A 122,464-nucleotide genomic window follows, 5' to 3' on the forward strand; every position below is an offset into this window, starting at 1 on the left:
GCCCTAGGGGACTCTGACAGGGCTGGGGGTCTGATGTGAACTGGAATCTGTTCAATTTCACCTCTCATTGCGCCTGCCAGCTTGCCAGCTCCACTGACGGAGGCAATTAGAACCAGACATCCCACAAGGGCATTCCAGGAAGCTCTCTTAAAATTCCACAGCGGCTGGGGACTTGCCTTTTCCTGTAGGGATCATCTGGTGTGTAAATAGCTAGTTGTGTAAGGCACAGGATGGGAGGAGGGATAACACACACACACACTCACACCTCCCAATACACATTCACCCACAGACAGAAAAACAGAAATATCCCCCAGCAATCCCATTCCTTCCACCTCCTGAAGAGAGAAGTTAGGAATTTACAGGCCCCCCGGGAGCATCTAATTGCTTGCTTCCTGGGATGACTGCTGTGTTTGCCTTGGACAGTGGGTGGCAGGGGCCCCCCGGGGAACTAGGACAGGACATTCCAGGTTTTTTTTTTTTCCTACCCCCTACAGATGGCTGTCCCTCACTCTCTCCCCTGGGTTCCCAGGGAAGGCCAGTAGGGGCTGGAGGTCAGTTTAGCTGATACAGAATCACAAATAGCCTCCATTTACCCGTGGGTGTAATGAAGTTAAAAAGTGGAAATGGCAGAGTGAGGCACTCCAACTCGGGGCTCACTCATTTCCACTGACCCACTTTACACCCCAGCACTGGAAACAAGGGCAGACCTGGGACCAGGAGCCAACAAGAACCCTGTTCTCCCAGCTCCCGTTTCTCAGCTGTCATTTGAAACCTTGCTTCGGCCAACGGTGTGCTACTGTGTAAGTAGACCCACAGAGCCTTTTGTGGAAGGCACTGGGAGAGGACTTAAAGGTATCAGGAAGACAGACCGGGAAGTATGTCTGCTTTCTCTAACCCAAGGGGCGGGGTGCAGCTTCTCATGGGGACTTAGAGGAGTGTAGAAGGGGGTGCCCTCTGTCACGTCTACATTTTCCAAGCTGTAGGGTCCATATCTTTGTTCCTCAGCCTGGGGTGCTGTCAACACTGTCACACTGCCCCTCCCAGCTCCTCCTCTGACACTGGATTTTGGCATGAAAAGCATATATGAGTAGGAGCAAAACAATTGCAAAGAACTAAGCCAGCATACGATTGCCATGATGTTTAATAGAAATGCCAAATAACAGCCTTCACAAATATGTTCTCTGTTCAAATATGGTGACTAATCAGTAACTTATGGGTTTAGGGGTATTTTGTTTTATTTCTTTTTGAGATAGGGTCTTCACTGTGTACCTCAGGCTGGATCTTCCTTCCCATCTCATACACTCCAATGCTGGGTTCACGGATGTGTCACCGATCCTGGGTCCTAGTTCTGCATTCTGTGACGTCATCGTTACTGGCCGAGTGTTCCCCTGTGCTTCTCATTTTCCCGTGATCTCTACTTGCTGACATCTCTCAGGTCTCTGTCTGTGTTCCAGACCAGACCCCAGGGGGGAGAAGGATTGACTGAGCCAATTGGCTGGTGGCTTCTGTGTTTGGAAGGGAAAAATTGATTTATTTGCTCATTCAACTGAAAGCACTTCCTGGTGCTGAGAATTGTGAAGGGCCGTGAAGAGAGGGTGAAGGAGCAGAGGGACGTAGAACTTCTTAAGGAATTCAGACTTGAGGGATTGTGTGTGAGTGTGTCCCCAGTTAGCTCTAATACTAAGGCTTGAAAGGGAAGGAGAGATGAAGTCAGGGCAGGGCAGAGGAAATCATTCCTGCTGACCGTAGGTGGGAAAGGGTTGCTGGAGTCAGCAGCATTGAAACTGTGCCTAGAAGGATGAATGGGCCTCCGACATACAGAGGTGGGTGAGAGGACAATCCAGTGTGGGGTGGAGGCTAGAGAGAGATGGTTGGTTAGGTGACCAGAAGGTCTCATCGGTTGGTTACACTGACTGGAGTCATAAGGAGCAGTTTGAACATCAGGCTTGGGGAATCCGACCTGGCTTTCCGAGTAGACAACATGTGGGCACACAGACCACTGGGAAAGGGCAAGTAAGTAGTAGCAGCATGTGCAGTGTGGACACTTATGCCACTCCGAAGCATGAGGCAGGTTCCTGCACCTGGCCTGTCTGCTGAAACACACGGAGCTCTGCTGTGTGAATGTCTTTCTTACGCCTTCAGCATGATTTCATGCACTCTCAAGAGAGAACTAAAGTGTCCTGCAGAATCCTTGGGTTTCAGTGGACCCCCGAAGGGGCTGCAACCCTCAGGTTGAGAACCTCTGATCTAGGTGGTGTTTCCATTTTCTCCACTGCTCCTCTGTTAGGTAGTTATTTATCAAATGTGTCTAGTGGTGGAAAGCTCGCTTCCTCCTGGCATAGTGCAGGTACAGGCCAGGCCTCACCGAGAGAATGGTTCAGACCTCCTGTAGATATAACCTGCAGCCCCCTCCTCCTGCCTGCTCGTGCTCATTAACAATAAAAGGAGTGTGTCCAGTAGCATTCAAAGGGGAAGCCTACTCTTCCCAGAGCTCGTGAGTGTTCCAGACTTCCTGCAGTAAAGATCTAGCGTAAGGGGCCGTGAAAGGTGTTTGCTACTCACGCAGAAAAGCAGGCTTTCATTCCCAACACTCACAACACTCACATCCTCCTATAACTCCAGTTCCAGGGTGCCTTCATCCTTCTTCTGGCCTCTGCGGGTTCCTGCACACACATAGGGCACGTAAATTCATACCGGCACACACATGCGGCCAAATAATAAATAAACAAGTGTTTGGAAGTCTTTTTTAAATGAATATATATGTTGCTTAAATGAATATATGTTGTTTAAATGAATATATATATATATCATGGGCTTTATTACTCTCATCTTCACAAACCTGGTGTGAACAACTTTGTGTCTTGTATGTTAGGCAGTACAGTCCCGGCAAATGTTTGCTCCAGGTTAAGCACGCAGTTAAAGTCGAAGCCAGGTTCCTTGTCTCATTTCTTCTGACGTCAAATCCTGGACTTCTAAGCAAACCAGGCAATGAGGGTGTCCTAGTTACGGTCTCTCTTGCTGTGATTAAATGCCATTATCAAATCCTACTTGGGGAGACAAGGCTTTATTCCAGCTTACACTTTTACACCATAGTCACTGAAGGATCAGGGCAGAGACTCACGGCAGGAATCCGGAGGCAGGAACTGATACAAAGTCCATGGAGAAATGCTGCTTACTGGCTTTTTCCCTCTTGACCTACTTAGGGCCACCAGTCTTTTGCTTTCTTACAACCCAGGCATGGCACCACCTATACTGGGCTGGTCCTTACACATCAATCAGTAGTTTAAAAAATGTCCTACAGATTTGCCACCAGATATATCTTATGCAGGCATTTTCTTGAGAGTTTTCTTCCCAAATGACTCTAGCTGGTATTCAAGTTGACATAAAACTAGCCAAGAAAGAGGAAGAGGGTCTATCCCTAGGTATCAGACTTGGGGTACTGTTAACTTTGTTTTTAAAAGTGCATTATGGGTAAACAATTTTTTTAGTCAAAAGACAGCATTCCTCTGTGTGTGTGTGTGTGTGTGTGTGTGTGTGTGTATGTACAACCATGAGCCCGGGGAAATATTTCAGATTAAGCAGAAACACATGGCTAACAGGTTTTATCTTCCTGTTTCTCTGTTAGAAGTATAGCCATGATCTTGACCTCAGAAGTTGCTGCAAAATGGAAGAACTGGAGTGCTCGTGACCTTGTTAGTTGAGCAATGTTTTATGCTAGGAGGGTGAGGCAAGTCACAGGCCTTGCTCTTGATAAGGAAAATACTACTTTGCTGGCTCAGCCTAAGAGACAGGGAGTAACACTTTCCGACCCCTCCACCTCCAGACCCCAAGAGAAGCACTTGCTTCTTCTCTTGAGTTCATGTTATAAACGTTTACCCATGGTTTTAGGACTCTGGGAGTCTTCATTTGTAAGCTTGACATGGAGATCTAGGGGTAGTCTTGGAGGCATCAAGTCAGTTGTTTCTGGTTTCAAAAAGGGAAACCACGTGATGTCATGATGTCACTCATGGCTCTCAAACTGGCAGGAACAATTCAGGTGTAGAGCAGTGAGGGTGAATTCACCTGTGTGTGTATCTAGCAAGGATGGAGAGGCCATGGTCCAGGCTGGAACAGCATACTTTGCTACCTTGACACTGTGTGCCTCCCTTGGAATTTATGGTACCAAGATAATAAGTATTTAAGCTCTACAGGGACATTAGGCTATTAATAGCCTCCTTAGGTAGTTTGGTTCAGGACGACTCTGAAGTTCCAACACTGATTTGGCAAATAAAGTGGATGCTCTGGCCCCCAGGGATACAGCAGCCAAGGGATAGCACAATCTTGACTATATGATGAGAGACAAAAAAGGGTATTTATAAGAGTAATAAATGTCAAAGTTGTCATGGCCATCACCCAAAGGCTAAGAAGTGATATGTTACTTCTTGAGCTAACTAATGGAAACATGTCTTAGGGATGTTGATCTCACATAGGGATTGGCTCTACATGATAAAGGATGTGTTAGAGCTAATATGGGGCAGTGAGGCAGTGAGGTGAGGGCCACAAGGAACTGAAGGTGGTCCCCAGGAGGAGCTTCTCACTGTAAGGAAAATGGGAACAGAAGGTGTGGTAGTTCAGAGCCAGGCTTTTCTGCTCAGCAAAGGCAGGATCAGGAGACTGAGTGCTCCCTCCACACTCCTGTGCTCTGTGGTCCCAACCAGACTGTTGTGGAAGACTTACTGCAGAGTGTGGGGAGGACTGCAGCAGAGTCAGGAGTGCTGGAAAGCAAGGATCACAGTTGAAGAAGGAAGCTTCGTGACAATACTGTCTAGGCAGCAGGATAGGTCCAAAAAAGAAATACTGAAAGAAAGGAAAAAAGACAGCTAGGGTGAGACTGTGAACTGGGTAGGGAGGAGAGAGAATGTCAACTGCCCCAGAATGAAGGAGAAGCAGCAGGACGCTATGAAGCAGGTTCTAAGAGGGCCCCAGGGTGTGGAAACATAAGACGTAGGTTTGAGTCTGTCTCACCACTTGCCAGATAGAGGACCTTGAACAAGTGTAGTGCCTTGGGAAGACTCATTTCCCCAATGATAAAATGAGACCTCCTTACCTTGCCATGTGGTTGAGTTAAGTGACTTGAGATATGTGAACATGTTTAACATCCTTACATGTGTTGGTTAGTTTCTTTATGCATGTAGCAACCATGTTCTATGTAAGTACTGTTGTACATGCAAAAAGCAGGCAACCTAAATTGGTGTTTTTAAAACACAAATTTTGCAGGGCATGGAGGCACATACTTTTAATCTCAGTACTTAAGAGGCAGAAGCAGATGGACCTCTGTGATTAGGGGCTAGCCTTGTCTACCTAATGACTTCTAGATCAACCAGGCCTGCGACATAGTGAGACCTGATCTTTACAAAGGAGGCAGAATTAGAAAATGAATTTACATTTCGAAGTCTGGAGCAATCTGTAAGTATTGGCGACATTGGTAAATGAAACTATCAACAAGATAAATGAGGAATTTCTTATTCATGGTTTTGGCTAGCGGTTGATGGAAAGCTCTGGAGAGCACACGCTACTAGCAAGATTAAGTGGAAGTGGAGCATGAACAGACAGTATCAGAGATACTGAGTGACTCTTCTTCAAGAGAGAGGGGAGGCCTATGGCCTGAGACATTACTGGCTGAGCTGGGGTTGGAGGTGGGGATGGGCTACCTGAGCCAGGGGATGTTTAAGCATCTCTGTACACATCCTTGCCTTGAAATGGGGTTATGGGGGCCTGTTGCCATAGCCAGAATGCCACAGAAAAAGGCTTCTCCAACAATATGCTAGCCAATTCCCTCCTCTACCGGGGAGCCTCCATGTTTTCAGGGACTGGTGAATATTGCAGGAAGGAGTGTGACTTATTTGAAAAATTCCAAACATCTCAGAAGAAGCGATGTGTCCTTACAATGAGCCTTTGTCTGGAATTGTATCATGTAGTCCCATTGGTCAGAGGCCCTGCTGTGTGTGCTGATGAACAAGGAAGGGAAGAAAAAGGGTGCTACCCAAGTTCAATGTGTCTAGAAGCCAAATTCTTCTGGACACAGAGCATGGGGCACAAAGAAATGGCCCAATGGGTAAAGGAGCCTGCTATCAAATCTGATAATCTGAATTTTATCCTCAGGACCCATGCGGTGAAAGGGGGTGCTGACGGCCACAGACAGGCTATGTGCCTCCATTCCATATAAATAAATGTTATAAAATATTAAAGAGAGAGAGAGAGAGAGAGAAAACAATCTAGAACTGGAGAGATGACTCAGTAGTTAAGAGCACTTGTTGATTTTTCCAGAGGACCTAAGTTCACCATGTCAAGTGGCTTATGAGGCGTCTGAAGACCCTGGCCTCCTGGGTCATATTCATATACCTGCATTCATATTCATATACCCCCAAGTTCAGATACGTGCACCTAAACATAATTAAAATAATAAAAAATAAACCTCTAAACAAAACAAACAAACAAAAAAACCCACAGAGCATATATAGAACAGTTATAGGTATAACAATAATAATTTTTTAAAAACCTGAAGGATATAAGTAAAAACGTTGGCAAATCACTATTTGCATCTTACACATTTTCCAGCGGAAGCACAGCTAAGTGAGTAAAGAAACCTGACGAAGGTTACAGCATCAGGATGGCAAGGCCAGGCTCAGAACTGGAGCACCAGGCGCAGGGGCCGATCACGGCACTCCGTGTCCTTGATAGTCTTGAAGTTTGCCATCTGGGCCTGAGGAACAGGAAACCCACGTCATGGTGACAGAGACTACTCAGCCTTTTCCTTGGGCTCTTTCTGCTCCTTCACTTGCAGGCATCTGACTCATGTCCAGCCCCTGTTTGGGAGGAATTTTCCAAGATAGGAGAAGATTGACAGTAGGAACACCCTGGAAGTTTCCGCATTGAAGAAATGAACATCCTCCCTTTATCTTCAAATCAAATGTTCAGGAAGGGAGAGGGCAATGCTTCCCAGAATTGGGACTGAGGTAAAACAGATGACTTAACAACCTGGCATCCCAGCTGTGACACTGGGAGGCACAATCACTAGCTGAGGAAATCGCCTGTCAGTAACACTGAGAATCGGCAGTGGTCTGGAAACCGGGCACAGCATCAGTCAGTGTCTTCAAACACAGGCCTTCCACATAGAGGCTCAAACCACAAGCTACGGGGGAAACAGGATTGTTTAGAGCATCCCCAAGGTCATCAGTCAACACCAGGCACACACTTTAGCTTTCAGGAGTGTGAGCAAGGTGAATTTGGGTTCAAAATGGCTCCAGGGCCCCATGTTTTCACTTGCAAAAGTTATAAGTACCTAAAGAGGTACCATTGGGAATACACAACTGTTTTCTCTGCTTGGGGGCTTTTATAATTTAAGATTACGTGGCTTGGGCCATACAGCCCTCCCCTCCCCCCTCCTTAGGTCTCTATAGTTTCCTCAGATCTGAGAATCCAGGCTGGCTCTGCTCTTTTCCAACCAAGGGAATGTTCTCTGGCTCTGACTGTGGACAATGAATAATTACATGCCCTTTTGCTTGCGTGCTTTTGTAGTTTATTTGTTTCAAAACAAACACAGTCCCACTAAATTGTCCAGGCCAGCTTAGAACGCAACAAATAGCCGAGGCTAGACTCAAACTCATGAAACTCATAGTCTTTCTTTCCTCAGCATAAAAAACTGGGATCATAGGTCTGCACTGCCAAGCCTAGCTCAATACACACCTATTGATCAGACACACTTGGGGTAGAAATAATCAGCACAGCTACACATCTGGAGCAACGTAAACTCATTTGAAAGCTTAAGGTCTGTTCGAATCCGACATCAATTTCCGTAAACACGAATCTCTGACTGTAAGTCGGGGAGGCCTGGCCTGTGTGCTACAAAGATGGCGGAATGCACTATGCTTCCTTATACTAAACGAAAAGTGGCCTTTACTTTTCAGTGGCTAAGAGAAAAGCTGCAAAGTGAGAGACAGTTCCTGTTCTGAAAGCCACCCAAACAACTTCCAGTAACAGAGACTGCTTTCCACAAAACTGTAGTGCAGTTTTTTTTGAAGTAGGGACCACTGCTCTTTTTCCATGGGCCCATACTAGTGACCCAGGGGTCAACCATAGTGTTTTGCCAAAACTACCCATTGCCAACCTGTGTGGATGGTGATGTTGCTATTGCCTTTTGCTTCTTACAATATACCACTACTATCTAAGGCAGAGACGTGGTCTCCTGTGACAGTAGGTCACCTGTGTCTTCTCTCCTCTTCCACGTGGTAGCGCATGGATGCTTCAGAAAAGCAAAATTGACTATGCCTCTGTTTCCTGCTCTGACCCCCACGGGGGCCTCCTACTGTCTCTTCTTTGCCCTGTTGAGCCTTGCATGGCCTGGCATCTCCCTTCCTCCTGGACCCTGACTCTTCCTGGTCCAGCCGTGCTGCTGTCTTTTCATTCTCACACTCACCAAGGCTCTTCCCACCACAGGGCCCTTCAGACATACTGTTCAACCAACAAATACCATTCTTTCACTTCTTAACCCACATCTCTTACTTGCCCCTTACATCTGTGTCACCCTCTGGGAAAGATATCTTCTACACCCAGTCTATATTAAACTCTTTATTTCCATGTATTTAGAGCTCTGCTTCTGACTCCTTTGTGGCCCTGGAATAGGCCCACTTTAATTTTGTGTGCCCACATTCGGTGAATCATGAGGACAAATGACTGTGTCATGTAAAAGCGACTTTGAAATACATTTGTCAGAATGGAGGGAGGGCCTCATGCTTGGCCCCTGGTAGGTGCCTATTAGAGCAGATGAATAAGGTGGAAAGAAACAGCAGATGCAGGCCAGCTGAGCTAGTAGCACTGGATCCTGCTTTCACCCCTGGCTCTGCATCTCTTCCACAGAAAGGTCTTGTCCTTCGAGACATGAGGTCTCCTGTCCAAGGGGTGTTGAACCAGCTTTTCTATGCTACTTGCGGATGCTGACTTTGCCTCTTCGTGGCTGCCTGACTTTGATTGAGCCTGCTGTTTCTCTAAGTCTTCAACATTAAGAAGTCTGTGAGGTTTCCGTCCCAGCCAGTGGCAGTGACAATGGAGAGGAAATGGAAAATAAGTAAGTAAGTAAGTAAGTAAATAAATAAATAAAAGACATCCAGGCAAAATGATAACTGCACCACCAGCGTCATCACTGGGGAATCTGTTGGACATGTACAGCTCCAATCCTCCCTACAGTGCCCAGACAGAGTTATCAGGGTGGATCCAGGACACTGCTAGGAATCCCTCCAGGGTATTCTGATACAAGTGCCAGTTAGATTAGAGACCAAGAGTTCGAGAGAGGGCATGCTGAGGCAGAGAAGGTTCTAGAAGGAACCCTGGGTACCTAGGGCTGTTAGAGATCTTGACCTCCCTGTCTCTGGGAGCATCAGGTCCTAGCTTGCAGGAGCTGTCTGTAGGGCATGGAAAGGGCTTCATGTAGACCTCTATAGGTGGAAACCCCACTTTTATAGGAGACATTTAGAAGTTGCAATCACAGAAATTCACATCCTGATTACATGGGGTGTCCCAACACAGCTTGAGACAGGACAAGGGACAGGAAATGGGGCCACTCGGTGCACCTGTGTTCCGAAACATCTGGCTGTCCTGGCTGTGGGGTGTGTGAGGGGGTAGCAAGCCGCACTACAGAGACCTCCTGGTTTCCTTTCTCCGGAAACATCCCAGGCCTGGGAGAGCCATTTGCACCTGTGAGATCCCCTTCCTAGGAAGGACTTCTCACAGACACTGTGAGACTCTCAGGAATACTTTCTATTCTTGTCAAGTCATCTAAACATTTAGTACACAGGTTCTGGAGGGGCCAAGCAACTCAGCCTCATCGACATTACCCCAAAGGTTTGCACAATAAACCCAACATCTGGTTCCTTGACAGCATCTTTACCAATGGGATACACCCAAAAGCAGAGAAGCACAGTTCATCCACAGAGTTTGGAATCCAGTCAATGCTTTGCTGCACTTACCAGTGTCTTTTGAGCAGACTTCGGCCTTCCTCTTTACTGTTTGCTTCTCTAATCTCTGTGCTTTGATACTTTTATTGTATATGCCAAGGGCAAAGTGAAAGTTTACTAATTAGTATTTCTCATCATGTCTCCATCATTGTCCTTATACTTATTTAAATGCTACTGTTCAGAGGTGGAGAGATCTCTGGAAGATGACGCTAGAGAATAACACCTATTTGGCTTCACAGTCTATCTGTGGATAACCCATGAAGTGTCAGACATCATTCCGGGCACTGGGATGCAGGGGTGAGAAAATCAAAGGATCAGCCTTCACGGAGCTAATATCATCTATGAGTATATTAACAAACAAACAACACAATGTGAGATAGTTACCTGTGCTAGCAAATGAAGTACAACGGTAGAGTAGGAACAGAGGCTGGAGAGACGGTTCAGTTCTAAGAACACTTGTTGCTCCTCCAGAGGACCTGAGTTTGGTTCCCAGTACTCACATCTGGAGGCTCAGTAACTTTAGCTCCAGGGAAGCTACGGTTTTCTTCTGGACAATTCAGGCCCCTCAGATATGTTACACACACACACACACACACACACACACACACACACACAAATAAGATCCTAAAAGGAGGTGTCTTTGTTAGGGTTTTATTTCTGTGAAGAGACACCGTGACTACTATGGCAACTGTTTTGAAGGAAAACATTTCATTGAGGATGGCTTACAGTTTAGAGGTTTAGTCCATTATCATCATGGTGGGAAGGATGTTTGCAGGCAGGCAAATGTGGTGCTGGAGAGGAGCTGAGAGTTATACATCAGGATAGACAGGAAGCAGGAAGAAAAAGTGACCCTGGGCCTGGCTTGTGCCTCTGAAACCTCAAAGCACATCCCCAGTGACACACTTCCTCCAACAAGGCCACACTTCCTCCAACAAGGCCACACCTCAAATAATGCCACTCTTTATGAGTAGATGGGTTCATTTTCATTCAAACCTCTACAGTGGGCCAGAGCATAAGGTATTTTCCACTGGATAGGAAGGGAAGGCCCTGCTTTCACAGAAGGAAGGGTATGTGTGCTGACTGCATTTACATTATTCTGATTACAATACTCAACAAAACCAACTCAAGGGAGAAAAGATTTGTTTGGGCTCCTGGTTCCAAAAGAGTTCAGACTGACAGGTCTACTTCTTCCACCTCAGCTCCTTTCAAACATTTCAGAACCTCCTAAAACAGTTCCACCAACTGGACACAAGACAATGGGCGACATTTCTGATATTAACAATACCAGAGTGGCCTTTGCAGAAACCCAGGAGAACAGCTTTCAGAGCAAGGCTCTGAGGCGGGGGGGGGGGGGGGATTGTCTACAGCATGGCAGGGATGGATGGAGGAGGGATGGGGTGGAGAAAGAAACCTGGAGCCTGAGTTTCCAGCAACAGAGAAGCTAGTAGGATGGGATTTGCCAGTCAATGGGGGAGCTGTGCTTTTACAGTGAGTTGGAGTATGAACATGGATTACAGTGTCTGACCCAATAGGAGCTATTGAAGAACAGCCCTGAGCAGTGGAGGTAGAAGTAGTAGCCATAAGGAGGCTCTTGTTCTCATTCAACTGGGAGATGGGAAACTGGATTCAGGATGAGACCAGAAGAGGTGGTGGGCAGGCAAGACTAGCTGGCTAGTCCTCCTCAGAAATGAAAGGCAACAGGACTACCTGGCTTGGTTGGTTCTAGGACAGACTGCATTTGCCCTAGCTATTGGGATAGACTGAACATTCTGTAGCCAAGGAGGGAAAACTGGGTAAGGAGTTAGGGAGGGAGGGAGCACTACAGCTCAGTTTGTAGAGTTAACACTGGGAAGTCAGAGGCACATGCCGAGGAGGCCAGAATTTGCAGTCATGCCAATACATTTAATTTAACACAATGACAGGGCAGATGTGCAAATGATGCCATGGAAAGCAGATTGATGGAGCGGAGATGGAGGCTTGGTTGTACAAGGGGACTGTGGCTCATTCAATTGAGGAGACCCCAACAATGACAGAGTGGATGAGAAGAAGTCTTCCAGGAGGTAGAGACTACCAGGCAAGAGGGTATGCTGAGGTGTCAAGGTCAGCTCCAGGCACGTTCCCAGCAAGGTCATAAAGAAGCAATACATCATGGTAGACTGGGACATAACCTCCCATGTTTCAGCAGCAAATGACCCACATCTCCATCCTGACCATCCAGACATCCAGACTGAAGAGCCACAGAAGAAAGAGCTGGCGATTTCAAATTCTGACAATGTGTGAGAGCAGAGGCGCGCTGTGGATTTGAATGTTAATTAGTAACATAAGCTCTCATTCACATACTGGGTGTTCTGTGTAGCTACAACCTGCACAGCCCTTACTATCCCCATGTGCAGCCATTGTTTGCATCTGGCAGGAACTTGCTCTGCTGTTAAAACCTTCAAGCATTCCTTCTGTGCCGTATCTGTTACACGGAGCAATACATAATGGACTAGACAGGATTATTGGCCCAAATGGAAATACCAGATGTGAGATGAAGAGGGGTTTCTAGAACCACACACAATATCTCTAGCCTCAAACAGCTGTTCACTGTGAATAGGAAGATTCGCACGGGGCCTTCCACAACCTGTGATGTGGGCGTACAGAATTGAGTGTACACATTCCACTGGGGGCAGCAAGCTGGAGGAGGGGGAGTTATGGATCTCGGCTTATGGCCCTGGCTCCTCTAGCTGTGGCTCCAGGGCTGTGATCTCCAAACTGTGGGGCTGCTTTCCAGAAAGCAGCACAGTGAGAAAGACTTCCGTTGTGTACATCTGTCTGTCTGGGTACACTGGCCCACCCTCCTGCACCCATGAGTCTATCCTCTTGGGTTTATGTGTCTACCCTTCTGGGTCCATGAGTCTAACCTCCTGGGCCTTCAGTATTGCGCTGTCACTTCCAGCAGATCCTGGGGTTTGGGCCACACTGTGTCACTATTCTGAACTTCTACGTCCTCATCCATGCAGTAGGATGCCTGTGCCAGATTTTCTCCCCAAGTTCTTGTTGGTCTCCCAGAATGAATTGAGAAATGTTCCACTTTCTAAGACTTTGTGTGAAATGTGTGCTATCAGTTTCAAACTCACCAAGAAAACCAACGGAGCCTGGAGTTATCTTTGTGGAAGTGTTGTGAATGAATGTAAATGGATTTTTTTTTTTTTAAACACGGAGGTTATACTATGTAGATTTTCTGTCCCATCTCCAATCAGCTTTGTTAAATTACTAGGCAGCTGCTTGATCCAAGAGGTGGAAACCAGAAAAAGGAAAACCACAGATACAATCCTTCTCTGATGATAAAATCTTGGGCATTATCTGGAAAGTTGCTGGTGTTGTCCAGGTTGAAAGGCTGTAAGAGCTGGCATCTGATCCACACACACAATAGTAACAATGGTAGACCCATGCACCCAGGAGGGGACACTGTTGGAGTATAGCCTGGTGCTTTGTATTTGTTAATGCGTGCCCGCCAAGATTCTTACTGTTTACAAGCAAACTGTCATGTACCCTAACTATTGCTGTTTAACCTTGCCTAAGAAATTATTCCTGATTGGCTAATGAAAAGCCATAAATCTAGGTAGGGAGTGGCCAAAGTTTATGAGCTGTGAGGACGGCAGAATCATGGGAAAGAGAGACAGATGAAAAGAAAAGAGAGAGCAGGAAGCTGCCACGGATTAAGTGAAGAAAGAACCATGTGGGCCGGGAGGAAGGACTCTGAGAATGGTATGAAAAGAAACACCAAAAATATAAACAAGTATTTATAAGATTATGGATGGAAGGTAGCCCAGACAGGAATGGTTAAGGCATGGAATTGGGCTGGAAGATATGGGATAGCGTAGTTGGATTATCTGCACAGCCCAAGGTAAATAACACAAGTAAGGTAAATAAGTGTGTTATTGATTATGGTAGTGGGTTACATAATACCACCATAATAATTATAGGGCTAATAATAAACATATTTATCCTGATATATTTTTATTTACAATAGTAGACCCATGCACCCAGGAGGGTAGAACCGTGCACACAGGAGGAGAGATACACGCACCCAGGAGGACAGACCCACATACCCAGGAGGACAGACCCATGCACCCGACATGGTAGACTTATGTACCCAGGAAGAACAGAGCTTGTAGGCACTGGGTGACTTTCACTCTTACTGCCCATCCATGCAGGCTGGGTCCTTGGCTTTAGTTAATTGTACACCATTTGTTAAACCCCGATGGAAACCCACACTCAAAGTTGGGTGCTATAATCCTAAGAATCTCCCAATCTGGGTTAATTGACCACCAAGACCAACCAGCACAAATGTTTAATAAAGGTTGACAAATTCTATTAACGTTTTTCTTAGAACCAACTTAGGGCTTCACCAGTTTTTCTCTTTACTTTTTCCTTTTAAACTTTTCTAGTTTGTTATAATAAATAGTATAATAAACATAGTTGTTATAATACATATTATACATTATTATAATGCAATATACATTATTATAATAAATATATAATAAAAACATAATAATATTATTATAAACTTTTCTAGTTTATTATTATTATTTATTTTATAGATATATATATAAGTGTTTTTGTCTGCTAGTATATGTATATACTACCTGTGGCTTGCAGAGGCCAGAAGAGAGTGTCAGTTCCCTTCACCTGGAATTGTAGGTGACTCTGAGCCACCATGTAGGTTCTGAGAACCAGACCCAGGTCCTCTGCAAGAGCAGCAAGAGCTCTTAATGAGCTGTCTTTCTAGCTCTGCTTTTTGTTTGTTTGTTTTTGCTTTGTTTTGTCTTTTTCAATTTTTGGCTTGCTTTTTTTTTTTTGTTTTCCTCTTCAACTTTAATATGTGCCTTTTCTAGCCTTTTAAATTATAATTGCTAACTGGTATTGCTTGTATAAACCGATGGGCCTCATTATGACATATCCATACATACATAATCTTGCTTCTCTTTCCTAGATTTTTAAGGTGGAAACTTTCACCATGAATTTTCCCCAAAAGCATTGCTTTAGTTGCATAATCTATTTCCATATATTGGTTATTCATTATTGGTCAGTTTAAAATATATTTTTCCTTCCTTTGTAATTCTGTTTTTGACCTGTGTTGAAACATGAGTAACATCATGTTAGTGTTCTGTTGCTGTGACAAAGTACTAGAGAGAAACAATTTACGAGGAAGAAAGGTTTGTTACGACTCTTGGCTTTCGAGGCTTCAGCCCATTGTGGGTTGGCTCCATGGCAGTTAGGCAGAAACACCAGGGTGGAATTGCTGGCCCTGCAAAGCTACTAGTCTCATGAGGATGTAGGGTTCGGGTGTGCCCTTCACAGTCGTATCTCCAGGAACCTGCTTCCGCCTCCCAGGAGTCCCATCACCTGCTATGAATTCATCAGTTTTGTTGATGAAGCCACAACTCTCCCGATCCCAGCACCTAGACACTGGTGTGTTTAGAAGCACGCCTTCAACCCACAGATCTTCCTAAGAGCACTTCTCCAAACTACAGCAAACGCAATATCTAATCTCTAAATCCCTGAGACTTTCTTTGCTCTTCACGTCTAGTTTCATTGGTGTACAGAACTCACTCTTCAAGATTTCTATTGCTTATGATATATTTCAATTTATTTTTATGGCTCAACAAATGTGTTACTTTGGTAAATGTCTGTTTCCAATTGACAGGGATTCATATTGTCAGGGGTTTGGGATGGTCTGTAAATGTTCATTAAGTCAAAAGTTCGGGTTTATATCTTTACCTTTTGCTATTTTGTACACTGGTTATTTGAAGTGCTAAGAAAAGGGCCTGGAACAAACTTTTGAAAGCATGTCAGAAAGTAGCTTTTCCAACAAACAGTCCTCAAGTGTGCTTAGAATAAAGTTTAATAAGACAATTAACGGTCTAGCATATGCCTCCCCCTAAGATCAAATCTCCACGTCCTAGCCTCTTCCCACCATTGTGCCCATTTCTAAATGACTCCTACCTCAGTATCGTTGCATCTGAGAATCTCTTTGCCTATCTCCACCCAGTTAGTCCCATGAGTGCCTCCTTTACAAAGCCCATGCTCTCCTTGACCAAAATGTCACTTCTTTAGAGAGGTCTTCCAAAATCTATCTGGGAAATTTTTTTTTTTTTAATCATAGGTTTCTATCCACCCTGGGGTTGTTCCCTTTATAGAACGTTCCATTATCAGAATTAACTACATTCCTTAGTGTCTTCGTTGCATTTCAAGCACTGGTTCTGTTCAATAAAATAAATATATCCTTCCGGATGAACATATGGTTGTTGGAAAGGCAGGTGGGTGGACTATCAGAATTTTGTCACTCAGCAGTATCTGTCCTGTTTCATAGATATTTTAGAGCGTGAGATCTTTGAAACAGGAACTCTTTCTACATTTTTTGCTGTGTCTCTGGCACAGCACAGCGATTACTCAGTGACTGACTCCTGCACATACCACAGGTGACCCTGAAGCTTTCAAAATGTCCTCTACATGCTCTGTCAGCAGCTGCTTCACTCTGTCTGTCAATCAATTAGCATTTGGCACAGGGCTTGGTTCTCAGAGTAAGCTCAGCGTGTGTTCACAGGGAAAAAAAGAGGAAAGCAAGGTAGGAATGACCTTTGTCACATCCTGATGAAAGCATTGTCTGCAAGTACAATTCACCTCAAAGGCAAAATGTGAGAAAGTACTCTCTGTCACCTAGCGAGGTCAGGACTTCATTTCACCTCCCATATTCCCATGGGACATGGAAATTCAGAGCTGGAGAGATGGCTCATCAGTTAAGAGCACTTGCTGCTTTTCCAGAGGGCCCAAGCGAGGTTCCCGGCAAGTACATTGGGCATCGCAGAACTGCCTGTAGACAGGTTGACCCTTCCTTTGGCCTCTGTAAGTTGTTCCCCTCCTAGCTAGGCATACATGAAAATAAATCTTAAAATTAAAAGGAAGTCATGGTGTCTTTCTCCACGGCCCTGCGTTATAGAAAAGACGTCACAGCAGTTGCCTAGAAAACTAGAGATCCAGCACATGCATGGCATGTATCATCTGACTAGCCAGGCTGCTGAGCTGATTCCTCCATGTTTCTTAGAAATGGGGAAGAACACACCGCACAGACCACAAAGTCTTTCCCACTCTCACTGTGTGGAACATCCAGTATTGTTTTTCTTAACAGTCAAGTGTACCAATGAGTTCATCGGAATCCCCATCACAACCTTCAGGGCCTCTTCCCCTCTGGGTTGCCTGCTCTTTGATTGACAGCGCCTTCACTGTCTCCTCCTTAGCTCAACTGTATCCTTGGCCCAGGCTGCGTTCAGTAAGAGGCGTGGGTGGAAAAGATGCAGGCTTGTGAGCGGCACAGTTCTTACCTGGGGTTGGCAAACATCAAGGTGGCCATTTGTCCCCACCGAGACCACCTGTGCTCATTACAGCAGAGTAAATGCATGGCATCAGCTGTCCACGGTGTTCCTGAAAGTCTTTTATTTACTTTGTCCAGAAGATGAGAGGCAGCACTGGGGGCAGCAGGATGTAGGCCACTCTTTGACATATGGTGTTCCTTACTCTATTTGGTAAGTAACCAGCCAAACCAGGATATCAGGTCTTTCTGAAGAGTGGAAAAATCTACTACAATTTGGCTTCCTTGTATTGAGAGGTATAATTTTGGAAAGGTGTGAACATTAGGAAGACCTAATTTGGACTATAAACCTCTGTTATGTTGGTAATAAAACACGGTATATCCTTATGTAGAAATAAAGGCTGGCCAATGCCCAGCAGCCAGAGTAGACAGGAACTACAATTGCAAATTAAAATCAGGACTCTCATATCTATCATCCACCCTTCAGATCCTAATGACATGCTCCTGCAGGATTATACAAAAATCTCCTCTATTATGTTGTACAAAATGAGGCTGAGAATAACAAGTTAGGAGATTAAGAAATGGCCCATGTTTTCTGTTCTCCTGACTCCCTAAAAGTAATATTTTAGGTATCTAGTGTGTATTCTTGGGAAGTGTATTGCATTTCAGTTCAGCAGCTTCTTATGAGATTAAAGAACAGCAAAACCTGTAAGCAGAGCTAGAGTAGAAGGACCTTCACAGTCAAATGATTCCTGTAGAGTGAGCAGGTTGGCCTGTAGAGGGGCTTCCGGTGCCAGCTCTTGGATCAGAGCCAGGTCCCACAGGGTACTACATCAGCTTGCAGGCTTATTAACCAGGCAGCTTGCCAAGCCCATCCGTGGAGCTTCTGAGTCAGCCAACTAGGTCTGGGAACCATTGGATCTGAGGTATTCTCCCAGACATGACATTCAAGGAGATTGTGATTTCAGGCTTGTCCTCATCACTCATCGCTGAAGATGGGCAGAGGGAGGCTGGAAATGGCACTCAGTCCATCTGAGCTGTGACTGGGCTTCTGTGCCAAAAAGGACTTTGGTCCCCAGTAGTCATTCAAGAAGTTCAGCCTGTAGGTGAGGTGCCATCTTTCTGGTGCCAACAGCAAATTGCAGCTCCAGACATGATGACTTCATCCATCCATCCATCCATCCATCCACCCATCCATCCATCCCATAAATAATTAATGAGTGCCAACAGTCTGTTCTACTGAGGAGACCAGTAAAGATGTCAAAGTACGGAGCTGGAGAGATGGCTCAGAGATTAAGAACATCTTAACCTCTTAAAGGCCCTGAGTTCAATTCCCAGCAACCACATGGTGGCTCTTAACCATCTGTAGTGAGATCTGGTGTGTAGGTACACATGCAGGCAGAATGCTGTATGAATAATAGTAATAATAATAATAATAATAATAATAATAATAATAATAATGTGTTAGGGTAGCAGCTAGAAGGAGCATCTCACCTAAATTTGTGGAGTCAGCTCACATCATGGCAGCCAGGAAGCAAAAGGAAATAGGAAGATGTCAAGTAAAAGGCTATACCCCCCCCCAGTGACTTCCTTCTTCCAAATACATCTACCTTTTACTACTTCTCAACAGTACCATCACACTGTGAATAAATCAAGGAGTAAATCCACTCATTTGAACCCCAAAACCTCTTGGTCTGTAATCATGAAACCCCATCACAGAGGCACACAGAAGTTCCTTCCCATCTCATCTCCTAGATGTTGCTGGATCTGAGCAAGTCAGTCATCACAGTTAATCATACACCATCTCTCAGAATCAGTTTCTGTGCCCCCCTCACGCCCATCTAGATCAAGAATGCCATTTGGCAAACTAGATCACGGCCGCAGTTGTTGTGTTTCTGCTCTTCTCACTGGACTGCAAGCTCTGTGAGCACAGGGATCAGGGATTCTAACCTTTGTATCTTCCATGGCAGCTACACACTGGTGTCCTGTACAAAGAACAGCAAGGATGGGAGAGAGCCTCACTACACCAAGTTTGTTTGGACAGCACAGCCTGGCCACACTGAATTGTGATGCTCCCTTTAGCTCAAGTCAGCACTTTCCATGGGGTCAAGTGGGAGCTGCCAGTGAATTTCCAACCTGATTTCCTCTGCTCTGGTCTCCCTGGGAGGTCCCTGTGCTGGACACAGCCTGGCTATGCCTGGAGAAAGCTGACAGCTCTGGATGCTCGTTCCCTCAGACTGCCCTGATGGACTCTGCAAATAGCAACTTGTGCCTGAAGGGTTTCAGCATCATAACGCAGCATTCAGTGGCGGCTGCTGGGTGTGTGTATGTGTTGGCAATTCACGTAGCAAGGCCAACAAGGTTCTGTAACAAGCCATCTCTGTGTAAGGGCCAGGCTTCATTTTCTCCCTACTGGCAATTTTCTTCTTAGTCATGTGTCTCTTGGAATAAACCCTTCCTCCCACCACCCCAACCCCAACCTGGGGATCTCACTCCTCTCATTTCCTGACTGGCACACATAGCAAAATCAAAATCAGATGGAGAGACAAAGGTTTAGGAACATGCAGGAACAACAGAGTTCTTTAGAAAGAGTGGGTCTGGCCCCATCCTTCTTACCACAGGTGGGGAAACTGAGTCCTGAGGTAGGTGGAGGACACCTGAGACCATGCAGGAAGCTGGCATAACACAGAGGGAGTGTAGCTCCTTAACTACTCCATAAGGGAGCTTTCCCTCCACTCCACTATCTCATCCTGGCCCTTTCAGGAACAAAGAGAGTTCAAGCTTATTCAACATTTGGTCCAGAAACAGCCTCTAAAGAAGGTTCCCCCCAAACCGCTCCACTGGCCCTGTCTACTTACAAGAGCATTGACTGATGAAAGAGGTACTGTCCCATAAGAGTGCTGTCTGCACAGGACAGAAAAGAGACACTGTTTGCTGTCCAGAGATCACATTTCATGGACTATTAGAGGTAAAAATAGATTTGGGTATTGACCACCAAGTTCAAAATGAACCAACTCAACTGTATTTAGCTTTTCATTGAAACAAAACCTGGTTTATACTTTGCCATTTATTTATAAGGCCGAAGTGCTCATTTCAATCAGCGTCTTACTAAAAGGTAGAGGTGCCAGAGAGATGGCTCACTGGTTAAGAGCACATTCTCTTCCAGAGGACCTGAGTTTGGTTCCCAATATCCAAGTCAGGTGACTCATAGAGACCTGAAACTCTAGCCTCTGGTGGTCTGATCCCCTCTTCTACCCTCAGAAATTTCCACCCACAGAAATGTGGCACACACTCACACAGGCATACACACTGTCTTAGTCAGTGTTCTATTGATGTAAGGGGACACCATGACCAACTCCTCCACCTTCCTCCAAACCATGCCTACCCCAATAAGGCCACACTTACAACAAAGCCACATCTCCTAACCCTTTCAAATAGTGCTACCCCCTGAATATTCAAATACATGAACCTACTGGGGCCATTTGAATTCAAACCACCATACATAAATACATATACTCGGGAAAAAATAAAAATAAAACATTAAAAAAATGAGAGAAGAAAGTTTACACAGAACCCCATTAAAGCATCAGTCTGCTTATAATCTTAGTACTTAGGAGGCCGAGGCAGGAGGATTGACACAGGTTCAAGGCCAGCCTGGGATACAGAGCAGAATGTTGATTCAAAAACACACAAAACCAGCATCAAAAGCCAAAGGAAAACAAAACCCCAAATCTGTGTGTGATATGGGACTACAGCAAGGCCAGAATGCCACCTGCTGTCATCTGGCAGCCCCGAGGTTTTTAGAAACACTGAGCTGGACTCTGGCAGCACTTGTTGTGTTTTTGGTCATGCATCTAAAAAACTCACTTCTCTCTGCCAGATTTTAGTTTTCTCTTTCAATTATGGAACCCGGGAGGCACATCCCAAGGTTTCAAATGCTCCATCCCAGATTAGCACGAGAAAAATACTGGCTTACAAAATCATCGTCACAATGGCTATACCTTGAAGGGTCAGTAAATGAAGAAGGGGTTGGAGAAGTGACTGTCAGATGACTCTCAGTGAAGGGAGAATTACAGATGGAAATCTCACTCTCTCCTGGGAGAGGGTCACCTTGAATGTTCTCTTGTACAAACAGAAAATGAAGGGACCTCTCCTGTGGGTGATGATCATTTCTGTGGACAGGAAACTCCTATCCACACTTCCTTTGAAGTAACAACGTGCGTAGCTCAGAAGGTGCAGAAAGCTTGCATTTACTGGTCGGCGTTGGTGGAAGAGCTGTTGCATCATATGTGGGTGGAATCTTGATAAACAGACCAAAAGGCCCCTTGGATCTGGCCATGTTTGTATCATTGTAATGAAAAGCATGTGCCAGTGAATGCCTGACGTGACTTGTTTAAAATCCATGCTCTGGTGCCTCCTTGCAGGGAACCCTAGAGAGTTGTTGGGCCACACAGTCTCTCCCATTTCCTTTTTCTCCAGGGTGTGAAAACCCCAGGATGTGACTGTAGAGATGCAAAGAGCGACTGCAGAACCTGGAATGTAAGATGGGGCTTCGTTTAGGGGCCTCTGTTTTTGGAAGCATAACTCTTCAACCACGTTGTATAAGTCAAAGCAGCCAAGGAATTGGATCAGGGAGAGCTAGCTTGGGGCCTTCTGGCTAGGTCATGGGTCCAGTCCTTAGCAGGCTCAAAGGACTGCTTCCTCCTAGCAGGCAGCCCTGGGGAGCCCTTTCCTAAACATCTTGCAGGCAAGTGGATTAGACAGACGCAAGCCACAGTTTGGGAGACTTGGTGTGCGACAGAGCTGTGGAGGGGCTGCAGTGCTCTGCTTTGCTGGACAAAGTGTTCCATCCTGTTTGCCTGCTCCTGCTTTGAATCCTGGCGGTGAGGTATTAATGAACTTGGGTTTGAATGCAACCCAAGATGTTGTTGGATGACTTGAATCATGGCCAGAAGAAGTATATGTTTAAATCAAGAATGACGGGCCACCGTCCCTCTCCTGCACTGACTCCTGCTGGGCACGCATGTGGCAGGGAGGTGGGGGTGTCAGGATGTGTGTTTGGGGCAGAGGTGTAAAGGCAGAGGGATGAAAAGACAGAAACATCTGGCCTATTCAGTTCAGCACTGGTTGACATCAGCTACTTTGTTCTTACTCGGATGCTAGACAGAGTTGCAAAGCAGAGGGAGAGGAGATGAGGCTGAGTGGGGGAGGGGTTGCTTGGAGAAACAGACCCTCTGCAGGATGAGAGAGCTGTGCGTAGCCACACCATCCAGTGAAAAGCAAGCAATCTGGCTGCACATTTCTAGGACTAGGCTTTTAAAGACATTCCTGCCTCTTCCCTCCAAGACTTCATTTGCAACACACCACTGCCTGCGAGGGAAAACAAAACAAAGGCAGCAGCCGCTTGAGATGTGCCTCTCAGGACACTGGGACAATTCGTGCCTGTACTCACTCTCTCAGTCAACCATGGGGCTTCCGAAGCCCCGGCCCCCCTGTTGATACTTGCTCGGCTTGTCCTTGGCTCTCATGGCTATCTGGCATGCTGGAGGACTTTAGCTGGAAGCGGGTCAATGAAGAAGGAACAGATGAGAAAGGCACAAAGACGACTACAGCAGATCCACTCCAGGGGGCAAAGCGAGAGAGCGCTCAGTCACCCAGTTAGGCACCGGATGGAGCGGGGTCAACTTGATGGATGCTTCTGAGGTATTCAAAACACCCCCCCCCCCCAACACACTCTGAGAAAAAAGGTTAGTCTCCTGCATGAGTGACAGGCAAGCTTCCATTCTAGAGAGCACACCTAGCTGCTGTCAAAAATGATCAATAACATGAAAATATTTGCTCCCGGGTGGCCTCAGAGAGGGCAGCTGAGAATGTCAGGGTGGAGACAAGAATGGCCCCGGGACCTGCTTGTCATGATTCTTTCTGACTCTCCTAGTCCGGGACTCGGAACCTCCTGCGCCCACACCCACTGACTTGCACACAGCCCACAGGACTCAGAACCTACCGCACTACACCCGATGACTCACACACAGCCTATTGACTGATCACAGTCTTCTCAATCACCCCTGTTTCACACACACACACACCCAGTCTTGGCTCCCGGATGAGCATTCCTTGTCTGTGTGTGTTCAGCCATCAGGCTGCCATCCGAGTTCTCACGAAGTTTCACCTAATCCCTTTACTTCAGATTGCTCTCCATGATGCTCGTGGAGGATGGTGGTTGTAGCCCTTCAAATTAGAGGCTTTGATAGGCCATCCAGGTCAACATACTGCTCTGAGATTTGGTGTCAGCTTGATGAGAAACCCCTGAGGAGCCGGTGGGCACTGGTACCACGTGGAACAGTTGACTTAATGTGAAGAAGGGGACCCTGGAGACTTTAGTTCAATCTGTTGATGCTAAGGCAACTTAACTTTAACTTTAACTCAAGAGCTGCTCTCTCTGCAGAGAAACTGCAGACCACACAAGGTGAGCTCTTGTGACTGAGGACAACCATGATGGCCTTCCTTTGGCCCAGGCCCTGCGCCACACTTGCTCCTTACTCTGAATGACCTAACCTTCCAGGCAAGGCTCTGAACTGTTAGCACAGCACAAGGACTCCCAGACATAGTGCTAAACAGGCATGAAACACAGAACACCCTCCACTTTCTGAGATTTGGTACACACACCCAACAGACATGACTGCAGCAACTGGAGAAAAAGTTCCAGTTACTCAGTCTGTTATTTAAAAGCTATAAAGTCTCAAAGACAGACCTGAAGAAAGGCCCAGGCGAGCCCCAGAAGTCACACATTTGTGTTTCAGTGGGGAACTTAGGGGCCCACAGTACACAGAAGATGGTCCAGAATGTGAACCACAGGACTTACTGACTCCTTTATGATGCATGGAGATAGGCATGGCCCTGGAAAAGGTGGGACTCATCTTACCAGGCATAAGGATGTAAAAGGAACTTTTATTCACCTGATTCAATTATTGTCTCAGAGGCTTACTGCCTCTGTCTGCTAACCTAGGCCTAGTCCTGAAAGCTTTTAGTCTCTATACAGTCTAACTTAGGCCTAGAATGTTTCCAGCCTCTTAGACTTACTGCTTAATAAACTCATCATTTTTTTGTTCTTACTGATCTCTGGGCTGACTGGTTCAATTCAGCTACTCTGGCTCTATCTCCTCTCCCATCTGACTTGTTCAATCTGGCTTTTCTCTCAGCCTCTGAATTGCTCTGCTTGGCCTCAAGCTAACTCCAGCAATCTGTTGTAATCCCCTGGCTCTTTCTCATCCTCTGGCTCATTCTGCCTTCAACCTCTTTTTATAAAATTCTCTCCATAAAACTGCCTCCTCTCTCTCTCTAATTCTTTGTATTTCCCCTTAAGTAGCTTCCCTTTCCTCCTCTCTCTTCTCACGAGAGTTTATCGTACCCTATTTTATCAAATCTTTCTCTGATTTGTCAGTTTTTCTGCCACTCAATTAGACATCACTTTCAAACAAAGGTGCTTCCTTTTACAAACTGATTTTACTTTCATTGTTTGGGATTAAAGGCGTATACCACCACACTTGGATCTAAACTTTTCTTTTCCTGAAACTTGCTCTCTACCAGGCTGACCTTGAACTCAGATCTGCTTGCCTCTGTCTCCTATATTAAAGACACGTTTGTATTCCAGCAGGTTCACACAGACCTAGAACATCCTTGGATGTAATCTCTTGCCAGAGCAGCCATGTTCTGAATTAGAATTCTTCTACGTAAGGGTGGAGTTACTGCACCAGTGCCAGCCTTGGGAGTTAAGATCTGCTGAAAGGTTGGGGATCAGCAAATGTGGGCCTTTTGAAGCCTGCCTTTCCTCATCTACCCAAGGGTAGGTAATGACACTCAGAAGGTTCCTCTGCCCCAGCTCTTGGATGGCAGGTGCCTTGTCACTACTGATAGCAACTGGCACTGCCCTTCAAGGCCTGCATGTTCACAAAATGCCTTTGTCCAATGATTTGCCGTGCTATAACGGTGGGCTTGGGCTTGGTCACAACTGCCCTGGCCACACATTTCCCATCTATAAGGTAAGAACATGTACAGACAGAGGAGGAAGGCCTGAGCGAATGAGGTCTGGAGTGAATGTATGTTGTTGACACAGGCACAGTCCTGTCTAGGACCCCATAGCCTCGGGCTCAGAGGGATGACAAAGCTTTCCTCAGGGAACCAAGTGTGAGTGTTGATAGTATGTGCAAGACATGCCTATCATAACCCCCACGCACCCCCACTCCAGATACTCATGGTTTGAAGATGGCTCCCATACAAAGATTGTCCTAGGAAGGTTAGCTAAGCCTGCCTCCTTGATATAGTTGTAACCATAAACCCTGCCTTCTCATCATCTATATGCCATAACCATGCCTCTCTGTTCAACTCTGTGAAACGAACACTCCAGGCTTCTGAGAGGCTGTGGCTTCTCCAGCAGAGAACACAGACCACCGGATCTCAGCTTTCTGTCTGGGTGCCCATCTGCCAGTCTTCTCTTCATTCCTTGCCACCCAAGTCAGCGCTGTTCCTGGAGCTATGCTGGATATGGCAAGCATGAGCCGAACTACGTCCCAAGTCATGGAAGCCGGTGATTTATGGCTCCCAAGAGTCTTGTTTTTTTCCCATTATCAGCCATGGGTTCTCAACCATGAACATCAAAATCTCCTGGGAAATTTTAAAAAGTTTCAGCGCATGGGCCCTCCTTGAAGCGACCCCACTTACTTGTTCTGGGGGTGCTGCAGGTAAGATCTCTGGGTGATTGTCATGGGCAGCCAGGGCTGGGAACTGCTGCTGGAACTGAGTGTAGAACCCTGCCCCTCCTCCTGCCTCTCACCCTGGAGCAGGGCAGATGCCTGGCCCAGACACACAACAGCTGTAGGCCAGGCTAGACACTGAGATCCGATGCGGGGGTCCTCTGCTTACTCTCCAGGAAGACGGGAACAAACAGAGCCAATTTCCTGGCCTCCCAGCTCCACACCTCCCAGTCCAATTTCCCATGCTCCCGCCGAAAACCCAAGGGGAGGGGGACGAGGCAGAGAAGGCAGCTGTCTAATCTAGGTGGATTTTCTCAGGGGTGGGGGAGGCTGACTTTGGCTCCAGTCTTCCTCTTTCCTCACAGCTGGAGCTGGAACAGCCTGAGCCAGTGGGGCTGGGAGCCCAGCTGCTGGCAGTTGTTCCCATGTTATCTCTCTCTCGTGACAGCTGCAAATCTGTTGCGGGATGTGTGTGTCCGTCCAAGTGTGAGAGTGTATCCCAGCAGAGAAAAATAAGACTGTAGAGGTAGAGCAAGGCAGAGAGCATGTGGCTCCCTGCTCCACCAGAATCGGCACCTCTTACGCCCTTTCCGACCCCCCCCCCACTTCCTGTAGCCCTTATGATGCTTCCTCTTTAGAGCACGCAACCATGAGCACCTGGCTTGCTTCCCCTTCACTGAGATTCCCGGGCAGAAGCAGTTAGAAAAGCTACCTTCCGTTAGTGCATACTATGTCGTCAGGTGGTCCCCTAAGGGCTGGAGGCTGATGGTTCCCTGCCGCACCGCCCCCCCCCCCCCCCCCGTTCTGTTCGGCCTCCCGGCAGTGATCGATAAAGAAGAACCGCTCCGGGTGAGTGAGGTCTCTTCCGGCTCTGCTACTCCAGCAGTGGTGTTGCTCAAGTTTGTTGTCTATATCAGAACTCTCCTTGGATAGCATTGGCTGACCTTCTAAACGACGGAGAGAGAAGCGCCTGCTGTTGTCCCCCGGGGCTCAGCGTCCGAAGCACTGGAGAAATGTTGCCTGACAGGACAATTATCCACTGCAGCACTGTGGGACTGGGCTCCAGAGACTACAGCACTGTGCGAAAGGCCAAAAGGAAGCCCCCGATAGTTTGGCAAAATTCATAGAGCTGTCCTTCCCACGTGCTAGCCTTTGCTCATGGGAAGCTTGTGTTCCCTGCAGTTTCCCCAGGAGTTTGCTGGACTGTGTTGAATGTCCACCCCCCACTGCCCTCAAGGATGACTGAGAGGGACATTTCCAAGATGGCAGGTAGGAACCTGAGTACAGCTTGTCACCTGAGCCTTTCAAGTTTTTTGGTGTTGGGTGTTTTCTGCTGTGCTTCCTGGTCTAGGACATGTATGGTGCTGAGGTGGGGTCATCTGCTGACAGGGGAGTGACAGTGAGCAGCCAAGGGCTTCACCTCAGCTGCCTGTGTCCTAAGGAAGGAGGCATCTGTCAAATAAAACCTAGACCATGTGCTGAGCAGCACAGCGGATGCCTCCCCAGCTGCCATGTTTACAGCAAAATAGACTTAAACTTTCTGTTCTCTCTCTAGTCAGGGTTCATTCCCGTCTCCTTAATTCCCAGTGGTATAGACAAGTCCTTCTATTTCTCCCTTGCCAGGTTTTAAATTTTCACTCATCAGCACACTGATAAAGGAATTTTTTTCTAGAGGTAAAATTAAATGCTGCTATGCAAAAGTGGACTTTTTCAGATGTATGAAGGTTTAATGCTCATGAAATGTCTATTGAAATAGAGATTCTAGCTCACCCATTTGTTTCAAGTGCAGGATTGTCCACTTTTAAAAAGCTTCCTGGCAATGCCAGTGCTTCTGGTCCCCAGGTCACACTTTGGGATGCACAATTGCCAAGTGTCCATGAGACACGCCCAGTTGACCTGTAGCCTGGAAAACACAGAGCCGTGTCTGAGCATGTCAAGTGTCTTCAGCAGCCATAGCTGGTTTCTCACTCCTGGGAGGTCAGCTCCAACCCAGTGCATGCCCAGCTGCAGCTCAGCTCCCACCTCTGCTTAAGTGGATCTTACCCTGAATCCCTGAGCCATGTCTGTGGGAAGCCTGGCTGGTGGAGGAAGCTTCCTCCTGTTTCTGATGCAGGACAGCTTAGCCCCACCTCCAGCTTACCTGCTGTCAGCTGTCTGGAGAAACCCCAGCATGTGCTGTGATTCAAGCACACATACCTCTGATGCCACAGGGTTTAACGGGACTAGAGAGTTGGGCTTCTCGTTTCGGCCTGAGGGCCAGGTTTGACCTCCAAGAGGGGACCTGGCCTTCAGAAAGGAATGTGAATTAGGAAGTGGTCCTGCTTAGGGAGACCTGAGGTCTTTTATGAACCTACCACAATGATTTCCTTATTAATCATGGTGACCATACAAAAATGATCCATTTTGAATGTCAAACCCACTTTCTTGGCAGTCTCACAAGGGCTGGCCTAACATTCTAGTCACAGTGACAACAACCTCAGCGCGCTCAGGAACACAGTGTTGTATGCAGGTGTGTGGTGGTCTGAATGAGAATGTCCCTCATATATTTGAATGCTCGGTCACCACGGACTGCCATATTTCCCCAGTACCATGTGAGCTGTCATGTTCTTCGTCATGATGATAATGAACTGAAATTCTGAAGAGTTGCATTGGTCTTGGTGTCTCTTCACACAACAGAACAGTGACTAAGAAAGAAGTTGATAGCAGGAGTGAAGTCTTGCCCTGAGGTCACCACTTCCTTTATTCCATTTGGCATAAAGGACTTTTCTTTAAACTTTTTACCTCCCTGAGCACAGGACTCAGCTCCATTACACTTCCCAGTGCCTCTTTTCTTCACAAACTATGTTTTGTATTTCTCTTTGTCTTCTGTATTTCTCTTTGCTCCTTTTCATTATAGATCTGTATGATTACCAATAACCACATGACACAGTCAATACTAGGCTATCTTGAAATCTCCTCTGCCAAGGCCATCAATGCAAAACTCTTCAGCTTAGCCTTAGGAAGACTTTTAGAACAAAGCTACCACATTCGTTGCCAAAGCATCACAAGAAAGGTCTTTAGACTGCTTACTAATATTCTTCCCCTCTGAAACTCACTGAGGCAGGCTGCCAGAATTTATATTGCTCTCAGCACTGTTGTCTTTCATGCTCTTAGTAGTAGGGCCCTTTGGGGCTCACTTGAAGTGTTCAACTGCTTTCCTAATCCAAAATCCAAAAGTTTACATTCCACCAACAAGCAGCATGATGAGGCCTGTCACAGCAATACTGTGCTCTCTGGCACCAATTCCGCAGCTAAGGAAAGCTCCTGAGGCTGCTGGTGTTAGGAGTTTCCCTGCACAAAGGCCCAGAGAGTCTATTGCATGAAGCTGTGAAAGTGAGGCCTGGATTTTGTTGAAGACCCCAAGATGCTAGAGATGCCAGGATCACGGGATATCTGCCAAGGAAAGCTGCAGACCAGGATTGGGACCAGCCTAAGAAAGAGAAGTGTATTGCAGTCAACAAAGCTGAAAGGATTAGATCTGAAGAGTGCTTTGCTTTGACATCAGACATGGAGATGCAGAATTTGGAGTTTGCCTTGCTGGTTTTTATATTTACTTTCATCTAGTATTTTCTCGCTTGCTCCTGTTCCTTACTTTTGGAATAGTAATGCATATGCTGTGCTATTATGTGTTGGAAGTATATGATCTGCTTTTTGATTTTACAGGAGATTACAGTAAAGAGATTGCTATGAGTCTCAGAAGAAACTTTCAGCTTTGGATTTCTTTTTTTTTTTTTTTTTTTAACAGTGTTGAGTCTGTGTTAGACTATGGGGAGTTTTAAAGTTGGACTGAGTGCATTCTTGTGTTATAATATGGCCACAAATCTATGCAGGCCAGGAAGTAGAATGTGGTAGCTTAAATGAGAATGCCTCCCCCCTCCCCCAGCCTGTTGGCTCATATATTTGAATGTTTGATCACCAGGGGGTGAAACTATTTGGAAGGTTTAGAAGGATCAGGAGCCGTATCCTTGTTGGAGTAAGTGTGTCACTAGGAGTGGGCTTTGAGGTTTCAAAATCCCATGCCAGGCCTATTCTCTCTCTCTCTGCCTAGTTTTTCTACATACCCATGTATATATGAGTAGCAATAACTGGACTTCAAATGTTATAAAAAATATAAATAGACATAGGAGGGAGCAATGTTGGAGGGAACATGATAGGAGCTGGAGGGGGAAGTGGGGAACAGATATGATCAAGCTTTGTTGTGTTAATGTATGAAATTTTCCAAAATAAAGAAAAAAAGAGTTAAAGCATACTAGAAGAGAGTAGTCACCAAAGACATCATGATTCTGTTTGCATTAACTTTGTAAAGAACTGCAAAGCTTTCATGACAAAGCCCTTAGGGCTGGTGCAGGGGCTGAAGTTGTATGGGAAGACACAAGAGAAACATGAAGTGTATAGTGATGCAGTGAGATGAAACGCCAGTGTGGCACTGACAACGCAAACTTATGGTCTCTCGCTGAGCTGGATACATGAAGTCAGTGAGTTCTATAGCATATCATTTCTACCTCCATGGATTTGTTTTTATAAACTTCCTAGCATAGGCTAGGGATTGTGGCTTATATCTTTAACCCCAGCACATAGGAGGCAGAGGCAGGAGGCTGTGTCTATAGAATGAGTTTCAGGGCAGCTGAGGCTACACAAGTGAGGCCCTGTCTCAGAAACAAACAGCAAATAGACAAAAGAGACCTTTCATATATAAAACTTACTAAGAGGGAGAAGAAGAGGAAAAAAAAAAGAAAGAAAGAAGAAAGAAAGAGGGAAATGGAGGGAGATAGGAGCTAGATCTAATTTATATTTGGAGCCTTCAATATTTATATTCATTGTTTGTAATTATTTATCAAATGATTAGTGGTAATTGAAACTTTGCCAAGGGGTTTGTTCCCAGTACTGTGCTATGCTGTCTTGACTTCCAGCCTCCAAATATGTATGCTAAAGAAGCCTTTTCTTTTTTTTCATAAAGTGACTTAACACAGGTGCTCTGATATAGAAACAAAAATCTGATTAACAGCACCTTTCACCGAGATCCAAGTAAATGTTCAAGTTAGCATAGATAAATCAGCTACCAGACCTCTTCTTTTTACATAAAGTTTACATGCGAAAATGTTTACATTTTGTGTCACAGCTTGACAAATTTCAAGAACTTTATAGACTTGTATAATCATCACCAAAGTGAAGTATGGACCCATCCGTCTTTTGAGAAGCTCCCCTCTCCCCCAGCCTCTTACCATACTCTCTGGGTCTCCCCAGACAGTCACACCCACCCTGTCATATCTAACGTTATGCTTTAGTCTTTTTTTTGGATATGGATTTTGTTCACGGGACCCTGCAGTTTTCACCACGTTGGGTCTGTTCAGCCACGGTTTATCACGTGCATAGGGTGTTCCCTTTTACTGTTTGGTAGTGTTCTACTGTGTGGTTATGCTATAGGCTGTTCATTTCAGGCCTTTGCCTGTGGAGATCTGCACGGCTTCCAGTTTGTTCTCTGAATAAAGCTGCTATAAACATTCTTTACAGTTTTATTGGGAACATGTTTTTCTCCTATAAATCTTTAGTGTCCTGTTTATATGTGTGTGTGTGTGTGTGTGTGTGTGTGTGTAAATACATAGAGGTGGGACCTCTTAATTCTAGGGTAGGGGCATATTTAACTACACGAGAGACTCTCTAAGTGTTCTTCAGAATGCTTCTAGCATTTCAAAAACTCTGCCCCTGGCAATGAATGGGCTCTGGTTTCTCTGGTCCCCAGCATCACTTGGACATGGTCAGCCATCTTGATGTTCGAGGTTCTTGTGGTCTGAGGTAGTGTTGTTGCAGTTTTACTTGGCATCTCCCTGATAATGAATGCTGTTGTTTTATTTTCCTCTGTACTTGTCTGTAAAGTGTCTATTCAAGTCTTTGGCGCTTGTTCTTCTGCACCATTTATCTTTGACGTTTTCATCTGTTGGACCATCTTGTCAATCTTAAAATCTGAAGAGTTCTTCTCCTTAGTCCGCTGGTTTGCATCTCACCACACCTACGCTAGCTCAGGTTCCTCCCGATCTCAGCGAAGCTCTGCCAGGAGCATTCTGACCAGCTTCCTCAATACTCACCGCTTTGTACATTTTATCTTTGAGACAGGCAGAAAGATCTCTGTAAGTCAATCCATGTCACTCCTCAGTTCCCTGTTACCTAGGCACATCCATCCGGCATCCAAGGTGTCAGCAGGCCCTGGTGTCCAGAGTGATGCTTCAGCTCCTTTCTCTCCATTCCAGGTATCCTGATCTACAGCCTGGAGCCCTTGCAATCACTGCTGCCTTGCCCCTCCCACTGCCAGTTCTTCACTGAGCTCTCCCTCCAACTGCAATGGCAGCCCTGTTCCCTCTTTAGCCTGTATTCTCAGCACTGGGAAGGCTGGGGCAAGAGGATTGCAAGTTCAAGGACAACCTCAGCTACATAGCCAAGACCTGGTTTAAAACAAAACGAAACAACAGAGTGTGAGCAAATGGTATTCTTCTGATAGGACTTGAGAGGATTCTTCTCTAAACCCTGTCCCAAACTGAGGGAGTACCACCTCCTGATTTCTCAGAATATTGGGGCATCCATCTACCCACATGTCTTTAAGGACAGGACATCTTCAGCTGCTGCCTCCCTCTCAACTCCCCAATGCTGAGTTCTTCATCTCAATTGAAATGCCTGCCTGTGGAAGGAGCCTGGCAAGAGCCTGGCAACTCAATGAGCCACTTATTTCTGAAACTGCTATTTCCCAATTCTACCATTAAAAAGAGTATATAGTAGAGGAGGCAAGCAAGAGGGGATGAGCTGAATGGACAGGGTCCCCCTGATTCCAATCTCAGAAACCACTCTGCTGGAACCAACCAACCAGTTGGAGCAACCCTACAGAGCTATGCTTGCAGCCTTCACTGCACAGACAAGGCTCCAGCATTCCCTGAGAGGATGGCCAAAAGACCAAGGGAGCTGAAGGTTCTGCTCCACCTTTGCCCCACCCTTTAGCTCAGACACAGCACAAACACTCTCCTTCCCACTCAGGAGGGGTTGTTGCTCCCTGAGGTCAGAAGAGACACCTTCCACCTCAAACAACTTAAAGGCTTGCAGAAGGATCTGTTTCCATAACTTCCTATCACTGATCTGCCCACCTGTGGTACAAGCCCTCCGGATTCACAAGCAGGCCTGTTTAAATAGGAAGCCCCGTGTGGGTGTTAGCAGCTCATTAAATTACAGCAGCAGGAGGAGAGAATCCAGGACTCTAGGCAGAGGGCAGCTCCCATGCTGGATCTTCTCCACAGCCAATTTGTCTGATGGCTTTTTGTCCCCATCTTAATCTCCTCCAGTGATGGGAACTCATCTCCTCTCACTCTTCCTAACCCATCTTTAGGACATCTCTGACAAGAGGGAAATACTCAACTTTTTTTTTATTCAGATTTTATCTATCTATCTATCTATCTATCTTTTCATTTTTTTATTATTGTCTACTAACTGTACAAAATAATAGGAGAACTGTGAACTTTGAAAATCCAGCAGCCTCTGGACTCCTCCGCACATCACACAGAGGGAGCAAACACAGGTCCTTGCCATGACAGTCCCTCAGGTATGTGACATCAGCTCGCTTGCTCCCCAAGCCTTTTCTTCCCCAGGTCAAAGGTCCTTAGCTCCTACTCATCTCCCCATGTCATGGTTGCAGGTTCCCTCAGCAACCGCCCTGGGGTTGCCATGTGTCTTCTGCAAACTGTTCCTACTAGGGTTTCAGACTTTGGATCTTCGCATCACCCTCCTGGGAGATGAGGCCTCACATTGAATCCACTTTGTAGGGTTTTGTTTTCATTTAGTCGCCCATGCGCTTGACAAATAGACCCTGGCTATCAGCTTGCTCAGCTGTAGTCGCAGCCGGAAGGACCATTTTTTTTTTTCCAAGCACACTCTGAAGTCCTTAGAGATGGTGGATGCTAAGGCCTTCTGTGTGAAGAGGAGCTGAATGAAGACGGTGGGTTGTGCCTCCAGAGAGGATCTTTTAGGGCTCCAGCTATCACTACCCCCAGGGCCATGCTGCAGGTGGGAAAAGCACAGAAGGAGGGACTTACCAGCTGAGACATCTTTGGGCATCTGTGATGTACCCTCTGCTGCCCTAAAAAATGACCTTCCACTTTTCCCTCCTCCAGTGCAGCCCAGGAGTCGTGGCCTGTCCTCGTCTCTGTCTGCACACATGTCTCAGATAAAGTGTCTAAGTCAGTCTGGAGAACCTGTGCTTAGCTTTAGGCTTTTCCATGTGTCATTAATGACCATGTTCAAGGCAAAAAGCTGGCACCTGCCCTCCTGACTGTGGAGTCTATCCTGGGAGATCGGCGGCCGACATGATACAGCTGACATGCCTCTGTTCCGGATACACCTTTATTCTCTTTAAGATGAACTGCCTGGAAGAGAAGCAATCCTCAAAAAACCTGGAGTGTGTGATAGGCTCTGACAGGCTAAGCTTCCCCAAACGGCCTTCTAAGGTCCTAGTTTGGTTTTCTCCTGCTGTGATAAAACACCATGACCAAAAAATCAACTTGTGGGGGAAGGGAAGGGTTTATGTCAGCTTTTAGGTTTAGTCTAGCAAGAAGGGAAGCCAGGGCAGGAACTCAAGGCAGGAACCTGGAGGCAGGACCTAAAGCCATGGAGGGTTACTGCTTCCTACTCTCTCTCCAAAGCTTTTTCAGCCTGCTTTCTGTGAGACTGTACTGCCCAAGTAGGCTAGGCTCCTCCCACATCAATCACTAATTGAGAAAATGCCCTACAAACTCTCCTACAAGCCAATCTGATGGAAGCATTTTTCCAAGTGAGATTCTAGATAAACTCTAGCTTATGTCAAGTTGACAAACAAAACAAACAAACAAAAACCCAGACTGTCACTTATCTTGGTGACCTTTGGTCTTTGTGTGTGGAACCCAGGACTCTAGTCTCCAGAAATTTGATTTGGGTCTTTGGGTTCCCAGAAACACACAGTGGATCTGAAAAAGGAAAGGAAACTCAAGGTTTCAGAATCAAAATGACTTTTTGTGCATTTACTTTTCAGCCTTATCCTTTGTAGAAGAGTGATGATTCATGGCTGCCTGGGGAACAAAACATCACGTGTTAGAGTAGTTGGCTCCGAAAATGTCCTTCCTTTCTTCCTCCCTCCCTCCCTGTCTTCATCAGTCTGTCTCTTCATTCCTTCCTTTCGTCCATGTCACTGGGGACACTGAGGAAAGTTGTCTGAGCTTGGGGGAAAAAAAAAGTACTCAGTAGCCTAATTCAAACATGAGACAAAAGGCCATGTTAGTTCACACAACCTCCCGTGTTAACACGAAACTCTAGCAGACCGTGAGCTTCCCTATTTCTCAGATCAGCGCAGGCCAGCAATAGAGAAGCCTGGGCTCACCAGAGTCATTCATCAGGGAAGAATGCCCTTTGTGACATTCAGGTTGCATTTCTCTGGAGTTCCCACACATACCCATGGAATCCCGGAGATTAACTGTGAAAAATGACCTATTTTAACAGGTGCACACTTGTGTGTAAGTGGGATTTAGCCGAGCGTGGAATTATTTTACCATGGAAATAAGTGTGGGCACTGAAAAGCATCACTCTTCTGACCACACAGGAATCAGACAGAGGGTCAACACCGGGGAGTTCCTTGGGCCTTGAAATGGATGTGTTGGTTGGATTTTTCCAGAGGAAGCTGCAGTCCCACAAGGAAATAAACAATAATGCCTACAAAACATGACTGTTCATGTTCCAGTTCCCTCTTCAAAGTAGGTCCCTGCTCTCCTCGGAGCAGGGAGTAAAACTTCATTAACTCTATTTAGAAAAGATACTTTCAAGCACACGCAGTCCCAGCAGGGGAGGAAAGCCACCTTTCACAGCAGCGTCTTTAAAAGCTGCAGTGGTCCATGGGGAAATGACACCAGCTAGGTCACGTTAAGGACACCTGGAGGCCTGAAGCAGAACAGGAAACTGAAAGCCTCTGGGGTTTTGCCTCTCTCTCCAGTAAAAAGAGGGCCCTGTAACGTGCCTGTCCCCTGCCTCACAGGACCATTCCTACACGCCTGTGTGATCCCTGGGCCTGACCTTTCGGACAAAGCAGCCTGCCTGCTCCGAAAGGCATCTGTGAGATAAGGAAGAATCCCAGGAGCGCTTTAGGGCAAAATAAGTTTTTGTTTGTTTTGTTTTGTTTTGTTTTGTTTTGAGTTTTGAGGGTGGCAGCTGGTCTTTTCTGTGACGTAACTTTCACAGGAATCTGTTCAGCGGGGTTGGGGGTTGGGGGAGCTTGGATTTGGCAATTGTGCAGAGTGCTCCCAGAGAAATGCATTTCCTTGATGTCCTCCTCGAGACAGCTCACAGTTATCTTTTTGTTTGTTATTTCTTTTTCTAGACCAGGTTTCTCTGTGTAGCCTTGGCTGTCCTAGACTTGTTTTGTAGACTTGGCTGGCCTCACAGAGATCCACCTGCCTCTGCCCGTGGGAGTGCTGGTATTACAGGTGTGCACCGCCTGAGCCCAGCCTCACCTTTTATGAGGCCATTCTCAAATAGCCCTGAAGGTAGGAGTTCCAGGTCTGTTTAGCAGGGTTGTCCTGCTGGAGAAATGCCCTGAAGAGATGTTGGCTGGAAAGCACATGTGCTCTGTGAGCCGATACGGACAGATCACCAGGCTTTTCTAAGGCTTTTAAAAGGAAGGAAACGCAACCAGCCCCTTTGTACCCCTCGGGGCTGGCTATCTCTGTTTGGGTGTTTACATACACCTTACTTGCACATGCATGTAATATGTATACTGTAGGACAGGGAGCATATGCTTGTATGCCAAACAAACATCTTTTCTCCATGCAAGCACATACCTGTCCCCACCCCACTCCTGACTATGGGCAAGGGGAAAGTTGACTGAGTTTGCACATGGAAATCTGTTTCCTGAGAGTAAATTTTAAAAGGGTACAGATAAACAGTGTTTGGTGGAGGATAATAATCGTGACAGTTTATTGCCTACTATATCTCAGGCATATAATATGAGGACTCACAATTAACACTAACCCTGCAAAGTAGAGAGAGTTTCATTGTGTAAAGGAAGAAGCCGAGGCTCAGAGCTGCTCAGCAACTCTCAGGTTGTCTGCAGTGGTGATGGTTTTGCCCTCTGCACTATGTCCTGTGGCAGCTGTCCTCTTCCCTAGGCCCTGAGGCATGGAAAACACCATGGACATAGAACACCAACTCAGACACTATTGTGTGTCAGGATGCCCAGCTGTTAATAGAGAGAAATAAAAAAGGAAAAGAGAAAGAGAGAGAGAGAGAAAGAAAGAAAGAGAAAGAGAAGAAAAAGAGAAGGGAGGAAGGGAGAAAAGGAGGAAGGAAGGGAGGAAACAAGGAAGGAAGGAAGGGAGGGAGGGAGGGAGGGAAGGAGGGAGGGAGGGAGGAAGTCTATAGTGTTTGTTTTCCAACTCTCAGACCCAGGACTCTTCTCGGTCCTCTTCTCACCTGCTACACTACAAAAGCTACAAAAGCTCCTAGCTGCTGGCTCCACTCCTCTGGACCCTGTTTGCTGGCCTTAAAACAATAGGAGTAGAAGAGAGGCCTTAGCAGGAGCAAAGCTCTCAGACTCTCCCAGTGAGGTGATACTGAGTCCTGGCTCCTGTGGCCACCCAGAAAGAGAGCCTGCCTGGGCAGGACAGTGGCCTCCAATAGTCCCCCCAGCGCTTTATCATTGCCCAGACTCCCAGCCTGGCCTGTCAGCCTGGGCCTGCCCGCAGCCTTGGGAGGTACTGGGGAGGGGAGAGTTTCAGGTCTGATGAAAGCCACCGAAACTAGCTCAGAGCTCCAATGAAAGGAACCAAGAAGAGGCATGAGTCTGTTTGACTGCTGGGTGGCAGGCATGACTAGACTTGTCTTTCTCTTGGGGAGATGAAGACAAAGACAGCGTCATCCGCAGAGCGAGCCCTGTGCCTCCGCTACTGCCCCCGCACAGTCTCTTTGCTCGGAAGATGTGACTGGCCTCTGAGTCCCCACCAAAGAACCCTGGGAGCACAAGGCCACTTCTATCACCACACAGGAGTCCTGAGTGTGGAGAAACAGGGAAGGGGGTAAGTGGAGAGGTGGCAGCATCAATTCCTGTCTAGACTGGAGTTTTGGAATCCAGTCGTCCTGATGAAAGGATACATTATGGAGACAGGAAATAAATCCACCAGGTCAACAAGACGGCATTCACCTAGGATTATTTACACTTTTTTCCACTCTCTGGTCGTTGCCTGTCCTACTGCCATCTGCTTTCAAGTTTCAACAGAGTCACTGATTGCATCATAACTTGTAAGTAGCCAGTCACATCTGATTTCATTTTGAGGGGCCTCGCGCTAGGGTGACATGCTCCCTCCTGAGCCCCTACAAAGCTTCAGTTCTTTACCCTGGACTTTAGAGACACCAAGAGTGCTAAGAAAGGGACGGTAAAGCCACTGCATACATCAACACCTGGTAGGGCAGGGGGCACCAAGAATGTGTTATTAATTCAGTCTTCACTGCACCCTTGGGCCCTGTCCATCACCTTTGGGAAGATAGTTAAGGATGTGGGAAGGGAGCCAGCTGACAGGGCCCCTTTCTGAAATGCCAGCCTGGAATCCTTGGTAACTGGAGCACTCTGTCCTGCCTCAGGGGAAGGGCATAGCTGTCATTCAACTTCTGCCAGGGCAAAAGGATCTAGATATCACCGAAGCTCCATCTGTACAAAGGAGCTAGGTTGGGTTCTCCTCCGTCTTGAGTCCCGTGTTCGTAGCTGCAAGGGACTTCTGCTTCTGGATGACCTCCGCACATTTACGGCTGAAGGGGTCAAACCCCAGTGGACCCACTTTCTCTTTGGAGGCCTCTGTTTTCTGTCTCTGCGATGAGACAGCTGGACTGGAAAGAAGGTCAACCCTGCTTCTGCAGCGGGACTTGAACACAAACACATATTCTTAAATCTCTGTATATTTTTGCTTTCCATTCCTTCACGGATACCTTTTTTTGTTTTGTTTTGATTTTGCTTTAACTGATAGCAGTTTATGTACTTATTCTAATATAGAAATGATTGTCCTGTCTGATGTTATGATTTTACCCACATACAATAAACCAAATTAAAAAAAAAAAGTGTCTGTTGCCGTGGGTATTACTCCAGGGTAATAATAATGCTGTTACGGTGGCACCCTGCTGTCCCTGGAAGACTGCTCTCAGGATCCCCTGAGAATAGGCAATTCCTCAGATCCTCAAGTCCCTTCTATAAAGTGGTAGTGTCTGCCTACACGACCTTCCTATGTTTTAAGTCCTCTTCCGACTCCACACGGTATCTAATAAACTGTATATGCTGCCAAGAGCTGCCACCCCATTGCTTACAGGGTAGTCTGCACATGTCACTACAGACACGTTGGTTATTATTGTTTAAAACAGCAGTTCTCAACCTGTGGGTTGTGACCTCTTTAGGGGTCGAATGACCCTTTCGCTGGGGTCATCTAAGACCATCAGAAAACACAGATATTTACATTATGATTCATAGCAGTGGCAAAATGACAGTTATGAAGTAGTGATGAAGATGATTTTATGGTTGGGGGTCACCACAACGTGAGGAACTGTGTTAAAAGGTTGAAGCGTTAGGAAGGTTGAGAACATTGGCTTAAACAATGTCTTACTACATAGCACTAACTAGCCTTGAACTCCCGCTCTGCCTGTCTCTCTCCACCAAGTGCTTGGATCACAGGGATGAACCACCATGCCCTGGCTCAGATACTTTGTGTGAGTGTGTGTGTGTGTGTGTGTGTGTGTGTGTGTGTGCATGCGCGTGCATGCACGTGCGTACCAGAGAGACCAATATCAAATGTCTTCCTCATTTGCTCTTCATCTCTCGCTGAACCTCGAGCTCACTAATTTGGCCTGACTAGCTGGTAATCACTCCCAGGCATCTTCTTGTCTCTGCCTCTTCAGCTCTGAGGTTACAGGTACAGACCCAGTTTTTAATACGGGTTCTGGAGATTCCCACTTGTGCGGCAAGCCCTTTGTTGTCTGAATTATTTCCCCAAGCCTCCAACACAGTTTTTTTTGTTTTTGTTTTTTTTTAATTCATATATTTTCTGTTGGTGATAGAATGAGTATGGATAAGTCAGTAAGGTGGCTTTATTACATGGCCAGAATGACATGGTTAATATGTATTTTTACTTTCTCTGAGCCCCATTCTGCTCCAGGTGCTTCATAAACACTCACCCATCCCATTTGGCACAGCACATCAGCAAAATATACCCCAAAGCTGAGGCCGGTCTCTGCCTCTAGACTGCTGGACTAAAAGCATGTGCCACTCGGCCCCAATCTACCCACTTATTCTTAGTGTCCTCACACCTATCCTTCCTTCCCACAACCTGTAACTTATGCCATTTCTCCGACCCTGTTTTCCTTACACATTTAGCAAGGGTCAGTTGGAGACCATAGGTTGTGTAGATGTCCTAGGTGGGAGGTAGTGAGGGCAGAGACAAGGGAGGATAAAGAGGTTGCCATTGGTCAGGCTAAGCTGCTCAGTAGAGTGAAGCCAGACTCCTTGAGGCTTTGGGAACCACAGGAAGGATCCTGTATGCTAAAAGAAATGAAGGATTCTGGGAAGACTTCTGTTTGTTGGTGATGGGTTTTTCGTTTTTGTTTTTTTGTTGTCGTCTGGTTTGGTTTGGTTTTTTTTTTGGGGGGGAGGGGGATTGTTTGTTTTTGTGTGTGGAGGGTTTAGTGTTTGTTTGTTTGTTTGTTTTGAGGCAGAGTCTGAATATAATAGCTCTGGCTGGCCTGGAACATGCTATATGGACCAAGATGACCTCCAATTTGTAGCAACCCTCCTGCCTGCTGAATGCTGGGATTGAAGATGTATGGCACCACATCCACCTCTGCTGAAAGATTTCGTGCCAAAATCTCTGGACAAGGTCTAGGCTCTCTGCTTTAAATATACCACCCACTGTGCTAAAAGTCTGAAGAGCATAGTTCCTGACCCCCCCCCAGCACACATCCCTACTCCTACCACCCACTACCACCAAACCCCACCCTTGCCAATCTCAGTGAATCAGTTTGCAGCTCAACTCCCCCAACCCTACCCCCCAACTTCCAAACCCACATTCAAGGCTTCCACCTAGCATCCCTGTGACACGTGTCTGGCTTTGAGGCCATGATCGGGGCTTCCTGGGTGGTGGGCAGACCATAGTCGCCTCAGAGACCACAGTCTCTCAGAGGCTCCAGTCTGAGCATGCATCTCCTTCACTCCAAGTGCCCGTCCTTCACCTGTTCTGACTCTCAGATGAACCACCAACACCTCCCACAAATCTCTAAAGGTTATAATCTTCCCAGTAAGCCTCATGAAATACTTCTAACCTTTGCTGAGTAACTTTGGCCTCTGTGTCATCAGAGGACCTCAGCATCCAACCATTGCTCATGAAGGTGTCTACTAAGGTACCTGCTATGTCCTGCCTGCTCCTTCTAGGTGCTCACAGCTCAGTGCCAGATGGAGATCAACCATGGAGGCTAAGAACTATTGTCCAGAATGGAAGAGACACTGGGTGGTGAGAACCTAGGGAAGGGAATATACTTTCCATCTTGGCATGGGCCAGGACTGGACATTTATACTGGGAAGGAAGGATGTTTAATGTTTAATGCATACAGCAAAGCGGGAACAGAGATACTGGGGCCCAGGAAACACAGCTTCATGCAGAGTAAAGATGTCTAGGATGCTTGAAGACAAACCTGAGGGTGAAACCATCTTTCAGAGATTTCTCATTGTATTTCTGGGAAGGGGAGGTGGATTGAAACTGGCTCTCATTCACTCTGTAGCCCAGGCTGGACTGGAGCTCACTTTGTATTAAAGTTTTTGAGATCCTACAAGGCAGGGTGTAGCCACTATTCATCCTATAGATGGCGGAGAGCTGGAGTCAGTGATTTGAACATCAAGGGCACTCAGAGATTTTGCTACATCTCCCAAGGGAAACGGGAAGGGTTTGAGCCAGTGAGTGCTAGTTAGACTTGCTTTGTCCTTTCTCCTCTGCCTTCATCCAGGGTACTCCATCTGTCCATGGTTCTTCTGACTCCTGACAGCAATTTTCCCATCCTCAAGTCCTAGCTCCAGGAACCCCGCTGAAAGCAGTACCTTTTCCATGGAACTGAATGCTGTCTTGTCTCTTATCTCCCTCCTTCATTTCACACATCCCGTCTTATACATCCTGTCCACCCATGAGTCTAAACTCTCCTCCAGAGCACACAGTGCTTAAGACCTCTCTCAGCATCTTCCTGACATCTTCTAAGACCTGTAACCCTGCCCTGTGGGACCTGCCTGGAAGTGTGTGCTGCCTGAGATGGAATCTCTATGGAGGCACAGCTCCTTCTGGAGGCCCAGGGGCTGGACAGGGGAAGAATGAAATGGGGCCTGTGACATGGGCCCGAGGCAGAGGAGGTCCTAGGATTATCTGGAGCTGGTCTTATCTGCTTCTGTTACCTGGCAGCCACCTCTGCCCTCCAGAAAAGCCTAGGAAGAAATGGCTGGGTCCTAATAAGATGGGGCGAGGCATCCTTTGTTCGCCTGACTCCCAGCAAAGAGGAGCCTGCAGCCATTGCACTGAGTCACCCGGAAAGTCATCACTTCCTACACATCTGGTAGGGTTTTTGTTTGTTTGTTTGTTTGTTTGTTTGTTTAAAGTTGTTTTTCATGTTCATTAAAAGCAATGGGCACCAAAAAAGGATAGCCATCCTAGAGCTGGAACTAAGCAGGGATCCTGGAAAAGGGAATCCTTTCACGGTAGGACTTGAGGGTAAATGCCTTCTCCCTATGAGATGAATCTCCTTGATCTGAACTCAGCATGAGTCATATGTGGACATGTCTCCTGCTGCTTTATACTTTAATTCCTCCCTTGCTTCTTGAATTGGGGCAAGTTCTTAAATGAATGTATGAGCCTTTATACCCTTTCCCCCCCTTTATGTGTCCAGGGACATTACTGAGTAATTCATGGCTTACAAAAGAATACTGGTACCCTGGTCAGCCTTTGCAGCTTTCTGTCCAGGTTGCATCTGCAGAGTGTCAGTGCCCCAGACAGGGCAGCAACAGCCACATAGGACTGCCATTTCCTCTCTTTGCTTTCAAATTCTTGCCTCCAGCTAGGGCTTTCTTAACCCCTTCCCTCCACTTAACAAGGATCCTTGTTAAGGTTATTTTTATAAAACTCTGCTTTTTTTTTTTCTCAGTTTCTTTCTTAACCTGGATATCACATAAGTAATTGAGACTCTTTTATACTTCTTTAATAATAAGCTTCACAACGCAATAACTGAGAATTTATTGCTCTATTCTTAACCCTCTAAGCTAATCTGGTTTCCTCCTGGCTTATATCTCAAAGATACTTGTACTTCGTAGCTCCCTTCTCTGGCTCCTTACCTGATGTCTCTTGGACCTCTGCTCGTGGCTCAATCATTATTTCCTCCTCTAACTCCTCCTTCTCTGGATGCCAGAAAGTCCCATTCTCACCCCTGCTCAGTTATTGCCTATAAACTGCTTTTTTGGCATATCAGGGGACTTTCGGGGAGCAGTGTTTATACAACATTAAGACAGAAGATTCTCAGAACAAGGTTTATTATTCTCAGAACAAAGATATGGGGGGGGGAAGTACAGAAATCAGAATCTGAATTGGACAATAACCTATGCCTACAGACCCTTGTTTCCCTGTTTGCTTATGGAATTTGTATTTATTCCACAGATTCCTGCTTACTGTTCATCAGGCCTACCTCCAAACTAAGAGCCAACAGGACTACATCCACATCTGTCTCTTCACATTCCCTCTTACTGCAGGTCTCTGTGTCCCTGTGTGCGGCACATGCTCTTTCCAGTGCATTAGGTTTGCCAACACACCAGAGTGATAGCCTCAAGACAGCAGGGCCCTGGTCCAGGCTGAATTTGCAAATGCATGGGGGACCTTGGGTCTGTGCCTTCCTCATTAGTTGCTTTCCTCATCTGCAACTTGAAGAGGTTGTCCTAAGTAGGTCTTTTATCCTGAGGCTGCCTAACCCTATCTTCTTGGAGAATTGTTCAAAATTCAGACCGGTGGATCTTCTTCCCAGGCTGACTAGATTCCACTCCCAGACAGTAGGATTTAGTATTTCCTTTTTTATGTGTGTGTGTGTGTATGTGTGTGATGAAGGTGTTCTGCTGTGAGTATGAGCATGGAAACCAGATGTCAGTGTCTTCCTTGATCAGTCTCCACCCTATTTTTTAAGACAGGGTCTCTCAGTGAACCTGGCTAGACTGGCTGACCAAATTGTCCCTTGGATCCACCTGCTTCTGCCCTCCAGCACTGGGGTTACAGGTGCCCACCACAAAACCCAGATGTGGATCTGAACTCAGCTCTCCTTTCGTGTCTCTCAAGGGCTATTATAAGTACTGTGTAAATCCTTTCATGGTAGGAGTTGGGGATACACACTTTTTCCCTATGAGAATATATCCCACCCCATCTCTCTTCACTCAGACTGCCTTGAAAGAAGACAAAAGAGTGGATGGTTTTTACCTCTCATGATTCTGAAAGCCAGGAGTCTAAGATTTGGGCCTTGATTGCCTTGGTAACTGGTGAGGGGTCTCTTCCTGGCTTGCAAATGGAAGCCTTCTGGCTGTGTCTCCATTAGGAGGAAAAGCAATTTCTGATCTCTTCTTCCTGTGAGAGCACCAAATACAGTCACAGTGTGGTCTAAAGCTTTAGGGGGGCATGGATCTGTTGGCAACACCATTAATGTCTCACGCCTCCAAGAAAATCAAACTAACCTAACAAGGCAAATGGGTGTCCAAATAAATTCCATTACCTGTGTCTCATAGTAATTTCCTGAAAAATAGCTGCTATCCCTCCACCCCATGGGTAATTAATCCCTGAAAGTCCAGGGAAACAATGGTGGCTTACCCTCATTGGTGGGTCAGGTTCCATGTGGCCCTGGGAGTCCCTTCCTGGAATGCTTCTGCCCAAGGTTCTGTATGGTTCCAGCTGTCTGATCCTTCCTTCAGAAGCTGAATTGTACTTTTCCCACCAATTTGGAGAACACCTTTATTTCTGCTTCATGGAGATTCCTGTGTGAGCTGGCTGCAGTCATTTCTACAGCTTGCGATTCAGAACTTCAACTGATAGACATAATACCTGAAAGCTGACAAGATGCTGGAAGTCTCTGTCCTGAGTGCTTGGCCGTACTGGGGAACGGTGCCTACTTGTCCCTTCTACTTCCTGTCTTGCAAGGCTACTCCCTTTTCTGTTCACATGTTTATCAGATGCCTCAAAGAGAGTGAGCTGGTGAGATGGTAATAATGAATACAGGGTCCCTGTTCTGGAAAGTCCACAGCCTGCCTACTTGGGACTCACCTGACAGAAATACATGTGAAGAGCCTTGAGGTCAGCAGTGAAAGAACAAAGAGAAGGCCAGGCTCTGACAAGGAAGCCAGGAAGAGAGGGATTTGTTACACAGTCAGGGCAGAACTACTACCATTGAGGTTGGCAGGAATAGTGGGTGGGTTCTGGGACAGGAAGGGAAGCCGTCACTCAGAACTCAGGCCTCAACTGTTGTAGTCCATTTCAGAGTTTTGGAAGGTGGGTGATGGCTGGGTATACAGGACACCACGGCCACATTTTCAGCAGTTCTCCTGCTGGCCTGATGGTCATGTTGAGCATACCCTGCAGTTAGAAAAGGTAGGCTAACCATTAATTCCTTATACTTCCGAGGGAGCCTCTGATGATCGTCCCCGGAACCAGTTTAACTCTCCAGTCCACATTGGTGCTGAAACTAGTCAACATCTCACTTCCTTACTTGGCAGGAAAAATCTGGCTGTGGCAAAGCAATCCCCAGGCTTCTTTTCCTCTCACGTGGTTTCTTGCTACAAACCGTTGCCATCACAAACAGGACAGCGGATGCAGCCATGTGGGGGCCATGTCATGTTTAGAGGTGACTGTGGCACAGCTGTGGTCAAGAAGTACTTTTTCTCCAGATCCTCTGGCCAACGAGAGGGCCACACAGGGAGCAGGAGAGGGCAGTGTGTAGAAAGGAGGGTCACACTGGCTGAACCTCAGGGCCCTTGAGAATCTCAATTAAAGAGGCATTACCTCTCCCCGTTGGACCTTATCCTCAGCCTCTCCCTACTGGAAGACAGAAGCTGGGGACAGAGCAGAAAATGGATTCACATCATAAAAGCTCCCTGGGTCTTCAGCCAAGGAACAGAAAGTCCCACATAAATTTATACAAGGTGGTTGGAAGGGAAGCATCTCACAGACACAAGGCCATAAACAGAACCATGCTGGGTCAGCCATACCACTTCTGCCACAGAAGAACAGGCCAGAGCATCCATCTGAGAGTAATCCATTAGGTGAAATGTTTTTGACATGGGAAGAGCATGTACTGAGGATGTCTGTCTGTCCTTCCACCCCCAGGGACAGCTGTGTGACAAGGACATCATTAAGTGTGGACATGGGCATGCAACATTCAATATGGAATATGTGGAAAGTTCCCTCCTCTTAGACAGTTTCCTCAGGGTCAAAGGCAGCCATGTGATAATCTCTACCACTACCCTCCCTCCTTTTCTTGCCTTTTTATTTTTATTTTTTTTAGCTCGTGCATCCTCAATACATCAGAAACTCTCCCTGAGACAGTTCAAAGTGCTCTGTCCCACTCCAAGTCACACTGGGGGAGCGACTCCTAGGATTAGAACCGCAAGACAAAAGCAGCTTGTGTTCTACCTCTCAAAGAGCTGGGAGACATAAAAAATAAAAATAAAAATCCAAAGTCAGGCCTCTTGGCCTACAGTTTCAGCCCCATCATTAGCATACCCTGGTGGCTTGGAGCATGTCATAGCAGTGGGACCCCATTTCAGTAGCTAATCCAGGATCATTTGGTTATCGAGAGTTTAGTCCAGGGGGATGGGGAACTACAGCCTTCTAGCAAACCTATCCTCTACCTGTTTTGTAAATAAAACTTTAAGGGAACATACACCCTCATCTGTTTTTTACATACCACCTCTGGCTGCTTTTACACATCAACGGCAGCATTGGGCAGCTGAGGCGGACACCAGCTATATGGCCAACTGCTGAAAATATTTAATATCTGATCCTTTAAGGTGAGAGGCTGACTAACCCTTACAACAGCAAAACGGAAGCATAGCGAGGAGAGAATATTTAGCAAAATTCCTAAAGTGAGTCAGGGCAGAGCATGAAATGGTCTCCCCCTGATTTATATTGGCCAAAGCTCACTATTTGATGGTCTAAGCTGTGCTGGAGAGACAGCTGGGAGACTAGGAAGAAGCCTGTTCCCTGGGAGAAGCCTGTGGGATGGGGTAGAGCCTGAGGCCCCGGTGGCATGGACAGTCTGCCTGAGGTCTGTATGGCTCAGTGTCAGGCTGCTGAGCTTCTGAGAGGAGCCAGGTGAGGCTCCTGAGAGGCAGTGGCTCAGCTTGGAATCTGATGAGAGCTGTCCCCTCAGGACCTTTTAACTACAGGTCACCCAGATCTGGGTAAACTTTCCTTGGCTTTTGAACCACAAGGAGACATTTCTTCTTGCCTCTTTATTCACTGGCTGTTTCCTCCTTCTGCCATTTATTAATCTTGCTGGTTAACCATTGAACCCAATGCAGCCTCCTCTGGTTTCCAATCCTGTTCTCCCTGTTGGCTTCAGAAAAGGGCTTGCACTAACCAAACTTACTGTTCTTTTCTTTCTTTTCACAGCTGAAATCAACTGATTAAAAAAGGTGGGGCTAGGGTGCTGTTTGCTAAAAGGTGGGGCTGGGCCCCCGGGCCCTGATGAGGAGGTAAGAAGTCCTTTCCAGGGCAGGCCAGCTATGCTTAGAAGAAATCTATCTGTTGCAACACACACACACACACACACACACACACACACCCCTTAATCAGAGTGGGGGCATAATTTAGAGAAGGGCTTTATCATTTCTTCATTGTTAAAAATATCACAGTCCTCAAAGATTGAGGGAATGGCCAACCAAAGACTGGCCCTACTTGAAACCCATCCAATGGGAGAAAACCAATCCCTGATACTTGTAATAGTACCCTGCTACACTTACAGACAGGAGCCTAGCATAATTCTTCTGAGCCCACAGCCAAACATTAGACAGATCTCGGGGAGTCCTACGGAAGAGTTGGGGGAATGACTGAGGAAGCTGGAGGAGTCAAGGACTCCACGAGAAGACCTACAAAGTCAACTAGCCTGGGCCTCATGGGAGCTCACAGAGACTGAACCGCCAACCAAAGAGCATACATGGACTGGTCTGAGGCCCCCTGCACATAGGTAGCAGATACACAGCTTGTCTTCACATGGGTCCCCCAAAAAAACTGGAGTGGGGGCCCTCTCTGACTCTGATGCCTCCTTTTGGATCCCATTTCCCTAACTGGTCTGCCTTGTCTGGCCTCCGTGGGAGAGGATGCGCCTAGTTCTGCAGCAACTTAATGTGCCGGGGCGGGTTAGTACCCATGGGGGACCTCCCCCTTCTCTGAGGAGGAGAGGGAAGAATCAGGGTGAGGGGTGCACAAGAGGGGGGACTGGAAGGAGAGGGGGATGTAAAGTGAATAAAGAAATCAATTTTTAAAAAGAAAAGGAAATAGATTCTTTGTCTCTAAACAAAGCACCATCTGGGTTTAGCTTCCCCACCACCACCACTATTAAAGAGGCTTGGTTTAGAGAGAGAGGGCCATGCTACTTGGTGGGGGGAGAGGCATGGAGGCGCAGGATTGAAGGAAAAGGAGAACAGAGGAAGGAAAAGGCTTCTGAGCAGAGAGCTCCGGAGCTTGACATCCCACTTCCCTTTAAACCGTTAGAATTCACTAAAACATCAGCTCTGTGAGAGCAGGCAGTTTATTCATTCATTGCGGTGTCCCTAGCACCAAACCTAGTGTGTTCAGCAAAGGCATGGGTGCTTAAATCTCTGTCAAACGAATGAGGGACTGGATACAAATTAGTGGCCTAGTCACCAGTCCCAATCTTCACACCGGTCACTGGTTCCTTTTTCTGAAGTAGTCAAGAGTCCCTGCCCAGTGAGGACAAAAGTCATGAAGGACAGGAGCAAGTCCCTCCTGAACCATCACTACAGCTCCAACGAGACGTGAGTGCTTTTCAGCCAAACACTCAGAAACAGTGCGCAGCGCGGCCTTTCCTGTGGCTTTCTACCTGCCCTTGAAAGGGACAGGTTTCCACTGCGCGCATTCCTGATCTGATGACTCCCACCGGCCGTGAGCACGAGTGTGTGCCGGGCATGGCATTTGCAGGTGTTTCTTTAGCGCTCATGATAGCCTTGCTTTGTGGCGTGATCCCTTTTACAGCTTACGGTGTGAGACACAAACGGATTTTGTCACAGCTGGAGAGCACAGCTCCACCTGTCCTAGGCTCGTCTGACTCCAGGGACTCTCCTTCTCCTACCACACATACCTTCCGCCTCTAAATAGCTCTGGGACCGGAGGGAGCTGCTTTTGTCGTGGCCTCAGTTTCCATATTCTCGAATCCGGAGAGCTGAACAAAATAACTCAGAAAAAAATCTCCCACAGCGGGGAGGGGGGGTGGGGGGGAGGCTGTAAGAGGCGACTTAATTTTCTCGGAGGTCGCAATTTGATTTGGCTTCTGGGAGTTAAAAGAAGAACACCGTTTATTGAAAGCAGCTCAAAATGTTTCTTGCTTTCTCAGCTGGAGGACACTTTTGAACATCCCGCTAAGGCCTGGCCCTGCTCCTTTTAATAAAGAACCCTCCTTTAACCAGGCCTCCGGGCTCCTCTGGGCATGAGCACCACCCTGTAGCCTCTCACAGGCTTTCTCGCAGTTCGGATTGCTCCTGTCTGGTGGTTACAGCAGTTGACCGGTTCGGGGGAAGTTTCTCTCCTCAGAGAGCCTCTTTTGCTCCTAAAGCTAACTTCAGAGGGGGCGGGGATCCTGGAGAGCCAGCAGCGCAGAAGGTGGGCTGGAGGCTCAACTCAATCCTTGTTGCCTGATAAGGAGATGAAGGAACTTGGGGGTTCTCAGCATGAACTGGAACACCGCTTCGGGCTCCGAGCTGCTTCTGCAGCAGAGTCCACATGAAGATGGTTGAGCCAGAGCCGAGAGCCACTCCTCTCGTTTCTTCACAGCCCACCAGGGAGCCTCCAGTTTTGTTTGGTTTTCACCCGGAGTCCTATAGAGTCCTCTTACCGAACCTGACTGGCACTCACGCTGGAAACTAATTAAGCAGCGCCTGGATGTCCGATGAGGCCATTAAGAAAAAAAAAAAAAAAAGAAAAAAAGAAAAAAAAATAGTTTGTGCTGGTCCAAAGGACCGAAATCTGGAGCAGTTATTTGAACATTTGGACACTTGATGTAGGCTGCCTTGAGGACAGACCATTTTCCCCAAAACGTGTGTGTGCATGCGTTCGTGCAAGTGAGGGTGCCAATCAATATTAAGTAAAAAGTAATTAACATTTTTTGAAGCAGGGTCTTAATGTGTACCCTTAGCTGTCCTGGACCTTGTTTTGTAGACCAACTGGCCTTACAAGAGATCTGCCTAAACACTGTCTCTCAAGTGAGTGCTGGGATTAAAGGCACCGTGAAGAGATGGCGCCTCTGGGATGTGATTAGGATGTGAGTGAGAGCCTGCTTTCAGCAATGGGACTGGTAAATTTGGAAGACTCTGGAGGGTGCAGCCTATTTGCCCCTCCTACCAGGTGACAACCCAGAAAGAAGGTGGCATCTAGGAGAAATAAACTGTTACCAGATGCCAGGTCCGATGGCGCCTTGCTCTCCCATTGTCTCACTCGAGGAACCGTGGACAAAAGATTCTGCTGTTCATAAATTCCTCAGTTGATGCATTTTTGGTCCAGCAGCTTGAGCGGACTGACACTGCCTACAAATGCACAGGACCAAACTGTCTTGCTGCTAAACATCTGAATTGCTTGCAGCTGTAACCCAGATAACTTGTGAGTGTCCTTTAAATGGCTTCTCGTGCATACATGCCTGTGTTCAGGCTGAGTGGGCACACATGGGCACACCTGCTAGAACATGCTTGCGTTCCGCATTAGTTGATAAGGTCAAGCATGGATTACTACTAATTCTAACGGACTACTGTTCCGCTGACACTTTACAGAGGCTCCTGAACAGAGTGGCATAAGTTAAGAATCACTCCCAAAGCTCACTGAGGCTCATGGTTAACATATGAAGTATCACCGTGTCCTGGCTAGTTTTATGGCACTTTGACACAGCTGGAGTCTTCCGGGAAGAGGGACACTCAGCTTGAGAAGATGCTTCCAAAAGATTTGCCTGTAGGTGAGTCCGTGGTGCGTTTTCTTAATTAGTGATCAATATGGGAGGGCCCAGCGCCCTGTGAGCAGTGCCAGCCTTGGGCAGGCAGTCCCGGGTTCTATTTATAAAAATCAGGCTGAGCACGCCAGTAAGCAGTATTCTGCCACGGCTTTTGCATCAGTTCCCACCCCTAGTTCCCTGCCCTGACTTTCCTGGATCCAGTGGTCTACAAGTCAAGATGAAACAAACCCTTTCCTCCCGAGGTTGATTTTGGTCTTGGTCTTTACCTACAGCAGTAGAAACCCTAACCAAGACAATCCTCAAAAGGCTCATGTGTTGAAGGCTTGGTCACTATCACATGCTAGACAGCTAACTATACAGCATAACTTCAACAGTAGACCTGTCCACATGGCAGAGCCGTGAACACTTTTACCTTTCCTGCTTTGTGCCCCTTGTATTTGCCAAGTTTCACATAGTGAGCATGTCTAGTTTTTATTATCACAAAATAAACTTAAGTGTGAGATGAAACACCACTGGAAAGCTGGGGCTACGTCAGGGTGGCCAGACTTTTACCCCTGAAGCTTTACACCCTGCTGCAGCCTAGGATCAGTCTCAGTATCCCTGGTTTACCAGTGGTCGCATTGTCAACTGCCCGGAAGCACTACTGTGTGGTCTTGTGATGTTTCTTACCTTCTCCAGACTTGGCTATCGGCTCTCTTAAATGAGACGGTTGGACAGTGGAATCGAGTCTCTGAAACTTCAGAAACCACAAGCACATTCCCTTTTTGACCCTCTCAGTAGCCCTAAAGCTAATAGGTACAAAATGAATCTTAACCGTTATTTGGCCTAAGACAAGAGAGAGGTTCACTGGCCTGGGGTCACACAGATGTTGAGAAGACTGAGGAGTCCAAAGCAGGTCTTGAGGCTTTACACCCTGGTCTATGAGCTACATCAGGATTCCTTTTGTATATTGGCAGTGAATTCCTGTCCTTTCTTGAAACTCCAGCCGGTGTCTTGACACCAGGACTAAATTCTCTTCCCCATTTATGTCTTCTAAAATGCTGGCAGGCAGCTCTCACACAACCTCTGAGTCACTCTCTACTCCATCTGCTCCTCTTTTGCCCTTGCTTGTGGGTCAGCATGTGAAAATCACAACTGAAAGGGGCCCCAAAGGTCACTGTCCTGAGAAGCTGCTTCCAGCCTTTTGCAGACTCTCTTGTGAAAAGTCCTTCCACAATGCTCTCCAGGGGGCCCAGGGCCAGGGTGATAAGCCTCGCCTTCCCCCCACTGGGCCACCATGCTTCTGCTAGGTGACCTGCATTCACTGAAGGGGGACACAGAGGCTGCCTGGTGAGAAACAGCGTGACTTGGGCTTTTGCACAAGGACGTCGGGCACAATGGAAAGATCTGAGCATTCCAAAGGGAAAGAAAACCAGAAATGCCAAGGCGAGTGGCAACAGAAAAAGCCAGAGCACAACAACAAATTCCAAGGGCCAGGAAAGAGGTGTATGTGGTGTGTGTGTGTGTGTGTGTGTGTGTGTGTGTGTGTGTGTGGTTGTGGTGGTATTCTCCTGAGAGGGCTACACCATGGCCAGCTGTGAGTTAGTCAAAGAGCATGGCTGGCCCTCCTGAGGGGCTCTCCCACCTGCTGGGAGTCCTTTTTTTTCTGTGTCTGAGTTCAAATAATTCCACAACCACAACCAGGAGCCCCCTCATTGGCACAAAGTGACTTAGTAAAAATCAGTTCTGGTCATTTTCTCTTAGGATTCTCCCCACTTGCACTAAGAAAGAGAAATTGGATCTCCCTTTGCCCACAAAAATCAGTTGCTTTTATTTTATGTAGGACTTAAAGAAATGGGTTCCCCATCACTAACAGCAACTCACTGAGTAATATATTTTTAAGTAAGGACCAAGCAGAAAAATATTAAAGGTCCTCTCTCTAAACCTTAATGGAAGCTCTGTTAATTAATAGAGGCATTTTAAAAAGCAGGGCTGTATTCAGTTTGATGAAATACTTTGTGTTGGGATCCAAAATGACTCACGTGCATGGAAACTATTAACACACTTTAAAATCCTATACTGGTTTTGTCCTCCAAATAAAAGTCTTTTGTGTTAATAAATATTCCATCATGTGTGTCCAATGTGAGGGTATCTCACAAAAAAGAGTTGCATTCTTTTGTTTCTGGGAGACTATTAAATAATCTTATGTAAATGAAGAAAGGTTCTCTTTAGACACACACATCAAAAAAAAAAATTCAGATCTCAATTATTCACCCAACATGGTCACCAGGCCCGATCTGCTATCCCAGCCCCTCTCAAGCTGGTCCGAATCAGATGCACACCAGGTCAGCACTGGCTGTTGAACTTGGATTATACTCCCCTTTAATAATGGCAGCAGCCCTGCCAGACATATACTCTCCATTTTCACATCGAGAAACCAAGGAAGAGCATCAAAGAAAGACTCCAAGATGGCAGGGCTAGCAAATAGGACAAGCAACAGATGTCTAAACCTGGACTCTTCCCCCCACACACACACTAGAACATATCCTTTAAATGGCTGTCTGGTCACTTCCTAAGCTTTCTCCCTCAGTGTCACCTCCTTAGGCAGCCCCTTCCACTTTGAGGTCATTTCTGTTGTTTTTATAGATGCCTTGCTTGCACTGAATTAGACTTCCAATCTACCCTTAAGCATGACCCCTCAGGTGTGGACCAAGAGCCCGAGGGCCCTAGGATACGCTCTGGGTCAGAAGACACTGGCATGCAAGGAATTATCCCTTAGGAGCATCTTGCCAAGCACTCAGCTTCTGTGCTGCCGAGGCTGAGGGACACTGGGTTTTTAGGAGGTGTTAAGGACTGGCTAGCACAGGAAGAAGAGGCAGACGATGGACCCACAGCTCTGTCACCACAGGCTCAGCTCAGGAAGGACACAGGAGTGCCGGTAAGAAGCCGGCTCCAGATCCCACCCTGTGTCAGTCTGCAAACTATTTCCTGGTTCTTAGATGGCAGTGACCCGGAAACACAAGCCACAGAAATGCTGCCAAGGAAGCATAGCCACGTTCCACACACGCAGCCCTTTGTATTCATCTCTTGACCGTGTTGCTTCACTGTGACCTGTTTACACTGGTCGTCTCTTCTCTGGACTGTGTTCCTGCAGTGTATGGACTGGCAAGCTGTGGCTCATGACCTGTTTTCGTGAATTAAGTTTTATTGGAACACAGTCATGCCTATTTTTATAAGTAAAACTTTACTGAATCATGTACAATCATTTTTTTTTCCCATTGCCTATGGCTGTTGAGCTGTTTTAATGGCGTCTATACAAGCTACACAGATTAAACTGTTGGTTTTTATATCTCGCTGCCAATTTTTATTTTATTTTTTTTTACTATTTCCTGCTGTTGAGAGCAAAGATAAAGTTTTGGAGTTCTGTATCCCACTGGTTTAGCCGGATTTTTTTTTTAAATCTGTAAAATAGCAATGGTAAATTTGTTATTGATATGGGATATATCAGGGGACAGCATAGCATAGCATCTTGTATGAATATAGAGTGTTTAGTGGACAAATGAACAAAACAGAAGGTCAGTCCATACAAAAGGAAAGGATTCAAGTGAAAGCACTTTGTGAACTAGAAAATGCTTTATGCTAAAACGGTGGGTTGTTAACACTGTGAAATACCAGAATGTTCTGAAACAGAGCCTCCCCTCTAACTTTCTCGATCTGGATCTTATGAGGAAATCGTCTACATTGTATAAGTGTAATCAAATTTATATTCTAGCTTTTGCATGACTACTCTTTAGCCCTCTCTCCAAAGCAACCTCCAGGCCCCAATCCTCATGTTCAATTTCAAGTTCTCCAAATAAGGGCTACCAGATCCTGACTTCTCTGTATGAGGTCAGGCTAGACAAGCTCAAACATTTCCCAGATCTCCTCTCTTTTGCACAGCCCCTGCTTTGACTGGCTGGAGGAAGGGCTGTTGTGGGACTTGGGAAGTAGTATAATCATCCTACTAAGCTGACTGAAGGTGATTGTCAGGCCCCAAGTGTCACCACAGCTCAGGGACACAGGCCATCCCCGGCCTATTTGCTCCTGGGAGGTACCCCTCACCCACTGTCTGATGTGTCTTGGTGTGATAAAACACCTTGACCAAAAGCAATTTGACGAAGAGAAGGTTTGTTTGGCGTACTCGTCCAGGGTCACAGTTCATTGACGGGGCCAAGGCAAGAACATGGAGGCAGGAGCTGAAGAGATGCCATGGGGGAAATACTACACACAGACTTGTTCCCCGTGGCTTGCTCAGCCTGCTTTCTTATATAACCCAGGACCACCTGTGCAGGAGTTGCACCTCCTACCAAGGGCTGTGCCTTCCTACATCAGTCATTAACAGTGATAATTTTTTAAAGCCCCATAGATTTGTCTATAGGCCAATCTTTTAAAAAAATTATTTATTTCAATTCTATGTACAATGGTGTTTATTACTGCATGTATCTCTCTGTGTGGGTGTCAGAACCCCAGGTGCTGGAGTTACAGACAGTTGTGAGCTGTCATGTGGTTGCTGGGAATTGAACCTGGTCCTCTAGAATAACAGCCAGTGCTCTTAACCGCTGAGTCATCTCTCCAAACCCCCTACAGGCCGATCTTATTGGGGTAATTTCATTAAGATTCCTTATCCCAAGATATTTTTAGGTTTGCGTCAAGTTGACAAAAGCCAAGCAGAACTATCACTGTCTTAGTCAGTGATTTACTGCTGTGAAGAGACACCATGATCAAGGCACTCTTATAAAGGAAAGCATTTAATTGGGGGCTTACATACAGTTCAGGGGATTAGTCCATTATCATCATGGCAGGGAGCATGGTGGCAGGCAGGCATGATGTTGGCAACGTAGCTAAGAGCCACATCCTGATCTATAGGTCCCTGATATGGGTATTTTTAAATCTCAAAGTCCACCTTTAGTACCCCAGTTCCTAATCCTTTTCAAGTATTGCCACTCCCTGATAAATAAACATTCAAATATGTGAGCCTATTGGGGCTGTGCTGGTTCGAATAAAAAACAGCCCCCACAGACTCACAGATTCTGGTGTTATTGGAGGTGTGGCCTTGTTGAAGTAGGTGTGGCCTTGTTGAAGTAGGTGTGGCCTTGTTGGAGGAAGTGTGTCACAGGGGGTGGGCTTTGAGGTTTTAGGTGCTCAAGTCAAGCCTAGTGTCACATTCCCTATTGTCCACTGATATATGGTTGTAGAACTCCCAGATACCTCTCCAGCACCAAGTCTTCTTAAGTTCTGCCATGCTTTTCTTCGCGACGATAATGGACTAAATTTCTGAACTGTAAGCCAGCTCCAGTTAAATGTTTTCATTTATAAGCGTTGACACGGGGTGCTGGAGAGATGGCTCAGTGGCTAAGAGCACTGTCTATTCTTCCAAAGGACCCTGGTTCAATTCCCAGCACCCACATGGCAGCTCACAACTGTCTCCATTTCTAAGTGATCTAACACCTTCACTCTGATGCACATAAAGTAAAATTAAAAATAAATTAAAAAAAAAGAGTTGGCATGGTCATGGGATTGCTTCAGAGCAATGGAAACCCGCACAACACCTGTTCCCTTGTCTACTTGACATTGAAACACATCACTATGTTTTATATCTATTTATTTGTTTGTCTGTTTGTTTGGGGATTTTTCAAGACAGGGTTTCTCTGTGTAGCCCTGACTGTCCTGGACTTTGTAGACCAAGCTGGCCTCACACTTACAGAGATCCACCTGCCTCTGACTCCCGAGAGGCTGGGGATTAAAGGTGTGCGCCACCATCACCCGACTCAACACATCACTATTAACTGCAACCTTTAATACTAGTGATATTAATCATATCTTTCTTGGGTAGGGTTTTTATTGCTGAGATAAAACATCACGGACAGAACACAATTTGGGGAGGAAAGGGTTTATTTGGCTTACACTTTCACATTGCTGTTCATCATTGAAGGAGGTCAGGATGGGAACTCAAACAGGACAGGAAGCTGGAGGCAGACGCTGATGCAGAGACGGTGGAGGGCTGCTGCTTACTGGCTTGCTTCGTATGGTTTGCTTAGTCTGATTTCTTATAGACCACCCATCCGGGGATATCACCACCCACAATGGGCGGCTTCATCCTCCACCATCAATCACTACTTAACAAAATCCCCTACAGGCTTGTGTACAGCTCCATCTTATGGAGGCATTTTCTTAATTGAGGCTCTCTCCTCTCTGATGACTTTAACTTGTGTCAATTCGACATATGACTATCCGGCATAATATAATAATTTTTAAAAGTCCCATAGTCTTAAAAAGATTCAAACATTTAAAACTATCCCATCTCTATCTTCCCCTTCTCTATTTGTATATAAAATATATGTATGTATATATGATTATATGTATGTATGTATGTATATGATGTATGTGTATGATGTATTGTTATGTGTATGTATGTATATGTATATATTTCACCCTCTTGGTTCTATTCCTCCAGATCAGTGGTTCTCAACCTCCCCAATGTTGTGACCCTTTAATACAGCTCCTCATGTTGTGGTGACCCCCATAAAATTCTTTTGTTGCCATTTCATAACTGTAATTTTACTACTGTTATGAATCGTAATGTAAATATCTGTGTTTTCCGATAGGCTTAGGTGACCCCTGTAAAAAAGTCATGCAAATCCCAACGGGGTCTCGACCCCACAGGTTGAAAACCTCTGCTCTAAAGAACCCTGACTAAAGAGCCAAGGTCCTGTAAGTAGCCTCAAAAGACAAAACAAAACAAACAAACAGAAGGCCAACCAACCAAAGAAATGAACAAACAAACAAGAAAGAAAAAAAAAAAACCAAAAACAAACAGTGGTTCCCCAAGCTAGACTGGGGTAGAATCATTTCTTGGATCTGTCTGTGTGTCCTATCTAAAGTCAACAGACATTTGTTCACGCCTCTCCAGGAAAACTCACAGAGTACATAGTGGGCTCTGAAAAGTCATGGGTGAGATAGAGAGGTGCAGACACCAAATGAGCAATGCAAAGTCACTAATGGAAAGCAGAGGCAAAGCTGTCGCAAGAATGCGTCACCAGGAAGGTTCTTTGACTTTGTTGTCCGGAAAGCTGAAAGTGAAGCGTGGCAGCTTCAAATCTTGCTTGATTTGCATACACTGAAAAGCTCTGGACTGCACTAGCAGAAGTGACTGGATCACAGCAGGGAACCACAGCCCTGAACTGATTCCTGGTCTTGGATCCTTTCTCATCTTCATGACAGCATGACCACAAAGGGGGTGGAACCCACAGCTCTGGTGGAAGGGAGAATCTACTGCTCTCCCACTCCCCATCTCCCCCACAAAGACATAACCAGTATAACTCTGTGGGAGAAATAAGGAAATTACTAGTCCTTTCAAGGTTTACTGGGTATGGGCTCTGAACTGACACCAGGGTCAGGAGAGTGTGGCTTACTGCCAGGACAGGAGTTCTTAGCAACCAGATGCTCAGTGGAGTGTGCGGGTCCATCTCACAGTGGGATAGCCCTAGCAGGCAGCTATTTCCTACCTCCAGAACTCTTGGTTTTGGAAGCAGACACAACAGTGTTTAGTGGAATCCCACACTCATTTCTCTCTGTACAGCCATGACAGTAAGACAAATCAAGTGGGAACCAGCAGGACCCCTCCACCTACAAAAGAGCAAAGAAACTTTTGAAGACATCACATACTGGGGCCTGCAACATGGACCTGAAAGATGCAGGGAGGTGAGTGTGGTCACATCCTTCATTCTTCCTGCTTATTTGGCCTTTGCCAAAATCCATGATTCATGGAGAATTACAATGGATTATTATAAACTTAATTGGGTGATGACGCTAATGTGCTTTTTCCAGGTGTGCTTTTGCCGCTAAGAAAACCAATTCAAATCCTGGCAGTTATTGATGTGGCAAATTTGTTTTCTCCCCCTCTGGGTATGCTGTAAAAAAGTCCACCAGAATCAGTCTGTTTTTAGCTAGCACACCCAGCAATGCACCACTGTCATATCTCAGGCCTACAACTCCTCAGTCTATCATAACCTAGTCTTAAGGACCCCAGCAGCCTCCATGTTCCACATGCTGTGGGTTCTAATCAGATTACATCACACAGTTTCCCATGCTGTGGATATAACCGAAACTGGTCCTTGATGATCACGAACAGCTACTATTCTAGATATCTTGTTGAGAAAATGCAAGTAGATGAAGGGAAATGGATTCCGTAGAAATTCTGGGCATGGCTACTTTGCTACAATTCCATCCAAAGGGCCTGAGGTCCGGGCATGTGTGGAGATGTTATATCCAACGGGGAGGAGTTGTAGCATCAGGTATCTCTGACCACCATGCAGATGGTGGAATGCCTGGTAAACCTCTGGAAGCCAGGGAAGCCTTTGGGGACACTCCCTCAATGTATGTGCTGAGTAACCCAAAAGACTGCTGAATGTGGCCAGAAAGACGAGAAGATGGCAAAAAGATTCAGTGTACTAGGGAAGTTGTTCTTCCATCTAAAGTGGTTCCAGCACACCCGCTTGTGTTATGAAGGTAAGGGAGCTGTCTGTAGGTCCCTATAGGTAAGTCACAGCATGGACCTTTAGGACTGACTTGGGTATCAAGCTGTGGACTCTAAGAAAAGCTTCTGTTTCGCTACTGAGCCTAACAGAACCTGAATTCTCGACAATGCAACCCAAGTGACTGTCATGAGCCAAGCTTTGTTTCTGTGAGTGCCAGTCTGCTCTGTGCTCTTCTGCATGCTGTATGCCCACTGCTGTTCCCACAGATGGGCAGAACTGCCAAGTTACCATCAACTGCAAAGCCTTGCCTGACATTGACATCTCTACAAGGTTCCTGGTGGGTAACTGTTCTCTGATCTCTGTGCCTTTCTGGATGGTCTGCGGCTATTAACAAGACGGCAGTGCTGGGACCAGGTAACTTCTAGAGGCTAGAAGTTTATTTGGTTCATAATTCTGGAGGCTGGAGAACATGGGGCAAGCATCTGCTCAGTGTGTGCGAAGGCCTTTGTGTTGCGCTGGCGTATGGTGAAGGGCATTATCCGATGAGGCAGAGCAAGCTTGTGACCTTGCGTTTCTATGCCTCTGCAAAGCCATTAATGCTGTCAGTAGGACCCATCCCCAAGCCATCTTTTTATCTCCTCAAACTCTTACCTTCAAATAGCGTAAGAATATTTATGAAGGGCTCACTGAAACCGCAGCACGCATTGTCTCTTTCTCCACCACAACTGGGATGGCCGGGCCTAAAACAAAGACTTGATCCAGCATCGGTCATAACGGATCTGCTTCCCTCGTCAAACCCAGACTGGAAAAATTGCTCGGTCTATGCGTGACTATATTTAATTTCCATAACAGCTCTGCCTAACAGAGCAAGTTTTCCAGTCTTACAGAGGCAGAAGCCGACAATGAAAGCAGTCTGCTCCCAGCCTGTGGGAAGCAGAATCAGAACCCACTCATACCCATCTGACTCTAGACCCGGACCACAGCCTGGAGGTCTTGGCCAGGCTGCACCCAGGGCCTCCTTTATGGATAATCGCTCTAGTCATTATTTCCATTGCCTCTTGACTGACATAGCCAGTGAGGCTTCTGGATCTTCCCATTTCTCAGTAACCAATGTGAGTTAATATTGAACTTCAAAACAGGCTTAACTCATGAAATATTTCAAATATGTGGAGAGAGCTACAGAATAACATAGCAGACATTCTTATACTCAACCTAAAAAAAAAAAATGCTTTTATTCTTCTCGTTCAGCTCAATTTTATTTCATATCTTATCGTTATTTTGTTATGTTGAGATAAGGCCTCATGTAACCCAGGCTGGCCTCAGACTCATAATGTAGCTACAGCTAACCTCAAATTCCTGATCCTCCTGCCTCCACCTCTCTAGTGCTTTAATTATAGACATGTGGCACTGGGTTCAGCTTTATTTCATATCTTAAAGCGTACTATGAGGCCCTGGGTTCAATCTCAGTACTGCCAAGAAGAAAAATACATGAAGGGTTCTTTGTTGGTGGTGGTGGGTTTTTTTAGTATTTTTACAAACATCCAGCCTCTGCCCTTGCAACTGCCCCTACCATACACAAAAGAAACTTAAAAATATAAATATAAAATAAAATTTAAAAAGTGACTTCTGTCTTTTAAGCCTCATCTCTTCGTTCCTATTTATTTATCCCAGATTTTATTATTTATTTACTCTAGATTTATTTGTGTATCGAGATAGGATCTCACTGTGTAGCTCTGGCTAGTCTAGAAGTTGCTATGTAGAGCAGGAAGGCCTTGAATTTACAGAGAGCCTCCTGCCTCTGCCTCTCTGATTAAAGGTGTGCCTGCTCAGACCCAGCCTTTTCATTCCACTGTCTTACCTACCCACTAGTGACTGCTGGCTGTATTGGCTGAAGCTCCCACCGGCAGCACACGCTAATCATCGTGATTTCCTACATGTTTTCCTTCAACCCCGTCTGTTCCCTCTACAATCCCATTCACCCTTCAAGACCCCGAGTGAACACCAGTTCTCCTGGGAAGTTATTGCCTGATGTTACCAGATAGATCCCATCCCTGATCTCTCTCATGCTTTCTTGTCCCCTTTACCTGAGTCTGCCCTGGCTAACATCTTACCCTATAAACCTTAAGCCTCATCCCTGTAAACCTTAAACTCTGATGAGAAGTGTCTTACTTACTTTTTTATTTCCAGAACCTGATGCAAAACAGCACCAGCTCCTTGGTTAAGAAAATGATCTGTGACACTCACGTAAGTTCAGAGACAGCTTATATGCTATGGTCACAGGCTCTGGAGCTGAAAGTCCAGCCACTTCTTCACAGAGCAAAATGGTTAATGCAGAGCTGGAGGCAGGTGGGTAGAGCCCTTTCCTGACCTGTGTGAAACAAGCGGTACTGGACCCTAACAGGGAGGCTTGGCCGGAAGGCCACCTGAGGCAGACTTTCCCTGCCCTCATCTGGGACTCCACAGACTGCCAAGGTCAATCAGAACAAGGAGAAATGGAAAGTTTCTCCTTCAAATTCTGTTGGGAAACTTGAACCAGAAATCAATGCTTCAGGCCCAGCCTGTCTCGTTTTTCCAGACAGGACTCCCTGACTCTTCCCTCTGCCCTGTGAAAAGCTGTCATGGGAGCAGCGTGATGCTGCCTGGAAGACTTTCATGTGGCCTCCCTGCTAGGCAAACACAGTCTAGAGACCCTTGGAAGGCGGTTTTAAGAACCTGGCTTGTCTCCCAGGCCAAGCATGGGGACTATTTGTCAAGGGAAAAGCACACAAATAATTGTCGGCAAAATACACACATTTCGTTTTCTTTTGAGCCCTTTGAATAAATCGTCCTGTGTGATCTTGGGACCCGAGACTGGAAGTGGTTTTGTCCTGGACCTGAGCCACGGCCTCCAGAGAGAAGAATTCTGTCCCATTTGGACACCCACGTGAACACACACACGACACTGCTTTGTTCCTACCCAGCTGGGCAAGCCAGATGGAGCTTTTAGGGTCTGTCATCTTGGAGGCCTTTTCCAGGAGCTGGGCAGGTACCTACGAGCCTTTCTACGGTTAGAAACTGACCTGGAAACCTTCTCAATATATAGAGCAGAGAGGTCCAGAGAGAAAAACCCTGTTGCCAGTTGTGCCTCAAGTCCCACCTATGCAAAATTACCCGAGGCACCTGTCAAAATACCTCCTTCAGGCAGATTTCCCGAGAAACAAGTTGGTTGTTGTTGCTGCTGCCGCAGCAGCTGCTTCTGTTTTGAGATATGGTCTCCCTGTGTAGCCCTGGCTGTTCTGGAACTCTCTATGTTTAGCCCCTAAACCAAACCAGTCTGTCCTTGAACTCACAAAGAACTGCCTGTCTCTGCTTCCTGGGTGCCAGGACTAGAGACATGTGGTACTACTCCAAACCCGAGAATGAGGATTTGATTGGCACCTTAAAGTTGGGAACCTATGTTATGCTTCTGACCTTTCTGAGCCCATGATTCATGAGTTTGGCAACTCCTCCGTCTGGCCGAGGGTGTCTGTCTGTCCAGCTGCCATGGGTCCATCCTGGAATTTCTCAGATCCTGACCACTTCTCCCTCATGCTCTCTGCATCTAAGGCTACCCTGGAGCATGGTCTCGGAGAGACTTTAGTACTGCCCCTCCTCCCCGTCTCCATCTGCACACACTCCTTCCTCTGTCCCACTTGTGACATTATTCATGAGAGCAACAGCATCTGCTGTCTCCAGAATCTGAAACTCTGTGTGGTCTCAGGAGGGCTCTCTAAGATGGGAACGACACTCTGTATGGAGGAGCTTATGCAAGGTTTATTACAAGTAACCATTTTGCTAAATGTCTCTGTGGACTTCTGGCACATATGTTTTAGAGATTCACCGAATTTATATAATGGTCCCTCAGTCTCCATGGGAGATTGGCTCCAGAAACCCCACAGATACTAGAATCTAGGTGTGTTCAAATTTCTCATATAACATGTTCTGCTACTTGCATTCAACATATGTCCACTTCTCTTATACTTTAAATCATATCTCCAATGCCTAATACAGTGTGAATATCGTAGAAATGGCTGTTATGCAGTATTGTTTAGGGAATAATAAGAAAAAATTATTTGCATTTTCTCTATACAAATGTATCTGTTTAAAATATTTAAATATTCTCTGTCAGCAGTTGTTTGGATTCATGGGTGCTGAACCCATAGATTTCTCTTCCTCACATCCTCCTCCAATGTCAACCATCACTGAAAGTGGATGTCATTTTGAAAAAGTCCTTCGGGTGTGATGGATGTTGCTTTGAAGGCCTTCCTGGCTAGCCTCAAGGGAAACAGGGAAGAGTCACGGGAGCACGTGGCAGTGATCCATGTGGGCCACAGTCCTGCTTCTCCTATTCAGGTGTTAGATCTGGAAAAATCTTCTCTTCCCTCCTAGAGCATGTTCCTTTACCTGAACAGGGATCGTAATTCCTGCATCACAGAGCAGGTGTCATAGATGTGGAAGCACAACCAGTGACTGTGACATGGCAAATGCCCCCTTCCGTTCCTGACTTCCACAAGCTCCTGCTTCAGACAACACTCCTGGAAAGCTCACTAAGCTGTTGACGAAAGAACAGTTTCTAAGTGCCTGCCATTAGGGGAAGAGGTGCTTATGAGGAAATCTGTCAGAGTGGCAGATTTGATTTTATTTTATTGTTGTTGTTGTTGTTTTAATGTGTACAGATATTTGGCTGCATGTTATGTCTGTGTACCACATACATATCCGGTGCCTTTGGAGGCCAGAAAGTATCTAATCTGCTTGGGACTGAAGTAACAGACAGTTGTGAGCCACTATGTGGGTGCTGAGAATTGAGCCTGGGACCTCTGAAAGAACAACCAGTGCTCTTAACCACTATGCCATTTCTCCAGCCCATGTTGGCCACTTCAAGAAGAACCCAAAACAAGGTTAGAATCTGAGGTTCTTGCAACTTCTTCAGTGGTCACCAATTCGTCCTCACAATCACTGCCACTTTGGTCTTACATGGTCATGTGACTCTGTGTCTCAAAGTCCCGTATTTCATCCAACCCACACTCTTAGTTTTATATTATCTGAATGACCTTCCCTACAACCAGATTTTCGATTCTTGAATTTTCCAGTGCTCTTCCCTTTCCAAGCTCTATTTTCAGCCACCTTGTTGGAAGAGTAGGACCCAAGAAGCCATATTGCTTTCATATAACACTTCCTGGGTAGTGACGGATCCAGGAGTGGACACGTCTTTGGATTACAGTCTGAACCTAGTCAATGTTCTCCTTCCCAAAACTCCTCTTCCAGCAGGAGGCAAGTACTTGGGGACGAGGTGTAAGGGCTCTCTATAACTGGCCATTTTTTTTTGGCTCACTATCCTGATGAATCTTAACCATCAATGACTACAAGAGGCACTACAGCACAGGGAGACAAGAGCCAGGATCCAGAGCTGGATCCTCACAGTGGTGGCTATTTCCCAGCAGCCTCACGAGATTTATTCAGATGCCTCTGGGGCCTGAGAAGCTGAAGGTGGTGTACAAGTTGGCTTAATCCCCTTCAGAAACTTCTACTTGCATTTTTTTTTCTGTGTTCCCAAGAGACGCATGAACAATAATGTCTCATGACACTCAGTCCATGCCAGTTTGTTATAGCAGTTAGAATTGGTTGGGACAAACAGGACTGTGAGGGAGTCAATGGAGGACTGTATTATGAAGGGAACTCTAGAGCATTGAAGGTTGAAGACAGACAGGCTTGACTGAATGGATATCTCTGCCCTGTTCCTCAGTAGCCAGCAGAGGAAATTTCAGGATCCACAGGGAGAGAACTAGGGAAGAGGAGAAAGAAGGGCATGGAGGTTGTAGATCCAAGGGGCTAGATATACACACATCCTGTTATGCAATGTGACTCCAGAAGCCCTTTGAGCCTGAGGCTTCAGAAGCGTGAACTCTGTTTTTCTCTTCTGTGGAAGATGCTATATATCTCTTCTCAAATCCTCCTCTGAATTCCTTATAGCCCTTTCTGCCTCCCCAGTGCTGGCTGTGAGAACAAACTACTATTGATGGGGTGATTTGAGAAACTACTTTTCATGGTTTTTAAAGCCAGGGGTCTGAAATCAGGGTGTGTGGTCTGTGTGGGGGTTCTGGTGAGGGCCCTCCTGGTTCAAAAGCAGAGGTTCTCAACCTTCCTAATGCTGGGATCCTTTTATTCAGTTCCTCACGAGGTGGTGAATCCCCCAACCATAAAATTATTTCATTGCTACTTCAAAACTGTAATTTTGCTACTGCTATGAATCACAGTGTAAATAACAGATTGTAGGACATCTGATAAGTGATCCCTGTGAAAGGGTTGATCGACCCCAAAGGAATCCTGACCCTCTGTTAAGAACAGATGCAGCCCATGGCAGTTCAGTGTCCAAGTGGGTTACATAGTAATGGGAAGAGAGACTGCCTCTGACATAATCTGATTGGCCTGCTCTTTGATCACCTCCCCCTGAGAGGGGAGCAGCTTTACCAGGCCACAGTAGAGGACAATGCAGCCATTTTTGATGAGAACTGATAGACTAAGATCAAAAGGAAGGAGAGGAGAACCTCCCCTATCAGTGGACTTGGGGAGGGGCATGCATGCAGAAAGGGGAGGGAGGGTGGGATTCGGAGGGGAGGAGGGAGGGTCTTATGGGGGGATACAAAATGAATAAAGTGAAATTAATAAAAAATTAAAAAAAATAATTAAAAAGAATCTTTTAAAAAAGATATTATTAAAAAAAAAAGAACTGCTGCTCTAGAGCCTGCAGGTTTGTGATATCCTTATGCAAGAGCACTGCCTGCGGGCTCTCTAATCAGCTCCTTAATCCTGATCACAAGGGCTCTACCCTTGTGACCTAATAGCCTTCTTACCATTACATTGCCTAATTCCATTACATTGTTGCTTAGGACTTCAATCTATGGATTGTAGGGTGGGGAGGCCCGGAGATTCATTTTATCACCTCTAACACACACCCCAGCCATCTGTTTAACCAGCAAGAATGCCTGCATGTACACTCCCTTAGAGAGGGTTATCACAGCAACACGTGAGTGAGGTTAATTCATTGCCCCAGACCCTGGCTCGTTCGTTTCCAAGGATGGTGCCTTTAAAGGAACTTCCGGAACCTTCAGGTTTATAAAGTACGTTTGCTCTGACTGTCTCTGTCAACTCAAAAGTCAAAAAGCTTAGGATCATACAGCCAAAGGCAGCTGCCCTCTGCCATACTTCCCTTGTCATGGCCACCTATCTCACAGAGCTCTCCTCTGTCCCTCTATCTTCAGAGGACTCCTGTCCATCCCTCAAGGTCTCCTCTCTAACCTTCCTTGTGGACTTCTCTAGCCTTATGCAGAATAAACTTCATGCCCATCTGAACCCCACCCTCTGTGATATTTCTATCATGAAGGTCACACCTGGAAGGCTCTTGTCTTTGTGACAAGCCTGAGTGTTCCTGGTGACAGGAACCATGACATCATTTAGCCCTTGTAAAGCTTAACCGTCACTAGAACATCAGGATTTGTTGAATAATGGAAAACCTGTGTGCTTTATACTCTTAGTTGCCTGGTTTTTTGAAACAGGGTTTCTCTGTGTAGCCCTGGCTGTCCTTGAGCTTGCTGCCTCTGCCTCCAGAGTGCTGGGACTAAAGGCATGCAGCACCGCGCCTGGCTAGATGACTATCTTAAAATCCGGGCAGAAACGACCTACACCCAGGCTGCTCATACCCAGTGATCACAGTTGTGAAGGCTCTGCAAACCTTAAGGAGTGGTGGCAACTGGGCACAGGAGTGGGGAGGGGTGTTGTTCTCTGTATTCTCAGGGACAGCCTGCAGGCCTGACCCAAGGCGAAAAACAAAATAACATTGTCCATGCTTGGTTTTGTTTCCATATTCTTCTAGAATCTAGATAGATCCACATGTCGCCTTTGGTCCTAGATCTTGATACCAACTGTGTTCCCTTTTGTCTCGGGGGTGGGGTGGGGTGGAGGTCCTTCCTCACTGAGAGAAGGCACCTCACAAGTGCACCTGTAGCTGCACCTAGAGGCCTAGAGAGTTAGAGCTGGGCTTCCAATAGGGTTTATCCGGTACCACCGAGGGATGGTAAGTAGTGGGTGAAATTTCCTTTCCCAAGTCTTTCATTCAGCCAGTCGCTCACCCACTCTTTCACTTGCTATTTCAGCCTGCCGCTTGCCTTTGTGTAAACGAGCAGGGTAAGGCTGCCACAAGACTCTGTAAATATTCTTTCTCAGAGGCGTGCACAAAAGTAGCATTCAGCCAGACTCTAGGGAGCAGCTCCCAGCCCAAGGCAGCACAGGAGCTGACTCTTGGAAGGACAGCCAGGTGCCCATCAGGAGGATGGAATGGAGCTTTTCCTGCTGGGAACAGCGTCTCAGTGGCAAAGGAAACTGCGCATGGGCAGAGATGAAACCAGAGCAAGCAAAGGAGAGAAGGGGAATTGGGAGCCCGCTGGGAAGACTGTCTCTAGATTCCCAGGCAAGCCATTGCCCATAATTGCTGCGTATCCTTTACTCTGACTGGTACCCGGGCATCATCAAGTTGGCAAGTTGCGCGGGGGTGGGGTGGGGGGCAGGTAGCCCTCCCCTGCGCAAGGATGTCCTCTCCACTGAGCCGTCTGGCAGCCGCTAATGGGACTCTGGAGATGGGACCAGACATCCTCCAGGAGATTGCGTCGCAAGCCGCGCAGACTCTTCCCTGCCGTGCTTAATTTTCACTTTTCCGCCCTCGGAGGAGACCAGCCACGGAGCAACGCCTGCTGGGGAACACATGCCTCCCCAAGGGCGGGCGCTTTGAGCCCTGCGGAGGCCAGGCTGTGAGCACGCTGCCGCCGCCGCCGCTCCAGCTGCCGTGGGCCTCGGGGAGGCTGTGCGCGTGGGCCGGCCTCGCGTGCCGGGAGCCCCCTGCCCACATGAAAGCGCCCGGCGCGCCGCGGCTTCCCAGAGCAACCGCGCCGCCTGCGCCAGAAGCCGCGCCCCCGCCCGCAGCCACGCGCTGGAGCCGGGCGCACAAAGGAAATGGCAAGGGCGTGAGTCACCCGGAGGCTCGGCGGCCTGGGCTGCAAGCCCACAACGAGACCTTTGTGCCTCGCTCCGGCACCCGCTGCAGGGAGGCAGGCGTTTCAGGGCGCTGAGTAATGCTGGGGATCAGGAGAAGGCTCTACAGGAAGAGGGAACCACTTCTGTGGACCCACCACCCTGCAGATCCTGCGCTCAGCGCGCCCTGCCCAAGAAGCTAGCTTTCTTGTCCTCTCCCTCCTGCCCCCAACCCCATCTTTACTTACTCATACTGCTGACCCGCTTTGGGGCCTCTCCTGTTTTGCAGGGATGTCTTCTCACCATGTGTGAGGGACTCAGTCTTCCTGTGCAGTTCCTGTTAGAGATTGGGAGGTGCTAAAAAACCATGTACGGGAGTGGATGGAAGACTGGATGGAAGAGTACATTTGTACAGGAGAGAACTGTTAGGAGCTGGTCTAATGTCTCCATTTTTCAAATGGAATTAAAAAAAAAAAAAAGTAAGCCCAGAGAGATATACTCTTCCAGGCTTGGTGTATTTTTTACCTTGTGGTGGTTGTGTGGTTTAGGGTACGCCCCTGGGCGTGACTGAGAAGGAAGGGTTGGGTTGGGGAAAACCTGCAAGCCCAGATAAGGTTAACACCCCAGGATTTACTAAGGCCCATAAAAGAAATCAGAGGAACAGCAGCCAGAGCTCAGGGCATTAGCGCCATCAAAATTACAGGGATGGGCAAACAGAGGCTTTTCCTGGGCAGTTGGTCTACCCCAGGATGAATGTTTAATCTACTTGGCCCCCGAGGAAGGTATTGTTCCAGGCAAAGGAGGTGATCGGGACGCCTGTGCCCTCCAGGACAGTCAATCGCCAGTGTTGCTAACTCACTGGTCATGGGCTATGTGACAGAAGTCCTGTCACAGCCTGCAGACCCACACGCTCCCTTAGTGGAGACCTTGGCGGTCTCAGCATCTCATCCCGCCCACTCACTCCCAGAGCCTACTTGCAGTTACCAGGAAACAACAGTGCCAAATGATCTGCGACTTTCTACCGTGAAAAAGACAGTGGCTCGCCACATCCTGGAGTCCATATATACCCAAGCATGTATAAAGCGCCTTCCCATGGGGGAGGTGATGACCTGCCACCACCCACCAGGATTGTCACAGTGTGCACAGACTAGGCCTTGCTCTGAAGTCTCTCTTTCCCCAGTTCTTGTGCTGATTGCCTTCACAATGCTCCAAACCAAACAGCAGGCCTACCGTAGACAAGCTGGTAGAGCCCACTCCGGAGCCAGGACATGCTGGCAGGAGTCCGGCGGTCCAGATGCCATCCATCTGTGGCCAGGACCATTCCCTGCCTCTGGTGTTTGCTAACTTCCCACCAGAAGCCTGAGTTAAGGAAGTCTGTCATCCTCAAAACTTACTGAGTTATTCAGACTTTAAAGATGGTGGCTGAGAAGTTGTGCCTCCATTCCAACCCACTCTGGTCAGCTGCCCCCCCCCACATTCACACTCTGACACTATTAACAATAGCGATAAAGGGCAGCGACTGCTGAGGGCTTGCTCCCTGGCCAGCAGAGGTAGCGCTTGGCACTTTGCATGCTTCTTCATGTAATCCTCACGGCAGCACGGTGAGGCTGATCTCACCCACATTTACAGGTGAGGGCTGAAATGCAATCTGTAAGGAAACATGCCCAAGCCAGGGTCACATGGTTACTAACTAACAAGAGCTGCCATCCAGAGCCGTGGGTCTACCTCTCTAAGTTTTTAACCACCACCTGCCTCCTTGGCTGAGGAAAGCAGGCTATGTCCAGCAATTGAACTCTGGTTCTTTTGGGCCCTGTCCTAGAGAAAAGCAACTCTCTATGTGGGGAGAGGGCACAGCAACCACACTGTGGGGTTACCAAAGTTTTCCGGAGTCTTGGCCTTGGCAGCTTAGGGATTAGGTTTGGATCAGCTTCTGGGAGAGAGACATGTCTGGGCAGTCTGATTTTGAATGACTCAATCCACAAGGGACTGAGCCAAACCCAATTAATGGATTCACCTGTGAGATACTGCTGCCCAGAAAGATTGTAGCTAAGAGCACTGGCTTTGGAGTAGGAGGCAGCTGGTTGAAGTTCTCTTCATCACTCCCTAGCTCTGTAACTCCAAACATCTTAGTCACTCTTTGCCTCCTGTCTTCAGACGCTGAAGATGGGGCGAGAAATGGCGTCTCGTGTGATGACTGAGCCTTATCTAGGATGCTGTGAGCAAAACGACTAGCAGAGTGGCTGGTGACTACAATGTGCTCAACATATGGCAATACGTGCAATCTTCATTATGAACTGTGTTTGGAAACTATGTTTGGCCATTGGATAAGATCTCTTTTGCTCAATGGGTAGGTCCTCTCTCTCTCTTTCTCTCTCTCTCTGTCTCTCTCTCACACACACACATACATGCACACACGCACATCTAGCTCACAAGGGTACTGGGAGAGTTCAATTCAATGCTGCTTTGGGACTCAAAGCTTTGTCTTCCCCTGGACAGAGCTGCTCAGAGCAACACTGACAAGTCCTGACCTACGGCCTCTCCCTCTAGCTTGTGGTGGTGAGCTCTTGTTCTCCAGGTGAAGCCCTGGTCACATGTACCTTCCTCTGGGAGCCCATCCCAGCTGAATTGACCACAGGATGACCAGGCGTGAGCACTTCTCAGTATGGAGTCACGGCCATGAGAAGCAGCTGCTTTCTCTTTCTGAGCTTGGAGTCCAGAGGGAGCAAGAAACAGGCAAAGATGCAAGCCCAGTCATTACAGCTCCTGCCAATTGTCAGGAGAAATAACAATATGATGTGATAGAGAACCCTGGAGGGAAAAGTGACTAGAAAAGGCCTCTGTGAGGAGGTAGCATTTAGCCTGAGGCCTGAAGGACAAGGGGGAGCCAGCCCTGCCAAGATCTGAGAACAGAGGGTTCCTGGCATAAGGAACAGCTTTTCTCTTTGGAGGAGGGAAAGAACTTGGTGTGTTTCTCATGATCTGACCAGGATGGAGCAGATGGTGGAAGAATGGGGGAGGAAGTACCAGTACCGTGGCGATCAGAGGCGGCTACTCCCTGTGCACTGTGCGCCCAGCTAGATGTTTGATGTGAGAATCAGATCCCTGGACATTCATTGAACACCTGCTTCGCAGGCACTTGCCACCTTCCTTCTTAATAAATCCTTCATCTCCCAACCGCTTGTTTCTATACTCGGAATCTCCACGGATGCCCCTGTCCTGCAGTGTGGTCATCAGTTCTCTGTTGGGATTTTGTCCTCTCTGCCCGTCCTCGACCCGGATTAGTTCATAAGCTCCATCATCAGGCTTCTTGGTATCCCTGCACATCGACCTAAAAAGTGTTACCATGCTTGCAAAAAGTTCCAGACTGTGCTCACACCCCTTTGCTTTGTCTTGGGCAGCTCCGGGTGCAGGGGATGACAATAACAGAAAGAGATGCTTTTCAGATCAAGCTCGTGGACACACACTGGGTGCCTTTCCGCCACGACTGGTTTGGTAGTACCCTCATGAGTGTGGTTTAGGCGAATAAGTTCTTGGTACGACACACAGGGCTCAATCTCACCCTTTCTGTGTTCGTGTCTACTACAGAGAGTGAGAAGAACACCGGCCTGACCTCCAATGGGGCAAGGTGGCCTGGACAAGCCATGTACACTACACTACCTAGAGTAAGGATGAGCCCATAGATTCTATACGTCATCATTAGGAACCTACTGTGAGCGCTACAGACGCTGTGTTAGAAATCCTAGTAGACAGAAAGATAGATTTGGCATCGTGTGCTCTTTAGCTAACGAGCTGTAATGTTGACTATATACAAAACAAGGCTATAACGGAAGGACCAAAAATACAGTTATGGGAAGAAGGTGAACTCTGAACTTTAGTGTGTAAATAATAGAAGAGGGGAGGACCTCAAATATGGTTTTCATCTTTAAATATTTTTTTTAAGCATGAAATTATAAAAAAAAATGCTGTTTTGAGAGGGCCATTTGAGAGCAGGGAGTGTGGCCAACAGAAGGCATTTGGAGACTGTGTGAGAGATTACTACTTGATGTTAGGGGCTCACAGCGGTTGTTTCATCCACAATGGGAACAGGCCCCGGGGCTGGGAGAAAGTGCAGAAAGTGAGTGAGGTAGGTGGGGGACAGGGTGCAAAGCAGGACTGTTGCTATGGAGATGATAATCAAAGTTTACCAACACAAGACTCCAGAAGCCAGAGACCACTGAGATGTCACAACACGTGGAAGAATACTGGCCTTGTGTCGGAATCAGATTCCATGCTAATCTCTGTCATCGCCTAGCTGTGTGACTTGGATCATGTCACTTTGGTTTCTGAACCTGTTTCCTCAATTGCACAATGGGGGTTACAACTTCTAAACCTCAAGCTGTAATATGTGATAAGATGAGCAAAGGCACCTTTTACTGACTCTGAGAATTCGGGCCTCTTTCCAGGTGTTCCCTGGACTCAGCTCTACTCCCTCCCTGCATATAATCATCTTCTGTTAGCGCATGACCTTGGGCAAAGGACAGGCTTTCAATCTACAATTCCTAAAGAATTTTACCAGGTCGAGTTTTCATACGATGGAACACCCAAAGAAGTATTCCTCTAAGGAAAATCATTGCCTAGTCTATAAACAATATTGCCATGTTCAATTCTTAGGCATACCTCACATGGACATTGGAGGAGCTTACTATTTTGGTTTGATTCTCAAGCAAAAAGAAATGTTGTTTATTGCTTACAGCAATGAAAATGTGGTTGTGTTATTATGGTCATTGAAAGTAGGGCATGTAGATCTCTCCTGCCATTTCCTCCTTGGCATTTCCTCCACAACCAGCTGAGAGTTTACTTTGAAAATGTTCATAGAAAAGGAAAAGTATGCTGTCCAGGAAAAGGGGCAGGGGAGGGGAGAGGAGGCCACCTGACAACTTTTGCAGTCCTGGGAGGGAACCTCAGGCTGAGGGGAGGAACTGGTGGGGACATAGGAGCTGAGTTTGCCTGGATGGTCCAGCATCTTCTCTGCCTGGGGCCTTCGTCTGCAAATGAGTGTGCCATGCACATGCTCTACATATACAGGGAGTCAGGAAGGAAGTGTGACAGGCCAGATGTTCACTTCTTCCCCAGATCCCCAAGTTAGAGTACAGGGATTTGAAACAGAGCAAATTCAAAAAATGTGTTTTATCCCAGTCTGGTTGCTATAACAAAATACTACAAGCCGGATGTCATATAAACTAGAGAAGTTTATTTCTCACAGTTCAGGAGACTGGAATGCCTACCATAAAGTTGCCAACAGATTTGGTGAAGGACGGTTTTCTGGTTCATAAATGCTGGCTTCTTTCTGTGTTCACATGGTGAGGAGAAACAAAATCTCAGGGGCCTCTTTTATAAGGACTTTAATTCCATTCATCAGGGCCCCACCTTATCATCCAGTCACCTGCCAATAGGCCAGCTCCTCAAATCATGGCAATGGAGGCTGAGTTTCCACACATAGGGGAAGGCAGCCATGTCTAAACATCCAAGGCATGGCAGAACGCCATCCCTGTGTTAACAGGGAAGATAAAACACAGACAAATGAAACTAGAGGGGAGAAGTTCCATTTCAGGAAAACTAAAAAACAAACAAACAAACAAACAAAAAACAAACAAACAACTTTTGTGGCAACTGTATCTCTTTGAATGAAGTATGATCTCACCCTCAGGTCTACAAGGCTCCAGAGCCCCATGTCAATTATGAGGCTGTATCTTAGCCTGGGTCTCACACAAGTGGACCCAACAAAGGCTGGTAGTTTCTGTGACAATTTCAGGAAACAGGAGTAAGTAAGAGAGCAGGAAGAATAAAAGGGGGAAAAAAAAGACATAAAGAAGAAAAGACAACTTTGGAGTAAACTACTGAGTTGGTCTCAAGAGGAAGCCATGTTCCCCACCTCTAGCAAGCCATGCAGATGCTCTCAGCAGGATGCATCTCAGGATGGACCTATGGGTTTGCTCTGGCATGAGGAGGAGAGGATACGTTCCTGTCAAGGAAGCCTGGGGCAGAAAACAGAGAGCTGAATGCAGGCGTAGAAGACACCAAGGACAAGCATGACTGGAGTGAAAAGGAGGGCTTAGCTGGGGAAGGCAGAAAAAGGTCCTGGCTTCCAGGAGGGAGGGAAGTGGGTCCTCAGCGGCAGTCGCTGTTCTTCCTGTAGAACTAACTGGTCTAATCTTGTAAGACGCACAAAAGATTTTGGCCAGTCTGCTTTCTGGGGAAACAAGGGATGATAGAAAGAAAGGAAAGAAAAGAAGGAGGGAAGAAAGATGTTTAGAACCTGAGGCCGAGTCAAATCTTCTAACTCCTTTTATCAGTTATTTCAAAAATAGCATTTTCTTTTGGTAATCATTGCAATCTAAATCTGTGCCCTTCATAAAACATGCAAACACTAAAAACAGCATATGTGGGGAGTGAGTTTCTTGCCCCAGGTTCTAGGCACTAACTCTAGAGTTAATACTAGTAAGAGCTCATGTGAATTCTTCCAGGTATATCTTATGTACATACACATGTATGTGCATTTTTAAAATTACTACCAAACGTGGGCTTGGTGACGAACACCTGTTGTCTCACCACACAGGAGGCAAGAGGGTCAAAAATTCAAGACCCTCTTGGCTCCATAGTGACTTTGCAGCCAACATGGGCTATCTAGGGAGACCCTTTCTAAAAACTATATACAGAAATATAGAAAAGCATTTAGACCTTTATTTTCTTTTTCTTTTTTTTTTTTCTGCTTTGAGGAATGCGTCATACAAGCATATGCCACCGTACCTCATGGAAAAATTCCTTCACAGCATTCCCTTTCATGTTAAACAGTCTCCCTTGGACGGGCCTTGGGTGGGTTCACCCATCTTCTTTCCTCATTGGCCACAGCGCCCTGCTACTACATTTACGTGTCCCCCTCTGTGCACATATCTCAAACTCTTTGCAAGAAATACAAATACACTTAAACTTGTGGTAGAGTGTGTCAAGTTGGCCTTGAAGGAGCCCTGCAGCAAGACAGCCTGCTGGTGTCCCCGCCTCCTCAGCGGTTCACGAACTTCAAGCAACCTAAAAGATGAAAAGCCAACTTGAGGGTTGTTTTACTTTGCATCTGCTTAGTTATTGGTGTCTGCCAACATTCTCTCATCTTCTCGTGAGTAGATGTTTGCCTCTTTCTGCGACTGCCTGTTTAAAAGCCAAATTAACAGACACACGCAAGCTGTGTATAGGCTAAACTCTACAGCAGTGTTAGTTACACTGGCCAGTGGGGGACAGTGGGGTCCTAACCCAGCCAGTGGCACATGCTGTACTGACACCGTCACTGGGTGAGTAAACAGCGCCACACAGCAGGGTAAGGCCAGTCATCTGGCAAATGTCTGGAAGAGACTTGGAGGAAGGTATCTTTCAACCAAAACCCAGAGGGAGATTTCAGAGTTAAAGGGGCAGAGAAGCTGGGGCAGATCATTTGCCAAGGGAGGCAGAGAAACAAAGATAGAGGTATGCAAGTGTGAAGGACTCAAGGTGTTAAGAGAGAGATTCAGGTGAAAGTAGTGAAAGTAGTGAAGAATGTGGAGGGTGTGTGTGTGTATGTGTGTGTGTGTGTGTGTTTCTCTGTTTCTCTAGGACCAAGAGGAATACCACATACCATGTAAAGAATCAGGGAAACCCCACCCTAACCTACATGGTCACCATACATGACCAATACCACACTACAGAGCTTCTGAGGATTGGGGACTCTCTCAGAGGCTTCAGGGACAAGTTTCCGACAGAGTTCCAGTTGCAGGGTTCCATGTCAGAGAGTCTGTGAGGGAGGTGAAGGTGGAAGTGGTCAGTGTGGCAAGGGTAGAGAGATGAGATGACAGCCAGGTGACACTTTGCAGCACGATAAGCCAGTAACCGGGTCCCCATCATGTGCAAACCCAGGAGAAATCAAGATACCTGCCCGTCAGGGTCAGCCTCATCTCTCAGCTTTGGCATGACACCAGACATCAGAGCTTCCTTCTTAGTCCCAGTGGGCTGTGGCATTAGACATCCTGCCCTTCTCATTCTGCAGCAGCCCCAACCCCAGGCTAGACCAACCCTTCCTGCGATCCCCTTCTCCCTTCCTAACAATGCTGCTTTAGGATTGCTGGCAACACAGAGGCTGGCATGGGTGCTGTGGGAGCTGTGGCTTTCTGAGGAGCATGGGGAAATGGAGGTGGGCTGGGGAGGAAAGGCTGGGGAGGTCCTGTCAGGGGTTGTATCCAGCAGAAGACCCTAAAGAGAGTCCAGAATTCACTCTGTAAAACCAACACCAGGGAATTTACCCAGGAGGTTACATTCAGGAAGCAGTTTGATGTCTAGGTCTACAGTCGAAGAGTGAGCTGGGAGAGACATCATTTTGGACAACTCCACCTTTAAAAAGCCAACTAAAGCCACCGGAAAAGACCAGAATACCCAAGGGTATAAGCTGGACTCAGTGTTGTAACAATGATTCCACGAACTAAAAGCACATGAATTCCTAGAGGCTCAGGAGCCAAAGCAGACCCTCGTGAGAGACTTTCTGGGAGCTTTGTTACTGGGAGGCTATGCAGAAATAGATCACTCCCAGCAGACCCTGAGGCTCCCTTTTTTCACTTGGTTTCTTCAAAGTCTAAAACAACAACAACAACAAAACCTTTCTTCAATGAGCTCACAGACCTTTGAGAAAAGACAGAAACTGTCTGCTCAAGCCAAGAGGCCACAAAGGGCCGCACAGAGGAGAAAGGGATTTTCCCAGGGTCAATAAGTCTAGCCTGCACACCAGGAGCATCAAGCTAGGAACTTGTCAGATATGCAAATCTGGTACCACACCCGGACTTTTGAATCAGAAATCGATGGGGTGGAGCTGGCGATCTGTGTTTTAACAAGCCTGCTCCCTCTGATGCCCTGTGAAGTGTGAGAACCAAGGCTCCGGAAGGCTTGGGGCACTGGTGGGTGGGGGCCAGAAGGAACACAAGGCCCAGGATTCTCAGAAGAGCCTCAAGAACATGCCCTTGAGTTCTGCCAAGGAGTTCAACCATCAGGACATGCCCGGGCAGAGGACCCGCACCGCATGCCCACTGTCATTGCCTGAGTTCTGGGTACCTTCTAATGTAGTTTAGAATATTAATTGAAATAATTTGTTCATATCAAATTGTTTAGGGTAAATTGCAGGTTACTTTAAAATAAAATAAAATGGCATTGTTTAAGACCATGTTTTTTTATTAGACTTCCTTTCAGTTCTAAATTCAGCTCAGGGTTATCCCAGTTTAAAGTTTGGAAAAGTCTGTTTACCTGCTGACCTGCTCCAGCCTCTCCTCTTTGATTCCTTTAAGGGAAGTGTAAGCCTTTAACATAAAACCGTTCAGAGAAATAAAAAGTGACTAGCTAAAACACTGCCACTTAAAATCTTTTTTTTTCTTGGACGTTTATTTTCTCTATCAACTCAATTTCTTAGGCAATCTAAGAAATTGCCACACGTAGACCTACTTCCTGGCTTTGAATGAGTACACCAGATAACTAAACTGGTTAAGGCTGTACAAAAGTAAGGATGAAGTGTTGAGTGGAAGCTTTCCTTAAACATTCTTTGTGCCTGGATACAGCTCTAAAATCTCATGAGTTAGTTAAAAACAAACAAACAAACAAACAAACCAACAAACAGAACACAGGTTCTGGGCAGACATATTGAGGCTCAGGTTCTAGCCTTACATCTTTCTAGCTAGGCATTGAGTTCTTTTTCTCTTCCTCAAGTCCTTCCCTATAGCAGGAGTCTCACAATATGAGGGCAAGATTCAATGAGCTATGTATAAAGCAGCTTGCACTTAATAAACATCTGAATATCCACCTTTACTTCCCTTTCCTTCTTCCATAAAACTGAAGATTTTTTTTTTAAAGGCAACTTGGAACCAAATTATGACCTTGGGTAAATTTTTGAAATATTCTGTCTGGGGTTCCTTACCCTTAAAGAGAGAATCTAAAAGTTGTATCTGTAAGGGTTAATGTCTTCTTAGTGGTGCTTTTGAAATGTTTGTTTTATTCATTATTTATTAACTCGAGGGGCATGGACAAATGTTGTGCACAGGTGGGGTTCAGAGGATGACCTTATGGGATCAGTTCTCCCTTTCCATTGTTGCTCCATCCTGGGATTGAACACAGGTCACCTGGCTTGCTTGTCAACATCTTCGCCAGCTCCAGGGTTAAGGGTCTGATAGATGCCACAACCGAGGACACCTGGAAGATGGTAAATGCACACTTGAGGGTTGTCAGTGTTACTGATGTCATCACACTCACTCCAGAGGACACGAAGGTTGACAGAGATCAGCAACCTACAGGTTAGTAACAGACTGTCACACACACAGCTCTTCAGAGCTTTATCACCTCCCGAGCACCATAAACCTATCGCATGAAGGCTCATGTTCTCTCTAGAGTCTAGAACATCTTTATTGTTCCTTTTATATTTTTAATTGGGTTCTGATAGATTATAGTGGTTGCTAGACCTATTCTGTGAGGCAGTCATTTTGCTACAATTACATTCAGTGATTTAGAAAAGAAATTTTTTTAAGAAGAGAAAAATAGGACAATTGGTTGATTCTTCTACTTGGTTCCATAAAGGAATTAGGATGAATATCCTAATTATATTTAAGAATCTCAGTTTTAATTAGCACATGGTGACCCATACCTTTAATATCAGCACTTGGGAGGCAGAGGCAGGTGGATCTTTCAGGCAAGACTATGTAGCAAGTTCCAGGCCAGCTAGGGTTACCTAGTGAGACCTTGTCTTTAAAAAAAAAAAAAAAAAGAAAAAAATTAAATTAAATTTTACAAGTGTACTTTTAAATTTTTATCTCTTTAATCAGTAGGAAATGAACTGATTCAGGGCTGGAGAGATGACTCAGCAGTTAATGGCACTGGCTATTCTTCCAGAGGGCCCAGGTTCAATTCTCAGTACCCACATGGCAACTCACAGCCATCTGTAACTCCAGGATCTGATACCCTTACATAGGGTTTAAGTAAAATGAACTGATTCAAACCCAGCATGGTGGCCCACAATCTCAGCTCTCAGGAGGCTGAGACAAGAGACTTGAAAAGTTACTATTACACTCTTTCGAAATAAGCAGCATCACCAAGAGTGATCAACAAAAGCTAATGGCTGGAGGTGATTGACAGTTGCTCTTCAGGACAGGGGCCTGCATCCTTTAGGTGACCACAGCCCCTGCCCCCTCTGCACAGTGAACCTGGTTTGTGTCATTCATCTGTAGTTTCTCCCTGGACCCTCAGAGCGCCTGTGTTTTTACCCTGACCTAGCCCAAAGCTTTCAGGGCACAGGTGAAAGCTTGGGAGAGCTAGTCTGAAATGGTGTAGGCTTTTGAAACCTCTTTCACATGACTGTTTCAACAAGTCCACTCCTCCTAACCCTTCCCAAACAGTTCCGCAAGTAGGGACCAAATATCCAAACATATGAGCCTACGGTGGCCATTCTCATTCAAAGCACTACAGTGTATATGCATAAATAGCAAACGGAAGCTCGAGGGTCCTTTAAAGACTCCATGGGGACATTCAGGATTTTGAGATAAGAGTTTGTATTGTCTGGTCAACTGGAGCCCAAGAGTTCGCTGTGATTAACAAGAGACCAGCACCAGTGAAGTGAAACCTTTTGCCTTCCTGGAACGACTGATGCAGGCCAGCTAGAGCTGAGAAGTTAGTGGTGACAAAGAAGAGACCAGCACCGTAAGTCTGGGAGCACATTTCCTCAGAATCAACACACAGAATCTGGGATCCAGAGGGTGGCTAAGGCTGCCTCTCCTGCCGGCAGCTGAACTTGGTACTATATACCAGCCGCTCAGGTGGTACTGGTTTTGAAAGCGTGACATCATCCTGGAGAGTAGCTGAGGCTTGGCACCTTGCGGCAGGACCGGCTGAGTTCTTAAAGACAGGGTGGGAGATGCCACTGGTGAAGGTGCGGCCTCGGTTGCAGTAGAAGGCCGGGGATTGAAGGGGTCATGGAGAAGGCTGAGGCTTGGCACCGTGTGGCAGGGTCAGAGTCCCCAAAGAGAGCCTGGAAGGAGCTACCGGCGAAAGTGCAGCCCGGTGGCAGCCGGAAGCCCGAGCATTTTAGAGGTGCAGGAGCCCTGGGACAGCCTCCAAGGATAACGGCGGCTGTGGAACGGAGCCAGACTGAGCCCGCAGGACAAGCGATGCCTGCTGCAGACGGCAGACCTAAGAAGTGGAACTTTGGAGGGTGGAGGACTGTGAGTCGGTCCCAGAGGTCAAGCACTAACCTCTGCTTTTGAATTTCTGTCCTTTGCTTTGCTGGGGGTGCCCGGATGCCCTCTCGGAGTAGGAAAATATTAACTTTTTCTTTTCTGTTGTTCTTTCTTTCTTCTTATAGGAGCCCGCAGTTAAGAGACTGGGTGTTTTAATGAGATTTCAGAATTTCTGAGGGAGATGGAATATTTAAAGAGACAGAACTTTTAAAATGTGAATTTTTAAAGACTGTGAGGCCTTTAAAAGGTGAGATATTTTATGCTGTGGCGTTAAGCATCTTGGGGACCAATGAGAAAAGTTCTAGTTGAGAGGCGAAGTGTATGTGTGTGACGTTGACAAGTGGCAGCTGGCCTGGCTAGTTTTGTGTCAGCTTGACATGAGCTATCGTCGTTTGGAAAAGGAAGCCTCTGGTAAAGAAACATCTCCCCAGATTGGCCTCTAAGCAAGTCTGCGGAGACATTTTCTTTATTGATGATTAATGTGAGAGGGCCCAGTTCCCTGTCGGTGGTGCCACCCCAGAGCTGGTGGCTCCGGGTGGTGTAAGAAAGCAGGCCGAGCAAGCCACGAGAAGCAAGCCAGTACGCGACACTGCTCCATGGACTCAGCCTCCGTCACTGTCTCCAGGTTTCTGCTTGGAAGTATACGCTGAAATAAACCCGTTCCTACCCAAGTTGCTTTCTGTCATCTTGTTTCATCACAATAGAAATCCAAAGATGAGAGAGAGGGAGAGAGAGAGAGAGAGAGAGAGAGAGAGAGAGTGTCAGGGTGACTCAGAGAAACTCTGTCTCAAAAAAACAAAACAAACAAACAAAAAGAAAGAAAGAACACAAAAGAAACCCTAAGACAAATGTGAAAAGAAAACCAGCAAACTATTTTAAAAGTAGTTGTGCCATTTTGCTGTCCCATCAGCAGTATGCCATATTCTTTAAAAAAAATTTTTTTTTACTTTATTTAAACTTAAATCCCAATGGTCGTTCCTTCCCTCCTTCCCTACTCCCCCCTCCCTTTACCCCCAGGAAAGAAGAACCCACCTCCTCCCCACACCCCATATTAATCCTCCCCAGCACATCAAGTCACATCAGGACTGAGCATAGCTTCATCCACTGAGGCCAGGCAAGGCAGCCCTGCCAGAAGGAGGTGATTTAAAGGCAGGCAATAAAGTTCATTTTAGAAACAGTTCCCCTCCCCTCCACCTGCCAGGCGACCTACATAAAGACCGATTGGCCACATATGTGCAGGCTTTGTAAGCCACTGTGGGTCTGGGTTTGTTGTCTCTGTTGGTCTTCTTGTGGGGTTCCTGTCCCCTTCAGGTCCTTCATTTCCCCCCCAAACACTTCAACAGGATCCCTCATGCTTGGCTGCAAGTCTCAGCATCTGTCTCCATCCACCGACAGGTGGAGTCTCCCAGACAACAGTCATGTTAGGCTCCTGTCTGCAAGCAGAGCAGAGCATCATTAATAGTGTCAGGGGCTGGCTGACCCACCGTGGGGTGGGTCTCAGCTAGGGCCAATCATTGGTTGGACAGTCCCTCAGTCTCTGTTCCCTCTTTATCCCTGCACATCTTGTGACTGAAGTGACCACCTCCTAGCCAGGCAGGACTAGTGGTGGAGGGGAACAACAACCCATCCACAAAAAATTTGATCCAGAATTTACCCTGCCTAGAAGAAGTATCGTATCCCCAATTCTTAGACCACTTGCTTTGGTCAGTTGGTCTACATGAAACCCAGGTTATGACTGGGAGACCATAGTGCTTCACTGGCCAGGGCTATTCATGTCCCAGGCATCTAACTAGTGACCCTGAGCGTTTCCCACCATGTGCTGACTTGTCCTGAGTCACCACTGCTTCATGTCTGCTGCAATATGTTGCTCATTATCCCAACTGAACTGTCTGTATCACCGTCAGAGGTCTTGATGTATAGTCTAGCTTTAAGCTCTTCTGCAAAAAAAATAAAATAAAATAAAATAAAATAAAATAAATATATATATATTTCCTGTTAGTGGCTTTTATTTTGTTTTATGAATGTTTTAAACAATTTTCTTTCAGCAGTCCAATTTATTGGTTTTTAAGTTTTGCTTTATTTATTTATTTATTTATTTATTTATGGTCAGTTTTGAGACATACTGGCCAAATCCTAAATCACTAAGTTTGGGTTTTGTGCCTCTGGAAATTTTGTAGCATCTGCTCTTAGGTCTTGGGGTTAGCAGCAGCCAAAGGCCTGAAAGTTGTGTGTTTGAGAGACTTGCCCAAGATGACCTGGCAAGTCAGTGCTAAGCTGGCTCCATATCACATGACCCCTCGCCTTGCATACTTATTCTAGACTCATTTATAGAACAGAGTTTATCACGCTCCTGGAATCATGGGTGCACTGTTGCCAGCAGCGTAAGACAAGGCTCCTTTGAAAAATTATCTTTTGTCCTCTTGCCAGTTGGGGTTATTTATCATCTCTGAGCCCACACCTATGATTTTCCATTTTGTGTCTTTGCCAGCTGGCTTTGTGGAAGCTGCTGCTTAGAGCCCAGTGGTTAGAGACAGAAAAGCCGTCTCCACTTCTGTCGTCATCCACCAGCAGCCAAGGCCAAGCAGAGCTTTAGGTGCTACCCCAGCCTCTTCGGCACTTCAGTTCCAGCTGTCAGCCTCTGCTGTCTGCCCTTTCACCAGAGGTCTGGGTGCTTTCTCTCCTGTGGTTCCTTATACAGCTTCTTAAGTTTACCTTTCTTATATCGATCTTTATGATATCTAAAATTCGCCTTTTGCATGCTGTAAGTTAGAGTTCTAACTTTAATTTTTTCCCAGAGTGTTCCAGAGAGGCTTTAGAGGGGATAGAGTGAGCCAACAGCTTGGGTGAAAGTCACTAATCTGTAAATTAGTATGCTAATTGTAAAAAGAGTCACCCATGTGATCCCATCTTATTTTATATGTAGAGGAGTGAGACCCTCCCCTTTGTGACAGATAAGCACCTACTATAAACAGCTGAATTCATGCTCTAAGTGCTCTAAGTAAAATTAGGCTGAACTGCAATCATGAAAGAAAAATAGGCAGAGAACATGTGGCCAAGACCTCATGCCCAACCTTGAGGACCCCAAGTCCTGCCAGGCATACTGGTGATCTTCCTGTGGGTTCCTCCCTCTGACCACCTGATGTCCCATGTGCCACCCCTGTGCAACGTCCAAGGAGCCATTTCACCCTTCTTTGTACCACTGGCATGTCTCTGAAGCTGCTCGTGCGTGGCCCTCCCAGACCCAACACTTCTCATGATTCCTGGGCATAGTGCTAGAAGTGCTGGGCTTGTTAAGCTCAGGGCATGCTGGGAAGGAGCATCTATCCCTAAATGTCTTTTGCAAAATCATTCTGCACCCACTCTTGAGCTCACTAAAGCAGGCAATCTGGGAAATAATTCTCCCACCGGCAAATGAGAACCCACATCACAAAGAGTCGAACAGTCTCTTGAAATTTCAGAACCTCGTCCAGAGTCACACGTCCAAAACCAGGAATGGCAGGGACTGGATGCCAACTCCTCTGGTCCTAAGGACATTTTTCATCAGCATGCCCCACTTTCACAATACAGGCAAGAGGGGGTGGGGGTGTCTGTACAATGATTAGGATTGTTGCTTAAGAGTTTGAACCTCCAGAAAGCACTTGCTTTAGCTTGATCCAAATGAACAGCAGGCACAAAGGCCACTGCACTTGGTAGCACATCTTGGATTGCTGCTTTGGCCTGGAGTGACTACATTCTGCCTAACAAAGGGGCATGACCCTTCTTACAGCATTATGCACTTCATTTTTCACAGCATTGCTCACAGCTATAATTATAGTCCTTCTTGTATTATGGGCATTTCATATCTGCCTCCCTCCAAAATTCTATCAGAGCACAGGCTCCATCTCTCTTAAATATAAATGATGTGTTTTATGCATATGAGTGTTTTGCCTGTGTGTGTGTGTGTGTGTGTGTGTGTGTGTGTGTGTGCAGTGCCCATGGAGGCCAGAAGAGGGCATCATATCAAATGGAACTCTACAAACACTTGTAGGCCACCATTAAGTGCTGGGGACCAAGCTCAAGTCCTCTGCAAGAGTAGTCAACGTTCTTACCCACTCAGCCATCTCTTTCTAGCCCCCTTCTGTTTGTTTATAACTGTGCACTGAAGATGAAGCTTCATAGTCAGTAAGCACTTGTGGTATGCAAGAATAAACATAAGAATACATGAGTGTATTTCTATACGTTGTTGGCCACTGTCTAGGTACCTATACTGATCTAAGCACTGACATTAGCATCTCTCATGCTAAGACCATTGTTACAGTGAACATCTCCCAGGGAATAGCTGTATTTGCCAGCTGTCTCAAAGTCCAGCCTAAGGGTCAGTTCTACCAAAGCATGTGGCTCTCCAGCCCAAATTCAAACAAATCATGCCTGATGCTCCCATCGCCAAGCCCTCCTACATCTTTATCTGTGGCTCCTTCTAAAACCAAGTCTTAGGAGTTCTGCACAAAACAAACCCAAGATAGATGCTGATGGATAACAAGCTCTTTGTTTCTCCTGGGAAGCAGATTTTAATCTGTCGCATAGACAGGAACGGAAAGCAGGACTGATGGACTAGTAGAAAAAAAATGCTTCCTGATTCTAATAATGAGCCAATCTGTGCCTGTGTCCAGAAACCTCAGCTAGTGGGACAGTGGTAAACAGTGTTCCTTGAACAAGTACTCTGAAAAGAAACCTGACCTTTAACACTCTATAGAGTCTGAGCCTGATCATAAAAGCCGTTAGAGTACTCTAGACCACTCCGGCCCTGGTTGGGTGAACTTTCTATTAGATAAGGGAACCAAGTACTAAGACATTTAAAGAGCGAGTACTGTCCTGAGCTGGTATAGTTCATTCTGAGCAGTATAGTTAGTGACAAACACTTTGGAGTCAGAAGAGGGTTCAAGTTCTACCTCTGATTTTCCTAAGTAGCTTGTCTAGGGCATACTACTTCTCTGAATTATTTCCTCATTTATAAACTGGGGTATAATACTTACTTCATAAGGTTGCTGCAAAGTGTGTATGAGATAGAGAAGCAAGGCTCCGGCAAAAGTAGGAGTAGGCAGACAAGTAAGGGCTGTTATTAGTACCAACACTACTGTTGACATCTCATAGGCAGAACACGTAGATGCTGGACAATGCAAGATAAGTGGTGGGGATGAGTCAGTCTAGAGCTAGGTCTGGGGAAAGGGAAAAAAGGTTTGGAAATGAGAAATCAGAAGGATTGACAGCCTGGTGGGCCCAGAGAGGAGAAAAGTTGGCTCTAGTCCTTGCTCCAGCTGCGGTCAGCACTGAATAGTCCTCAGGGGACAGACTTGCGTTTCCTCAGAATCTTACGCAGTATTCCGAGGTCGGTGCTAACTTTTTCTGGACGTGGACATCCTGCTCAGCATCCCTGTGGAGCTCTGCAGGGAGGTGCTGTCTTGTGTCATGCTGGTTCTTTGCCCTTCCACTCCAGCCATCTCCTTGTCTCCTTAGGCCCAAGAGAAGGAACCCAGCTAGTGAGGTCCATGATGGATACACAAACCTGAGGTTCACAGTTTCATCTTGACTCCTGTTCTGTGTTCCAAGATTCATCGTGCCCGAGGAGGTGATAACAGGTAAGGATTTGCTGTTCAAAGTGGGTTGGTTGCCCAGGAGCACTGTTTGACATTCTGATTCCCTGAGCTCTGAAGGAGTCTCTGAGGATAAGACCTAAACATTTCCTGTGGGTCCTAACATTTATGAAGCCCTGATTTAACATGAGTTAAATGAGTCAGGCTGTCTTTCGGTCACTTTTTTCACACGTGCCCCCCTTTATTGCATAATTAAACATGCCTATTACTATACAAGAGAAAAAAAATTACTCTCAAACAAAACTGACAAAGCCTAATCAGTTGGCGCTACTTGATTTACAGGCAAAAGAAACCAAATAGCACAGGAGGAATCTAGTTTCAGACACAGCAGAAGTTACAGATTCAGAAGAATCTATCTCAGAATGGCCAGGCTCCAAGGCAGGACCTGAGGAGCAGGAACTAATGGGCACCTGGAGGGAACACTGCTACAGGAGTTGACTCCCAGGAGAGAATCTGATTGGTCGAGGCACAATCACATGACAAGATCTGACCCCCCCCCAAAAAAAAAGAAGCAGGATACCCCGAGGAGCGCCTCCCTGCACAGTGGGCTGGATGCCCAGCTGAACAAAATCAGGTGTTGGCCCCACACGCATGGAGGCATTAGGAGAAATGTTCCCAGCCTCCCTGGGCTCGCAGACTGCAGAGGCCGGGACATCAGGAGAAAGGCAGATGTGTGAGACTTCAGAGAGATGAAAGGAAATGTGAAAGTTTTCTTAGAGTGACTGAGGGAGTTCAAAAGCAAGGAAAAACACAGTAGAGACGGGAGTGCGATTGGATGTAGTTGGGAAGGCCAAGAAGAATGACCTTACGTAATGACTTCAAGAAGCCCAGGTCCTGGAAGCTGATGAGAGCAGATGTGCAGCATGTCCCCAAGAGGGAAGAAAGCACAGGCTTTCTAAGGTGTCTGTGAGAGAAGGCAGCAGGAGGCATGAGACCGAGGACTGCGCGCACGCAAAGTGTGCATGGCTCCCGGAGATGCTACAGAGCCGCAGCCTGGGACCAGGCAGGGAAACAAGGCTTGGGTGCTGCATTTGGGCATGAGGAAGTGCCTGGGTGTTGTAGCAAGAAGCTAAAGGAACAACATGGCCATGGTGGTCTACAGGTCATCCCATCATCCCATTCAAGGCCCGCGTGTAGGTTTTTTTTTTTTTTTTTTTTTTTAATAAAGATGATGAAAATAGCAACCTCTATGGTAAACGGTTGCCATCATTTAATTCCAACTGAAGTCGCTAGAAGAACCTATCTCCGAGCATAAAACTCACTAGCATTTTACAAGTGCTCAGTCTGACAGGGCAAGACAGAGCTAAATGCTGTACTAAACAGAGGTGACTTGACCATGTCACAGAAATCTACAACAAAAGCACAGGCCTGTTTGAGTCAGGCATATTTAACTTAATAGCCTATATGAAATTACACATTGAATAAAAAATTATCGAGGTTTTGCTAAGATGCTGACATAAATAAAGCTGTTAAAAGTTGACCAAAAAGCATGGTAGTGATTACTGGGATGAGCATGTTGGTGCAGAAGAGGAAGCTGAACATGATCTGGGTACTCGAATACACACCCAATGTGTAGAAATACACATTGAGCCCCATTAGCATACGTAATTAAAATCTGTCGTTTTAGTGACTTTTCTATTGGTACCATGAGAAACTGTAACCAAAGCAATTTATAAAAGCGAGTTTATTGGGGCTTACAGTTCCAGAGAGTGGGGGACTCCACTCTCCAGCGAGCATGGCAGCAGGCAGGCAGGCATGGCAGCTAGTCCATAAGCACAAGGCAGAGAGAGCTGACTGAGAACGGTGTGGGCTTTTGAAACCTCAAAGCCCATCTCCAGTGACACACCTCCTGCAATGAGGCCACACTTCCTAAGCCTTCCCAAACAGTTTTACCAACTAGGTAAATACATTCAAATACTCGAGCCTCTGGGAGCCATTCCCATTCAAACCTCCATACCTGCTCATAAACCTTTAGCACTTTATGTGGATATATTATATAAATGGTCGCATCAAAAGAAGCTTGTGTTTCTCTGGGGTATCTGTTCATTTTTTTACACAGTAGAGACTGTGTGGACAGTAGGCACTTCACGTACAGTGAATGAATGCTCACAGTAGGTATTTCACATTCAGTTAACGATTGAATGTTAGATACGTGTAACATCCACCCTTATTTTGATTATAATTTATTTTTAGCTAGCTAACGCTAAAGGAAAACTATCCCGTGTTATATATCTAAAATAGATTTTTGGTCAAACACATGCAAATATGTAACTTGTCAAGTGGTCTGAATACCAGGTGAAGCTGGGCTAATGCCTTGGTGTTGAGCCCACACTGAGCCCAACCAAGTAAAGCCAGGCTCCATTCTGAGAGTTAAACCAAGGGGCTGAGGGTGAAACCCAGTGGAAGAGTGCTTACTGAGTATGTGTAATGCCCCCCTCTTTAATCCCAGGATCATAGTAAGTAAGCAAGTAAAGAGGAACCCATGACACATTTATCTCTGGGCCACCACATCTTGTCAGGAAGTCAATGGGCAACACAGAAGATGCTAACGTCATTCCACGAGTGAAGGTGGGGCAAAAATACAATAGACCCAAAGCTTTGAAAAGTCCTGTTGGGGTGTGGTGGGGGTCCATCCATACTTCCCTTTTATTGGTGGTGGTGGTTTTTCAAGACAGGGTTTCTCTGTTTCTCTACATGTAGCCCTGGCTGCCCTGGAACTCACTTTGTAGACCAGGCTAGCCTCAAACTCACAGAGATCCACCTGCCTGTGCCTGCCGAGCACTGGCATTATAGGCATGTGCCACCATGTCTGGCTCATACTTTCTTTTTGTTTGCTTGTTTTTTGTTTGTTTGTTTGTTTGTTTTTAAGGCAGCATGACACCTTGGCTGTCCTGAAACTTACTCATTAGACCAGGCTGGCCTCAAACCCCAACTGCCTTTGCCTCTGCTGGGATTAAAGGTGTGCACCACCACCGCCAGGCAGGCTCCATCCACACTTTCTTAGAAGTCCTATTCCCTCAACGGGGCCTTCTTTTAGCAGAAAACTGAGGTAGTCACTCTGAACCCTCAGGAAGTTGGACCCCACAACTCAAAAACTGACCAGTCTAGTTCCAGACGGCAAGTCACTGCCTCCCCTCTTGTGCGCCCCCTCGACCCACATTCTCCCCTGCTAATTAACAGCAACTATTATGACTCCCGAGCCATTTAGAATGCACACTTGGTCCATGATTTATTTCCCCACTCTCACGAGTGCTTAGCATTACGCTTTTATTCAGCTAGTGCTGAATAAGTACCTCAAAAAAAATGCTTAATAATATAAACTCTGAAAACGGCTGTATAGCTGATTGCGAGTACCTAAGTTAGAGGCTTTTGCTGGCTTATGCCTTGGGGTACAAAATAAATCTGCTTTCCAGTGTTCCCCTCAGAAGATTATAAATGTAGAAGCCACGTCTCTGGTACATAGTAGGTTTAGTAAAGATTGATTGATTGAATGTATATTAAACATTGTTTGTGTGTGTTTTTCCCCTTTTGTTTTTTTCTTTGCTGTGTTGAACCCAGAGTGTCGTGCGTCATGGTAGGCAAGTGCTCAACCACTGAGCTGTACTATGACCTCTGACTCGGCAAATTAACTGAAAAATGCATACAGAGCATGGGCAGGGCAGGAAGATAAATGCTCAAATTCACTGAAAAATTGCAGCAATCCTCAAATCAAAAATAAAAAAAAAAAAAACAAGCCATAGTGAGAGGGGGGATGGGTGTGTCTGTATCACACTGGAACGCACTGAAAAGCCACCATTCCACAAGCTATGGGAAATGAGCTGTCACACTGGTCATTGCTACATGAGAACAAACAACTGAGAAGGTGCTTCCAAGCTTTCTCAAGTTAACTTTCAAGCTTACTCAATTTCCTGAGATGAAGAAGGAGTCTCGTTTTGGGGGCAAACTCTGAAACAGGAATTAGCTATAAATAAATGCACTTGAATTCCTCCCTTCTAAATTGCACAGGTCAGAATGCTTTATAAGGTCTGGGTTTTCTTTAGTGGGGAAGATGTGCAAATGAGGAATTAAACAGTAAAGTCAGACCTTGTCTGGAACGTGGCCTCTCTGCTTTTTAATAGGCCTCTTTTCCATTTGGTTTGAGATAAAGTGGCCCCAATTATTTTAAAATCCTTTAAAGGAAAAGATATCCATAAATTATGTTGTAGGCCTCTCCTGGTTTCCCAGAGAAATTAAATTCTTGCCTGAAATGACTTAAATCGCATGCACAGAACCAGACAAAACTCCCTTCTTGTCGAATTACAAAAAGCAGACACAGCAGCCCCGAATTTCAGAGCTAAAAAGATAAATAGAAATAGATATAAACACACCCCAGCAGCAAAATTCAATAGTGAGATCAAAGCTAAACTTCCGCCTTCACAGAGTTCCCGTTAAGATTTTTTTCCCCCTCTTTTGCACCATAATCTGAGCCTCAGAACCTTGGTTCCTATTCAGCCACAAGATCAAACAGCTCATACACATCTGCTGTGGTAGGGGTTTCCTTCTTTCTTTTTCTCTCTCTCTTTTTTTTAAAGGCATTCAATAATTGGTGGGGTGAGGGGGAAGAAGAGGGGATTGAACGTCAGCATAAAGACAACAGCAAAACACACCACGACAATCCTGCCGTGCAAGTGACGGCCGTGGGAGAGGATTGCATGGACACATGAATATTTGTGTAAGATAATTCCAACACACTCCAACAGAGGGTGTGGTTTTTTTTGGGTTTTTTGTTTGTTTGTTTGGTTGGTTTTTTTTTTTGTTGTTGTTGTTGTTTAAATTTTTCCCCCCCGTGTTGTTTGCCCTAGCACTGAACATTTTTTTCTGGTTTGTTTGTTTGCTTTTTAATCGAGAAGTCATCACTTTATTTCATCTCTTTCCAAATAGAAATCCTGTTCCGGACCTATTTCAGAGCAAGGTAGACAAAAGCCAGGCCTGGGGTGGTCTGTGACCCAGGCAGCTGTAGGCTTGGTCCCTAGTGAGCAGTAGAAGGGCAAGGCCAGAAATACTGGACAGTACCCAAGAATGAAAGCTTTGGAGGAGGTAGCCTTCAGTCAAGATCTTAAGGACAGAAACTGGGTTTCTACTAGAGCAGTAGGGAGGGGCAGGTCTCAGGCAGAAGGACCTAGTAGGACTGATAGAAAACGTGAGGAATGAGGCGGAGCTAGGGAGAGCCGAGAGGGGCTCAGGTCAGTAAGTGCTTGCTGTGCTGGCACGGGGACCTGAGCTTAGCCGGCTGAAGCAAGGCATGCGTGTGATCTCAGTGCCAAGAAGGCAGAGATGGGGGGGGGGGGAGGGCAGAGCTTGCTGGACAAGCAGACTAGTCCAATAGATGAGCTCCAGATTCAATGAGAGAGCCTGTCTCAAAAAAAATAAGGTGGAGAGCAACTGAGGAAGTCACTCAACGTCAACCTCTAGCCACAGGCATGCATACCCCTCCCCCCCACACACACACACAAAGGAAGAAAAGTAAATGCTCACGTGCCTAGGTAACTGGTGTGGTATGTAGAGGCCGGATGGGAGACACCATGGAGACCAGTGGCAATCTTGGCAATAGAATAAGCGATTGAGGCCACCATTTATTACAATGTTGGATTTGTCTACTCTTAAGTTTGTCTTTCCTTCCATCCTGGATACTCCTTGTCCTCATGCATTTTCGACCTTCTGTTTCTGAACAGTAAGATTTACAGCGTACAACTGTCCTCTGTCACAGATACAAATGAAGAAGAGCTGGGCATCACCCCCTCCCTCCACCCCCACACCCACTCCCATCACCCCTGATGAAAACTTCAAAGTAACCTGGGAAAAGCCAACCTAAGTGAACCCCAACAAACAAGATGTTTTAATCATCGCTTCTTCATTTTCTCTAGAGTTTCTCTGGCGAAGTCCACAAGCCCTGTTATTTCAGGGGCACTTTTGGCCTCTGAGATTCTCTTACTGAAGTCAACCCAAGGTGAGTCTGCTGTTTGGTCACATTAAGGAAAGCTAAACTACTGTAACAAACCACCCCCAAATCTCAGAGGCTCCATCCAATGTGTTCATGTCTTCCTTGGGCAAACACTATGCTCTTTAGCTGTTAGGGGTTGTTTGCATGCTGCCTTGGGGAGCCTGGGGTGCTTCCATTTGTCTGCAGCGTGACCCCAGATAAAAAACTTCCCACCCATAGACTCAAATTCTTCAGTTACAAGATGGAGCTGATGATGTCCCTGCCCATGGAGCTTATAGCACTATTATGGTTGGCAAATGCTTAATAATCGTTACAATTATGAAATCCATTAGCATATATTAAGTTCTTACTATCCATGAGGTACTGTGCTCCATGTTTTATGGGCATTATTTCATTTAATCCTCGTCACAAAGTTCCACTACCCTTGCTATAATCAAAATGTGGAAAGATATTAGCACTCCTATATAAAATACAAATGTAGCATATATTTGGCTCCTTCCCATCAGGCTTTGCACTTACTGATCTTCCTTCTTAGCAATACTCTTGTCCCAGATGTGATGAACATGGCTTATTCCCCACCTCCACTCTGGTATTCAGCCTCATGTCATCTAGAGAGGGTGTTCAGGATTCAGCACACAGTAGGTGCTTAGGATATAATTGTTGAGTATGAGTGATCTACCGTTACACTGCAAATCACTATGGGGGAAAAAAGTTCAGTGTTATTTTCCTTTTTCTGTAGCGATCTATACCAAAACCCAGGTTGCCATGAAAAGGGGCTCTGAGTTCGGAATGTTGACATCCTCACAGTCCAGAGTGGAGAAATCCAGCAGCTGAAGCCGGTCAGCTCTCCTCATAAAAGGCTGGAGGGGGAGGCGGGCGCATGCTCCCTCTCTGCCAGTTCCCAGGCAGCTGGGTCGCCTACACACGCCTTAATCAAGTCATCATATCTAGCCAGTGTCTCCTGGATCCCGTCACTTCTGAATGAGAAAAAAATTTGCCGACAAATTTCTATCAGCAGGAAGTTGGTGCTCTCCTGCGAGGCTGGATGAAAAGCGCCTGTGACGTCAGCAGCCTCCCGCCTTCCTGCCCCTGCTGGGGGCTTTGAGGCTTCGGTGTTCTCTGTTTAGGACCCCTAGCAGCCACCTGCCCCTCTGAGTGCCATTCAGACCCCACCACTGCTAGGGCTGCGCGGGATGAGCCCAAAACTTCCTAATTATGGACTTTGCTGACTTGTAATGTAAAAAAAAAGCTATTCACTGAAGCACGAAGGCTATCCACACCGGCCAACCCTGGCTTCACCATTGTCCCCACAGTAAGGACCGTTTGATTGAGTGCCAGAACGGTTCGTTGTTACTTATAAACGCCCTGGTTTGAAGGAAGGGCTGCCTGGCCTCTATATATGCCCGACGGCTTTCACTTTGCAGCAAAAACTGTGAGACACAAACCAAAAGCCCTTCTCACCCTTCATCAGAAAGATTTTCTTTCCCCCCTCACAGAGAGTTTTGCTGGAGAAAAAGAGCTGAGAGGATAAAGATATTGGTAGAGCTTAATGCCATAAATCTGATTAATTTGCCTTGTGACACTCGTCACAAAAAAAGCTAAGGGTCAGAGTCTTGCCTGAGAACTGACCTTTCACCTGCAGCCAAGGCGGTCACAATGGGGGCCCAGGGGCCTTTCACAGCTACCTGCTGCTTTGGACAAAGCAATTGGACACAGTGTTCAACATGATGGAGAATACCTCAGAGCCCAGTCCCTTGTTTTCTCTGTCTGTGGAACAGAAAGCGGCCAGGACAGCATCTTCACTCTCCTGATAGGACCAGGCAAGAGCCACTTCTAGGACACAAACACAGAAAGCACAAATAAGAGCGCCTTCTCAGTGGTGCATTCGCAAGCTTATATTGAATATCTTACAGATTGTTCAAAGGTGATCGAGTCTGGGTCCTTCACTAAGGAAGCACAGGGGTTCACGTTGCTCCCTATACAGGATGCACCCGGTGCCTAATACACGACCGTCCTTCCTGTGTGCTCCCAGGGTGACTGATAGACACTTTTGATTACACAAAGGAGGCTAGGCAAGAAAGCGATCTAGACTTCCTAGTCTGGGGAAAGCAGACTGGTTCTTGTGTGACTCTTGCGCTCACTTCCTGCTTCATTTTTGTTTTGAGACAGGGTCTCACACCCAACGGCCTCGAACTCCTGATCCTTCCGCCGCTGCCTTCTGAGACCTCGGTTTCGAGACGTGAGCCGCTGCGTGTGGCTTGCCTCTCTTAAGTTTCATAACTGCACCAAAGGAGCAGTGAAGAGATGGATGGCTCCTCTACCGCCATTCACAATTATTTATTTATTTATTTACTTTTAGTCCCTCAGACTGAGCAGTCTTGTGAGGCATGACTAGCTTCTCTGAGCCCCTCACCCCTATTTCCCAGTTGTGGTGATGCCCTCTGGGGACATCTCAGACACTTCCAGAGATTTCTGTGCCCCTGCACGCTGCCACCCGGCGCTGCCAGCCAAGCCTGCAGCTTTCTGGTTTTGCATTTCATCTCCGCCTTAGCAGGATGTGTTAACAGAGAGAGCATCTGGCAGAATGGCACCACGAAATGGGAACCAGACGCTCAGTCAAGCGCCACCAAGAGCTGTTTATCCGTGGAATTAACCTTTTGTTCGGCATTTGCTTTGTGGTGGGCTTGCGCTGCGCTTTTAAATTCGCACCCTGCCCTGGGTCTCCAAGAGGCACTCAGGTTCTGCTGAATCAGCGCTTCACACGCCTGGCAGAGGCGGTTCTGAGCAACCGGCAGCCAGGAAAACTTGCAGCATCCTCCTTTGGCAGTCACTTTTGGCTCCCCGTAGATTTATGACAGCAACAGATGGGCCCAGGTGGACTCAAGTGAGAATCTCAGACAGGCCCAGCTCCTCTGCCCACTGGAATTGTGTCTAGACAAGAGGGAAGGCTCATGCGCCTCCTGGATTTGCTTTGAAGCAACTGGAAGTGTGAAAGGAATTTACTGCCACAGGAAGGCATGCGGCATGCAGGCAAGACACCAGAATTGCTCTGGAGAAAAGGACTGAAAGCAGGAAGGAAGGAGGAAGGAAGGAGGGAGGGAAGAAAAAAAAAAAAAAGAAATCGCCCAACAGTGAAGGCAAATGCTAAATCAGACACCATTCTTCCCCTCCATTCTGTCTCCGAGATGGCAATGTGCACCGTTGGCCAGATCATTCACCATGATTCAGCTCTGAGGCATGCAACACAACCCCATCCAGTGTCAGTCGGAAGAGGATCAGTTGGTGCTGAGCATAGCCCTACTGGAGGTGATGGTTTTGATAGGTCCACCATTTTGCTAGGTTTACACAGAAGCCTCAGACGGAAAACATAGCAAGGTGCCACAGCTCTGGCTGAAGAAGTAGGGGGCCATGAGCCCAACTTCCTGATACGTTGCTTCCACCCTTCCCCCACAGGGCCCCTACCTAAGGAGACAACCCTGAGCGGAGGGAACTGGCTGAGTCCCTTAGAGTTAGTCTGAGCACTGACAGCAGGCACAAGAGACACTTTCCCTCACACCCTAGGTGAGCTGTATTCCTGGCTAGGCTGAGGAGAAACCCAAGGAAGCAAACTTGGGGCTGCCGTCCTCCCTGTGGCAGAGACACATTCCCAGGCTGTAGTGGCTGCACGTGACCAAAGCTTCTTGGAACTGCCCCTGGCCCCAGATCCAGATAACCAGACTTCGTCTGGGTGCCATGTGTCTGGCGTCTTAGAGATTTCGTTTTACATTGAAAATATAAACATCACAGTAAGGGGAAAGCTGAGTTCATTTACCCATCTTATGCTTTTTAAAAAGGTTTACTTGTGACTTACAGATTTTTTTTTTTTTAGAAAAATAGAAAAATGCAAGAAAAACAAACTAAATAATGTACTGTGTGTCTTCCACGAGGTTTATGTGTGATGCCGGTGTTAGGCCCATCTTCAACACAATAAACTTGACATTTGGGAAAGTACATATTAGTAGAGAGATTGGTGAAAAGCTAAGATATAACTTGAGTCGATGAAAAAATGTGTGCAAAACATTGTTTGGAAGATCAGCCCAGCAACTTAATACCAAATGTTGGCATCTGGAGAAATCCTGACTTGATGGTTTGGTAGGGAATATAAAGAAAACCTAAAGAGCACTTCGAGAAAAAAAAAAAATTGAAGAAAAGATTTGTTGCAGCGGCCCAGGGAAGCAGTCAGTCCTAGAATTCCAAAGAGCCAGCATTTATCACCAATGAAGTTGGGTAATGTAAAGGGCAGCCTGGGCCTGGAAACATTCCGGAAGGGTGTCTGAGGGTGAGGAGAGGGAAGGCTCTTCAGTGAACTCCGAGAAGCAGCCAGCAGTGAGGGGAAGAAGGCCAGAGAGTGCTGCCAGCAGCTGTGATGTGGCTGTACGGCCCAGAGGAAACGGCTCTCCCAACCTGCCATTAAAGCAGCTGTGGTCAGGCTGACGGTGACAGCTCGGTGCTGGCATGGTGCTCAAGATGCTGGCTGGCCCCAGCCATTAGGATGAGTGGGAATAGACAGTTCTCCCAAGCCCTGGACAAGGATACACCCTGCAAACTCACTGTAGTGGCTTAACTGTTCTGTGCCCACGTGTTGTCTTTGCTGCTCAGACTGCTGAAGCTGTGCCTTCCTTTCTATGGCTAAAAATCTGCTTGCATTCCCCACCCTCCTACTTTAAGTGAAATATGCAGATCTCAAATGCTTATTCAAGTTTGACAAATAAATATGCCCATGTGACTCATCCCCCAGTCAGAAACAGGATATGTCTACCACTCTGGAAGTTTCCTTCATGTCCTATCCTTGTGTCCCTCTGCCTGCGTATAGCATGAAGCAACTGATGACCTCATTTCTGATCCCCAGATTGGATTTGTTTCACTGCAGTGTCTCCTAAGTAGAATGACCTAATGTATCTTCCTTCCTCTCTGGATCGTTTCCTTAGCCTGGTGTATTTCCAAGACCTGTGTTGTTGCAGGCTCCAGTCACCCATTACTCTTTTCTTCATTTTCATTCTGAACATTATTTCATTGCATGTATATAGCACAATTTGCCATTGATTCCCGCACCTGTTGCTAGACATCTGGGATGCATCCATTTAAGGCTTTTTGACTAGAACTGCCGTGAAGATTCCTGTGGGGGCCAATATGATTTCACCCGATTTCCCTCTCCCAGGCCAAACGCCTGATAGTGGAATTGCTGGGTGGTGGTGCAGAGGTACGCTAAAATTCCAGACAGATATCCCGTGTGGTTGTTTAGGATTTCACACTCAAAGTGGGAATCTACAGGTGGCACCTGCGTTTCAGGCACATAAACACCCATACTATCAGGAGGGCATAGGCTTAGACAGTGTTCTGCAGTGGCCACACTCACAGCTGAGATAGCTGTCATTTCCTCCCTTATCGAGTACAGTGCTTGAACAGCTGATGTCTGAGATGTTCCTAGCTCTGCCAGGACACAGAATCTTCCATCTATTTTTTTTTTTTAAGGCAGGAAAACGTTAGTGATCATCCTCTTCCACAATTGTCACCTACTTTGCAACTTAGGAAGTTATTTGACGTGTCACCTAACAGCTTCAGGCCCTGACTCAGGTATAACACTCTGTGCTAGGTAGTTTTATATCAATGTGACACAAGCTGGAGCCATTTGGGAAGAGAGAACCTCAATTGAGAAAATGTTCCTCATCAGATTGGCTTTGGGGCAAGCCTGTGGTGGATTTTCTTCATTAATGATGGGTGTGGTCCCAGCTCACTGGGTGGCACCACCCCTGGGCTAGTGGTCCTGGGTGTTACAAGAAAGCAGACTGAACAAGCCATAGGAAGTAAGTCAATAAGCAGCAGCCCTCCATGGCCTCTGCTTCAGTTCCTGCCTCCAGGTTCCTGCTTTGCATTCCTGCCCTGACTTCTCTCACCAATGGAGTGTGGACTGGGAGTTGTAATCTGATCCAGACCCTCCCCCCCCCAAGTTACTTGTAGTGTGCATCATATAGACAGAAACCTAAGTTTAACCAGCAAAGAAATGGCTTGCAGGACTAAAGCAAGTCCAGAGGCCAAAGCTGAAGTTCAAACACAAAATAAGCAGACTTCTGCTACACCTCCTTGCCTTCTCTTGGTGTTGTCCCCCTCTCTTTGAGGATTTCATCCCATCCTTATCTTAGAAGTAAAACGCAGCAGCCTAACCCTCCTACATGCACAGAAGAGAGGCCACTGCTCAGCGGTGCTTACTCATGACAAAGCATCTTCTTTCCCAGAAGCTTCTGGAAAACTCCCTTTCATGTCTCTTTAGTCTATATTGAACTGCATACCCTTCCCCAAGCAACCACCATGGTCAGGATAATGCCCTGAGATTATTGGTATAGGGTTCAAATCTTGGGTGGTCAGTGGCTGGCGTCCTGGGTGGTCAGTGTTAAGTCCTGGGTGGTCAGTGGCTGGAGTCCTGGGTGGTCAATGGCTGGAGTCCTGGGGAATCACTGGCTAAAGTGCTGGGAGGAGTCAATAGCTGGAGTCCTGGAGGTCAATGGCGGTAGTTCTAGGAGTTCAATGGTCTAGTATAGTCACTAGTTTTAATAAGAACAAGATGAAGCCATTTTCCCTCACATTGTGAAGCAATTGATCAAGCAGATCCTTCAAAGTGGAGAGGGACTGATATTTGATAGGCAACGAGACCCTGAGGTTCTCTTCACAGATAGAGAAATTTATCATCCAATCCTTATAGAGACCTACAGAATTTCAAGGGAACATCCAGAGGACAGGGTTGATGGCATTTTGGGAAGTGTGACAGCTTGAACTTGATCATAAACACCTTTCAGCTTTTCCTATCTCTGGCAGAGTCTTTTCCACCTCCGTCAACACTAACTTGGTCGTGTTCTGACCCACAGAATGTGGCAAAAGCAACCGTGGATAAGCTGTACAACCTAGGCTCTAAGACAACAGTTCTCAACATGTCAAATGACCCTTTCAGGGGGTCACGTAAGACCATCGGAAAACATGTAAAAAACTGTTTACATAACAGTTCATAACAGTAGCAAAATTACAGTTTTGAAGCATGACGAGGGGTCACTTCAATCCGAGGAAGGCGGAGGGCCACTGTTCTAAGTATGTTCCCTACATTCTTGCATCAGGAAAGTCACCTGAATGATAAGAGATCACTCAGAGCTGATTGCCAGCACCAAGGTACTAACTGTGCACATGAGCTCTCCTTGCTCCTCCACCTCCATTCAGATGACCACACGATGACGATGGCCACCTGAGTGCCTCAGGCAACACCGCTCAGCTGAGCACAGCCAGTCACTGGAGTTGTGAGGGCACAATAAGTCGTTGTTTTAACAACTACCTTTGGAGTTATTTTAGAATTAACAGGTGAATGGGCCAGGAAGATCTTTTAAAAATTCTCACTTTCCCTTCAGATTGTGTATAGTAAGTAGTTTTTTCATCAACTTGACACACACCAGGGTCAACCGGGAAGGAACGTCAGGGGAAAAAAAAATGCGTCCATCAGACTGGCCCGCAGGCAAATCTGATTAAGGATTAATGTGGGAGAGCCCAGTCCACTTTGAGAAGTGTCACCCCTGGTTAAGTGGTGTGAGCTTGAGGCACACTCACTATTACCTGTGATATCAAAAAGCTCATTTTAAAAATCTATCTATCTATCTATCTATCTATCTATCTATCTATCTAAGACTTGCACTAGAATGTTGTTCAGCTATAAACAAAGATTCTGTCTCTTAGATGCTTCGACCCCTCAGCCTGGGTCCCTTGTGGCTCATCTGGAGTCCATTCTGTAGTGTGCAACCCCACAACCCCAGGGAGGTACTTTATCCATCTGTAATCACTCTCAGCTGTCTAACAAGCTGGGTCCCCAACCCTTTTTTTACTAATGATGAAATAAAGGAAGGTGGACTTAGAGGGCTAGAGCAGTTTGGGGACCATCTCCAAGACCGGAGGATGCTGGGAGAGAATCCTGAAACAGCAGGCCACAGCTCTACAGAAGGCTGGAGAGCCTTCTCCCAGCAGGGTTGGACCAGTGCTGTGGGAAAACTAGCTACTCTGGTCAGTGAAGACTAGCTTTGGGAGAAAACATTCTAATGATCTGAAAGGGCCCTGCAAAAGGAGGAGCACACTATTTGAGATAGTACAGGCCCAGGAGGTGTGTGTGTGTGTGTGTGTGTGTGTGTGTGTGTGTGTGTGTGTGTTAGCTCAGTGAGAGAAGACCAGGATGTAGTGGGCAAAACATCAAGGAGAGAGGGAGGGATGTACAGACCAGAAATAAACTAGGAAAGAAGGCAAAGCATGGTCTTGGCTTCAGGAAGTGAAGGCAGCTAGGACTGCAGCTGATTGCTGCTGCTTCACAGTAGGAAGGTCTCAGAGGGGATGTCAGACCTGTGATTGACAGATGGTACAACCCAAGAATTCTGTGTCCTGTGTGATTGACAGCAGGAGACAGACTCAGCCTGGCCTGGCCTCAGACCCGTTTCTCTCCCGCAGAGAGTCCCAGGCCGCTGTGAAACAAGCTTTCTCCTCACAGCAGAGCAGAAAACCTGATGGTCAGGGGCCTGGGAGCTGTGTGTGTGTGTGTGTGTGTGTGTGTGTGTGTGTGTGTGTGAAGCTGCCTCACATATCCTTGGTCTGGGCCACATTTCTTTGTTCTCCTCGTGCTTCGAAGCACACTTAAGCTCGGGGCTTCTAGGAGGCTTTGATAAATATTTGTCTCAAGGGCTTTGCTGCAGTCAAACAGAAACTGCACATTGACAGTCTGGCCTGAGATCACTTCTCCCTTCTCCTTCTCAGGCCCTCCTCTCTGACACCTGGCACCTGGCCCTTCCCACCTCCACCTCTGTGAGTTTCAGCCTCTAAGGTGGGTTGGGGGGGTAAGGGGGGACAGAGGGGCGCCTTCAGATTGACCTGTGGGCATGCAGTGCATTGTGGGGAAGAACTTGAAAGGTGGCTGCAGGGTCACCAAGAGAAGATTCCTCCTTTCTCTGTGCCCTACTTTGAGGCAAACAGAGCTCATGGGTGTAGGTGGTGGAGAAGGGATGGGGAGGAGTGGGGGCGGGGAGGAGTGGAGGTGGGGGCACTCCACAGGAGGAGGAAAACAGCCATTCAAGGAACAACTGGGCTGGAGCAGTCTACACAGCAGGCAGGGAGATCATCCTGAGCTCTGCCTCTGACTCCCACCTACCTTCTCTCCTCCAGCCTAAACAAAAGACGGCCAGATCCCGCTTTATTACTTCACTAGCAGATCCTGTTAGCGCCGGACGATTTCCACATCCCCTCCCCCACCCCTTTCTTACACCCCTTTCTTCCAGGAATGCTGTGCTTTCCTGAGAGTATTTTACATTTTCTCTGCGGATTTTTGTCCTCACATCCCTATGAAGTAAGACCAAGGAATCAGAAATGTGGTCCCCAGGGAACCCCTGTGGATCTTGAGACAAGAAAGTTCATGCTGCACACTTAATGAGCTAGATGAGGCTAAGTCAGATGGCTCTGAGCTGTGTGTGGAGGCCGTGTGAGCACCGGGTGGAAGGCCCTTGATAAGGTCACTATTACCACTTATGAGACTTTGTCTCACAAATCCAAAGTTACAGAGATAAGGTGCTTAAAAAAGTCCTTTTACTTACAATGACACAAACTTTTCTTTTAAAAAATTATGTATGTACATGTATGTATGTATTTGTTTATTGCAACAATAAACAAACAGTAACCCCTTGAGAGAAGACTCAGTGGTTAAGAGCACTAGGTGCTCTCTCAGAGGACTTGGGTTCAGTTCCCAGCAACCACAGGATGGCTCACGACCATCTGTTAACTCCATTTTCAAGAGATCAGCACCTTCTTCTGGCCTCCTTGGGCACCGGGCACACATGTAGGTAAAACATCCATACGCACAAAATAAAAACAAGTAAGTAATCTTTAAAAGTTAGAGGAAGGAGGCAATAAAACAGAAGTACCTTCCTCTAGGGAAACATGATGTTTAGGGTCATCCCAGAACAGTCCTTAAAGGATTGACCTAAAGAAAATTCAAAGACACAGATTCTTGTGACTCGGCCCACCACGGAGTCGCAAGGCTTCCGAGCAGAGCCCAGAAGTCCACCTCATGGGTCTCTGGCAAAGAAACAGCGGAGAACTCTCTCTGAGCCAGAAGTTATCAGCAGGGTCACAACATCTGACTGCTTCCTGCTGCCCCCGCCACAAGGGACACAAAGGTTACACAGCCAAGGCTCATGGGGGACGTGCAGAGGTGCATGTGAGTGCCAGGGACAAAGGCTCTTGGAGGTGTTCCTTCCCTTATCTTGATGTGGGGGTGTTCAGTGCCCTTTGTGTAACCCCCAAAGCTTACATTGGAGGCAAAAGTTTGCAAAAGTTGTCTCCGGGCTGTGGCCTTTGCAAAGGCTTTTGCAAAGATTAAGCTGTTTGATAATCAGATAAACTTGGAGCTGAAAGAGACTTTTGAGTTTGCCTACTTGGCCCTCTGCCCTCTTCACCTCTCGCCGTGTCCCCCATACCAAGTGCCCGAGTATGCCTCTGTATATGTGTGTGCACGCGTGTGTGCATCTCCCTTCTCTCTGCAGGATGGATCTGTAGCTCACATAGGAACCACGAATAGCCCTAGGTCATACAATGACGGGGAGCACTATTACTGAAGTGAGGATGGGGTAAGAAGGTGAATACAGGCCATTGCCTGTGCACAGCCTCACCTGAAGAAGGCTGGCTGCCTTCTGACCGGTCCCCCTCCAGCCTTTCTCCCTCCACACACTCTCGATTCCACTTGCTTTGTCATGGTTCTCTGAAGGAAGAGAGCTGGGGAGCACTAGGCACATACTTGTTTTGGCAGATGGGTTCAACCATCACCTGGGCAGTGCTAGACAATGCCCCTGCTCTAGCCATGAGATAAAAAATAAAGGAAATAAGTTTTAAGTTGCAGCGGCAAAAAGAGAAAAACAACATACCAAGACTGAGACTTTTCCTAAATTCTAGTCCCCTGGGCCCTTGCTGATATAGGACCTGGAGAACCTTCCTTCCTTCCTTCCTTCCTTCCTTCCTTCCTTCCTTCCTTTCTTCCTTCCTTCCTTTCTTTCTCCCTCCTTCCCTCCCTCCCTCCCTCCCTCCCTCCCTCCTTTCCTTCCTTCCTTCCTTTTTCCTTTTTTTTTCTTTCATTTTTTTTTGTTTAGTTTTTTGAGACAGGGTTTCTCTGTGTAGCCTTGGCCATCCTGGACTCAATTTGTAGACCAGGCTGGCCTCAAAACTCACAGCAATATGCCTGCCTCTGCCTCCGGCTAAGAATGTCATTTTCAACAAACACTTCTAGGGATGTTCGTAACCAGAGCAGTCTGGGGAATTCTTCCCGAACAGCCTGCAGTTGTTCTTCCACTGGGACTCCTCACCGTGGAAGTCCAGTCTCTTTGTCCTTGGTTCCAGGCCCATCATGTTCTTACACATCAGCTTCACTGGATTCTTCCATCTGCTTTTCAAAAATGTTTGTTTCTTGCATTTATTTAGTGTTTGTATACCATACATGCAGAGGCTAAAAGACAACTCGGGGCAACCAGGTCTCTCCTTCCACTATGTGGGATCCTGTGGTCAAACTCAGTTAGGTCATCAGGCCTGGTGGAAAGTGACCTTACCTGCTGAGCCATCTTGTCAGTCTTTATATAGCATAGGCTAGCCTAAAATGTACTGTATAGCCAGGCTGCCCTGCTCCTGCCTCAGGTTCCCAAGTATTGAAGTTACAGGCTTGCTTCACCACACCAGTATTTTTGTCATGTAATTAAAACAAACAAACAAACAAACAAAAACCATTCAAGTGACAAGAGCTATCACACAGTGCGTGCCTCTAAAATCATTCATCATTCACAAGGGCCCTCCTATCAAGCTCTCCACCCGATGGGTGAGGGAGAGCACCATCCCTGCCTTTCATCAGGAATGGCAAGTGAGTGGCTCATTTCAGAGTCCAGGCAGCCCTAGCCATAACTCAGTCTGTTCCCTGAACTTCCTGTGGATGGCGCTGTTCCCTCTGCTTGCCTTTTCTGCTCAAGGCGTCTAGTGGACCTTTCCCAATCCTCACCATCTTGCAGGACCCCCTTTGAGGTCCCGCACTTCATGTCTTATTCCGCAAGGGCCGATGGGAACATTTTCCTCCGGCCTCTGCTCTGGCCCTCCACAGGTTGGCCTTTCTCTGCACACACTCCATACAACAGCACCTGTGATACTTTTTAAATTCCGACCAGGTCACGTGACTTGAACATTTCTTCAGCATCTTCCTTGAGAGTAATTCCCTTACGAATATCTACCTCACTCTCCGAAGTACGACTTTGCCTGTTTCCGCCGGATGCCATACATCCTCTTCTGTGATATGTCTCTCCCAGTTCGCAGACAGCCCCAGATGTTCGGGCGGCTGCTTACTTCCTTCAGGTCCAGTTTCTGCCATTTACAAGCTGCCCAATCATAGGCAGAAAGCTTTAAAGCCTTCACTTCCTTAAACATGGTGCGGAGGGAGGGAGGCAAGGTTCTCTCCCTCCTCATCGAGCAAAGTTTGATGAAAGATTAGACTTCAACATGATACCACCTGTCCCTCACCCATATCCAGAGGCTGATAAATATGGGGGAGCATATAAAAGAATTACAAATAGAACATGACGTACAAAGATAGATAGGTTTTGTTGTTGTTGTTTTAGTTAGTTAAGTTTGTTTTCCAGGAAGGGTTTCTCTGTAATAGCCCTGGCTGTCCTGGACTTTGTAGACCAGGCTGGCCTGAAACTCACAGAGATCCTCCCGCTTCTGCCTCCCTGAGCGCTGGCATTAAAGGTGTGCGCCACCATGCCTGGCTACATTTTAAATTTTTAGAAGCAGCATTTTCATAATTATTTTAGAAGAAAAATACTTTTTAATTTTTATGCATCTTTTAAAAATTGTTTTTTTTATTCTTTGACAGTTTGACACCTGTATGCAATTGCTTTTAATTCTTCTCACCCTATTGCCTTGTCTCATCTCCACTTCTCACACTTATGCCCTTCATCTCATCCAATACCCTTCTACTTCCACACTTTTTGTGTATATAACCCACTGATTTTAATAAATTGGCCTACAAGAGCATGCATGGGTAAGGGTTATTTACAGAGCAAAGGCAACTTCTCAGTGGCTACACCAAAGAAGAAAACACACACAACATACAACACACATGCTCACTCGCACAGACACATATGCACCACAACCACCAAGATGCTTAGTTAGCTGTCTTTCAGAGAAGGGCGGAGCTTCATGAGCCCTTCTCTCTTCCCTGGTGAATGCTGGCAGGCACGATCTTGTGCAGGTCTTGTGAGGGCAAATGCAGCTAGAGTTCATGAGCACATTGCTGCGTCCTGTCACACTGTTACATAGAAGAGGACGTTTTGAGGCTGTCTTTCCTCACCTCAGGCTCTTACAATCTTCCCACCCCTGTAACACTTTTTAATCTACATGTTACTGATTTTTGCTTTTTGATTGCTTCTTAGATACCAATGATTTTGTTACACTTTTGTTTGTTTTTGAGACAGAGTTTCTCTTTGTAACAGCCCTGGGTGTTCTGGAACTCCCTCTGTAGACTGGGCTGGCCTCACCTGCCTCTGCCACCAGAGTGCTGAGAGTAAAGGCATGCACCACCACTGACCAGCCTTGTTATACTATTTTTAACAGAAATAACACAAAGATAATTCATTCCCTTTTCAGGTTTGTTATTAGAAGTTGGTTGGCACACCTTTAAGCCCAGCATTCGGGAGGCAGCAAGTGCTTATATATTTAATGTAATTGTACAGAACTTTTCATGGGCAGGTATTCAAATCAAAGAATGCTTCCATCTACCAAGATAAGGAATTGATGGGGTAATTGAACAAATTTCCACAGGCTGGCTTTTAGCTCCAAACCTCAAAAAACATGCAATATCCTTGCTCATCTACAGATCTCCACTCAGTCATTGGAAGAAGAGGACTCCGGGAATTGAACCCAGGGCCTTGTCTAGGCAAGGCAAGTATTCTATCACTGAAATGCATCCTCAACATTTGTTTTTTTTTTTTTTTTGTTTTGTTTTTTTGTTGTTGTTGTTTGTTTGTTTGACTCTGAGACAGGGTCTTATTGCATAGGCCAGTCTGACCTTGAACTCATGAAATAGCCCAGGATGGCCCTGAACTCAAGATGTCCCTGCTTCTGCTTCTGAGTGTTTAAATTACCCCATTCTTTGGTATGAACCTGGTTTTAGGCTCTATGCTATGACAGCAAGTAAGGTGGCCTGGTGATGGAAAGTTAGCAACAATTCAGTTGTTTGAAAGGGACAGCCAACTACACAGAGGTGTCCCTAATTTAAGGTCTTGTCACATAGTATGCTTGGTCATTTCAGAGTCATTTTTTACCCTACCTGGGCTTGGGTAGGTTGGAAAGAAAATCAGGGGTGAAACAGACATTCTTGACCAACTGAGGTTAAGAGATCTGAGTTTTACAAACTTTATTAAGACAAACGGCAGTGAGGGACACTTGGAGGTTGACACTTTACTATCCATCCCACCCTCACCCCCCATCCCCAACCCCCAACCCCAGTAAAGCCTCCTGTACTTGAAGCAAAAGTCTACTCATCCCCCCTACTTGTGTGAGACATTTAGCCAATTTGGTCAGTGAGTTCAATCAAGGGAGAAGAACACTGCCCTCCTTGACCCCACAATAGTTTATTTTCCTGCCATGGAATAACCTCAATAAACGGCAAGAGAGAGCTGGTCAGTAGAACAAAGCCTTGATGAGTTCAATTACAGCGGATTACGCAGAGTCCTGCTTCAAATATTTTGGCCTTGTGTTTCATTCCCAGAGCTCCAATTACCCCAGCATCATTTATAATCCTCCTGACATTTGTGGAAAGCAGGTAGGTGGCAAGGATTATTCTTTATCGTCTCAAAGTTCTGGTTTGAACAAGACCAAACTGTGGCAAATGAAATATAATTTGCAAATTTCATTAAAAAAAGGAAATTGAACATTGAAAATCTCCGCCTTTGTTAACTGCTTACCCTAAATGCTATCTGATGCTTCTTTTATGACTTGGGGTGAGAGTGAGGGAGATGCAACTTATCAGCCAGATTTTCACTGGGTGGACAACATCTGCTTTTCGGCAAAACAAACTTTTAAAGGAGCTGGAATGTTGTCAGCTACTTTATTCCTTCTCGAAGGGATTACAGAGTGAAACGGCTTGAAGATGAAAGCTGGAGTTTTCTCATTTAGGGGCTGTCCACTACTTCTGTTGGCCAAGAGGTCCTTGATATACATCTGAAGATAAATAGTTAATAAAGGTGTTTGGATCGCAACATCTGTGGCCACCCTTGGAAGCTGCCCTTAATTGCAGAGTCGGGCATCAAATCTTCAGAGGGTTTGTGAGACAGAGATTGATTGGGGTCACCAGGTTACCCAGAAGTAAAATCCCCATCCTTATCTTTAAAACGCAGTGTCCAATTGATTGTCTCTGGATCATTACACACAGTACATAGAGGTAAAGGCATGGAGGAAAGTGGTCAAACATTATCCTTTTCAAGATACTTTCGAAAATAAACCATCATGGTGCTTTGATTTTCGTGGACGGTTCCCAAGGTGGAGGGCAGCCAAGACTCAAGGATGGAAGTGGCTACGTTACGTGAATACATCCAGCAGATCTGCATCCAAACAGGAGACGTGTTTCTAGGGCCTCATCTGCTTCTCTACCTTACATGCTCGACACATAGCAAATCTGTCTAGGGAAGGGCAGCTGGATGCACTTGCATCCAGGCTAGAGAGGTCCCCTGCTATTCCCAAGCTAAAAGCCAGAAGAATACGTGATATGGTTGTAGCATTAAGATGTAATCAACACTGGCCACCGAAGACCATTTTCAATTAAGTCAAAAGAACCAAACCCATCCAGGCTGTACTGTTTGGTCAATATGCAACCTTGAATGAGTCTGCTTCCTTTCTGGGCTGCCATAGCTCCATCATTATCCAGAGAAAGAAGCCAAGTAATTTTTAACATTATCTTCAGACTTTGAGCTTGAAAATCTACTGTCTTTATTTCAGTTGGTAGCTACACTGTTACTCTTGTCTTTGGGGGTCTATGGCTCCTGAATTTGAGAACCAACATCCCCAAAGATGGAGACTTTTCAATAAAGGAAGCCTGAGCTATGATCATTGGTACCATGACTTCAAAGGACTAGAACACGTGGTCCTCAAGCTCTGGGATACTAATGTGTAGGACCTTGTGAAGGAAACCAATGAGCAAATCTCTAGATTCTCTAACACAATCTTGGAAAGCTGGTGCCATCAAAAGAAGACAAAATGTTAATCCTAGCACTCATAGAGACAGTTGGATTTCTGTGAGTTTGAGGCCAGCCTGGTCTAGAAAGCAAGTCTAGGAAACCCAAGGCTACTCAGAGAAACCCTGTCTCTGAAAAGAAGAACAACAAGAAGAAAAAGAAGAACAAGAACAAGAAGAAGAAGAGGAGGAAGAAGAGGAGGAAGAAGAGGAAGAGGAAGAAGAAGACAAAATGAAGCTGAGGGTAGTGATATACACCTTTACTCTCAGCACTCAGGAAGCAGAGATAGTTATTTTGAGGCCAGCCTGGACTACATAGTGAGTTCCAGGTCAGCCAGGGCTACATAGTAAGACCCTGTCTCAAAGGGAGAAAAGAAAAACAACATAATTTTGAATGATAGTTTTTTTTTTAAACAAAGCTTTAGAAGAGTGCTATTGCCATATAATCAGAAATGAAAATTTTAAATCTGCTTACCTCATATGTTATCTTCAAGCTTGACTGGAGTTAACTAGAAGTCAAGTTGGGGTGAATTTCTATGGTGAGGCAAGAATAAAAGGTATCTTTACATTGAATAATTATTTTTTTTTAGATAAAACAAAAATTGTATTTAGACACACATAAGAAAAAAGGACATTTCATCCATGGAAGCATGAAATGGACATTTCATCCAGTAGGCCATTTTCTGAGATGATTGTAATTCTCTGGATTTTCTTTCACACAAGCAGTCAGACCTGAAAGATAACTCCCATCACCTAGACTAGTAGTGTGGCCTGCTACCGGAAGCTGTTAAAATCTAAGCTTAAAAGAAGCCAACAGTATTCAGAGCAGCATCTGCTCAGAAAGGAATGTGGGAGAAGAACAGTATAAGTTCACTGCTATATTTTATATTCTTAGAAGAGAAGAGAGGCACTTCAAGGGGGTCTGCTTTTTTCTCTGTTTGACATTTAAAAGGTCAGCATTTAGGAGTTGGGATCTCACAGGCTGTGAATGCAAGGGAACCCCTGATGAAGCCTGGGAAACTTTAGAGTGCTGGGAAACTGTCCTTTGTTTCCTAAAATTAAACTGTTTAGGCTCACATGTATTTCATCCCCATTAAACATTGTAAGGATCTTGTGTAAAGTACAAGAACCATAGCATGTTGTGTTTTGTATAAAACAGAGGAGGGGGAATTGAGTTGTTTGTAACAAAATTTGCAAAAGATTTTTGGCATCCATTGATACTATAAGATAACGTTTTATCTTTAATACACTGCACTTTTATGAAAGATGTAGGTCTGAAAGATGAATACATACTTAGAATGGTCACATGATTTTATAATTTTTCCTATTCTCATCCCAATCTCAAATCAACCCAGGAAGGGAGGAAAGATGAAGTCTACTCTTAGTATCACCCTTACTTCTTTAAACAACCACGTGTGCCTGCACACACGTGTCCAGCTTCCTCCTCGATGCTCCACGTGTCTCCTATCACTGCCTCACAAACCTGGTTGCCTAAATGATCTCTCACATTTCCAGAGATTTAAGAAGGCTAATGATTGCCCAGCTCCCGTTCAAAAGCTCAGATGTTTTCTGCTCTGCGGTAATCCACTAATACATGTATGCCAAATTCAGAATTGCTCTGTAGAGAGAAGAGAGTCCCACCAAGGACAGAGCTCAACTCGAGCCTGCCTTTATTCTTTTTCCACGTGCTTCTGGCTGGCCCACAGCTGAGTTCGTGCATTGTGCCAGGCAGCCTCAGCATTCACACTAATCCCCCTCTCCGCTAACTAAGCAAGTCAAGCTTGGGGAGAAGGGGTGGGAGGAAAATTATATAATTTGAGTTAATTGGTTTGGGGCTACCCAAAGCCCCAGCTGTATTGAAGGGAATTGTTTGGTCTTCAAAACCCAATTAGAGACATTCAGTAGATGTAAAATAGATTTTATTCTTTTTCTTTCCAAGTTGTTGTCAAGAGACTGGCCTCCATACCATATGGGGAAATATCCTTTCATTACTGCTGCCCAAAGGCATCCCGAAAACAGGTAGATCTAAAGGCGTCGGGGCCGTACATAAAAGAACATGCTAAATAGCTCATTTATTTTACAGGTTCAGGAATGCAGCCCTAGTGATAAGACAGGAACTTCAGCGACCCTTGAGGTAATATAAAATGTGTGCTCGATAATCAAATGCTTTGAAGAAACAACCTCATCCGTTTTGTTTTTTGTTTTCCTAAGCAGAGATTGGGTGGACAGGTTTGAAGCATTCAAGGTTGACACTCCTAGATCTAAACCAACGACACGTGACTTCCTTTATTATCAATGTGTAAGCAGCGGCCACAGAAATCGACTTTCGGCAACTGCAGTTTGAGTTTCCGCGTGGGCAGATAAAGTAAGAAACACTGCCTGGTTAAAGGGATTTGAAACCGACTAGGTTTTAGGACCAACAGTTTATACTTAACTGTTTTTTTGTTGATGATCACGAATCTATTTATTTATTCCGGTTATTTTAGACAGGGTCTCACTATGTAGCCTTGGCTGGGCTGGAATTCACTACATAGACCGGACTGTCCACCTGCCTCTACCTCCTGAATGCTGCTCAAGGCATTTGCCACCACTCCTGGCTGAGATCGTTCGTTTTCATGGAAGGTCTATTGGACCTAAAAGTAAGCTCCAAGGAATGAGTGGCACATGGAGAGCCCCCACCTTTGCTTGTTGCAGCAGATGCACAGACTCTGCTCTTTCCTGAGAGAGCACCGTGTGCACAGCACAGGAAAGAAGATCAAATCTTATCTTCAGAGGACTTTCTGCCTCACACGAATGAGGCCTACAGGAAGGCCGTACATCTAAGAGTACAGGCGAGAGGATGAGCAAAGACAGAGATCCTCTCAGAGATGCCCTGAGCCTACTGAGGTTGAGGATGGAAACTGGGGGTGGCCTTCAAAGCTGTGGCTGCAGATGACAGCAGAACCCGTGCTCATCATTCGAGACCCCTCCTAAGCATCATTTTGTTGGGGAAAATGTTCCCAAACAGAAGGAGCATGGGGAAGGAATAGACAAAGACAGGGAGTCTGTCTTCAAGGAGAAGTCTTAAAAGCATTGCACAGTGTTATGGAAATAAAAGCAGTGGTGGCATACATCTGTAGCCATGGAAATGTAGCCACTGATGGCATACATCTGTAGCCATGGAAATGTAACCACTGGTGGCATACATCTCTAGCTATGGAAATGTAACTGCTGCTGGAATATATTGGTAGCTGCAATATTTGCAAGATGATGCCAGAGAATCCTAAGTCCAGGGCCAGCCTCAGCTACACAAGGAGTTCAAAAATACTTTGGGTACATGAGACCCTATCTGAAAAGAAAGAAAGAAAAAAGAAAGAAAGAAAGAAAGGAAGGAAGGAAGGAAGGAAGGAAGAGAGAGAGAGAGAAAGAAAGAAGCAAAGAAAGAAGAGAAAAGAATTGCAGCCAAGAATGCTGGTGAAGAAAAAAATGGAAATTACATTTGAGAGACAAGGCCAGGTGCCTTGACTACTCAGATTAGAATTTTATATTTAATTTCAAGAATAATTGGAAGCTATCTAGGGACTGGAGTTGGACAGTGTCAGGACCAGGACTCTGCTTTTCTCCCAGGGGCCTTGACATAGTAGGCTGTGTGGGAAGAAGCATTGAGGGTTTCAGTGAGAATGAATCCCAGCCCAAGGGAAAACTTGGGGTAGAGAGTTTGTCACCATTAACCACCATTCTACCATCAGGCAGAAACATCTGATCTGTTAGGAAAATGAGATACGCTTTTTTCCAAAACCAGCCAAAGAACTGATTTTGAGATGAGCTGACTGCTTTCTGCTTGCTTGACAGGTACAATGGAGTACCTACTATGTGCTGAACACCTGGGTCTGGGGATACGTTAGTAAGTCTCAAGAAGGAAGTAATACATGGGGCTCAGTGTCCCCATTAAGACCCAGTTTCTAAATAAAAACTTTTAGTTTATCCTTGTCCTCTGAGAGCTAAACTGCCATATGAATTTGGAAATACCAAGAGGATAATGTTTTCAAGAGTAAGGGCTTTGAGGAAGACAGGCCACGACTCTGCAAGCTGTCCACGAGTAAAACAGCAACGTCAACATACAGAGATATGGAGGCGGGAGATGCTCCAAAGCCAAAATACATCACAGGCTAGAGGCAGGACTTAGTCAGGCTTGGAGTAAATGAAATCAAGAACTGTGAACTAGTGAGATCCGTCAGTGGGGAGGAGCGCCTATCACCAAGACTGAATACCTAAACTTGATCCCAGGAGAGAACTGATCCCTGCAAATTGTCCTCTGACCTCCTCACACACGGCATGTGCCCCCTGACATACATGGACAGATGTGCCCATCAACATACGTAGACAGATAGACACACTACTTACACACACACTACTCACACACATAATAGTGGAACAAATTATTTTTAAACAGAAAGAAAAGAAATCAAAAACTTAAAGTCATATAAAAAAGGATAGTAATATGTTGTGTGAAATTCTCACATTTAATATTTTCTTAAAGGCTGTGATGCAACAGGAAGCAATAGAAAAGAATACAGCCTTGAAATTTGGCATTGTTTATATGGCAGGAGAAGGACCCTGGCTCCAGACTTCTGATGCACGGTCATGAGGTGATGGATATATCCAGCTTTTTTAATTTATTATTATTATTATTTTTAATTTTACGTGTGCATTAGTGTGAAGACGTCAGATCCTTGGAATTGAGGTCACAGACAGTTGTGAGCTGCCATGTGGGTGGCAGGAATTGAACCTGGGTCCTTTGGAAGGACAGACAGTGCTCTTAACCACTGAGCCATCTCTCCAGCCTATATCCGGATCTTTCCTATACAATGCCCTCAGATATAAGCAGCAGTGTACCTGCACTGTCGGACACTGATTGCTAACCATACAACGTCTGTGGTGATAATGGGACATGAATTTCCATGTGTTCCCAGGTAAGTCCGGTTCCGCCCACTAGATGGATGAATTAGAATTCCCATCCCCATGTCAGTTACCTGATCACACTCTGTGAACACAATCCTCTCCGGGATTCAGCACAGGCTGGACCGCTGGATGACCTGACTTCACCAAAGCACAACCAAACTGTAAAGAGAAGTCCATCCGCCAGGCCTGCTGTGAGGACGTCACGTACACTATCCGCTCCTGCAAACATCCTGTGTGTTGTCTGTTATAATTCTGAGCACGTGGGTGATAGCAAGGAACCTGAATAATGTCACATGACTAGTAACTGGCTGAGCTAGGATTCAAGTCTCAGTTTTCTGACTCCCAGCTGAGTGGCTAGGGACCTAGTGAATCTCCCCAGGATTTCGTGTATTGAAGACAATCAAGGACGTCTGAATGAATGACCTCAGTAATCTCACTATCGTATTGTATTGCCTATGTAGGAGGCAAAGGCTCTTGTGCGCCTTGATCCTTACTAGACTCTTGAGGAACACAGGACAGGGATCACCTTGTCCATGTGCAAAGGACATGGAGATTCCAGAAGGTGAGGCAGCCTGCTGAGGTAAGGAGCAAGCATGAGGAAGACTTGCCTCTAGCAGTCAGGTCCTCTGATTGTCTGACCCTGTTACCAATCCAAGGGTTTTGAGGAACACCGAGAGTGTCTTTCTCACATTGGCGCATATACATTAGCACAGTCAGTACCTTCAGGAGATATCAGAGATACTCAGAATGACTTGGTAGGACCAAAGTGAGTGGCCTCAGATCAGCAGCCATGTACCCGGCTGCCTACCTCTTTTGTGTGTCTGATTCTAATCTCCAAGGAGAGAACCACAGGAACCTCCGTATTTCTCTAACTGTTTCACTCCTCACCAGTACTGCCCAGCATTCAGAAAAAAAAAAAAAAAAAAAAAGACAAGGAAAGCAAGTAGAAAGGCCATGGCAAACTCCTCTTCGCTGGTAGAGATAGAGTATCCCCTCCCAGCCCCCAACACAACCTGCTGAGATTAATCCCACCTGTCAATGAAACCCGCCAGGGGAGGGGCGGGGCTGCCCCTGTGGGGCCCCAACAGGAGCCCTTGTGGGAGCCGCACTTCTGGATTTTTCTCATTAACTCATCACAGGTGCACCAGCCTCTGCATAATGTGGCCGCGCCAGGCAGGCCCATCAGGGACCCACAGCTGGTGGGCTGAGCCCAGGCTCCCTTTTCTTTCTATTCTCCCCCTCCTCCCTTTTGTGTATCTCTTTACTGAGTCAAACAATTGGGAAGACCAAATCCTAACCAGCCTTTGTTTCTCCCACCTTGCCAGCCTCTTTAAGTCAAAGAAAGGAGATTCCAAAGCAAAGCCAGGAGACATTCATCTTCCAGAAAGTTAAACAAAGACGGCAGCCTAGAGAAGGGAGATAGGATGGGCAGATGAACAGTACCGGAGCCTCCTGCTCGGTGGAGGTACCTGGGTAAGCCTCCCGCACAGCGTGTGGGAGCATCGCTGAGGAGGCAGCAGACGCTACTCAGCAGGACAGTAAGTAGCTTCCTGCTCCCGGGTAGGAGGCCGCTTTGTCAAGCAACCCAGCATTTCTCTACCTGAATGTTTCCAAGCTAATGAAAGTAAAGCTGGAGATGATACCAGACCCTGGAAACAAAAGAAGACCCGGAGCCAAGCTCATTCCTTCGAGCAAAATTTTAGCACGTGTTCTGTGCTAGGAATGGCTTGAGTGAACAGAGCAGGGAAGTGTGCCCCGTTCCCCGCCCTCTTCCCATTTCCCACCCACCCCGCTCCCACCCCGCCCTTAGAGTTCACACACGAGTGGACGAGTTAGACAGTAAAGGAATGCATCCTATCCCGTGTGGTGGGTACAACGAAGGGAAGAAGAGCACAGCAAAGAGAAGAGGACGTGGTATTTTTGAGTGGGTAGGAGGATTGCTCTAAGTTCAAGCCTAGCCTAGACTACATAATGAGTTCCAGTCTAGCCCAGGCTACCTACCCAGTTAAGACTTTGTCTAAAAAAAAAAAAAAAAATCATTGTTTTAAATAATATATAACACACAACTCAAAAATAATAGGAAATAACTCCCTCGTTAGGTCTCTCGTGCCAATACTAGGCTGGATAGAGACATGAAAAAGAAGATTATGGGAATTGATGCACACAATTATGGAGGCCAAGAGGACTCAAACCCTCTTCACAAGGTGGAGAGCCAAGAGCTTGAACTTGAGGAGCTGAGAATCAAGAAAGCCAACAGCATTCTCAACCCAGAACCAAAGACCTGGACCTGGGGATGAAATTCGAGGCCAGGTGATCCGTAGCATAAGTTCTGGCATCTATAAAGGCCCAAGAACTGGGAAGGCTGATGTCAAATGGTCAGTGGAAATGGATATCCTAGCCCAAGAAGAGACAGAAAATACCTTCTCCTGGCCGCCTTTTGACCTATCTGGTGCTGACGCATCAGACAGTGCTGCCGCCACACTGGGGAAGGGGCCTGCCCTCCTGCTGCTGATCTAAGGGCTAGACTCTTCCGGAACGACCCTCACAGCACCCTGAAAGGAATGTTTCCATCTTAGTATCCCTCAATGCAATCTGTAAAATTAACCAGCACGATACCATTTATTGTAAATTTCATACAGTCAAAAGGAGTCTCAGGATGCTTTCCATAGGGTTCAAGGTAGAATTTGTCCTTCTCATATGTTGTCCAGTGCTCCTTAGGCAAGATCTGATGCCTCAGGGTTGGGTCCAGGGCACTCTTAATGTGAAACAGCTGTTGTCATGAAGGTCCTGGGAAGACTTCTTATGGCTTCTTTCACATCTCCACTCTCACAATTGTATCATCTTGTATTAACCCCAGTCTGTTGGCTCCTGCAGCATTATAATACCATTTTGAATACCATCCAGCCACTTGCTTGACACTGCAACAGCAGGGCTGCCCACCAGTTTGACCTAACAGTAGCATATGACTTTTAATTTCAAAGTCTGCCCCCAGTGACATATTTCCTGAAGCAAGGAAGCACCCCCACCCCAAATCTGTCCAAACACTCCACAAACTGGAAGCCAAGGTTTCATCCCCCTTTTCCCACGTCATACTTCTATGGTTTAGCTGAGGCTCCCCTTTCTCCTAGACTGCCCTTTCTTCCCTGTTCCTTATCAAATCAAGACTCAGATACCATGAAATCCTTGCTGTTCTTTTTGGAAGGCAAAAGCTGCCCAGAACCATAGGCGCTGTGTCCTCTGGCACTCTGATGGAATAAATGCTACTTGTGTCGTGAATTATAGTTACTGTCAACAGACAAATCATGCTGTCTTCAGCCTGACTCCTCAAGTCCTGAACTGTGAGATAAATAACACAGCAGTCATCTGAGCCTTGGGGAAAGGTTCCAGTGATGTGTGGTGTGGGCGCAGCTATGACTCAATTCTTTTCCAAGTTTTTTCAGCAATACACAGGAAGCATACCGCCTCATCTTTCTGCAGCCTCAACCTGGCTTGACTTCAAATAGCACTAAAAGGAAAACGGGATCTCCTGAAGTTTCTAGAAGGTCAGTAAGTTAAGTTCAGATCATAGTAACTCTCCAAAGGGTCAAACTCCACCGCCTGACCTAGCACTTTGCCAGTACAGGGCAAGGATCTGAAGTGGTAATCAGAATCAGTGCCAAGTCCTTGCCAAGGTCAGCATGAAGCTACAGAGCACTAGAAGCCCAAACAGGAAGGTGGCCTGACTCTGTCACACTAGCCATTGTAACCTTGAGCAAGTATCTCTCCCCTTCCCCCCCTGATAGTGCTGGTGCACAACTGTTAAGAAATCACTTTGCTATTTTAAAACAAATAATTAAATAAGTACAAGTTATGGTTGAGGTATAAAATGACCCTAAAACTCACTGCCTGAGGGCTTTCAAGTGTTACTACCGAGAGGTGACTGGGTCATGAGAAATAATTGGGAGATGGGCCAGGTTGTGGGGAGCAGGTCAGAGTAGGGTATACCTTTGAAGAATAGGTCTCGCCCTGGCCCTCCCTGCCTTCTCTCTCTCCATTTCTTGGTCACCACGGTCTATCTGCTCTACTCTGAGGGCATTGTGGCCCTCTGCCTCACCACAGGCCCACGGTGACAGGGCCTCATGAAACCTCAGACGTTATAAACCAAAACAAGTCTTTCCTCTTCTAAGTTTCAGGCATTTTGTTACAGCAATGGAAAAGCAAGTGAACACAAGCTTTACCTTTGTCTATGGGTCAGAATGTGAATGACAGGTGCTGGAGAGATGGCTCGGCGGTTAAGGGCGCTGGCTCCTCCTCCAGGTGACCCGGGTCCAATTCCCAGTACCCCACATGGCAGTTCACAATTGTCTGTAACTCCTGTTCCAGGGGACCCGACACCCTCACATAGACATACATGCAGTCAAACACTAATGTACATAAAATAAAAATAAATACGTTTAAAAGAATATGAATGACAGCAGCAGGAAGAAGCAGGTAAATGGAAGCTCCCTCTGCTGAGGACCTCGGTGAGAAGACAGACTCCCAGAGACTGCCGGTACTGACAGCCCTCCCATGGCTCAGCTGCCAGAGGCGTCACCCTCCAGGCTCCCCAAGATAGTGGCTTTGCCTTTTGCTGTCTCTGTGGACGCCTCCTCCAGAATGAAGGGTTCAAATCCAGCCAGCTGCCTTGGTATGATATCCCAGGAGCCCACTACACTTTCCATATGTTTCTTTTTAGGGAGACAGATGGCAAGCCTTCAGCAGTTGCTTTGTGGAGAATGGCATGCCCTCCAGAGCCCAGCCACAGAACAATACAGACAACAGACATGACATCATTTAAAAGGTGTTTGAGTTTGCAAATGTCTCCCCAACTCTTTTAGGGTACCCATAAATGATTAATAAAATTTATAAGTGTGAATTATTATCTAAAAATATACTGTATGGAATTCTTTTGAAGGATGCTATTTTACTTCTAGATTTGTAGGACTTAAAAAATAGTACTGGTCCGAGGCTCTCAACTTCGAGGTTCCTACACCATCATCCTGTTTGCACACTTGGTGAATAAGTATTATTTACAGGGCACAGCCATGTCAAGGACCCCAGTGTAGCAGACAAATGGGACCAGCAAGGCCTTCCCCAGATGAGGCTAAAGGAAATGGCAAAACCTTTCCCTTGTCAGAGTATGAATGCTGAGAGACTGTGCAGAAAGTGTCAGCCACAGCTTCCTCGTTCTGGGTGACTGCAGCCTGAGACTGTTTCCATTTGGTTTAAAGGAACGGTCTAATAACGTTTGTTATTAACCCTATAATTATTGTGGTGGTATTATCTAACTGGTTATCACAATCAATAAAATACACAGACACCTGGTAGATTTTGGAATAGCCTTATTTCACCTGGGACATGGCAGATATAACTTCCTAAAATATCCTTATCTCCCAAGCCCTTATCCCACACCACCTGATCGAAGAATTTCTATCTGGGCTACGTCCTCTTCATAATTCCAGGAATACTTGCTTATTTTTTCATCTGGGATGCTTCCTCCATCCATGCTGGCCATGTGCTTCTCTCCACCTGTACCTGTCCCTCTTCTCCTTCCCATGATCATCCTCTTTTTAAAACCTATGAACTTTGGCCACACTTACCTCAGTCTGCCCTGCCCAGGTTTAGGCCTTTTAATCAGCCAATCAGGAATAATTTCTTAGGCAAAGTTACAAACATCATTTTAGGGTATATGAGTGTCTGCTCATAAAAGACAGCAAAAAGACCTCGGAGAGCAAATTAATTAACAATCAAAGCACCAAACCATGCTGTTACACCATCAGGATTAGCTAAATCTGCCTTGTCATTAAACAGTATACAGCAAGCCTGTGTTCTTGATTCAGATGTCTAAAATAAACACAATGACTACCTAGGCTTCTGGTACTTCTCCAACCAGAGTGCACAGCCTACCTGAGCCTAGCCCTTGTGTTAATGTTTGTGTGTACATGTCAGTAAGTGTGTCCATGTGTATATGTTTGTGTGTGTCAGGATACATGTGTGTGTGTGTGTGTGTGTGTGTGTGTGTGTGTGTGTAGGTATGTCTCTGAGTGTCTGTCTGTATGCATATGTATGCGTCTGTGTATGTATCTGTATGTATGTCTATGTATCTGTCATTTTTTTCATTTCCTTATTGCACCAGTCCAGTTAATCCCAAAATTACGTTCAGATCTTGGCAGACATTTCTCACGCAAACCACCCCATGTGCCTGGCAACAGCAGAGCTTTAAGGGAGGCATAGTAGGGAAGAAACAGAATGCAGAAGTGGGAAATACCAGGGGCTAACAGGTGTGGAGGGAGTGAGAGGGGAGAAGGGAAGAGAACCACCTAACAGGACATGTGCATGAAAACCCCACACGAACACATTAATTTTTGAAATAAGGTTTTACAGGGCTGGAGAGATGGCTCAGCGATTAAGAGCGCTGGTTGCTTTTCCAGAGGTCCTGAGTTCAATTTCCATCATTAACATGGTGACTCACAACAACCCACAATGGGATCTGATGCTCTCTTCTGTCATGCAGGCATACATGCAAACAGAGTACTCATATGTATTAAATAAGTAAATCTTTTAAAAGTTTTTTAAAAATTAAAAAAAAAAAGTTTTACATTTAAAATGAAGAAAGGAAAGAAGGCCGGATGCAGCAGCACCAGGACTCCCGAGGTGGGAAGCAGAGGCAGAGAATCTTGAATTCAATGTACTAAGTTCAAGGCCAACCTGGGCTACATAGCAAGACCCTGTGGGAGGTGGGGGGCACACCACATAAAGACTGGGCAGCAACACACAAGGCTTCGTTTGCCAATGAAGTAAACATATGTGCGTAGAGCTCTGGGGAGCCCAGGTCTTCTGGGAAACTCTGGAGTTTGGCAATACAGCAAGCTCTACAGTCAAACACATAGGAATCAGTTCTGGTTTGACATACTAATGACAAGCACTTAGAAAATAAAACTTTTAAAAGTAACCAGTCAGGGTAGCATCAAAATACATAAAACAGGACCTAGTTTGACAAAAGCCACCTAAAACTGTTAAAAATTATGCAATATCACTGAGAGACAAATAAAGTAAACAATAAACTGTGTCCATTCATTGAAAGGCTCAAGCTGCTCAGATGTTAACTCTCCTAGCTAAACTGATCTATAGATTCACCACCCACAAGAAAAATCTCAAAGGTCTTTTTTGGGTTTTGTTTTGTTTTGAAACTGACCGATTGATTTTAAAGTTTATACAAAACTGAAAAGGACTTACTGTGACCAAAATAAAGTAATTTAAAAGACCAAGATTCAAGGCTTACACATTATCTAATTTCAAGACATTAAAAATATGCAATAGTCATAGCAATGTGTTATTGACTTATAGGCAAAGAAATAAAATGGGGAATTGAGAAAGTCACACATCATCAATTGGTTCATGATGGTGCTGAACTTTTGGACAATTTCTTAAACAAAATAACCCTCAACCATTACCTCACAACATACATTGTGATAGAGCCTTTGCATGAGGACCCTAGTTCAATCTCCAGTACCACAAAAATAAATAAGTAAAGCAAAATAATTAATTTGAAGGTAGTAAACAGCTCAGTGTTACAGGGCTTGCCTAGCATGATCCTTGGGTTCAATCCCCAGCACTGTAAAACATTAACTTTACATGAATAGTAGATTTCATCACAAAAACTAGTCACACAGCAGCTAGAAGTAAGCAGGTCCCTTCACAGTGCGGGGCTAGGCAAAGAGTTCTCAGATGAGACAGCTGCAGGAAATACTCACCATCAAACCACCACCCGAAACTCCTCATTTCATCAAAGTAATAAACTCAGTCATTAAAAAGAGGTCAGTAAGAAAATGAAAATTAAGGCTCCAATCAAGACAAAATATTTGCAATATGTACAGACTGGAAGTGACTTTCATCCAGAATATGCAAAGAATCACTATACACTAGTAAAACTAAACGTAGACAAAAGACTTAAACAAACTTTATGAAAGAAACTGTGCCGGTGGCTATGAGAATATGAGAAGTGCCCAAAACTATTAAGCCTAAGAGAAGACCAAGCTAGAACCACAGGAGATAGCTACCAAATAGCTATGGTTATCATGGCACCAAATTCATCTTAGGAGGTAGAAATACTGTAACATTCATCATATTGCTGTTGGAGACATAAGGTGGTAGAACTCTTTAGAAAACTGTAAATTTCTTTCTATCTATCTATCTATCTATCTATCTATCTAGTTATTTTTGGTGGCACATGCCTTTAATCCCAGAACTCAGAGGGCAGAAGCAGGTGGATCTTTGCGTTCAAGGTCAATCTGGTCAAAGGTAGAGTTCTAGGATAGACAGGGCTACATGGAGAAGCCATGGCTCAAAAAAAATTATTAAACATGTTTTGTATGTGTGTTTGTCTGTGTATGAGTCTATGTACGCAAGTGC

General features: G+C 46.2%; 4 long non-coding RNA genes across 6 annotated transcripts; 3 read left to right on the forward strand and 1 right to left on the reverse strand.

Moving 5' to 3' along the window:
• Positions 1 to 1,136: 1,136 nt before the first annotated feature.
• On the reverse strand, positions 1,137 to 69,414 carry LOC132648525 (uncharacterized). Its single transcript, XR_009586935.1, has 3 exons — positions 69,169 to 69,414; positions 6,587 to 6,845; positions 1,137 to 4,836 (listed from the first exon to the last, which is right to left on the reverse strand). It is a non-coding gene; the product is annotated as an uncharacterized LOC132648525 (long non-coding RNA).
• LOC110552517 (uncharacterized) lies at positions 37,605 to 44,735 on the forward strand. The gene is made up of 3 exons (XR_009586934.1): positions 37,605 to 38,423; positions 40,871 to 42,749; positions 43,841 to 44,735. It is a non-coding gene; the product is annotated as an uncharacterized LOC110552517 (long non-coding RNA).
• Positions 69,415 to 79,031: 9,617 nt separating the features above from the next.
• On the forward strand, positions 79,032 to 81,851 carry LOC132648526 (uncharacterized). Of its 3 annotated transcripts, none has more exons than XR_009586938.1 (3): positions 79,032 to 79,248; positions 79,774 to 81,165; positions 81,306 to 81,851. It is a non-coding gene; the product is annotated as an uncharacterized LOC132648526 (long non-coding RNA). The 3 variants fall into 3 exon arrangements; XR_009586937.1 differs by having other exon boundaries at positions 79,777 to 81,165; XR_009586936.1 differs by having other exon boundaries at positions 79,032 to 81,165.
• A 9,213-nt stretch (positions 81,852 to 91,064) lies between these two features.
• On the forward strand, positions 91,065 to 97,576 carry LOC132648527 (uncharacterized). The gene is made up of 3 exons (XR_009586939.1): positions 91,065 to 91,521; positions 92,714 to 92,796; positions 93,530 to 97,576. It is a non-coding gene; the product is annotated as an uncharacterized LOC132648527 (long non-coding RNA).
• Positions 97,577 to 122,464: the final 24,888 nt, after the last annotated feature.

This window comes from Meriones unguiculatus, chromosome 17, assembly GCF_030254825.1.
Source record: "Meriones unguiculatus strain TT.TT164.6M chromosome 17, Bangor_MerUng_6.1, whole genome shotgun sequence".
NCBI lineage: Eukaryota > Metazoa > Chordata > Mammalia > Rodentia > Muridae > Meriones > Meriones unguiculatus.